Consider the following 144,179-nt stretch of genomic DNA (forward strand, 5'->3'; position numbering starts at 1 on the left):
AAACCATTTTTGACATAAACAAGTGCACAAGGAAGCTTTAGTTGATTTAGGGGTCAAACCATGGGGTTTATAATCTGTGCAGGTCTAATTTCAAATATAAAGACACAAGGGTCAGAAAACACCAACACAAGCATGATTTTTTTAAAAGATGTTTCACTTGCTAAACTCAAGGTTGTTTGGACGGGGGGTCTTTTCATGAGTGAAAAAAATAGAATTATATATATATATATTTCTTTTTTTGCTGGTTGAGGGCAAAAAGGATTGAACAACTAAAATATTTCCTAGATAGCAAGACAAGAGAAGCACATAACACGACCTAACAAGACTTACCAATTTGATGCGAGGTAAGGCATTTCTTATAGTTCTTAACATAGCAGTACATCACAGTATTCACGAGTTCTTATTATTGGAATATAGGTGAGAGAAGCATGTTGATACACAAGAGACAATTATAATGCGACAATCATGATGCATGCTCATTCTAGTCGTCTTCTCAGACCTAACTAATTTTTCGGGTGCTTCTACAGCATCCTTATTAATAGTAGTAGTAATAGCCTTTATGGCCTAAATAACTAGCCACCTAGCTACCCATCTATATCCTAAGGCTTCACGTCCTAGGTCTATCCTTATCGTCCTGACATCTATCCAACTTGGTTTCTAAGCAAGTTTTACTTTGGAAAAGGTTAGAAATCATGACTTATTGACTTCTCTGTAATGGTATTCGCTTCGATACCAGCTGTGGCGGAACCGCCCGAATTATTCCAGCTTAAGTGCCCAAGTCGCACCCTTAGAGGCAGCAACACACTTAAATCGGAATAACCCGTCAGTCCCTCGGATCTAGTCCGATAAAGCCACTTATCCAGGATCAAATACCACTAGCTCACTCGAAGGTGAGGCACAGAGAAACACAATAAAGCATAATACCATAAATTAACAAAGTATCATTAGTGATTACATTATCGGAGTTTTAGAAATAATAACAATAAGTTTTAATGCAGCGAAAATAACTAACGGAGAAAACCGAGTAACATGGCGAAGCCTGGCCATGCTACTCCTCCTGGTCCTCTCCTGCGGAAGCAGTAACCTACTCGACCGTCTATCCCGGTGGTAGGGATGGAGGCCAAGTCACACCAGCAACCAAATCAAGGAGGTACCTGCAAAAATTATGCCACAAGCAAGGCTGAGTATACTAATACTCAGCTAGACTTACCCAGTGTGAGGAGTCTACTCCTCTACCTCTAGACCATGCAGCTGTTTGGCTGAGGGGATTGGTTTGCCAAAAGAACTAGCTGAGTCTAAAATCAAGTTTTAGCTTTTCAAGTTCTAGAATAATAACTTAGACTAGATGAGAACCTATCTATTCATACATGATATCAAACACTATATCAATCAACATCTTTTGTCAGTAGCTCATTTCCACTTATTACTCAATGCAGTACAATGGATCAAGCAGTCTCATTAGCTGCGAGAAGCAGACGATTCGAATCGAGTTTTTAACCTTGGAAGGTAAACCTAAACACACGACATGTAGGGGCACTTCGTCCCCACATATGTCAACCGTCCCCATCAATTCCTCGTTCGCGGTCAGGCCTCACCGCCTTGGCGTACAATGCTCCACTGACCCCGGCCGCCGTCGTGCAGTGGCCGCACTTGTACCCGCCATATCTAGAATGGGAGACCCAGTCTCAGGTCGTGTGAGGGATAAAGTCCGCGCTCGGCTTCACTCAGGTACTAGGCATACTGGTTATCATATTTCCCGACATGTGTTTAGTACGTTCAAACGCTTGACACAGGTATCCGCTCGTTAATCCTTATTCCAATTTTGTCTCATAGACAACACATCCCCATGGATCCGTGTCCACAGACCATCATCATTCTGTTATCAAAAATGGATACAACCAATTCCTGACCTCGCGCGAGTGCTAGAAAAATCACTCGACTTCTACCGAGATCCTTATTTAGCATAGCAGCTACTCGACCTATCAGACTAGTATCCATCTCAAAAGGAATCCTGAGTTCATGCAACTACGGTTTCAGGCAACTCCTACACTTAAGTGCACAGTACAAGCCTACAAACATTAAGTGCAGTAAAATAGCATATATAATGGTTATGCATAAAAATGGGGCTTGCCTTTAATTTAACACTTAGATAGTGTTTGCTGGGGGGTACTTGCTTGGCGAGCATCCACTGGTTTGGCCCATCATTCTTCAGGTCATCCACCAACTGCATCTTGTGGTTGGCACCACATCACTTGCACGATCATCATCTCTCGGTCCTAAATGAGATGCAGGATGCATATGTATGAATATGATGAAATATATCACAAGATAATCCCAAACTGGACGGTAGTGAACTAAACATTAAATTATAAGACACCGCGACAACTGTACGCAAGCGCTAGTTATCTATACGTCATCGGGCATACGTAGTCAATCATCACTGGAAAACAACAAACACTTTCTATAATTATCTATTGCAAACACGACATCATAAGTACAAGCATTAGCCACGTTCACTTTTATCATTCATTAGTTACTTATTATTAAACTAGTTAAGTACGCATAACTTTACGATGACTTACACATAGACAGACTTAGTTAAGAAGGAATAGTTGCTTAATCGGGTTTTACAATTATTCACAACCTTCTACTGCAAGCATACACCCCAGAGAACACACATGAGGAGATAGTTTTTTCACAATTACAAATTGTACTACTTTAATGGCGTTGGTTACTTAGTAGTATTAGCAGAAAGCCAAAGACATGACATTATTCATTTTGTTTCCCTAATATATAACTGCACTTGCTAACTGTTGATTAAGCTAAGCTACTTATTAGACCTTAACCAATTTAGTTCACTAACTTAGTGAGACGTGTACTACTTACTTATATATAACCCCAATTATACTAGTCACTTATTATTATTACTCATGTTCAGCCAAATCCCAAAACAAACAAGCAGTCGACTCAAGACAGCTACAACAAGGTAGGGCAATCAATCATATTCAACATGTTTGGGACAGCAGCATAGCAGTTGCTTGTTTCAATTATAACTCACACGTTATTTATCTAAACATGGTGAACAAATACTCATTGGAAATCTTATTAAACACTCTATAACTTTGGTATTTTCATCTCAAAGTAATTAAACACTTAATAAGGTTAAATAGTGATACATGACAGTTTTATTTAGATTTGGACAGATTCAGACTTGCGACTTCAAAAATTTATAAACATCTCAGGCATTCAAATCAATTGATCCTAGACTTTCTGAAAAGCTAATTAAATGTTCTACAAATTATTTATAAACATCTCAGGTTGATTTAAAGTGTATCGAGAGTAAAAGATACTAGAAGGCTTTGCTGTCCAGATTTAGACAGATTCAGACTTCACACTTCAAACATCCACAACTTAATCTTCAAATCATCAAAAAGAGTGATCCAAGACTTTTTGAAAAGATCAGCAAAAGCACTACATAACTTTTATAATCACCAAGAAGTGATTCCATGTTTAACTAAATCAAACAATACAGTTGTCGAAATCTGTTCTGTCAGTGGACAGAACACAACAACCAGTTTGTAAAATTCATAATTCCCAAACTGTCAGGCCTATGGTTGTGAAATTTTAACACAAGCAAGATAAGAAAAGCATCTACAACTTTCTTATAATGACCATGAACAGATTGTAATATTAGCTTAAGCAAACAATTCACTCTCTGAAATCTGTACAGAGATTGGACAGATTGAGTTACTGAATTTGCGAAAAGCACAACTTCTAAACGATCAGACTTATGGCTGTCAAATTTTAACACAAGTAAGATAATAAAGTTATCTACAACTTTCGTATTTGGCATTTCTACAGAAAACATAATTTATTTCATCAAACAAACAGCACGACGAAAACAGTACGTGCAGCCCAAAACAGCAACCAATAAAATTCAGCTCCTATTCACTTAAAAAATTGCCGCGTTCTAGAGACTTGAACCATTCTAACATTTTACTATTTATTAGAGTTGAAACAAACAAATTAGAACCAACAAGTCACTTACAAATTTCATCCGAGTCATTTCGTGCGCTAGAGTTATTACCACACAATTAACAAACACATGCACCAAAATAAAGTATTTCGGCACACATGTCCGACATCACACAAAATCATGACGAATCACTATTAATATTTATCTTTAGAACACCTGACATAACCATTAAATCTCTAATTCGTTTTAAGGTGTAACTCAAGCATTCCATGAATATGCATGATTTTGTTTACTTCTAACTTGTCTCTAATTCTTCTTATAATTATAAAACATGTGTCATTTTAGCACCATATGAAACTATCTAATTTGGGGTTGGCATTTTTATGAGGCATAGGTAATAACAAATTATGACTAATGTATAAATTTCACATGCTCAGATTTTATATTTTATTTACTACAAAAATAACAAATTGTTAATGCAATAAAGCATGTGAGAGCAAGTTAAATCTAAAACTAATTATTTTCTGTAGATGCATGACCATATTAAGTTTTATTAGGCTACTATAATGTCATGCAAGGACATTGGAATACCATTTTCCATTTTTGCATCTATACATTATGTTTAAATCATTTAAAACTACTTAAGGTGCATTAAACAACTTAAATCACTAACTTAATCATACATGCACAAACATTCATGAAATGTTTACTAGTCACCAAGCATCACACCAAGAGTCTACTGTAAAAATTGCAACCCATTTGGAGCACTAGAGCTACAGATCCAAAAATAATAAGCAAATAAATCTTCTTTTCCCTATTTAACATTATTTAATTAGCACACCAAGAAAACAGTGAACAACATATAAGTTTTATATTTTTTCTTGATGGAGTATGACAACATATAACTAACAAAATAGGTTTCATCATTTTTGGAGTTTTATAAATAAAATTATGGAGAGAAGCAAGTTCGTTTATTCTCTAAATCAGTTTTTAAATACGAATTTCTACAGAAAAATGTTTCCTCTAAAACATACCAACCTATAGATCCAATAGTTAGAGCATTTCATAAGGAAGGCAACAAAACAAATTTCACGATTTTAGAAGCTCTAAAACTCGAGATATGAATTTTAGAACACAACACAAAAATCTGTAATTAGTGTGCACACTCACATTGGCCCTGGGCCCACATGTCATGGATAGCGGCGGTCATCTTCTTCCTTGGGCTTCCTGGACGCACAAAAATATCAAGCAGCAGGAGCCTATGCGGTATGGGGTAGGGAGGAGGCTCCTAGCGCAGCGCCATGGGGGAAAAGAAGGCTGTTGGAGCTTGGACTTGAGCCATGAAGGTGGGATTCGGCTAGAGGAAGGCCATGCCGACACCATAGGAAGGGGCTGGCGGTTTGAGGAGGAGAGCACGCCATGGAAGAGAAGAGGTGCCATGGGTGGCTGCATCAAGTGGAGGAGGAAGAAGGCTGGCTGGAGTAGACAATAGCGTGGAGGGGAAGGGAGGGAGCAGGGCGCTTGCGGTATAAAAGGAGGGAGCGAGCTTCAGCCATTGGTGGCGTGGGTGGTGGCCTGCAGAGCTCTGCACATGTTAGCCTACTGGCAGGTGATGGCAGAGCGACCTTGGGCGTCCATTTTTGGCATTTTCCTTTTGGAATCGAACCTTGGTCGCTGCACAAAATATCTTCCTTGATGTACACTATACAAATCTTGTACAACACTTGAGGTGATTCGGGCACTGGTTAGAGAGTTATAGACCCACGAAAACTGGTTTGTCAGTGGGTTAGAAATCAGTGGAAACTCGTGAAAACTAAGTGTCAAAGCATGTCAAACGGAATCGGATGAATGCCATATTTTAACATGTTGTGCCTCTATTAGTTATTAACAACTTTTATATTTGTGGAAACGTGAGTTGTTCAAACAAAATTTGGGAACGCGAGATGTCAACCCAAACGACACTGATTTCAGACTTAGAAGAATTCGAATCCTGAAATCAGATTTTTATTCTGTCTTGAGGGCACTGTTTGAGATTCTTAGAGATTGAATCAAGGCTTGGTTTAAATATAAAATTTGTTGTATAACACAGGTTCTATAATTTTTATTAAAGGTCAAAGCTCATATCTTGAATATAATAAAAGTTTCATTTTGGTCAAGGTAGTATCATTATAAAGCTCCCAATTATATTTTTAAGGCAATCAGACTATTTTCTTGACATTTTCTTGGCATGGACCCTCAATAACTTTTGTTGTAAAGTTTATATGGAGTGTTTTGGAAAGGTTGGCATAACTTGGTCGAATGACTAAATTAGCTTTTACTTAATCAGCAGTTTCAAGCAAGCGTATGATTTATAATTTCATATAAATATTTGGTTCAAACTTTGAGAAATCTTTAGAATACACTTGATAGATAGAGATGAATGATGACATAAATATAACAAGCTGAATTGCATAAGAAATAATTAGAGGTTGACACTACAGAGATTCCGCTGGAGAATGCGGATTCGGATTAAGTATTTGGACGTAGATCGACTATCGAGAAAGCGGATTTGGACACCGTTGGATAATATAACGACTATTGAGAGTCCGAATAAATGAGTCTGGATGGGAGTTGCGAGACCAGATTGACTTTCGAATTTGTGTTTGCTCCGAGAAACAAAAAGTTTTCACAGGCTCCAAATTTGGCTGTTCTTAAGATCGAATAATTCCAAATTTGGTGAAACATTCATGAGTAACTTAATAAATGGAGATATATGCGATCGAGAAATAGAAATTTTTCACTGAGCATCCGAGATTATGACAAATCTCCCGACATAACACGAAATAGACACCTGGGGTGTCACAGTTATCCCCTTTATGAATATCGCCGAGGATGGAGTTCACTGGGTGATCTCGTTGTATCGGTTGGTGGACTCTTGGGTGTGGCAGTCTTGGACCCTGATCATCTTCCTCGTCTTGATCATTGGCATCTCCTCCTTGATCATTGTCCTCCTCTTGAGGTGGCTCTTCTTGATTTTCATTTTCATCATCTTGAGCTTGATCCTCATCTTGGGTTGGTGGATATGCTTGCATGGAAGATGAAGGTTGATCTTGTGCTTATGGAGGCTCTTCGGATTCCTTAGGACACACATCCCCAATGGACATGTTCCTTAGCACGACGCATGGAGCCTCTTCATCATCTAGCTCATCAAGATCAACTTGCTCTACTTGAGAGCCATTAGTCTCATCAAACACAATGTCACAAGAAACTTCAACTAGTCCAGTGGACTTGTTAAAGACTCTATATGCCCTTGTGTTTGAGTCATAACCAAGTAAAAAACCTTCTACAGCCTTAGGAGCAAATTTAGATTTTCTACCTCTTTTAACAAGAATGAAACATTTGCTACCAAAGACTCTAAAATATGAAACATTGGGCTTTTTGCCGGTGAGGAGTTCATAGGATGTCTTCTTGAGGATTCGGTGAAGGTAGAGGCGGTTGATGGCGTAGCAAGCGGTGTTGATTGCTTCCGCCCAAAACCGGTCCGAAGTCTTGTACTCATCAAGCATGGTCCTCGCCATGTCAAGTAGAGTTCTATTCTTCCTCTCCACTACACCATTTTATTGTGGTGTGTAGGGAGAAGAGAACTCATGCTTGATGCCCTCGTCCTCAAGAAAGCCTTCAATTTGAGAGTTCTTGAACTCCGTCCCATTGTTGCTTCTAATCTTTTTGATTCTTAAGCCGAACTCATTTTGAGCCCATCTCAAGAATCCCTTTAAGGTCTCTTGGGTTTGAGATTTATCCTGCAAAAAGAACACCCAAGTGAAGCGAGAATAATCATCACAATTACAAGACAATACTTACTCCCGTCGATGCTTATGTAAGTGAGCGGGCCCAATAGATCCATGTGGAGTAGCTCAAGCAGCCTGTCGGTCGTCATGATGTTCTTGTGTGGATGATGAACACCAACTTGCTTCCCTGCTTGACATGCGCTACAAACCCTGTCTTTCTCAAAATGAACATTTGTTAGTCCCAAAATGTGTTCTCCCTTTAGAAGCTTGTGAAGATTCTTCATTCCAACATGGGCTAGTCGACGATGCCAGAGCCAACCCATATTAGTCTTAGCAATTAAGCAAGTATCGAGTTCAGCTCTATTGAAATCAACTAAGTATAGCTGACCCTCAAGTACTCCCTTAAATGCTACTGAATCATTACTTCTTCTAAAGACAGTAACACCTATATCCGTAAAAAGATAGTTGTAACCCATTTTGCATAATTGAGAAACTGAAAGCAAATTGTAATCTAAAGAATATATAAGAAAAACATTGGAAATAGAATGGTCAGGTGATATAGCAATTTTACCAAGTCCTTTGACCAAATCTTGATTTCCATCCCCGAATGTGATAGCTCTTTGGGGATCATTGTTTTTCTCATAAGAGGAGAACATCCTTTTCTCCCCAGTCATGTGGTTTGTGCACCCGCTATCAATTATCCAACTTGAGCCCCTGGATGCATAAACCTGCAAAACAAGTTTAGAACTTGTTCTTAGGTACCCAAATGGTCTTGGGTCCTTTGACATTAGAAACAAGCACCTTGGGTACCCAAACACAAGTCTTTGAACCCTTGTGTTTGTCCCCAACATATTTGGCAACTACTTTGCCTGATTTGTTAGTAAGCACATAAGATGCATCAAATGTCTTAAATGAAGCATTAGGTTCATTTGATGCAACATGAGATTTCTTTTTAGGCAATTTGACATGGGTTGATTGCCTAGAGCTAGAAGCCTCATTTTTATACATAAAAGCATGATGTGAAACATTATGAGGTTTCCTAGCATGAATTCTCCAAATTTTGTGCTCGGGATAACCAGCAGGATATAAAATATAGCCCTCGTTATCCTGAGCCATGGGAGCCTTGCCCTTAACAAAGTTAGACAATCTCTTAGGGGCATCAAGCTTGACATTGTCTCCCTATTGGAAGCCAATGTCATCCTTAATGCCAAGGCGTCTCCCACTATAGAGTATACTTCTAGCAAATTTAAATTTTTCATTTTCTAAGTCATGCTCATTAATTTTAGCACTAAGTTGAGCTATGTGATCATTTTGTTGTTTAATTAAAGCTATGTGATCATGGATGGCATCAACATTAATGTCTCTACATCTAGTACAAATGGAAACATGGCTAACAGTAGATGTAGAGGGTTTGCAAGCATTTAATTCATCAATCTTAGCATGTAACATGACATTCTCATTTCTAAGATTGGAAATAGAATCATTGCAAACATTTAAATCCTTAGCCTTAGCAATTAAATTATCATTCTCAATCTTAAGGCTAGAAAGAGATTCATTCAACTTGTCAATTTTAGAAATCAAACTAGCATTATCATTTTTGAGGTTGACAAGAGAATTATCACAAACATTTAATTTCTCAACCTTAGTAATTAATTTAGCATTCTCATTTCTAAGGTTAGAGATAGTATCATGGCAAATGCTAAGCTCACTAGTCAAATTTTCACATTTTTCTATCTCCTGAGCATAAGCATTTTTAACCTTAACATGCTTCTTGTTTTCCTTAATAAGGAAGTCCTCTTGGCTATCCAAGAGTTCATCCTTCTCATGAATAGCACTAATTAATCCATTCAATTTTTCCTTTTGTTGCATGTTTCGGTTGGCAAAAAGTGTGAGCAAATCATCCTCATCATCACTAGAGCTAGCCTCATCACTAGATGTTGCATATTTAGTGGAAGCTCTAGATTTTACCTTTTTCTTTTGGCCGTCTTTTGCCATGAGGCACTTGTGGCCGACGTTGGTGAAGAGGAGGCCTTTGTTGATGGCGATGTTGGCGGTGTCCTCGTCGTCGGAGGAGTCGGTGGAGCTCTCATCGGAGTCCCATTCCCGACACACGTGGGCATCGCCACCCTTCTTTTTGTAGTATCTCTTCTTTTCCTTTCTCTTTCCCTTCTTGTCGTCGCCCCTGTCACTATCACTAAACAATGGACATTTAGCAATAAAATGACCGGGCTTACCACATTTGTAGCAAACTTTCTTGGAGCGGGGCTTGTAATCTTTCCCCCTCCTTTGCTTGAGGATTTGGCGGAAGCTTTTGATGATGAGCGTCATTTCCTCGTTGTCGAGCTTGGAGGCGTCGATGGGGAGCCTACTTGATGTAGACTCTTCTTTCTTCTCCTCAGTTGCTTTGAATGCGACGGGTTGCACCTCGGGTGTGGAGGTGGCGCCTCGCTCGATGATTTGTTTGGAGCCTTTGATCATCAATTCAAAGCTCACAAATTTTCCTATAACTTCCTCGGGAGACATTAGCTTGTATCTAGGATCACCATGAATTAATTGAACTTGTGTAGGGTTAAGAAAAACAAGTGATCTTAGAATAACCTTGACCATTTCATGGTCATCTCATTTTGTGCTCCCGAGGTTGCGCACTTGATTCACCAAGGTCTTGAGCTGATTGTACATGGCTTGTGGCTCCTCCCCTTGGTTGAGCATAAATCGACCGAGCTCCCCCTCGATAGTTTCCTGCTTGGTGATCTTGGTCACCTCATCTCCTTCGTGCGCGGTCTTGAGCATGTCCCAAATCTCTTTGGCACTCTTCAACCCTTGCACCTTATTATACTCCTCTCGACTTAGAGAGGCGAGGAGTATAGTAGTGGCTTGGGAGTTGAAGTGCCGGATTTGGGCTACCTCCTCCGAGTCATAGCCTTCATCCCCCACGGATGGTTCCTGCGCTCCAAACTCAACAATGTCCCAAATGCTAGCGTGGAGTGAGGTTAGATGGTACCTCATTTTATCACTCCACATACAATAATCTTCACCGTCAAAAACCGGTGTTTGCCTAGTGGGACGGAAAGTAAAGGAGTGTGTTTGGAAATGCGAGGGTAGCGTAAGGGGATCTTACTAAACTTCTTGCGCTCATGGCGCTTAGAAGTGACGGACGGCGTGTCGAAGCCGAAGGTGGAAGGAGATGAAGAATCAGTCTCGTAGTAGACCACTTTCTTCATTTTCTTCTTCTTGTCGCCACTTCGGTGTGACTTGACGCGGGGAGGTGATTCCTCCCTTTTCTTGTTGCCGGACTCCTTTGATGGAGCCTTCCCGTGGTTTGTAGCGGGCTTCTCGCCGGTCACCATCTCCCTCTTGGCGTGATCTCCTGACATCACTTCGAACGATTAGGTTCTAATGAAGTACCGGGTTCTGATACCAATTGAAAGTCGCCTAGAGGGGGGGGTGAATAGGCAAATCTGAAATTTATAAACTTTAAGCACAATCTACAAGCCGGGGTGAGTGTTAGAAATAAAGTCGAGTCCGAAAGAGAGGGTGAAAACAAATCACAAGCAAATGAAAGCGGATGACATGGTGATTTGTTTTACCGAGGTTCGGTTCTTGGAAACCTACTCCCCGTTGAGGTGGTCACAAAGACTGGGTCTCTTTCAACCCTTTCCCTCTCTCAAACGGTCACCTAGAACCCTTTCCCGTTGGCGCACTGTTCACCTTTTGCAGACGACCGTTGGTGCTGTAGTCATTGCTCCGCATGGCACACCGGACAGTCCGGTGCAACACCGAACAGTCCACTGAATTATAGCGGAGTGGCTCTACAAAAACCCGAAGCTGAGCAGTTCAGAGTTGATCTCCCTGGTGCACCAGATACTGTCCAGTGGCACACCGGACAGTCCGGTGCGCCAGACCAGGGCAGCCTTTGGTTGGTTTTGCTCCTTTCTTTTTGAACTTTAACTTTTTATTGGTTTGTGTTGAACCTTTGGCACCTGTAGAACATGTAATCTAGAGCAAACTAGTTAGTCCAATTGTTTGTGTTGGGCAATTCAACCACCAAAATCATTTAGGAAAAAGGTTTGAACCTATTTCCCTTTCAATATGCTAGTCACAAGCTTCCAGGGCTTTGAAACGAAGCCAGTGACTGCTCAAGCTTTGTTCCAGTGCACGCAAGACCATGAGGAGTACTTGCAGGCATACGCTCGAAGGTTCTTGCGGCTAAGAGCCCAAGCACCAAGGGTGCCTATGAAATCGTCATCGAGGCCATGATCAAGGGGCTCCGACCAGGACCCACAACACAATATTTTTCAAGGAAACCACTGCAGACCTTGGAGAAGCTTCTCCAGAAGATGGACGAATACATCCGAGCTGACAATGATTTCCACCAGAGAAGGGAGGAAGCGTATAGGTATTCTGAGATGACTGGGGGCTTCAGAGGAAGACTTCATCCTAAGCATGTCAGAACGATCCACAATCCCAACACAAACGATGACAGGGCCAATCATACTCAAAGCAGCCAGCAAAGCTCACAGTCTTCGCGAATGCAGCAAACTTTCTACAGGCCACCAGCCCCGAGAGGCAGAGGGGGGAGAAGCTTTGGAGGAAGGTATGGTAATCAGCCCAGGGGACTGTTCTACCAATTCTGTGGGGGAGATAAGGGACACAAGACGAGGACGTGCCAAGTCACGATCCAGAAGCAGAAGGAAACCGCTGAAGCCGAAGCACGACAGAACCAGCCGAAGCAGATCTTGCATACTGCTTCATGCTATAATCCATATATCCCTGAGTATGTGGGCAATCAACAACCTACGACATCCATTGCTTCAGCGAGTCACTCCCAAGCCTCCTGGGCTCACCACCACCGCCACCACTGGCGCCTACCTTGGTCCATAACTAACAGCCAGAAGGGCATCACCAAGCTCAGCAACAGCGCGACATTCGGGAGGAGTCCGAAGCTCGCACAGTCAATAACACTGTGCCCGAGTCAAGGCATATCTACTGAAGGTGGCACATCGTTTCGACCAAAGAGTGTCCTAATCCAATGTATTTTTACCTTTTTGCCTTTATATTTTCTCCGCAAAAGACAATACACGGAGGTTTAACCTTCAACTTGATGTAATATGTCTAGTTACACCATCGAGTGTAACAAAAAAGGATCAAGAAGCTCCGAAGTCGTTCCTAAGGGAATGTAGAGCTAAGTTACCACCTAAGTGAAAGGTGAAAAAGCTCCAAAGTCGTTCCTATGGGGATGCAGAGATAAGTTACCACCTAAGTGAAAGGTGAAGAAGCTCCAAAGTCGTTACTAAGGGGATGAAGAGCTTAAATGCCACCTAAGTCAAAGGTGAAGAAGCTCCAAAGTCGTTCCTAAGGAGATGCAGAGCTTAGCTCCAAAGTCGTTCCTAAGGGAATGCAAAGCTAAAATACCACCTAAGTCAAAGGTGAAGAGACTCCAAAGTCATTTCTAAGGGGATGCAGAGTCTTATCTTTTATGTTTCGTGCGCCAACATCATTTGCATCACGCCATCACATCATATTGCATCATGGCATCGCATCATACATCATTTTGCATCAACAAAAGCAGTGCAAAAACATGATTCCTCTATCAGCTTCGGCAAAGACTAATGAAAGAATATTAAAGATGCACGATTCATGCTTATGACAACACTGTTATACGAAGTTTGGACTTCCCACAATACTATTCCTACACAATGTCTACAGCAAGAAGCAAGCATCATACAGTAGCTTCAGCAAAGAAGGGGGATTTCTTTTTGAAGCGTGAAAAGAAGGGAAGGTGTTTTTTCGCCGTCGGCTCAAAAACGGTATGTACGAAGGTTCCACGCTTCATAAATAAATATATTACATCAATATACATACAAATTGTTTACAAGTGTCTCTTACAAATTGTTTACAAGTGTCTCTAACAAAAATACAAAGTTTTAGTCTTCCCTAAGGACTTTATCGGTAGCTTCGTTCAGAAGCCTATCGACAGCTTCGTCAATAGTGTCATTAGCAATTTTAATTATATCGAGCTCCTCTTTGACAGATGGGTCAGCTTCAGGGTTGTATAGTTCGGGAGGTGGAGAGAGCTCAGCTGCATTGAGACACAAATATCTGTTAGTGTCGAAGCTGAAAAATTTACGACAATAAGTTAAAAAATGCATACCTATAAGTCTAGCCAGCTCGACAGCTTCTTCAGCTCTTTTCGCTTCTTCTGAAGCATCATGAGATTCCTTCTCATTCCTTTTGATGGCTTCATCGACAATTTCTCGTCCACCCTTCAGCCATACTTCGGAATAAAATTTCCCACCTAGGGTAGTAGCTTCAGCTGAAGGGTTTCTAATATCATTAGCTGAGAAGTCAAAGTCTGGCTGATCTACAACCTTAGCATGATCGCAACTAGCCTTCTCCAAGATGGACGTAGCCCCACGGGCACTAGCAAAGGCACAAAAGTCTCCTCGATCACTAAGAACCTCTTCGAAACCTTCGACTTCACCATTTATCCATTGAATGACTTCATCAGTATTTCTGTGAATAAATTTCACTCGGAGGAAGAGGCTCCAACTTTAGAAAAACTATTCTTTAAATTTTGAGCGCATTCCATGGATATTTCATAACATTTTTCCTTGGCGGCACGAAGCTCATCGACATTCTTTTGCGCCCTTGATCTCTCAATTTCACATATTTCGCGCTTCACCGCTTCAACTTCAAAGTTCTCAGTTCCTTTTGAACCTCTCCTCTTTAGTTCTTGAACCTCAGCTTCATGAGCTTCGGCTTGAGTGGAAAGCCTGGCTTCACTAGATTTCAATTTTTCCACTAAAGAGAGTAATATTTTATCCTTCTCAAGAACTTCGTTTCTTAATGTAATAACCTTCGAACGAAGGTTTCCAAGTGCTATTTGGTAGCTCTCATCCTCTGCATCTTTCTGGGCCTTCAAAGCCTTGCTTAAAATCAAGCCTTGGAAAACTAAGAGTGAACACGTATGAGACCAGGCGAGTGTGCAAGCCCCCTCGGGCTGGCTACTACATCACTCGCATTCATGTCAGGGTTATGGATGCAGGTGATAAAGGGTTCAGGACTCTGTCAGCTCATGAGTCTCTGACGCCGTTATCCACCTACGCTGCTTCGGTCAGCGATGCTGCTAGGCGAACTCTGTGGTCCCTCAGCCACACCTACCGGCAGCATCTGCACAACATGATGTACAGACATCTTCCTCTGTGTCTTCGTGGAGAAAGCCAGACCAGCATTGTTCCAGGTGGAGCTGGAGAAGATCGCCTCAATACCCTAGCTGGTGTGGTGGTAGGTCTTAACACCGACCTGGACAGTGCTACCCTGGACCTCTCTAGGGTACACTTAGAGCTGGAGGATGCACACGCAAGGATTGCAGCCCTGGAAGCTCAACTAGAAGGAAGGGATCCCCCTGAAGCTCAAGTCCCTGCCATGGCATTGTTCTTTCCCCGCAAGAGGATCCGCTATGGAGAACTAGGATCCATCACCAGGTTGCTATAGATTTTCATTTACATTGTAATAAGTTAGTTTACGCGTTAGATGATGAACATCTTTATAATACTATACTTATAATAATAACAACCATGTGATGGTGTTGTTTGCAATGTTTGATTTGGAATTTTGCTTGAGTGGAATGGTCTTATGGAATGATGGCCATAAGAGCAAAAAAAGCTTAACCTTAATAATAAGCTATTCCCTTAGAATCTTCTGTACTCCTCACTTACCCCAGAATTGCACTTTTTAACCAACCATATGGTGAACGCTCGGTTAGGTCCCCAGAATAACAGAAACCAGCGTGGACAACAGTTACCACCACCGCCACCAAATCCCAATATGGATAAATTCATCGTGACGCAGATGTAGCTTCTGCAAGGACTCACTGCTTCTATGCAATAGATTCAGTAGAATCAGCAGAACCAGCAGCACCAGCATCAACAACAACATGCACCCCAAGCTAGAGACAAGCACCGAGATTTTATGAGCCATCACCCGCCTGCTTTCTCTCATGCAGTTGACCCCTTGGATACCGATGACTGGCTTAAGGTTATCAGAAAGAAATTGGACATCACCCAGTGCAATGACCGAGAAAAGGTCTTGTACGCTTCGAGAAGACTCGAAATGCTGCGTTTGACTGGTGGGGTGCCTTCACCGCTGCACATGCTAATGCTGACGCCATAACCTGGCAGGAATTTCAGGTGAACTTCCATGCTCACCATATTCCCTCAGGAATAATGAAGCTCAAGAAGAAGGAGTTCCTATCCCTCACACAAGGGAACATGTCTGTTAGTGAGTATCGTGATCGCTTCACCCAGCTTTCACGTTACGCCCTAGAAGAAGTGGACACTGACGAGAAGTGTCAAGAACGTTTCTTGGGCCTTTACACTATCAGCTACAGAGCCACAGCTTTCCCAACTTCAAGACTTTGCTTAACAAGGCAATTGGCCTTGAAAGCAAAAGAAAAGAGTTGTCTGACCACAAGAGAAAGTTCCAAGGGCAGTCCAACAGTAATACCCGTCAAAACAACTCCCAAGGTTCTCAGTTCCGCTCCGGAAATCAAAGTGGGAACAACAACTACCAAGTACAACGCTCTGGACAACAAGGTCAGAGGAGCAACCAATATCAGAACTAGCAGAGGAATAGCACTTAGACCGATCAAAGGTCTAGTGGTCAACAACAGAATCGCCAAGGAAGCACCGTGAACACACCGGCCAAAAATAACAGCACAAACACCCTAGTCCAACCCAATGGTTGTTTCAAGTGTGGCGAACTTGGCCACTATGCTAACAACTACCCAAGGCGCAATCAACAAACACCCCAGAGGAACAGCAACCAGAGGACTGTAATATCCAAATTATAAGACTTATATAAGAGTTGATCTCATTATGTGATTTGCCATCTACTTCTTGAGACATGTGACTATTTCCATTTAAAAGAGAATAATCCCTTACTAAAACACAAACAAACCATGCATCATACTTGAGTTTTGTTTGTGCATTTAATAATAATAAGAATAACACTAATAAAAATATAATGATGAGTTGAAGATCTAGATCAAAATCTAAATTTGAATTTGGGATTTAGAATGGAAAAGAATAGAAAAATATTATACAAAACAAAATAAAAATTTATAAATAAATAACTTTATCACAGATGTGTATGTTCAAATCATACATCTAAAACTGAGTACAAAATTCACTATAAAAATTCGAATTCAAATTTGGAATCAAAAGGTAAAAAGAAAAAGAAATAGAAAAGGGAATAGAAAAGAATAAAAGAAAAAAAACCAGAATCCACCACGTGCGCTCAATTTTCGGACTCTGTCCGTTTACTCCGTTTCACCGTGCGGCCCAAACGTCCTTCTTCAGCAGCGCGCTGACGACCGGGTCCCACTGGACAGCCCCACCGTACTCATCGCGCGCAATCGTTTTCATGCCATGTGTCGCTGTTTCCCGGGACCCACCTGTCATCTCGTTCGCGCCGTCAGCTGAGGTTGTGGCCGAACGGTGCGCGCGATTCCGCCGCGGCCATTGTGGCTGTTGCGCCAATTGGGAAAACTCGAGGATAAATCCTCGCACCACTTCCCTGTCCGCATGTGCACTCTCGCCCGAACTCAACTTTCCACGTGAAAGCATCGCCTGGAAGCCGCCGTGTGCCGTGAAGAGAGGAGGGAGTGCTACCGCAATCGCTCTTCGTCAGCGCAACGAATTGGGGCACGCAGCTGCCCTACGACCTTCACGGTGACATCATGGAGGAAATAAGACGTCGCCACGACATTAATCGAAGCTCGAACCCATCAGAGTTCCTCATCGGGTTGGGCGGCCACCGTGTCCACATCTTGTCGTGGACGAAGCTTGGCGCAACGAAACCAGTGGTAAAGAAATTCCCATCCCTCGCTTAGATTTCATACCCCATCGTGTTGCATCGATTCGAATTGGGAATAGCTTACCAATGCCCCCAGAATTGCTCACCGGAGCTATGCTCCGCCATGGTGCCGCGCTTGGCCAGGGGCAGGGCATACCAATGTACCACTTGGGATGGGACTGCCTTCATCATGTCCGTTGTGGCTTAGGGTTGCCCATGCAATGGAAATTTGTAGTTTTAGGGCACCCGGGCGAGGTTCTAAGTGACTCCGGTGAACTCACCACCGTAGGCGGTGGCGGATTTTGATACCCATGGGTATTTTATTGGGTCATTTGTTATGCCCATCGGGTATGGTGGGCGTGGGTATGTTCTCTGTTACCCCATACCCGCTACCCGATGGGGAACCCGCTAATATATGACACGTGGGTCCGGATTTATATGTCTCATATAAAATGAATGCTATGTTTTATCCACGGTTTTGTAGAATCAATGCTATGTTTTGTATGATTTGAAGGCATGATATTGCCATTTAATGTTGAATATTGTTGAATCTGTGATAAAATTATGTTGGGTTCGATACATTTGTTATGCTGGTACTTATTTTTGCGATTCAAATGATTATTTCTATCGTAATGTTAATGGGTATGGGTACCCGATGGGTACCCGCTACCCATGGTGGGTATGGGTATGGCGTAATTTTGTACCCATGATGGGTAGTGGGTATGGGTATGGGTCAATTTTTTCCTAGTGGGTATGGGTATGGCTTCGTGTGCCCAGTGGGTACCATACCCACTGCCATCCCTAGTTGTGGCCATTGGATCGGCCGTTAACAGATGCAATTAGATTCAAGCGGTACCTGTTCGGCTAGTTACACAGATCCATCCGATCTGAATCGTGCGACTGGAATTCCATCTTAGTTATTTAAATTTGAGTCGTTGGTTCCAATCGGCTGAATCTGGTTGATTCCGGGGTAATTGAATCTATGTCGTAGATCGCAGATCAGACGGACCGCGCTGCGTACTGCTTCGCGGGCAACTAGATCAATCGGCACCGTTGCATCTGATCGGACGGCCGATATCACGCCATACCCCTTCGTTGTGCACGTTTTGCAGAAAAGCCCTTCTGTTTTTAGAAAACCAACCCGCAGTCCATAGCCATGGTTGCCTGAGTCTTAGTACATTTTGCGCCAGGGCCCCTGCAGTTTTCGGTATTTGACACCCAATCCAGAAAAACAAAGAAATTAGTAAAATAATTATAGAAAATGATTTTTAATACAAAATTAATTCTAGAAACATGTATAAATCATATTAAATTCATTTTAGCTCCAAATTGATTCATTCTAGAGACATTAATTTTGTCATAATATTGTCTATCAATTAGTAGCTCTGATTAATCATGAAACTAGAATTAAAATTATGCACTTGAATTGTTCTATTCCAAGTATTAAATAACTTCATAAATTCAAAACTTAATAACCGTAGCTCCGAATTTAGTGGTTCTTGTTTCTACGATCTCGTTACGCAGCGTAGAATATTATCATGCATTCTGTTCTATTTTTTGGTGTGATGTTAATTTTTGCTATACTATGTATGTTTGTATTGATGCGAGTAGACGAGCAAGCCACAGAGGATCCAGGGGTTCAGCAGGTGGAGACTGCTGAGCAGGAGCTCATTGAAGGAAGTTGTGCCCTTGATCACTTCTTTTTACCCAGTCATGTTCTTATTAATCATAATGATCTGCATAGGTTAATTTTGATGGGACCCAATAGGTTACCCAAGTTTGGCTATCTTTATACCTTGTTTTACCACTGAATTTTTGGGTAGTACTTGCTATTGCTTTATGTGGTTTTGGGTATGGAGATATACATTACTCATGTTCACACTTTTATCAGTTTATTATTTACTGTTCATTACAAGATCATTATGTTTTTTACAGTGCTACCACAAGGGTGGTATGGGAGCCCTTGGCTGACTAATTAGGAAAGCTAGTGGAGGACCACCTTACCCGATAGGGGAAAGGGCAATAGGGGAGTGGTCAGTGTAGGGAGGTCCTTGGGTTGATTTTGCTGCGATGGCGGTCAGGCGAGGGATCCCTGCACTGGAGCTTCCTAGAAACTGTAGCGGATTTTCTGAAGCTAGTGGAACTGGCGAAGCGTGATTGAATGGGTCGTTGAATCACATCCTTCACATCCTCCCTCTCAGCCAAGTCATTTTTAACATAAAACACTGCTTCATCCAGGATCCTAGCCACTTTTTCCGAAAGGTTGGAACTAGGTGTCTCACATTAGAGTGATATACGAAGGAATAACAGCCTAAATTGTTGTGATATTGTTCCTTGCCAATTGCCTTCGTCTGGTAAGATAGTTCGTGGATATTGCAGAAGTAGTCGGCATCTGGCTGCAGCCCTTGGCTCCTCATCGCCTTGATGAAAACTCCAACTTTAATCAAAGCTTCAGGAGTAAGCTGATGAAGGAATATCTCAAATCTCTTCAGCACTTTGACTAGCATTTTGTGCAGGGGAAATCGTAGCCTAGCCTTCAAGATATTTTGAAAAACCACCACTTTGTCTGCATCAGGAAGAGGGACAGTGTTCTCCCCTCTGACTCTCACTATGGATATATCATGAAAATATTTGCCCTTCATTGCCTCAATTTGTCCTTTTTGACAGTAGATTTTCCGAAGACAACATGACTTGGCCTCCATGGCCGATCTTCGGCATGATCCGCACTGCTATCAATATCAAAATCATCACTGCCCTCATAATCTTCAGATAATCCAGCAAGAATTTCGCCAGTTTTTTTCTCAGTATTGGTCCTTTCCATATCTTCATAAAACCCAGCCAAGGCAGGGTCTTCGCTCCTCTTGTCTTCGGCCATCTCAAACTTTTATTAAGCAAAAAAGTCTAAGCTAGAAAACAAATGCAATTGCAATCGCTCAGAACAAACTAGTACAAGTCGGTAGCACGAAAAATATTTTGTCACAATCCTCATATATATACACAAAATACCACTGCAAAGTGGCTCCCAGAGTTCAGAAAGTTTCGCTATTCTAGAGAAGGGAAGGTGTTTTTTTGGACCTTCGGCATAAGGCCTTTGTTCGTTTCGCAGTCTGAGTTTGTTACAAGGAAACAAACTAATACTACGAGGGGCTACTATTGGGATCCTTTGTCTTTCGAAGGTCCTCAAAAACATGGTTAACCATTGGTTATCAACATATTTGCCAAGTGTTGGGGACTTGTTCTTGACTGCTATAAATTAAGAACAAGGCAACACAGAAATTGTTAAATGTTATAGTCCTTCGTCCTCTGAAGCATTATTTCCCTTGAGATATAATGGATTCCGGACGAAGGTTATGAAGGACATACCTTCATAATCGCAACAAATAATGAAGAAGGGTTTGTAAAATATGAAAAAATAATATAAACACATTATTATTATTAACTCATTTCTATTTCATTATTATAAAAATGATAACAAATTACAAATGTACCTTCGACTTGAAGAAAAGCAAAAATACCAGCGTGAAGCAAAAGCAAATGCCCAATGTGTGATTACAGGAGAGCGTGAATAGTACAGGGGTACTATTCACCTATTTATAGGCACAGGGCGCAGCCTGTGTATAATTACATTTATGCCCTTTACAATGAACTACAATAATGACACAGAATATCATGGGTCTTTAAGTCATTTCATCTTTAAGTCGGTTCACCCCTTCGTCTTGAGACATGTCACTGTGCCGAAGCTTTATAGTCGATAGCTTCGGCGCTGCTTTGGAGAGGATCTGCCGAAGGTGTTTATTTCTTTAGGATCTTCGGCTACGAAGCATACCCCCAACAGTAGCCCCTTCGTGGTGCTAGATCGTTTTTCGTAACGAGCTTGATCCGTGAAAAATCTTCTAGGCTTCAGGATACCGAAGATCCAAAAAACACCTTCCCTGAGCTCGTTGGCGAGAAACGATTAAAATAATCGTCGCACGCGCGACCCATCTTGCACCAATTACGCGCTCGCCAGCGATTCACCTTCTCGAACTATGTGGCCCACCGTTCAGTGAGTGCGGGTGACTGTTTGTTCGGTGCTGAAGACCTTGCCGATTCACCTTCCCACCTGCAGCACTATATAAACAGACGGGTAGGTGTGAAGTTACCACATCATTCATTGCTATTGTGCTGTTTTGCTGCCAAATTTTTAGTCATAGCCGAAGCTTGATCATCGTGCTCAGACGAAACCTTGCTTGTGAATCTGCTTCGGCACAAGTGTAAAAGCTTCGAAAAAGACAAAAAAGCCAACACCAAAAATTTCAAGTAAGTCATAATCAAATGGCCAGAGTTCGCTCTACTACAAGAGTCGATCGTGAGGGGGGTGAGACCGAAGCTGTTGAAACTGTTCCTATTTCGGAAGCAATGAAGCGATCTGGGTTGGTAACACCGGAAGACGTCCCTGCTGCTGAAGCAGAGCAAGCTGGTATTGAAGAGACCGATTCTGAAGATGATTACAACATCGCAGTGCCGAGCAAGCCTAGCCACCTGGACTTCGGAAAGTCCACCATTTCCAAAGCTGATTTTCCTAAGATGGTGAAGTTGGGCTATTTTAGCGAAGATAAGAAAGAGTTGATTCGCTTCGGTGGAGAAGAAACTACTCTGAAGCCAGAAAAAGATGCAATAGTAGTTTTCAAGAGTTTCCTCAAAGCTGGTTTGAGATTCCCTTTAAATAGGATGATTGCCGATGTGCTAAAGAAGTTTGGGATCCACTTTCATCAATTAACTCCTAACGCTATTGTTAGGCTTAGTGTTTATATTTGGGCTCTCCGAAGCCAGGGGGTGGAACCGTTTGCCGAAGGTTTCTGCCGGTGCACGAGCTACATTACCAAACCAAGGCCAGAAAGGATGGGTTACATGAGAATTTTGGTTGTTACAATTTTGCTTACCGGAAAACTACAAAATTCCCTATGATCAGCTACCGAAGCAAGTGGTCGGCAGGCTGGAAATCGGAATGGTTCTACGTCAAAGTTGACGATGACAAGGAGAAGCTGGTCCAGAGTCCGCTTGAACTGATCTTCGGAGAGACCAGACCCCAATGCAATATGACACCAGAAGGTCCAACCCAAACTGCGCTGGCTGAATTCAGGATTATCGCAGAGCACATTGGTACTAGAGATTTAGTGCAGGAGTTTCTAGCTTTCAAAATATTTCCAACTATGAAGGAATGGGCTATGCCGAAGCTTGAAGGAGAGAAGAAAGCGGGAGAACTTGTCCGACTGCCCTACCACTACAAGTTCAAGAAATATTTTAAAGCACCCTGCCAAGAATGGCTCGAAACAATCGAAGTAATGTGCACCGAAATTCTTGGGAATTATTCTGAAAAAGAAGATCAATTGATGACAGCAGCCTTCGGCACCCGGCCAAAACGAAGGTTAAAGAGGGTACTGGATGCTATAGTCTTTGAATATCCTGATTATGAGCGACTCGACAAGGGTGCCGAAGGGCAGAAAAGAAAAAGAATAGCTAGCGCTTTGAACAAAGACGACGAAGATCAATCAAAGAAGAAGAAACAAAAGTTTGAATCGAAAGTATTAACTTCGAAGAAAAGAAAGGAATCAATCCCAGAACAAAAATCAATTGATGAAGAAGAGAAGACTTCTGCGATATCTTCTGATGCTGAAATAGAGGAAATTCTAAAGGTAATGACTGAAACTCTGCCTGTCAAACTAAGTCCATTGGGGCTTCATCTGACGAAGCTTTTTCATAATGAAAAGGAGCCCACAAAGACAAAGGCATCTAGGCCAAAAAGGCAAAGGATTGTTACCATGACAGAAGTGATTGAAACAACACCACCAAGAGCTCCAGCTCCGAAGGTGCCGGCAATTGAAAGCATGACAGCTACTGAAGTTGTACCTTCGGAAGCTGCCGCAGAAGAAGCCAGAGCCGAAGATGCCAACTCTGAAGGTATTAATTTAGAGAGCATAGCCGCTGATATAGATAAAATGCTGCTAAACATGGCCGCTGAAGAAACTGCTGCAGCCACCGAAGAGACCACGGCCGCCAAACCTAAGAAAGAAGGAATAACCGAAGATACTTCGGAAGATGAAACTTTTGACTTCCGAAACTTAGTTGGTCAGAAGCTGACAGAGGCTGAAAAAGAGGAATTAAAAGAGTATGCTATATCTTGTGGGTACCGGCCGGGGGGCGCTTCTCTTCAGTGGTATTGATGATGAAGGGTTAGGCTGCATACGAGACCAAACTGGTGCGAAGGTTGTTGGTACTTTATCAAAGAGTATCGGCTTCCCGAAGCTTGAAGCGGATATCAGCCGCTACCGTCGACAACATATTGTCGGCAGTTTGTTCTATTCTAATTTTAAGGTAAACATTTTGTGTCTAACTCTTATTATTTGTGGTAACGAAAATATTTTCTAACGAAGGCTATTTGTCCACAGAGTATACTTTTGAGCAAGGCATTAAAAATGCAGCAAGACTTAGAGGATAAAAGGCAAGAAGTTATAATTTAAAATTTAGAAAACAAAATAAAGGAGCAATCTGCTGCCATTGAGAAGAAAGACCTCGAGCTAAAACAGCCGAAGGATTATTAGTGGATGCTGAAGCAAAAATAACAGAATTAAATTCGAAGCTTCTTTCCCAATCAGAAAATTTTGAACAAGAAAAGCTGAAGCTTGATGCAAAGCTTGAAGCCGAAGCTCAAAGAAACTCGGAACTGAAAGAATCTTTGAAAAATCTTCAGAATAAGTGTTTGGAGTTCAGCACTCGATGCATTCATCAGTTAAAGCAAGTGTTCCATAGTGAAGAGTTTACTCCTTCGGCTGAAGACCTGCCTGGTGCCTTCGAGCACATTGAAGGTGAAATTAATGATCTTGACGAAGTTATAGCTGGGCATAGCGACTTCTGTGCCCTGGCAGCTTCTCAGGGCACAGCTGTTGCTTTTTTGAAGTCTGGCTGTGAACACAACAAGATTGTTAATAGACCCAACTTCAGCCTGTCACCAGCAGACCTAGACAATGTTCCCAATATGGCCCGGAGTATTGCAAATAGATTTATAAAGTTAGTATGGACAAAGGGTGGTCGGAGCAAAGCTGGTGACGAAGCTCGGAGCCACCTCAAGCTAGTAACAAAATCATACCTTATGCTTACCTTTTCCTTTGAATTTTTGAATTTGACTTATAATACTTTCGTACAGATTGACCAAGCCGAAGCTGCAGCTGCAGAGTAGAAGAACGAAGCTCCAGAGATAGTATCAAAGCTTGAATAATCTGTAAAAGTAGCTCAAAAAACTCCTGTAATAACTTGTATAAAGTATGATGTAATCTGAGTTTTACTTTGTAATATAATCTTACTTTTCCGTCCATGTATAAAATGCTTTGGTGTGGACGAAATTAATACTTTTGAGCCGTAGGCGAAAAACACCTTCCCTTCTTTGCGTACACAGCGAAGCATAAAATTGCCTTCCTTTTGGGACCGAAGCATGTTTGTATGTTATGCTGATGATGATCCTATGTATGTCTAAATGAATGTTTATGAATGCAAATGTCATGATGTAATGTATCGTGCAAATGAATGTTCAAATACATATTCGAAGCCATATTCCCTTGGGAATGACTCAAATCTTCTTTGCCGCTTATTTTTCGGCTTCACCGTTTATTTTTCGGTGTATCAGCGCTGACTTTTCGCTGTAAGCCTCCCTTAGGAGCTACTTCGCCTTTTACTTCGGCGGAATCAGCGTTGACTTTTCACTGTAAGCCTCCCTTAGGAGCTTCTTCGCCTTTTACTTTGGCGGAATCAGTGTTGACTTTTCGCTGTAAGCTCTGCATTCCCTTGGGAACGTCTTTTGAGCTTCTCCCTGTTTCCTTTTCTTTTTTCTTTGCACTCGATGGTGCGTTCTCAGCTTTTACATTTACATCTTTGGGGGATTTTGCTCTTATAGAGCTGAAATAAGAAAAAGAGAAATTACATGCTATGGCCCCATTAAAAACCTTTCTCCCCCTTTGGAAAGGAAAAGGGTGCCATGAAAAAGAATATAAAAAATTACATCAAACTAGACATAATATCGCCGAAGCTCATCCGCGTTCCATGATCTAGGAATGTCGTTGCCGTCCATATCCTTTAATCTGTAAGAACCGGATCTTGACGAAGATACTACCAGAAAAGGTCCTTCCCACTTTAGCTGTAACTTGCCTACTGTGTCTGGGTTGGCGACTCTCCGAAGTACCAAGTGTCCTGGCTTAATATTTTTTAGCCGAACCTTTCTCTCACGCCATTTTATTGTTTCGGCTTGATATTTGTTGATATTCTCTACAGCTTGAAGTCTGATCCCTTCTATAGCATCTTTTGCCACAGAATAATCAGCTTCGTCTTCTGCCGAAGCCATTGTTCTTATTGATCCCGCTTTAGCTTCTTCTGGGGTTATTGCTTCGTCACCAAACAACAGTTTGAATGGTGTAAAACCTGTTGATCTTGATATTGTTGTGTTGTGGCTCCACACCACTTTAATTAATTCGTCCGGCCACTTCCCCCTGGGCTGGTTGAAGATTAACTTCATTATTCCTGTCATTATGATGCCATTAGCCCTTTCAACAAGTCCATTTGACTCCGGATGCCGAACTAATGCAAAATGGATCTTCGTGTCAATTTGTTCACAAAATTCTCTGAAAGCTTCGGAATCAAACTGTGTTCCATTGTCCACAGTAATGGCCTTCGACACTCCGAAGCGACAGACAATATTTTGCCAGAAAAACTTTTGAACAGTAACCGAAGTTATTGTGGCTAAAGGCTTTGCCTCGATCCATTTAGAAAAATATTCCACTACCACTACAACATATCTTAAGTTCTCTTGTGCTGGTGGTAGCGGACCTAACAAATCAAGGCCCCACCTTTGCAATGGCCAAGTGGGTTCTATTAATTGAGTTAAAGACGAAGGTTGTTTTTGATCTCTTGCACATTTCTGACATCCTTCGCATTTTTGGACTAATTCCGCTGCATCCGAAGCTGCTTTTGGCCAATAAAATCCTTGACGAAAAACTTTTCCCAGCAAGGGTCTGGATCCAATGTGAGATCCACACAGGCCTGAGTGTATTTCCTTTATCAATTCTATACCTTCGGCTCTGGATAAACATTTGAGTAGTGGAGAACAGACTCCATGCTTGTACAACTCCCCTTCTATTATAACATATGGTCGAGCTCTTGCCTCTATTCTCTTGTTATAAGTTTCGTCATCTGAAAGAAAATTACCCTGAAGAAAAGAGATGATTTCAGTTCTCCAGTCTTCACTATAAACTAGAGATATATTGAGGACTGCTCTCTCAAGAAGTTCAACCGAAGGCACTTTTATTGTTTCGAAAAATACTTTCGAAGGTAAGGGCAACCCCTGTGCTGCTGACTTGGCTAGCAAATCAGCATGTTCATTTTCTCCTCGAGGAATATTTTTGACAGAAAACCCTTCAAAGGAAGCTTCAATTCTTCGGATCATGTCTAAATATTTCTCAAGCTTCGGGTCTCTTGCTTTACAACTCTTGTCAATATGACCAGAAATAACCTGGGAATCAGTTTTAAGAACCGCCCTTCTAATTCCCATTGCCTTTAACTTCCGAAGACCCAAAAGCAAAGCTTCGTACTCAGCAATGTTATTTGTGCAGCTAAAATCAAGTCTTGCTGCGTAGCAAGTTTTAACTTTGGAGGGTGCAACTAACACAGCGGCTGCTCCTGCCCCGAAGGTTCCCCAAGAACCATCGCAAAATACTGTCCAAGCTTCGGCAACTTTACTCGCTTCTTCTTCTTCCTGAGCCTCTGGCGTCCAGTCAGCAATGAAGTCTGCTAACGCCTGGGACTGAATCGAAGATCTATGCACATAATCAATGCAAAACTCATTGAGTTCTGCAGCCCATTTTCCAACCCTTCCAGTAGCTTCTCTATTTCTCATAATATCCTTCAATGGTTGTGAAGAAGGGACAATTATATTGTATGCTTGAAAATAGTGCCGAAGCTTCCTTGAGGCCATCAAAACAGCATACAGCACCTTCTCCAATTCTGTATAATTTTTCTTTGATAAACTAAGGACTTCGGAGACGAAGTATATTGGGGCTTGCTTTTTGACTTGCCCCTCAAGCTTCTCTTGGACATGTGTCGCACTTACCGTTGAGTGCGAAGCTGCCACATATAACAACAGAGGAGCCCCTGGCGTTGGTGGAGTTAATGTCGTTAAGTCTATCAAATACTGCTTCAGCTCGTCGAAGGATTTCTGCTGAACTGGCCCCCATTGAAAAACTTCGGCTGATTTCAACACTTCAAAAAATGGTAGATTTCTCTCTGCTGATCTAGATATGAATCGGTTTAGAGATGCAAGTCTTCCCGTCAGTCGTTGAGCCCCTTTCTTTGTGCTAGGTGGTTCCATTCGAAGAATAGCTTCAATTTTATTTGGATTAGCCTCAATCCCTTTTGTTGAAACTAGGCAACCAAGGAATTTCCCCTTCTTTACTCCGAAGACACACTTTTCTGGATTCAGCTTTAGACCGGCCTGTCTAAAATTAGCGAAAGTCTCCTGCAGATCAGCAATGTGATTTTCTTGCTTCGTGCTTTTTACAATGATATCATCAACATAAGTTAGCACATTTCTGCCTATCTGAGAATGAAGAACCTTCGCTGTCATTCTGCTAAAGCTTCCTCCAGCATTCTTGAGCCCTTCAGGCATCCAAAGGTAACAATATGTTCCGCTAGGGGTTATGAAGCTGGTTTTTGGCTCATCCTCCTTCTTCATCCAAATTTGATGATAGCCTGAATAACAATCCAGCAGACTCATAAGCTCTGATGAAGTTGCTACATCAACTAGGGAATCTATCCTTGGTAATGGAAACTCATCTTTTGGACAAGCCTTGTTAAGATCGGTAAAATCAATACACATCCTCCATTTGCCATTGGCCTTTTTTACCATAACAGTGTTGGCTAGCCATTCTGGGTATTTTACTTCTCTGATGACTCCGGCACTGAGGAGTCTTTTTACTTCATTCTGAGCACCTTCGGCCTTGTCATCAGATATCTTCCGAAGCCTCTGCTTTCTGGGTCTGAAGGATGGATCAACATTGAGCGAGTGTTCAATAACATCCCTATTGACTCCGCAAAGATCATTAGCTGACCATGCAAAAACATCTTTGTTGTTGAACAGAAACCTTATCAAGGTTTTCTCCTGTTCTTCGGACAGTTGAGATCCCAATAGCACCTTCTGCTCTGCTATGTCATCGCATAAGAGCATGGGCTTCGGCTGATCGGCCGAAGCAGCTTTCTCCCTTCTGTACTTGTATTGCTCACAAGCCTCAGCTCCATCTAGGTTATGGATTGCTTTTGAGTCTGTCCAGTTTCCTTCGGCCCTTCTGGCAGCTTCCTGACTTTCATGAATAGCAATGGGCCCTTGGTCCGAAGGTATCTTCATGCAAAGATATGCTGGATGAAGAATTGCTTCAAAAGCATTGAGAGTACCACGACCAATGATTGCATTGTAAGGGTATTCCATGTCAACAATATCGAACACAACTTGTTCAGTCCTTGTGTTGTTGATAAATCCGAAGGTAACTGACATTGTGATCTTGCCAAGTGCTACAATCTGCCTTCCTCCGAAGCCACAAAGGGGATGTGTGGCATCATGGATCTTGTCTTCGGGCTCTTGCATCTGTCTGAAGGCCTTGGCAAATATAATATCAGCTGCACTTCCTGTATCAACCAAAACATTGTGGACCAGAAATCCTTTGATCACACAAGAGATAACCATAGCATCATTGTGTGGGTAATCCTTGGGCTGAAGATCCTCTTGAGAGAAGGTAATCAGGATGTGAGACCATCTTGACTTGATGAAGGGTCCTTGTACCCCTACATGTTGTACTCTTTTCTGTGCCTCCTCCTTCAGTTTTTTGTTAGCTGGCTCTGAGCATGAACCGCCTGTTATCGGGAGCACAAGCTTCGGGGTCGAAGCAACTCCAGCTTTGAACGAAGCCATCATCTCAGCAAGTGGATGTGAGTTCACCGGAGGTGGGCGCCAATGTTGGGGACTTGTTCTTGACTGCTATAAATTAAGAACAAGGCAACACAGAAATTGTTAAATGTTATAGTCCTTCGTCCTCCGAAGCATTATTTCCCTTGAGATATAATGGATTCCGGACGAAGGTTATGAAGGACATACCTTCATAATCGCAACAAATAATGAAGAAGGGTTTGTAAAATATGAAAAAATAATATAAACACATTATTATTATTTACTCATTTCTATTTCATTATTATAAAAATGATAACAAATTACAAATGTACCTTCGACTTGAAGAAAAGCAAAAATACCAGCGTGAAGCAAAAGCAAATGCCCAATGCGTGATTACAGGAGAGCGTGAATAGTACAGGGGTACTGTTCACCTATTTATAGGCACAGGGCGCAGCCTGTGTATAATTACATTTATGCCCTTTACAATGAACTACAATAATGACACAGAATATCATGGGTCTTTAAGTCATTTCATCTTTAAGTCGGTTCACCCCTTCGTCTTGAGACATGTCACTGTGTCGAAGCTTTATAGTCGATAGCTTCGGCGCTGCTTTGGAGAGGATCTGCCGAAGGTGTTTATTTCTTTAGGATCTTCGGCTACGAAGCATACCCCCAACACCAAGCATTGCAGGAACTTCGGCATCAGACTACCTTTAGTATGAAACGGTGGAAAGATAATAAAGTTAGCTTCGTCATAACAACACATAAAAATGATGTAAGAAGAAGGTTTCATCTCGAATGCTGAAGGCAAAAGACAATGTTGCCTTGTATTATTTGTAAATCCTGTGTATAATCCATGTGGGTATGAATGTAATTTCGTACGAAGTTGTACGATTCTCTATAAATAGATGAACAGTGTCCTGCATAAAGCACCTTTTGAAGGGCTGGATAATTGTTGTGTGTAATCTCTTCTCCAAAGCACCTTCGTTCTAACTCACTCTGTAAAGTTGAAGGTACGATTATAAATTCATTATACGAAAGCGGAGAAATGTGATTTTGACATATCTGAGATGAGTTACCATGTTTAAACTTCTTTGCATTCTATACATATTTACTTTCACACAATTAAGACTTGATTTACACAGTTAAGTCTTAACCTTCGTCTTTGAAGAAATTATCCCGAAGGGATAACTTCTTGAGGACGAAGGTTGATTATCTTTTTAACATTGTGTTGCCTTGTTTTTTGTTGTATATAGCAATTGAGAACAAGTAGACAACAGGCATCGTTTGAAGCCCTCTATGGAAGGAAGTGTAGAACACCGCTTTATTGGAATCAGACTAGAGAAAGCCAAGTGTTTGGTCCAAAAATTCTTCAAGAAGCAGAAAAGCAAGTGCAGGATGTCAGAGAGAATCTTAAAACATCACAATCAAGGCAGAAAAGCTATGCTGACAATAGAAGAGAATTAACCTTTGAAGTTGGAGATTATGTGTATCTTAAAGTTTCACCAATGAGAGGAATGAAAAGGTTTAAGGTTAAAATCAAATTGTCTCCCTGTTACATTGGACCATTCAAGATTTTGGAAAGAAATGGAGAAGTAGCCTATCAAATGGAACTACCCGACCGTTTATCATATGTGCATGATGTGTTCCATGTATCTCAACTCAAGAAATGTTTAAGAGTACATGAGGAACAATTAACCATAGAAGAATTGAATGTTAATGAGGACTTAACTTATTCAGAGTACCCGGTAAAAATTTTAGAAACATCACGCAGAACTACAAGGAGTAAAGTTATCAACATATGTAAACTTCAGTGGAGTCATGATTCAGAAGATGAGGCAACTTGGGAAAGGGAAGATGAACTTAGAGCAGAATTTTCTCAGCTATTCTCAGAACCTCTCTAATCTCGAGGACGAGATTTTTTTAGGGGTTAGGTTTTGTAACACCTCAAATCCATCAAATAAAAGCAATTAAACAATTATTTGCTAAACCTATTATAACGGAAATGATTTTAGAATAAAGGAAATAATGATATATATATAATTAACCTTTTGAGTAAATTAAAATTTAATTAAGTGTTTGATGCATTCATTATTGGAGCATGACTTATGTTTGGAATGATTGTTGAAGATTGTATTTATAATATTCTACTATTGTGAAATACAATTAATTTACATAATAAATGTAGGTCTAAAAATAAATATTTTATATTTTATTTGAAAACAATATTAGTAAATTTATTATAATTTTTAATTATATAAATATACTTATTTTATGTTTTTAAAAGAAGGAATTCAAAAATGGAAAAGAAAAAAATGATAACCCTAAACCGGTCGCTCGACCCAAACGGCCCAGCCATCGCAACTCCCCCTCATCTCCCCTCCCCCTCTCTCTTACAGGCGGGGCCTGCCCCGATCCTCTCTCTCAACCTGGCCCCACGACCCTCTAACTTCCCCGCATGGACGCACGTGGGCGCGGGGTACCACGCCGCCGCCCCGCTAGCCGTTGGTCGCCGCCTGGCCATTCGGCATGCCGGTGCCTCACCTCCCTACCATGGCCCCTCGCCTCCCTCGCCGAGTAACATTGCGTTGATGGCCGACCGCCAGCCTCTCCCTCTCCCTCTCCCCCGGCTCTCTCTCTCTTCTCCCTCTCTTTAAACTCCTTGCCCTTGCCTCCTTGGGTCCATTCCCTAGTCATCGAGCTCGCCCACACTGCTCCTCTCTACTCGCGTCAATCGCCGCCGATCGGAGCCGTGCCCGCCGCCGTTCGGCGTCGCCAGAGGCCCCTGCTCCCTCCCTGTCGCCGACGAGGACATCTGTGAGGTCCTCGTTGATCCCACCGCTGGAGCCCAACCCGAACCCCTCGACCGACCACTCGCCTGCTGTCCCTGGGCCATCGTCGTCTAGTGTGCAACGAGCAGAGAAGAGAGGAGAAGGGAAGGTAGAAGAAAGAAAGTTTTTGTGCTACCCCTAGAGTATATAGATAATTCTATGAATAATCCTGAGATCACCTAGAGGGGGGGGTGAATAGGTGATCCTGTAAAAACTTGAAACTTAATCCACAAAACTTGGTTAAGAGTTAGCACAATAAAGCCAAGTGGCTAGAGAGGAGTTCTTGCACAACACGATAACCACAAGAATATCAACACAGAGTTGGCACAGTGGTTTATCCCGTGGTTCGGCCAAGTCCAACACTTGCCTACTCCACGTTGTGGCGTCCCAACGGACGAGGGTTGCACTCAACCCTTTTCAAGCGGTCCAAAGACCCACTTGAATACCACGGTGTTTTGCTTTCACTTTACTATATCCCGCTTGCGAGGAATCTCCACAACTTGGAGCCTCTCGCCCTTACAAAGATGTTCACAAAGAAGCACGGAAGTAAGAATGGGATGAGCAACGCACACAAGACACAAAATCAGAGCAACACACGCACACAAGTCACAACACGAGCTCTCAACACAACTCAAAGAGTTTTCTACTCAAATGGAGCTCTAGTTGCTATCACAAAGAATCGAATGTGCGGAATTGGAGTCTTGGTGCTTAGGAATGCTTAGAGAATGCTTGGTGTACTCCTCCATGCGCCTAGGGGTCCCTTTTATAGCCCCAAGGCAGCTAGGAGCCGTTGAGAGCATTCCAGGAAGGCAATTTTTGCCTTCTGTCGCCTTGCGCACCGGACAGTCCGGTGCACCACCGAACACTGTCTGGTGCAGATTTTTTTCCTTCTTTGGCGAAGCCGACCGTTGGAGTTTCAGAGCCGTTGGCGCACCGGACACTGTCCGGTGCACACCGGACAGTCCGGTGCCCCCTTGTGACCGTTGGCTCTGCCACGCGTCGCGCGCGGATTACGCGGTCGATCGTTGGCCGGGCCGACTGTTGACTCACCGGACAGTCCGGTGCACCACCGGACAATCCGGTGATTTATAGCCGTACGCCGTCGACGAAACCCAAGAGCAGCCAGTTGATAGACGCCAGTCTGGCGCACCGGACACTGTCCGGTACACCACCGGACAGTCCGGTGCACCCAGATCGAGCAGCCTTTTTGGCTGTACACAGCCAACTTCTCCAAAATTGTTTCTCCTGTTTCTAGCACTTAGACACAATACATTAGTCTTCAAAATAATGTACTAAGTCTAGAAACATACCTTTAATCTTGATTTGCACTTCTTGAGTCCTTGGCACAATTTAACACTTAAGCACTTGTGTTGGACACTTAATCACCAAAATACTTAGAAATGGCCCAAGAGCACATTTCCCTTTCAATCTCCCCCTTTTTGGTGATTTATGCCAACACAATAAAAAGCAACTAAAAGAAGTGCAACATCAATGCAAATGAAACCTCAAATTTGTTTTGATTCAAATTTGGCATATTTGGATCATTCTTTGCCACCACTTGGTTTGTTTTTGCAAATCAAACTCAATTTCCTATCTCTAAGTCAAACACACTTGTTAAGACATAAAGAGAGTTGTTCCAAGAGAAATTGATCAAAGATTTCAAAAACTCCCCCTTTTTCCCATAATTAACCATTCTCCCCACAAGAGGCCAACTTTTGAAAAAAGAGGCAATAAGAGATTTTTGACAAACCAAAAGCTCTATTCTACTATTTTCAAAATTCTCAAGTGGTAGCTGATCCATTTGTTGCTTTGGCCTTATTTTCTCCCCCTTTGGCATCAAGCACCAAAACAGGATCAATCTTGGCCCTTTAACCCCATTGCCTCACCAAAAATCTTCAACTAAGAGTAAAAAGGCAATAAGAGTACAAAGATGAACTTGGAATTAGTTACTCTTTCATCGGAGTGCAGTGGAAGTCTTGCATAGTCCAAGTCCACCTTTTCCCTTTCAAACCTCCTTTGAGACTAAATTAAGCAAACTCAAGCACACAGTTAGTCTTCAAAGGGTCAAGTTGTAGCACATCTCCCCCTAAATATGTGCATCACTTGCAAATGGACTTGTGAGGTCCGGGGAGTGCTTGTACAACTTGAGCACCATAAATAAACAACAAAATGCATTAAGGAACATGATCAAGGCATAAAACACATGTATGCTATAAATCAATCCAAGTTCCGCGAATCTAAGACATTTAGCTCACTATGCAGCTTGCAAAAGGTCGACTCATCTAGAGGCTTGGTAAAGATATCGGCTAGCTGGTTCTCGGTGCTAACATGAAACACTTCGATATCTCCCTTTTGCTGGTGGTCTCTCAAAAAGTGATGCCGGATGTCAATGTGCTTTGTGCAGCTGTGTTCAATAGGATTATCCGCCATGCGGATAGCACTCTCATTATCACATAGGAGTGGGACTTTGCTCAGATTGTAGCCAAAGTCCCTGAGGGTTTGCCTCATCCAAAGTAGTTGCGCGCAACACTGTCCTGCGACAACATACTCGGCCTCAGCGGTGGATAGGGCAACAGAAGTTTGTTTCTTAGAACTCCACGACACCAGGGACCTTCCTAAGAATTGGCACGTCCCCGATGTATTCTTCCTATCGACCTTACATCCAGCATAGTCGGAGTCTGAGTATCCAATTAAGTCAAAGGTAGACCCCTTTGGATACCAGATCCCAAAGCAAGGCGTAGCGACTAGATATCTAAGAATCCGCTTCACGGCCACTAAGTGACACTCCCTTGGATCAGATTGAAATCTAGCACACATGCATACGCTAAGCATAATATTCGGTCTACTAGCACATAAATAAAGCAACGAACCTATCATGGACCGGTATGCTTTTTGATCAACGGACTTACCTCCTTTGTTGAGGTCGACATGTCCGTCAGTTCCCATCGGAGTCTTTGCGGGCTTGGCGTCCTTCATCCCAAACTGCTTTAGCAAGTCTTGTGTGTACTTCGTTTGGGAGATGAAAGTGTCGTCCTTGAGTTGCTTCACTTGGAACCCAAGGAAGTAGTTCAACTCGCCCATCATTGACATCTCGAATTTCTGAGTCATCACCCTGCTAAACTCTTCACAAGACTTTTGGTTAGTGGAACCAAATATTATGTCATCGACATAAATTTGGCACACAAAAAGATCACCATCACAAGTCTTAGTGAATAACGTTGGATCGGCTTTCCCAACCTTGAAAGCATTAGCAATTAAAAAGTCTCTAAGGCATTCATACCATGCTCTTGGGGCTTGCTTAAGTCCATAGAGCGCCTTAGAGAGCTTACACATGTGGTCGGGGTACCGTTCATCCTCGAAGCCAGGGGGTTGCTCCACGTACACCTCCTCCTTGATTGGCCCGTTGAGGAAAGCGCTCTTCACATCCATTTGGAACAACCTGAAAGAATGGTGAGCGGCATATGCTAGCAAAATACGAATGGACTCTAGCCTAGCCACAGGAGCAAAAGTCTCCTCAAAGTCCAAACCTACGACTTGGGCATAACCTTTTGCCACAAGTCTAGCTTTGTTCCTTGTCACCACCCCGTGCTCGTCTTGTTTGTTACGGAACACCCACTTGGTTCCCACAACGTTTTGCTTGGGACGAGGCACCAGTGTCCAAACTTCATTTCTCTTGAAGTTATTGAGCTCTTCCTGCATGGCCAACACCCAGTCCAGATCTAGCAAGGCCTCTTCTACCCTGAAAGGCTCAATAGAAGAGACAAAAGAGTAATGCTCACAGAAATTAACTAATCTAGAGCGAGTAGTTACTCCCTTGCTAATATCACCCAAAATTTGGTCGACGGGATGATTCCTTTGAATCGTCGCTCGAACTTGAGTTGGAGGTGCCGGTTGTGCTTCTTACTCCATTACATGATCATCTTGTGCTCCCCCTTGATCACACACCTCCTCTTGATGAACCTGTTCATCGTCTTCAGTTGGGGGATGCACCATTGTTGAGGAAGAAGGTTGATCTTGCTCCTTTTGTTCCTGTGGCCGCACATCTCCAATCGCCATGGTACGTATTGCGGCCGTTGGAACCTCTTCTCCATCTACATCATCAAGATCAACAACTTGCTCTCTTGGAGAGCCATTAGTCTCATCAAATACAACGTCGCTAGAGACTTCAACCAAACCCGATGATTTGTTGAAGACCCTATACGCCTTTGTATTTGAGTCATAACCTAACAAAAACCCTTCTACAGCTTTGGGAGCAAACTTAGAATTCCTACCTTTCTTCACTAGAATGTAACATTTGCTCCCAAATACACGAAAGTAAGACACATTGGGTTTGTTACCGGTTAGAAGCTCATATGAAGTCTTCTTGAGGAGGCGATGAAGGTAGACCCGGTTTATGGTGTGGCAAGCCGTGTCACAGCTTCCGTCCAAACCATTCGGGCGTCTTGAATTCACCAAGCATCGTCCTTGCCATGTCAATGAGCGTCCTGTTCTTCCTCTCTACCACACCATTTTGCTGTGGTGTGTAGGGAGCGGAGAACTCGTGCTTGATTCCTTCCTCCTCAAGGTACTCCTCCACTTGAAGGTTCTTGAACTCGGACCCATTGTCGCTCCTTATCTTCTTCACCTTGAGCTCAAACTCATTTTGAGCTCTCCTTAGGAAGCGCTTGAGGGTCCCCTGGGTTTCAGATTTATCCTGCAAAAAGAATACCCAAGTGAAGCGGGAAAAATCATCAACTATAACAAGACCATACTTACTTCCTCCTATGCTTAGATAGGCGACGGGTCCGAAGAGATCCGTATGAAGCAACTCCAAAGGTCTTGATGTGGTCATCACATTTTTTGCATGATGAGAGCTTCCCACCTGTTTACCTGCTTGACAAGCTGCACAAGGTCTATCCTTTTCGAAAGTAACATTTGTTAGACCTATTACATGTTCTCCCTTTAGAAGCTTGTGAAGGTTCTTCATCCCCACATGTGCTAAACAGCGATGCCACAGCCAGCCCATGCTAGTCTTAGCAATTAAGCATGCATCTAGACCGGCCTCCTCTTTTGCAAAATCAACTAAATAAAGTTTGTCGTCTAGTACACCCTTAAAAGCTAATGAACCATCACTTCTTCTAAAGACAGACACATCTATATTTGTGAATAAACAGTTATATCCCATATTACAAAAGTTGACTCACAGATAACAAGTTATATCCAAGCGACTCAACTAAGAATACATTAGAAATAGAGTGCTCGGATGAAATAGCAATTTTTCCTAACCCTTTCACCTTGCCTTGGTTCCCATCACCGAATATGATTGAATCTTGGGGATCCTTGTTCTTGACGTAGGAAGAGAACATCCTCTTTTCCCCCGTCATGTGGTTTGTGCATCCGCTGTCGATAATCCAGCTTGAGCCCCCGGATGCATAAACCTGCAAGGCAAATTTATGCTTGGGTTTTAGGTACCCAACTCATGTTGGGTCCTACAAGGTTAGTTACAATAGTCTTAGGGACCCAAATGCAAGTCTTGTCTCCCTTACATTTGGCCCCTAATTTCCTAGAAATTACCTTCTTATCCTTTCTACAAATAGCAAAGGAAGCATTGCAAGCATAATAAATTGTAGAAGGTTCATTCATTACTTTCCTAGGAACATGAACAATATTTTTCCTAGGCATATGATGAACAACATTTTTCCTAGCAATATTTCTATCATGCATAATAGAAGAACTAGAAGCAATCATGGCATGAGAATCAAAAGCATCATAACTTTTATAAACATTCCTAGAATGTCTCCTATCATGATACATGAAAGCATGGTTCTTTTGAGCACTATTAGCCATAGGGGCCTTCCCTTTCACCTTGGCGGAGATGGAAGCCTTATGGCTTGTTAAGTTCTTGACTTCCCTCTTGAAGCCAAGACCATCCTTAATTGAGGGGTGTCTACCAATCGTATAGGCATCCCTTGCAAATTTTAATTTATCAAATTCACTCTTGCTAGTCTTAAGTTGGGCATTAAGACTAGCCACCTCATCATTCAACTTAGAAATTGAAACTAGATGTTCACTATAAGCATCAACATTAAAATATTTACACCTATTGCAAATTGCAACATGTTCTACACAAGATGTTGATTTATTAGCTATTTCTAACTTAGCATTCAAATCATCATTTATGCTCCTTAAGCTAGAAATAGAGTCATGGCATGAAGACAATTCACAAGAAAGCATTTCATTCCTTTTAATTTCTAAAGCCAGGGATTTTTGTGCCTCTACAAACTTATCATGTTCTTCATACAAAAGATCCTCTTGCTTTTCTAATAACCTATTCTTATCATTCAATGCATCAATTAATTCATTAATCTTATCAACCTTAGTTCTATCTAGGCCCTTGAATAAACATGAATAGTCTATTTCATCATCGCTAGATTCTTCATCACTTGAGGAAGTGTAAGTACTAGTATTATGAGTGCTTACCTTCTTTTCCCTTGCCATGAGACAGATGTGATGCTCATTTGGGAAGAGGGCCGACTTGTTGAAGGCGGTGGCGGCGAGTCCTTCGTTGTCGGAGTCGGACGACGAACAATCCGAGTCCCACTCCTTTCCAAGGTGTGCCTCGCCCTTGGCCTTCTTGTAAGCCTTCTTCTTTTCCCTCTTGTTCCCTTGTTCCTGGTCACTATCATTATCGGGACAGTTAGCGATAAAATGACCAATCTTACCACATTTGAAGCATGAGCGCTTCCCCTTCGTCTTGGTCTTGTTGGGATGTTCCTTGCGACCCCTTAGCGTCGTCTTGAACCGCTTAATGATGAGGGCCATTTCTTCATCATTAAGCACGGCCGCCTCAACTTGTGCCACCTTGCTAGGTAGCGCCTCCTTGCTCCTCGTTGCTTTGAGAGCAATGGTTTGAGGCTCTTGGATTGGGCCATTCAACGCATCATCAACGTATCTAGCCTCCTTGATCATCATCCGCCCGCTTACGAACTTTCCAAGTATCTCCTCGGGTGTCATCTTGGTGTACCTAGGATTCTCACGAATATTGTTCAGAAGATGTGGATCAAGGACAGTAAAAGACCTTAGCATTAGGCGAACGACGTCGTGGTCCGTCCATCGTGTGCTTCCATAGCTCCTTATTTTGTTGACGAGGGTCTTGAGCCGGTTGTATGTTTGGGTTGGCTCCTCGCCTCTGATCATTGCGAATCTCCCAAGTTCGCCCTCCACCAACTCCATCTTGGTGAGTATGGTGATGTCGTTCCCCTCATGTGAGATTTTGAGGGTGTCCAAATCTACTTGGCGTTATCCAAGCCGCTCACCTTATGGTATTCATCCCTGCACAAAGAATCTAGAAGAACAGTAGTAGCTTGTGCATTTTTGTGAATTTGCTCATTAATGAACATGGGACTATCCGTACTATCAAAGTGCATTCCATTTTCTACTATCTCCCATATACTTGGATGGAGAGAGAACAAGTGGCTACGCATTTTGTGACTCCAAAATCCGTAGTCCTCTCCATCAAAATGGGGGGGGGGGTTGCCGAGGGGAATGGAAAGCAAATGAGCATTGGAACTTTGCGGAATACGAGAATAATCAAAGGAAAAGTTTGAATTAACCGTCTTCTTTTTCTCGTAGTCGTTGTAGTCGTCCTTTTGGGAAGAGGAAGATTCGTCGCTGTCGTAGTAGACTATCTCCTTGATGCGCCTTGTTTTCTTCTTCCTCCCGTCTTTTCTTTTGTGGCCTGAGCCTGAGTCAGTAGGCTTGTCATCCTTTGGATCATTGACGAAGGACTCCTTCTCCTTATCATTGACCACCATCCCCTTGCCCTTAGGATCCATCTCTTCGAGCGATTAGTCCCTTTCTTGAAGAGAACGGCTCTGATACCAATTGAGAGCACCTAGAGGGGGGGTGAATAGGTGATCTTGTAAAAACTTGAAACTTAATCCACAAAACTTGGTTAAGAGTTAGCACAATAAAGCCAAGTGGCTAGAGAGGAGTTCTTGCACAACACGATAACCACAAGAATATCAACACAGAGTTGGCACAGTGGTTTATCCCGTGGTTCGGCCAAGTCCAACACTTGCCTACTCCACGTTGTGGCGTCCCAACGGACGAGGGTTGCACTCAACCCTTTTCAAGCGGTCCAAAGACCCACTTGAATACCATAGTGTTTTGCTTTCACTTTACTATATCCCGCTTGCGAGGAATCTCCACAAGTTGGAGCCTCTCGCCCTTACAAAGATGTTCACAAAGAAGCACGGAAGTAAGAATGGGATGAGCAACGCACACAAGACACAAAATCAGAGCAACACACGCACACAAGTCACAACACGAGCTCTCAACACAACTCAAAGAGTTTTCTACTCAAATGGAGCTCTAGTTGCTATCACAAAGAATCGAATGCGCGGAATTGGAGTCTTGGTGCTTAGGAATGCTTAGAGAATGCTTGGTGTACTCCTCCATGCGCCTAGGGGTCCCTTTTATAGCCCCAAGGCAGCTAGGAGCCGTTGAGAGCATTCCAGGAAGGCAATTTTTGCCTTCTGTCGCCTGGCGCACCGGACACTGTCCGGTGCGGATTTCTTTCCTTCTTTGGCGAAGCCGACCGTTGGAGTTTCAGAGCCGTTGGCGCACCGGACACTGTCCGGTGCGCACCAGACACTGTCCGGTGCACACCGGACAGTCCGGTGCCCCCTTCTGACCGTTGGCTCTGCCACGCGTCGCGCGTGGATTACGCGGCCGACCGTTGGCCGGGCCGACTGTTGACTCACCGGACAGTCCGGTGCACCACCGGACAGTCCGGTGATTTATAGCCGTACGCCACCGACGAAACCCGAGAGCAGCCAGTTGACAGACGCCAGTCTGGCGCACCGGACACTGTCCGGTGCACCAACGGACAGTCCGGTGCACCAAGACCGAGCAGCCTTTTTGGCTGTACACAACCAACTTCTCCAAAATTGTTTCTCCTGTTTCTAGCACTTAGACACAATACATTAGTCTTCAAAATAATGTACTAAGTCTAGAAACATACCTTTAATCTTGATTTGCACCTCTTGAGTCCTTGGCACAATTTAACACTTAAGCACTTGTGTTGGACACTTAATCACCAAAATACTTAGAAATGGCCCAAGAGCACATTTCCCTTTCAAATCCCTGTAGCGTTTCATTGTTGTAAATTTGTATATTTTGTAATCAGAATCATGTGTATTTTTAAAGATTAAATTAATGTGTATGTGATTAGCTATTTTAATTATAGCTTCCGTTATCTATCGTATTGTGTATGTTAATTTGGTTATGTCTGTTAGAATTTATTTAAAGATAGTTTGCTTAAGTAAGGGATTAAGGGTTAGGCAGACCACATCTTTGTGACAAAAAACGCTAGATGACTGTTAACACGTTTATCTTTGCTCATAACGTAATTTAGATTTTTAGTCAAGATACACGTGTTCATATGCATATTGGTTATTCACTAAGAAATAATAGAGCCTCTATTAATGTTGAAATGATATAGCCATGATCATGTTTACTATAGTCCAAATGGTAGTTTAATATAATTATTTTAATGAACTATAGGTTATGTGTTTTATAAATAACGATATATTGTTTTTCAAATGAAAAGATAAAAGAAACTATAACCCACGAGCTTTCCAGTAGAAATAACTAATCTAGTTCTATAGAGGTTGGATTAGCTTTTCACCTATGTTATTTTGAGTTTATATGGTATGCTCATCCATAGTGAATACACCATATAGCCAATTCATCCATAGTCAATTCACCATATATTTTGAGCCCCCACTGTAATTGAGCTCTGCCCTTACTTAATTTTTTATCAGAAGGTGACAAGGAAGACTCCGGCGAGGATTTTGATGAGTTCTAAGTCTAGCAACGTTCGGGTCATCTTCCTATAGGAGACAACCTATGATGTTTCTGATGTACTTTGATTATGATACTGTTTAAGACTCTTAAGTCTAGAAGATATAATAAAGTTTTTGTACTCTCTTTTATGCCTTTATGTATCGTCTTTTGATATATTACACTTGTGACGTCAACATATGTGTGGAAAATGGATCCTGGCACACATATGCTATGTATTCGGTTTTGCCGCTAAAACCGGTTGTGACATTCAGTGTTTGCCGAGAGTTGGACACTCGGCAAACACGCCTTTATTGAGTGTCTTTATATGTCGAGTGTTTGGTACTCTGTAAAGAGGTACTTTCCTGAGTGGCATTGTTCGTCGAGCGGAACACTCGACAAATCGTTCTTTGTCGAGTGCCCGAGATATTGCACTCGGTAAAACTCTGAGCACTCGACAAAGAACGCGTTTTCGGTAGTGGTACTCCCTCAGTTTCAATTTATAATTTGTTTGACTTTGTACACCAAGTTTGATCGACTCCTCTTATTAAAAAATATCATAATTATTATTAGTTTTATTGTGATATCGTTTCGCATAAAATATACTTTAAGTTTGGCTTTGACTTTTTCAACTTTTTGCTATTTTTTAATAAGACGAGTCGGTAAAATTTGGTGCCAAAAAATCAAACGAATTATAAATTAAAACCGATGAAGAAAAAATAACTTTATTTGTTGTAAGCGATATCGTCCAACAAATGGTTGCCCCTCCTGCCAATGCTAAGAAATTATTTCTACCTCCACCGTGTTTCTACCATCCATTAAAAAGGCTGTGAATATCTCCAGAGGTTTGAGCCCTAAAACAAAAGTAAAAGAAATTAGCAAGCATGCAATAAAAAAATAAGGTCTCATGTATAGTTCATTCTTACAGCAACAAAAAACACATAGTTTGCTTTCATTCAAGCTAGTTTCTTCTTTCTAAGTTATCTTTTGCAAGAATAACGTCATGTTTACAAACCCCAAGAAAATATCAATTTTTAGTAGTATCTTTAATAACCAAATCTCCTGGGACACATGCAACCCTGTGTTGATAAGGTAACGTGTACAGTAAATTTATCGTGGAGGATCCACTCTGGAGAGTTAGTTTGCCTAGAATTCTTCTATAACCTGGAGCAAATTTTAACCAGCTAGATATCTTCTCGTTTGAACCAGCACCATGTCCATTTGGCCAAAAAGACGAAACGTAAAGCGAATAACGACGAGAATACGACGTTCCCCGACATACACGAGAATACGACGTGAGTGAATGAACCCTAACCGCTGCTAATCATGCAAATAGCACTGACTGGCGGCACCACCCGTGGTCCGTGGACGTGGACCTCAGATGGGGGAGTGCACCACGTGTGGTGCGTGTGAGGGGTACCTTCGATGGGACATTGAGACCTGTTTCAGAACCAAGATCATGGCAATTTGCTTCGATCTTTGCTCGGACTACACTCCAGCAGAAAAAAAAACATGGTTTGTTCTAACTGCTAACCCTATGGTCTGCATTTGGTGGCTCATCTGAAAACGATGCAACAGGGATCACGTAGAGGACACTCAGCAAATAATTTCTTGCCGGGTGCCTGAGGACGGTACTCGTTAAAGACATAACTTTGTCGAGTGTCTTTCTCGAGCACTCAGCAAAGTTATCGGACGTCAGCTGTAGACGGATGTTGACGGCGCTTTCCCGAGTGTTAGTGTGTGCCAAGAATTAGACACTCGGCAAACACATTTTTGTTGAGCGTCTTTGTATGCCGAGTGTTTGGTACTCGGTAAAAAGGTACTTTACGAGTGGCATTCTTCGCCGAACGGAACACTCAATAAATCGTTCTTTGCCGAGCGCCCGAGATATTGCACTCGGTAAATCTCTGCGCACTTGGCAAAAACGTGTTTCTGGTAGTGATACTCCTCTGTTTCAATTTACAATTTGATTGACTTTTTACACCAAGTTTGACAGACTCATTTTACTAAAAATCATAATTATTATTAATTTTATTGTGACATTGTTTAGCATAAAATCTCTACTATATTAAAGCATTAGTTTCAACGGTCGTTCCACGTCATCATTTTACAAATAACCCTTTCACATATATTTCAATTTAACCTGTTGTATGTTCGTCCCCTCCGTGCAACCAACCTCCACGTCCCAAACCACACCTCCGCCTATAGATGGCGAAACAGGCGAACCGGCATGGGGCCGCTAGGCCCGACGCTCGCGGGCCTCAGCTCCAGCCCAGGCATGACACGCCGAACTGCTGATCGTGCCGGGCCGGCCCCTTAGCCCATCAGGTCATTTGGTTAAATCAGCGTAAAATATTAAAAAGCGATGCAAGAGGTGGGGTTCGAACCCACGCCCTAATAGAAGAAGGGCGGGAGAACTGCCCGTGTGTTTGGTTGACTATTGCTCGCATGCAGCTGCACCCGTGGGTCCATAAAGTGTTGTTTGTTTAGTTCTCTTCTTTACAGGTGCATGCTCGTTAGATGCAAATATTGGCTTCCGGCCAGGCCCACGCCATACGCTCGCATCTCGCGTACGCGCGCGCCCAGGCTGGACGCAGTCGGCCGCTGCATACAGCACGTAAAACGAGAATACATTTTCGTTTGTTTTTTATTATATCTTTTAATTAAAATATTTAATCACCTAACTAATTTTATATTTGTGTTTCTAAGACGTTCGTGAACAAAACTAGGCCAACCATACTATATAATATTAGAGATTTATTTATGTACTCCTTTATAATACACGTCTCAATACAAGCAACCAAACAAAGTCAGTGTCTAGTTTGCACAAGCATGTACAAACAACCAAACAAAATCGCTTGCATGGACTCATCCTAATTCTAACAATACTGGCTAGGCTCATGCCAGACTAGCTCGACTTCTACAGCAACCAAACACATGGTGCATGAAGCCGTCTAACCAGTAGAATATCATGCTCATGTGTTTTTAATATTGAATAAAAATTGTACATATGTATATACATTTTTTTGTAAAATAAAAAATATAATCGTGTCGGGCCTCGCCAGTACTACGGGCCGAGGCTATGGCCCAAGCACGACACGACGCTCGTGTCGGGCTAGCCTAGGCACTATTAAATAGGTTGTGCACCGGGCCGACCCGCCAGATACGACTCATTTGGCTATCTATACCTCCACACGATAATGATTGCATCGCCTCAATTGCCGCCACCTCGTTCGCCATCCTGCTTCTTTTCTCTCCCCTCGTGCCTCTGTCTCCGCGCCACCCCGTTCTCGGCAGAAGGCATGGGAGCAGACGCCTCATCCCTGTATTCATCCGACACCAGTCCCGACATCGACCACGCAGTGGCTATTACACATCCACGAGGACATTTCACAGCATGCGCGCACCATCGTTTTCGCCGTCGTCGGACGTCTCATTCGTCTTCCCGGCCTTCGCCCTGTTCTTCCTCCCCAACCTACTGCCCCCGCCCACGGTCGCAGCCGCGAGCCGACATACACTCGTTGACGTGGGTACGGATGAGTCGGTCTTGCTCCTGGCCTTTTTCCGTGCGTGCTGCCGAGGAGGACACGGTGGCACCTGCCATGCTTAGGTTATATTGGCGATGAGGAGTCCAGGTCTGAGATATTGGACAACCAAGCCCTGTAGCGCGGCAGCAATCGGCATATGCTACGGAGATATTGGTGGTAGTGTTGTATCGCCTTGGTGGGTCCAGGGCTAAGAAGGCACTCGCATTCTCTCTCCCTTCTCGGACTGATGGCTGGTGCGGGTGCCTCTCGGTTTAGAGCTGCTCCGGCTAGGCTTCTTTCTCCGCTTGCGGGCTCTCTCCACGCTTAGGTTATCTTGGCGATGAGGAGTCTAGGTCTGAGATATTAGACAACCAAGGCACGTAGCACGACAGCAGTCGGCGTATGCTACGGAGTTTGGTGGTAGTGTTGTATCACCTCAGCGGGTCCAGGGCTGGGAAGGCACTCGCATTCTCTTGCCCTTCTCGAACTGACGACTAGTGTAGGTGCCTCTCAGTTTGGAGTTGTTCCGGCTGGGCTTCTTTCTCCACTTGTGTGCTCTCTCCCTATATGTATCTAGCAGTATACTACTTATGTTGCCTCCAGATGCCTAGGTCTTCGTCGTGTCCTTCTCTGGCAACAAACAGGTATGTCCGCCTCTTCCCTTCCCTTCCTGCTCTACAAATCTTGGAAGTGGGGGAGGCGAGGGATGGGGGTCCCTAATTTGCTGCCTATGGTACATGTTCGATGGCTCGGCATCGCCTGTGTACATGGCCTTTCCCTTACCACGATGTCGACTTGGTATGCTTCTATCTTTATGTACCTATCACCCATCCTTCTGTCATTGCAGAAATTATTGTGTTGTTCTTCTGTTGTTTTAGGTGTTAGTTTTTTGTTGTGTTAAAGACTGAACATAATTTGGGTGTGTTAATACTTTATTTATTGTTTGTACGTGGTTTTTGTTCTTCTGATGATGGCTCATGGATCCTGTAAAATATGTGTTAGGATTTGGAGATCCATGCAGGCACTACCACAGGGTGCTCAGCCCTTCTGTTCTTGGCTCTTGCATGCATTAGGTCGTTTCTGAGACCACATTGGCGCAATTGACTCCATGGTGTTTGAGGTTGTTGAATTGGATTGAGCAGCAATGATTTGTCACGCTAACAGTAAAAGAAAAGATTATTTGTTGGTTTAAACATTAGTAATTGCAACGAATTACCATAATTTGTATGCAGTGCATCCAGTTTTATTGATATCTGATTTTAGCAACCACTCCATATTTTGATCTATATTTTTTATAAGTTTGAGTTCATGTGACTTATTTTAGAAACTTGACCTCACAAACTTCCTCTTATTTGGTCTCTGTATTGTGGAATTATGTTATTCTATAATCTATGTTTGTGCAGTCAGTCGTTGTGAACTCTCTTCTAATCGCAACGCACGGAGTAAACAATAACATCAGTTAGTCAAATAAAAAATATTATGCAGAGAGTGGAGACAATCAATAAACAAATTTGAGATCTTTTTGGTGGATAGTTTACGTGGGTATTGTTGTGAGCCGTCGCAACGCATGAGCAACGGACTAGTATATTTTAAGTATGGCTTTAACTTTTTTAGCTTATTGTTGTTTTTAATAAGACGAGCCAGTAAATTTGATGAAAAAGTCAAATAAATTATAAATTAAAACGGATGGAGTAAAAATAACTTTATTTGTTGTAAGCGATATCGTCCAACACAAATTGTTACCCCTCCTACCAATGCTAAGAAATTATTTCGACCTCCTCTCTGATTCTACCATCCATTAAAAAGGCTGTGAATATCTCCAAGAGGTTTGAGCCCTAAAACAAAAGTAAAAGAAATTAGCAAGCATGCAATAAAAAAGGTCTCATGTATAGTTCATTCTTACAACAAAAAAACCACATGTTTTCTTTCATTCTAGCTAGTTTCTTCTTTCTAAGTTATCTTTTGCAAGAATAACATCATGTTTACAAACCCCAAGAAAATTACAATTTTTAGTACTATCTTTAACAGCCAAATCTCCTTGGACACATGTAACCTTGTGTTGATAAGGTAACGTGTACACTGAATTTATCGTGGATGAGCCACCGGACAGTTAGTTTGCCTAGAATTCTTCTATAACCTGGTGCAAATTTTAAACAGTTAGATATCTTCTCGTTTGAACTAGCACCATGTCCATTTAGCAAAAAAGACGAAACGTAAAGCGAATAAAGCTATGGAGCCGTTCCACGACATACACGAGAATACGACATGAGTGAATGAACCCTGACCGATGTTAATCAGACAAATAGCACTGAATGGCGGCATATGCTACGGAGTTTGGTGGTAGTGTTTTATCGCCTCAGCGGGTCCAGGGCTGGGAATGCACTCGCATTCTCTCGCCCTTCTCGAACTGACGACTAGTGCAGGTGCCTCTTAGTTTGGAGTTGCTCAGGCTGGGCTTCTTTCTCCACTTGTGTGCTCTCTCCCTACATGTATCTAGCGGTATAGTACTTATGTTGCCTCCAGATGCCTAGGTCTTCATCGTGTCCTTCTCCGGCAACAAACAGGTATGTCCACCTCTTCCCTTCCCTTCCTGCTCTACGTAACCTTGGAAGTGGGGGAGGCGAGGGATGGGGGTCCCTAATTTGCTGCCTATGGTACCTGTTCAATGGCTCGTCATCGCCTGTCTACAAGACTTTTCCCTTACCACGATGTCGACTTGGTATGCTTCTATCACTTTTATGTACCTATCACCCATCCTTCTGTCATTGCAAAAATTATTGTGTTGTTCCTCTGTTGTTTTAGGTGTTAGTTTTTTGTTGTGTTAAGGACTGAACATAATTTGGGTGTGTTAATACTTTATTTATTGTCTGTACATGGTTTTTTTCTTCTGATGATGGCTCATGGATCCTGTAAAAATATGTGTTAGGATTTGGAGATCCATGCAGGCACTACCACAGGGTGCTCGTGCCTTGTGTTCTTGGCTGTTGCATGCATTAGGTCGTTTCTGAGACCACATTGGCGCAATGGACTCCATGGTGTTTGAGGTTGTTGAATTGGATGGAGCAGTAATGATTTGTCACGCTAACAGTAAAAGAAAAGATTATTTGTTGGTTTAAACATTAGTAATTGCTACGAAGTACCATAATTTGTATGGAGTGCATCCAGTTTTATTGATGTCTGATTTTAGCAACCACTCCATATTTTGATCTATATTTTTTATAAGTTTGAGTTCATGTGACTTATTTTAGAAACTAAAACTCACAAACTTCCTCTTATTTGGTCTCTGTATTGTGGAATTATGTTATTCTATAATCTATGTTCGTGCAGTCAGTCGTTGTGAACTCTCTTCTAATCGCAACGCACGGAGTAAACAATAACATCAGTTAGTCAAATAAAAAATATTATGTGGAGAGTGGAGACAATCAATAAAAAAATTTGAGATCTTTTTGGTGCATAGTTTATGTGGGTATTGTTGTGAGCCGTCGCAACGCACGAGCAACCGACTAGTATATTTTAAGTATGGCTTTAACTTTTTTAGTTTTTTCTGTTTTTAATAAGACGAGCCAGTAAATTTGATGAAAAAGTCAAATAAATTATAAATTAAAACGGATGGAGTAAAAATAACTTTATTTGTTGTAAGCGATATCGTCCAGCACATATTGTTAGCCCTCCTACCAATGCTAAGAAATTATTTCGACATCCTCTCTGTTTCTACCATCCATTAAAAAGGCTGTGAATATCTCCAAGAGGTTTGATCCCTAAAACAAAAGTAGAAGAAATTAGCAAGCATGCAATAAAAAAGGTCTCATGTATAGTTCATTCTTACAACAACAAAAACCACATGTTTACTTTCATTCTAACTAGTTTCTTCTTTCTAAGTTAACTTTTGCAAGAATAACATTATGTTTACAAACCCCAAGAAAATTACAATTTTTAGTACTATCTTTAAGAGCCAAATCTCCTTGGACACATGTAACCTTGTGTTGATAAGGTAACGTGTACACTGAATTTATCGTGGATGAGCAACCAGAGAGTTAGTTTGCCTAGAATTCTTCTATAACCTGGTGCAAATTTTAAAAGTTAGATATCTTCTTATTTGAACCAGCACCATGTCCATTTAGCAAAAAAGATGAAACATAAAGCGAATAAAGCTATGTAGTCGTTCCACGACATACACGAGAATACAATGTGAGTGAATGAACCCTGATCGATGTTAATCAGGCAAATAGCACTGACTGGCGGCACCACGCGTGGACGTGGACCTCAGATGGGGGAGTGCACCACATGTCATGGCAAATACCTACAACCCAGATGATGGGTCCGAGGCGTATAGCAACCCCACCGTCTACAGCCTCCTAAGTGAGTAATCTGCCATGGCACAGGAGGTCCATGGGCCAGATTACGATCCGAGGACATTGAGGGAGATGTGCTCATTCGGGTCGGACGAGGCAAGAGGCATGGGCGGTACTGGATTGTCGACGAGGCAATCATCTCGTCGTCCACTCCCACTTTGTCTTAGGTGCAAGCAAGGAGCACAAGCTCGAGCCTAGCCATACGACCTCGGTACGACAGCTCACATCATCGCATACAACAACTCCAGGTTAGTGCTTCTATAACTCGTCATTCCTTGAGTTATATACCTTCTATTTGAGTTATTATAACATTGGGTTGAAATATTACAGGCCCACCTAGAAGAAGAGAGGAGGAATGATAGAAAATGGAGGTGAGGATGATAGCGGAGCGGGAGGCCCACTTGGCAGATCAACAGAGGATGGCAGAGATGTTCCAGTACATGCAGAGCCTTGGCGCCGCACATGGTTTTTCTCCACCACCTCCGTTGTTCCCTCAAGTTGATCCTGCTCAATTCAATACTCATGTTAGTATCAAAATTCTAGTCATGCATGATATATATTCATCTCTTCTGTGCAGGGACAATCTGGGGAGGCATCCAGCTACCCTCATGGATCGCCCAGCCCATCGACTTACTAGTCCAGCCACCCACCTCGCTGATGATCTTCTCTTAGTGGTGATTGTGAGACTTGTGTGAGAATTTTGTCCTGAACTTATGTTTGTGAAAAACTTATGTTTGAGAGTTGGTAATACTTATATTGGTGAAACTTGGTATGGACATAGACATGTTTGTGAAAAACTTATGAGATTTGTGGTTTTTGTGAAGTATGTGGTCTCTATTATGTATGTGATATCTGTGATGTATATGTGACAATTATGTTATATATCTTTTGTTTGTTGGATAAAATAGCAAAAACAAATAAAAAGGGGTATTCTGGTCACTTTGGCGAGTTTAACACTCGGCAAGAGGTACTTTGCCGAGAGTCAAGGTCATAGCACTCGGCAAAAAAGGCACCGGTAAAGCCTATTTGCCGAGTGTTGTACGTGGCCTTGGCACCCGGTAAAGAAGCAAGCTTTGTCGAGTGCCTCCTAGCGCACTCGGCAAAGGAACTGACAAAAGGGTCCACTGGTGATACCTTTGCCGAGTGCCGCCTAATACGCTTGGCAACAGAAGTAGTAAAGGGGCCTATGGGAAGCTTGTTTGCCGAGTGTCAGTACAGCGGACACTCGACAAAGAGTAAGACTTTGCCAAGTGTCACTCGGTGGGTGCTCGGTACAGGCTCCATCGTTGTCACCTGGCGTCGTGACGACGACTTTTCTTTGCTGAGTACCGAGTGACACTCGGCAAAGTCTTTGCCGAGTGCCCAATAAAAAGTATTCAACAAAGAAAACCTTGCCGATGTACCGTCCGCCGAAGTTTCTTTGCCGAGTGTCACACTCGGTAAAACCTTCGCCGAGTGTTTTGTAGACAGACACTCGGCAAAGTAACTATTTCCGGTAGTGGCCAGCACCATATCTATTTGGCAAAAAATACGAAACGTACAACGAATAAATCTATGGAGCCGTTCCACGACATACACGAGAATACAACGTGAGTGAATGAACCCTAACCGTTGCTAATCATGCAAATAGCACTGACTGGCGGCACCACCTGTGGACGTAGACCTCAGATGGGGGAGTGCACCACGTGTGGTGCGTGTCAGGGGTACCTGTGATGGGACATTGAGACCTGTTGCAGAACCAAGATCATGGCAATTTGCTTCAATCTTTGCAAGCTAGGAAACACGGACATTATTGGTGCGGCATTTTTCAAACGCATGAACTTTTAGCTTGAACAGAATTCTACCGTCTATCTATCTATATATTAACCGTGGGAGCAAAGAGATCTCCATGTTGCTCCACGTCATCAGAAAAATTTTCACCGTCCGATAGCTGCTCAGCTGCTACATCTATCCGCGTGCGGCTGCTGACTGCCCTCGCTTCTCGACACTTCGCAAATAGAAAGAGGAAAAAAGGATCGAAAATGGGAGCGTCGGTCACTGGAGCCCGGAGTTCACGAGACGGAGCAGCGACACCACCACTAGCACAACGATGAGTTTCAGGAGCAGCCGCAACATGTTCGATTTCGACCACGCCGTCGCTGTCAACGGAGCACCGCTGCCGTGGTGGGCAGGGTCGACCATGATGCTAAGCAGCCGCTAGCTCTGTTGTCGGAGGACCACTGGCGGGATGGTCACATCTAGGCTCCCCAGGGACCGCTGGACTCTTTGATGTTGTCGCTCAAGGCTCCTATGGCCCAGCAACAGCCGCAGCCGGAGAGGGAGACAGCTGAGCCCCTCAACCTCTCACTACCGGAATTTGGCTCTTTGCGAGTGCCAAGTTCTTTGCCGAGTGTTTTTTATCGGGCACTCGGCAAAGAAGCATTTTGCCGAGTGCCACGCAAAAAACTCTCGGTAAAAGAAAACACTCAGCGAAGAAGCTCTTTGCCGAGTGTTTTACTTTTGACACTCGGCAAAGAGTTTCTTTGTCGAGTGTTTTATTTTGACACTCGGTAAAAAGCTCTTTACCGAGTATCAAAAATTCAACACTCGGCAAAGAGCTCTTTGTCGAGTGTTTTTTTCCAACATTAGGCAAAGACAATTTAAAATCACATTTTATCTATCTATATATTAACCGTGGGAGCAAAGAGATCTCCATGTTGCTCCACGTCATCAGAAAAATGTTCACCGTCCGATAGCTGCTCAGCTGCTACATCTATCCGCGTGCGGCTGCTGACTGCCCTCGCTTCTCGACACTTCGCAAATAGAAAGAGGAAAAAAGGATCGAAAACGGGAGCGTCGGTCACTGGAGCCCGAAGTTCACGAGACGGAGCAGCGACACCACCACTAGCACAACGATGAGTTTCAGGAGCAGCCGCAACATGTTCGATTTCGACCACGCCGTCGCTGTCAACGGAGCGCCACTGCCATGGTGGGCAGGGTCGACCATGATGCTAAGCAGCCGCTAGCTCTGTTGTCGGAGGACCACTGGCGGGATGGCCACATCTAGGCTCCCCAGGGACCGCTGGACTCTCTGGTGTTGTCGCTCAAGGCTCCTAGGGCCCAGCAACAGCCGCAGCCGGAGAGGGAGACAGCTGAGCCCCTCAACCTCTCACTACCGGAATTTGGCTCTTTGCGAGTGCCAAGTTCTTTGCCGAGTGTTTTTTATCGGGCACTCGGCAAAGAAGCATTTTGCCAAGTGCCACGCAAAAAACTCTCGGTAAAAGATAACACTCAGCGAAGAAGCTCTTTGCCGAGTGTTTTACTTTTGACACTTGGCAAAGAGTTTCTTTATCGAGTGTTTTATTTTGACACTCGGCAAAGAGCTCTTTGCCGAGTGTCAAAAATTCAACACTCGGCAAAGAGCTCTTTGTCGAGTGTTTTTTTCCAACATTAGGCAAAGACAATTTAAAATCACATTTTAAAGCAGTAAATTAATTCAAATGAAAAAGTTTTCAACTACAAATTTGTATAACTCATCATGATGTACAATTTATATTTTGAACATTTCTTCATATGAAAAAAATAAAAATATATTTGTTCATAAAATCTATATCTCTCTCGTAGTTTATGAAACTACGAGAGAGATGTATAGAATTTGTGCATATTGTTAGAACCATCATGTGAGATGAACAAATGACCAAACAACCAAAATAAACTTTGTAGATCTTGAGAAGTTATAAAAGTTTGTAGTTGACAACTTTTTCATTTGAAGTCATATTGTCAACGAAAACTACGTCTGAATTTAAAAATTTTAAAATTTGAATTTTGAAAACGACCTCGAAAGAGAAAACCACCAACATGAAAGTTGTTGGTACTGAAGAGTTATGAAACTTTGTAGTTGACAATGTTTTGGTTTGAAATTATCTTGTTATGCAAAACTTGTTTGAATTTTGAAATTTGAATTTTTCAAACTATCTCGGCTGGAAAAACCACCAAAATAAAAGTTGTAGGTCTTGAAATGTAATGAAACTTTGTAATTGACAACTTTTTTATTTGAAATCATCTTATCATTGAAAAATTTGTGTGAAGTTTTCAAATTTAAAATTCAAATTTTGTAAACGGTCTCGGATGTAGAAACTATTAAAATAAAACTTGTAGATCTCAAAAAGTTATGCAACTTTATAGTTGGTCACATTTTTAAATGAACTCATTTAGTGCCTTAAATAATCAAATTACTCTCGGTTTGTTATAGTACATGAGGAATGAAAACGTAATAAAAATATAATTGTTGTAGTAGTGTAGTGGTATAGGATGGTATACGCGAGAGAGAAGTTGCGAGTTTGAATCTCACCATTGACAAAACATATAACTTTGATTCAAAATAATAGTGAAAAATAATAGGGCAATAGGTAAGGTAATAGATAGGGTTTTAGACTTGTTAATTTTAAAAAAATGTTTTGCTGTTTTTGCTGAGTGTCCGAAAAAAGTACTCGGCAAAGAACTCTTTGCCGATAAAATATTTGCCGAGTGTTCTTTGCCGAGTGTTACACTCGGCAAAGGCTTTGCCGAGTGTGAAATAGCTCGGCAAAGACCGCGATTCCGGTAGTGTCTCTGTGGCTCCTCAAAGTCACTATACGCTTCTGTGCCTATCTGCTCGGGCTACTTTAATCTGCTGAAAGCATTTGGCTTCAGGCATGTCACACATGTGTGATGAACACACCATTAAAATTTAGATTGCAGTCATCCAGGTCTTCGAGTTCGAACCTGACAATATTTGTTTTGCTCTCCTTATCTCACATTTAGGGAATGTTCGATGCTCAAAAATTTCTACACATTTATTTTGTTCGCAAAGCCATGAATAACATCAGGCACACTCTGTATGATGTATCATATTCTTTGGTATAATGTGTTGTTCATCTATCGCCCAGTTGATCTTAAGGTAGTGTTTGATTGAGTAGCCAAGTAGAATAGAGCCGTTCTATCCCTGATTCTAGGAACGGAGCCGCTCTGTTCTGTGTTTGATAAGCTTGAACGAAGCGGCTCTGTTTTTTGTTTGGTTGCAGAGTGAACTGGAACAGAGCGGCTCTGTTTTTTGTTTGGTTGCAGAGGGAGGCGCGCGAGCTGCTACGCACGGATGGGAGGGCGAGCTGTGCGAGCGGGCTGGGAACGAAGCGGCTCCGTCCCATTGATTTTTTTGGAGTGGGATGGTTCCGGATCTGAGGAAAATATTTCCTAATTGGAGCCACTCTATTCTAGTTACTTTGTAACCAAACAACAACAAAACTGGAACAGAACGGCTCCGTTCTACTTGGCTCTTCAACCAAAACACTCAAACATAAAAATTACTACTAGCAGCCTACACAGAAGATACCATATATGCAGCATCCAACGGCTCTCTTACAAAGTACTCACTTCAATACAAAACATATTCATATATCCAAACAGCTCATAGTGAACTAACATTCAATCGATACCTGCAAGCAACATTAATCCAATTCTGGTAATGATGAAGAAATCATGAAGGTATATTTCTCTCCTCACTCTGAACATCCATTTTTTCCCAATTTATAAATGCACATAGAAACATGTAACTCTGATGTTTGCAGTACATCTCATCTGAAGTGCATCCATATTGTATGAGAAAAAAAATGTATAAGCAGTCAATTCTACTGCTAGCCAGGTTCACTTCTGTTTACATTAAGGATGGCATACCATATCAAGATTACAATAATTGTTTCTGAATTCTAGATTTACAAAAAGAGGATATGTGTTTCCCCCAATAATCCTTGCTGCAATTTAAATAAAAGTATATGACAATAAAACTAAATTAGTATCTGTTTACAAAAAGGCACTCCAAGTAAAGTTCAAGAAGACTTGCAGAAAGGTTCTCTAAGGCATTAGAACTTCTATTGACACATGCTTAATCTCATTCCTTAAATCAAACCCGCTATAAATTTGGTGTCTCATTCCTTATATTATTATTAATTATTAGTTTATAAGGAATTAAATGGTGATAGATCAATTTATTCTATTCCACACCAAATAAGAAAATGAGAAGTGAGAAAATGATGGACTACCTCATTACTCAAACCAAACACGCTATTACAAACTAACTCAAATAGTAACAAATGGCGCCAAGGGCGCGCCTCAGTTACTAGTTACTGGTATAGTAGAGTTAGTACGAAAAAGCTCCTTACTTGGCACTATGGTCTGCATCTGGTGGCACATCTTTGAAGTTCAAGTAGTGTTGCGCAAATATAATATTCATTCAGCAATTTCTTCTAGGGACGCAACCGGCTCTCCTGTTTGATTTTCTCGCTTTCCGACTTTTCAGGTCGGCATGATATGTACTTGTGTTTTTTATATTACCCTCCGTCTCAAATATTTGTCGCTACTTAGTTTATTTTTGAACTAAACCGTGACAAATAAAAAAAGAAAGGAGTGGTTTATTTTCTTGCCATGCAACGATTCTGAGGAAGGGGCTTCAAACGGAACCATAATTTTTGAGAGCACTGGGATTCATCGTATTATGGAAATATTGTCTTTTTGAAGCCGCTATGTTATAGGCTTCCTTGACTAAACACTATCAAAGGTAGAATGGAGCCATTAAGTTCTACCTCGCTTCTGAACCAAACACTAAGATATGTGAGGAAGGAAGAACAAAGAGGGTATGTTGTATAGAATAAGGAGTTACGATTGTATAAATGTTCTGATTCTAAGATAGATTAGGATCTAGTTTAAATCCATAGTTTATATATCCAAGACACATAATCGGCTCTAGATCAACACGCAATGCACCATCAGCCACGTGTGCAGGTGCTGCGTACCGACTGTTATCTATCGTAGCTCTCCACAGTGACCAGTGTACAACATTTACCATTAGTCAAAAAAAAGCCCGCGAAAAGTATACCATGATGCAAAGCTTAAGAAATAAACAGTTTACCAAATTCATATGAGTCTAGCTAGTAGCATTTCTCGTTTTTAGCATGTTGCCCTGGCATTGGGAAACGTTAACGTGGCATCGCCTCTGACCTCACTTTTGTTTAAAATAAAGCAATGTTTCATTGAAATAAAAAATTCATCCACGTACATAATTAAGCAAATAAAAATTATGTAATTTACAAAAAAAAAACAAATAAAAATAATATAAGCCAGCAAGGACCGAGGATGAACCAAGTCGTGGCTGGTTCGATGAGCTTCTTTTCTCGTACTCGAACTATGGAGCAGGCAGCGACAGCCGACAGGTGAGCGACGGCGACGAGGGAGCAGCAGCGACAGATACTTAAGCGATGGCGGCGACAGAGATATGGGAAGGTGAGACAGAACCTGGAAAAGAGATATAGAAGCTGATATGTAGGGTCTATATGTCTACCATGACCTGTTTGGATCTAACTTAGATCCGAACACTTTAAATGACCGGTAGGGTTAGATTTTAATGGGTTACGATTTAACTTAAAAGAGAAATTAGATGACATACAGTTATTTTCATTAATGCACTTGCACCCGTGGGCTTTGGGCTGTGAAAGCTGAAGTAAAGAGGCATTAAAACCGGCTAACCATAAATGCATCTAGTGGGGCGCGATAGTTCGGATGATGAATGCACAAATGTATATACCGTCGAACTTGTTTGGCCAACACAGGCTATCCCTTCGGCGTGTTTTTTTTTACAGACGGAGCAAAAGAACCGACAAGAAGTTAAGTTTACTTTTAATGTTGCCAAATGCGACAGAATATTTGACTACCCTTTGTCTTAAATATTTATCGCCACGAACTAAACCGCGACAAATAAAAAAGAATGAAAGGAGTAGTTTGTTTTCATGCCGTGCAACGATTATGAGGAAGGGGCTTCAAACGGAACGATAATTTTTGAGAGCACTGGATTCATCGTATTAAGGAAATATTGTCTTTTTGAAGCCACTATGTTATAGGCTTCCTTGACTAAACACTATCGAAGGTAGAATGGAACATTAAGTTCTACCTCGCTTCTGAACCAAACACTACTTAATATGTGGGGAAGGGCGAACCAAACACTACAGACTGGAGGCACTGGGGCAAGCACGATCGGCCAACCGATTAAAGCTCTATGTCCCACACATCATGGACGGTCTGGCGCTTACGCGCGGACGGTCCGAATACCGCACGGACAGTCCAACTCTTATGATCGGACGGTCTAGCAGTGACTAGAGGTCGTGACGTCCTTGTTCCTTCAAGCATCGACAACCAGAAACATGTGCGTCGAAGCAAAAATCATCTAAAACCTCTGGTTGGCTAGTTAAAGTCGTCCCTGCTTTTGAAAAGGCTGTCCCTTGTGGTCGTCCGATGAAGCAACTCCGATCACCCACAAAAGCAAAAACGGCCTAGAAGGCGACACCACACGTATCGCCTGTTCTTCTATCTACAATGGTGCCATGGTAGTTTCCACCAGCCTATTCATCGCCAATATATTATCTTGTTCAAACATGGAGTGGTGCAGCGATGAACAAATATTACATCCATAATCCCTTTGCTTATTTGAGCTGGGGACACCACAATTTTGTGCTTGTTGGACCATTGATCAAGTTGTTATTGCCAAGAAATATGCAATCCTAAACGACTTTATGCATTAGGGCTCTATTAAATAATCACCTCATTAGATTGAAAAGCGAATGACTTGCATCTGGCTTGGTGCTTACTTTGGGAACAAAGTAACTTGTGATAATTATTGTTCTCGAAGGGTGCTGATAGTGCAAATGTGTTTGGTTCAACAACCTCCACCAAAAGGCAGGGGGCATATGTTGAGCACCAAAACTGACTATGCGGACGGTCCGACCCTGAGGTTGGATGGCCCGCGATCCGGACTGTCTGCCGTAGCGGCGCAGACCGTCCACGCGTGCGCAGAACCAGTTAGGGTTCCAGATTTCTTGCGAGATTTGTTAGCAAAACATGTGGGATTAACTCGAGAACCGACTTGTAACGGGTCCGGACTTCCACCTTTATATAGATGAAGGGGTACGACCAATTGAAGCTTGCACAATCGATCCAATCAAATCTACTTATCAATTTACCTTATTTGCACTTTTCTTTCCATTCATTAGGAGTGAGAGTAATCTAGCCTTAGCCTAGCCCTAGTATTTGTCTCCCTCGACCTATTTCTTCATTGTTGTTCGACTCTGCGTCAACTAGAGACGTCTTGGGCAGCCTGCCGACCCTCAGACAATCCCTAAAACTCTCCTCCCCGACATGGTCCCTCCCAGGCGCGGACCGTTCGGAAGCACACAAGGAAGGAGTCGCTCCTGCGTTGAGGCCGTGGACCGTTCGACACAGAGCCGCGGACCGTCCTCGCTCCCGTAGATAGCATCGCCAGACGGTTCATCTCCAGTGATTGACATTCAAATCGACGCCAACACCATCGTAGAAGATCTGCACCACACTGACAGGAGTCTCGAGATGTTATAGAGATTGCTAGTTGAGCAAATCGATAAAAGTATCAAAGTTTGGAACCCCGTCTGCTCCTCTACCTGGCTCCACGCCTCCACGGCTCCACCTGCCCCGTTCCGTGCTAAAAAAAGGCGTGGCAAAAGTTGAATTTAGGGGCGTCCAATTATTTCCATACGGACAGAGACTTGTGATGGGACTGATGAGTGACACGAAAAAATGGTGAGAGTATATATATGATATCATAGCAACAATCACAGAAACTCGTGCCATCTGATCCAGCCAATATACAAGACATTTCTCTAACCAGCTAACCTACCGGATAACAATAAAAACTAAAAGCCTGGAACACGGATATTATTGAGCAAAATAATGCCCACTAGCTCATAAGGCTAGCTCAAATATATATATACATCAAATATTTGAATGGTAACAACGTGTATTGAATATAATTAATTGTAAAACTAATAATACAGATAGAGACTAAAAAACGAGACAAATTTATTAAACCTAATTAAACCTATATACAATACACATAATTGATATTTAAACGTTTGATGACTAATAAACTACACTTCCTCGCTCCACCCGTCCCCTCCCGTGCAGAAAAAGGGTGGCAAAACGTTGAAATAGGGTCCTGCAGTTATTTCAATTGTACGTGATTCATGTATGGAAATTACGAATGCGGCTAGAGCTCAGGCATATTTCGATCGTGATTCATATATGACCGGTAGTAAAATATATAATGTTCTACTACACTGGCTCATATATAGATAATAATAAATTTTGTTAAGGTAACCTCGCCGACGCTCGACGATCGACCCCTATATAATAGTCTTCCATATGGCATGCGCATCCTAAATAAAGCACACAACTTGTGCAAGTGCAAGCTAGCTAGGTAGTAAAAGCTAGCCTCGCCAACAACACTGACTGTGGGCAGCTAGCTGATCATGTGGAGGCTGAAGATCGGCGGCGAGGGCGGCGGGCCATGGCTGCGGTCGGCGAGCGGCTTCACCGGCAGGCAGGTATGGGAGTTCGACCCCGACGCCGGTACGCAGGACGAGATCGCCGAGGTTGAGAGGCTGAGGCGGGAGTTCACGGAGCGCCGCCGCTTCGACAAGAGGGCCGTGGCGCAGGATCTCCTCTTGCGCATGCAGGTAAACATGATTTAGGGGTGTTTTGTTTTTAGGAATTAATTTTAGTCTCTAAATTACTAAATATATAATTTTAGTTTACGTATTTAGCAATTTAAAGACTAAAATAAAAAAATAAAAATTAGTCATTAGAAACCAAATACACTCTTAATTAACTTCATGGTGGTGTATATATATAATAACTAGGTATGTGCCCGTGCGTTGCGACGACGTAAAAATTATTCGATAAATATTAGTGCACAACGATTACGTAGGTGCTTATGCGTTGCTACGGCGTACATATCTTGTTTAAATTGCTGCATTTGAAAGGAGATCCTTGTTTCTCTTGATGAATAACAGGCTCTATTGTGACATGTGAAGTGACTACATCCATATCGAAAAAAAACCTACCATCAATAGAAGTTGCATGTGAAAATCCATGTACTACAGAGCCTTACCTCAAACCGAAAATCTTTAGGGAATTGGTATTTTCCATTCCATAACATGTCTATGTGATCACAGTTAAGCATCAAGATGTTTGATCGGATGCATGCTGTATTGAACATGATTAGGAAAACCATCTCTTCACGATCCAGATCCTCATACAAATGAACAGTAGAGCGGTGTTGAGTGCGTCGGAGAAGATGCAGATAGTTAAAGCTGGCCTGTACCGTCTTCCTGTGAGAGCACCGGGGAGGATGGGGGTTGTGGGCTGGTGGCATCGAGGTCGCACTGGTCATCTTTAAGGACCGGCATCCTCATCGATGGTAGGTATCGGCATTGGGATGGAAGGTGATTGAAGCAACATAATTTAAGGACCCATCAATTTGGGCTGATTGAAGATCTCGGATGGTAAGAAAGATGCCTGGCTCGGGGACGAGGATGGCGGGGCGAGGATGTCAGGATTGTGGAGGCCGATCGGGGCCCCGAGAATGACGGGATGCGTGCTTTCCATCGAGGAACTGGTGACGATGTCTGGAATGCGGCGTGCTTTCCATTGCCACCGAGGAACCAGCGAGCGTCTCACCTGAGGAAGTGCGCTTGTCGCGGCGGGCATGCGCGGGGCTGGGCAGGGGCGTGGTTGAGCTTGCGCTGGCTGGTCGCGGGATCGGGGTGGAGCGGGGGTATGGCCGCGCGAGGCGCCGCAGCGTCGCCGGGGATCACGAGGTAGTGGGGATGGGCGTGGGAGCCCGATAGGCGGTCGAGGTGGAAGCACTGTGGGATTGGGACGCCGCTTTTTTTACTTGCTGGTGGAGCGGATTGACGAGGACGAGGGCGGGGTCACGGGCGCGGGGAGGACGCCACCAGCGTCGTCGCGGCGGCGGGGGCTAGGATGGAAGCAGGGGCTGTGGGCGCGGAGAGGGACGCACGGGACGGGGGCAGGAGCGGGGGCGTGGCCGTGTGGACGCCTACGTTACACGCTTATAGAGTAGTAATAGATAATAGATTGGACATATGTCGTGGTAATGCGTGCAGTACGCGAAACAAGACCATCTAAAAATGGACATTGGTCCCGCCGCCGGCGTCAACAAACTCGGACATGGCGCGGCAGTCACGGAGGAGACCATACTAGCGTCGTTGAGGCGAGCCCTTGCCCAGTACTCTACTCTACAAGCACACGATGGCCACTGGCCTTGCGACTACAGCGGCGTCATGTTCATCATGCCTATTATGGTACGTACGTACGTACGTGCATGTTTTTCCTTTTCGTTTGGAGGAATTATGTGCGTGCATATTTCAATCATATGTTATCGAGTATGAACTGCTAGCTACATAATCATGCATCATCGCCACTATTTGGGACTTGTTTAGGAGCTAGGGAATGGAGGAGATTAGAGAGACTAGAATATCTTTTTATTTAATTTTAAAAAAGTATAAGATTTTAGTCCTTTCAATTCTCTTTCATTAATCTTGCTCCCCAATATACGCTTGAGAGAGGATTCCCAGTCACAGTAAAAGTGAGTGGTCAAAGTAGAGATCGTCACCGCCCTCTTTGATAATCAAATAGAAAAAAAAAAACTTTTGCTGCAGCATGCATACGTTAGCTCACCGCAACCACCGCCAGTCCACCACCACCACCACCATTGTCGCTATCCCTGCCGCCACCGGCGAGAGCCCATGAGACAGCTGTGGTGGGGCTAGGTAGAGAGGGAAAGAGCGTGGAACGAAAAAACATAGAGGATTGACAAATGCCGATGGAACCAGGGATATAGACAAATGCCGATGGAACCAGGGATCTGCATGTTCTGCGTGTGGCAGTCTATGGGACTACATGTGAGCGCATGGGGCCGCATGGTATTAACAGTAATTAATGACTAGTTTAAAAACTTAAATCCCGGAGATTAAGAAAAAAAATGAGCTTTATTTTTCTCTCAACGTATGAGAATCTAAAAGGAAATTTAAGTTTCTAAACTAGCTCTAACTGTTTTGATAAAACTGGCGGCAAAAGTATCAACGGAAAAAAACATTTTGGTACAAAGGTCTATTTTCATGTGCTTAGTGCATGTATAGATTAGTTTTTATATAACCATTGGTGATTAAATAAATCATCTTCAGTCATTTCGTTGTAAAAAATGGTATATATGCACCCTCACTCTCTTTTAGTTTCATATTATCGGGTACCCAAAGATCCAAAAGGTCTCCGGAAGACGACCCACTAACTGATCACCAGCACGACTGCCGAGCGACCCGGCAAGGCGGGGCTGCCGACCAACCCGCCCGCCGAGCAACTCAGCGAGGCGGGGTTGCCGACCAACCCGCTCGCCGTGCAATACTATCGAGTAACCCAACGAGGCGGGCTACCGATCAACCTGTCTGTCGAGCAACCCAACAAGACGACAACCGACTTCCTTGGGAGCACATCTACATAAGGGAAGAGCCGACCTAGCATTATCAAGCCATGATGGCACGATGAGACATATCATCACCAAGCCATGTCCGAATTACAGGACCAGTACTGAAGGGTCTCTGTCAAGCACGACGTCGAATACGTTGTAGAGAGTATCCCTGCTGAACGGTGGGACCAGTCAACCCTTGCTGCGGGGACCTCAGCATCAAGGTCTCTACAGTGACCCATACGTTAGAAGGAATAGGGCAATACGCTATACTAGACGTACGTCTATGCATGATGGAAGGTGACGCAGAGGGGATGGCGGATGATGAAGCTATACTGAAGACGTCTCTAAACCTCACCACGAGCTGACTTAACGAGACCCACATACACCACTACGTTTGCATCAGAATAGCTACAGGAACCCGTATGGTGAACGGACAAGACGCGACGCTATATCAGGGGTACGACACCGCGCGATATAGGAGACGACACCGTAGGGGCTACGTCGCCCGGAAGCAAGAGGCCGAACTCCACCCCGACAGAATATAAGTTCTCATTGTAAAGTCTACCCTTGAGTTATAAAAGGGCAAGACAACCCACATCTTCAAAACACAACGACACACAAGCACTCAACTGTAACATACTCCAAACAATATTATGATCAGCACTACACTAGACTATGGCGCAAGCCTGAACCAGTATTACCTCTGTCTCGGAACCACCTTCGAGCCCTCCGTGGCTCACCATTCGGAAAGAGTCCATGCTAGCTCCCTGTCGAACATAAATCTTATTGTCCACCCGGTTTCCGAAACCATGACACATATATAGCTCATATAGGTACGTTTTAAACAAAAAAAAAACAAACGACGTGCTTAACAAGATCTTGGAAAAAAAACCATATATATGTGCTGCAGTCCATAAGTTGATCAAATATATTGCCAGACGATTACATATAGGGTTATGTAGCTTGCTTGATGCAATAACGTTCAACGTGCGTACGTGTACCTTAATGAAGATTCTGTATTTTATTATGCAGGTATTTGCACTACATGTCACTGGATCACTCAATACGGTTTTATCAGCAGAGCATCGACACGAGATCTGTCGCTATATTTACAACCATCAGGCACGTACGCATGACAACTACTAAATCTAGCTCAGTTATATACCACTCTACTTTGTACTTTGTAGTGATGGTATTATTTGGTTGATTGATATTGTATCCCATATGCAGAATGAAGATGGTGGCTGGGGCATGCAAGAGGTTGGGCCAAGCACCATGTTTAGCTCATGCCTGAACTATGTCACCTTGAGACTTCTCGGGGAGGCGTGTGCGCAGCATGACGCTTTGGCCAAGGGACAAGCATGGATTCTGTCTCATGGAAGTGCGGCGGCAATACCTCAGTGGGGAAAGATTTGGCTCTCGGTATGGCAATTTTGTTTTAATTAATTAATAATATATGCTTTTGCCCTACGTACTAGCAGACCCCACTCCAACAACTACACTGTGTGCTTGGTTTCCTTCAGTTAGTTCCACCTGCAACAGGAACCATGCATGGTAGTTATAGTGGGGTTGGTACGTAATTAAAATGCCAAGTTGATTTATATATAAGTTAAAGTAAAATGCCAAAGTTGAAGCATTGTTTTAAATCTGTTTTATATATGTGGAGCGTCCTTTCCTCTCGGTTCTAAAGAATGATGGCCGAATTCCAGCTGCACCCTATTTGATTTGTATAAATTAGTAACCAAGAAGGAACTAATTAATCCCTTTTCTCTTTTCCAACTGGAGGTGATCGGTTTATATGACTGGAACGGCAATAATTCGATCGTTCCTGAGTTGTGGCTTGTTCCATATTCTCTCCCATTCCATCCAGGTATATGCATGTCTTTTGTTTCTTCGAACAATTATAACTGAACTTTCATAGGCAGGTAGGGTCACTAGCTACATCAAGTACGTAATAATTTTCTATTCTAGTTATTACTATCACATTAGTTAATTACAGCAGCTTATTACTGCATACTATACTGACTAATACAGTTTCTGTTATCATGTCTATCCATATATATAGGAACATGGTCACGCATGTTTGCTAGGATAAAGTCTTTTGAGTTCGCAAGAATATTGACCAATATTAGGTTGACGATTGTGGAATATCTAAATCACTCGTAATAAATGGGATTTTACAATAAAATAGCTCTCATCTATTTACTTTTTTTAGGACATGGACAGTAGAATTAATTTGTGTGGAGGCTTTTGAATTGTAATTATCAGTAATTGGTTCTGAATACTAATTTGAACTTGTCACCTATGTAGAAATAATAGTACATACAAAATATTTACCCTCAATGATATAGTTTTGTCTAAATTTTGTAATCCAATTTTTGAAAATATTTTGGATCTGAAATGTATTATTATGTTTAAATTTGAATGAATTTTGGGGCATTTACATACACCTAATCTGAATTTTCATAAACTATATAGTTAATAATAACTCTTTCTCCTCTTATGACATAAGAAAATTGCCATAATATACAAGCTCTATAGAGGCGGTTCAGAACCCATTTGCACTGTCTTTTTTTTCCAGAATCGCCAATATTAGGGACCAGTAAAACAATGATTTTCACAACGAGTAAATGAGAACCTCCAATGCAAATCGATTTCCACTGACGATTAAATTAAGAAAATTGTCAGTGGTAATTCTTTCCAGGAAATATAAAATTTGTTTTAAAAATAGCAAAAGAAATTAATTAGGAGAGCCCCCACCTGCCTGTCTCCGTTGAAGTCGCAAGTCACCCATCTCCTAAAACTCGTGGTGTACTCTGCCTAGGTGATGGTGCGGGTGACATAGTAAGCATCCCACCCATCAGTGGTGGGGCCAGTGAGACGATCCGATGCATATAAGACATTCTGCCCATCATTGCATTGCACTATGATGAGCATAGTTAAGCATTATATAATTCATAGAAACAAATAAAATATGAAACTAAAATTAAAACAAAAATTACATGGTCTATCGAAGTCAAGCGCCGCGACATTTTTAAGCAAAATTTGCATGCTACATAGCCAATGAGAATCAAACCCTCAACCTCACCCTAGTACACAACCTATTGTACCACTTCACCTATCAATTATTTCATGTTTAGATTGCAATTTTGTTGCCCACATATTATAACCAACTGAGTGTAAACTGATGATTTGAGGTCATAAACGAATTCAAACAAAAAAGTTGTTAACTACAAAGTTGAATAACTTTAAGAGATGTACAACTTTTATTTTGGTGGTTGTTTCACATGAGGTCATTTGAAACACTAAAAAATCAAGATAAAAGTAATTTTTTGTGGATGTTTCTTAAGAAACCACCCATAGAAATTATGGATTTATACTGACAGTTTTCTTATGAAACCTCCAATAGAAATATGATTTCTACGGTCGCTTTTCTTGAGGAACCGCCAGTAGAAATATCACTGGCGCTTGATAACCGAAACCGCCTGTAGAAGTTAGACCTCACCATAGACATAAAGCTATTTTCTACTAGTGATATTTGACATTTAATGTCCCATTCTTAAAATTAAACTTGATGTTTTCCTATGCAGGGCGATTCTGGTGTTTCTGTCGGTTGATATATATGCCAATGGCTTATTTATATGGCAAGAAGTTTGTGGGGCCAATTACACCAACCATATTATCAATAAGAAATGAAATCTATAAGATACCATATGATGAGGTCGATTGGAACAAAGCTCGAGATACTTGCGCTAAGGTTAGCTTTACAGAGTTTTTACTACATTCAAAGTAACCCTTGATCGTTTAGAAAATAAAACATAATTGATGAATGGGTAGTTCACTACCGAAAACAGTTGCTTTGCCGAGTGTCTAAAGCACTCGTCAAAGCCTAAAAAACACTTGGCGAAGGCTTTGCCGAGTGTGACACTCGGCAAAGAAAGCTCGGCGAACTATACATCGGCAACGACTTCTTTGCCGAGTACTTTTTATCGGACACTCGGCAAAGACTTTGTCGAGTGTCAGCCAGTACTCGACAAAGAAAAGTCGTTGTCACGGCGCTAGGTAACGACGGAGTCTATGCCGAGCGTCCACTGTGTTGACACTTGGCAAAGGCTCACTCTTTGCCAAGTGTCCACTATATTGACACTCGGCAAAGAAGCTCCCTGTGGGCCCCTTTAATAGGTCCTTTGCCAAGCGTATTAGGTGGCACTCGACAAAGGCTCCCTCTTTGCCGAGTGCCCACTGGACTGGCACTCGGCAAAGGGATCACCAGCGGGCCCCTTTGTCAGTTCCTTTGCTGAGTGCATTTGTAGGCACTCGGTAAAGGTTGATTCTTTGCTGAGTGTCAAGGCCACAGCACTCCGCAAAGAGGCTTTACCGGTGCCCAGGTGTGCCTTCTTTGCCGAGTGCTATGACCTTGACACTCGACAAAGTATCTCTTTGCCGAGTGTTACACTCGACAAAGTGACCAGATTACCCCTTTTTATTTGTTTTTGCTATTCCATCCAAACAAACAAAACATATATCACATAATCATCACATATACATCACAAAATCATCACATACATAATAGAGACCACATATTTTACAAAAAAACACAAATCTCACAAGTTTTTCACAAACATGTCTATGTTCATACCAAGTTTCACCAGCATAGGTATTATCAACTCTAAACACATAAGTTTTTTCACAAACATAAGTTTAGAACAAGTTTGTCACACAAGTCTCACTATCACCACTAAGCTAAGGGAAGATCATCACCGAGGTGGACAGCTAGAATGGTGCAGCGATGGGCTGGGCGATCCATGAGGGTTGTTGGATGCCACCCCAGATTGTCCCTCCACAGAGAAGAGATTGCATGTGTTATACCAGAAAAATATATATCATGCAGGACTAGAATTTTGATACTCACAGGAGTATGGAGCTGAGCAGTGTCAACTGGAGGGAACAACAGAGGTGGTGGAGCAATACCCTCTGTGGCGCCAAGGCTCTGCATGTACTGGAACATCTCTATCATCCTCTGCTGATCTGCCAAGCGGGCCTCCCGCTCTGCCATCATCCTCACCTCCCATCTCCTGTCGTTCCCTCCTCTCTTTTTCTAGCTGGGCCTGTAATATTTCAACCCAATGTTATAATAACTCAAAAGAAGGTATATAACTCAAGGAATGATGAGTTACAGAAGAACTAACCTGGAGTTGTTGTATCTGATGATGTGAGCTGTCCTGCCGAGGTCGTATGGCTGGGCTTGAGATCGTGCTCCTTGCTCACACCTGAGACAGAGTGGGAGTGGGCGATGAGTCGATTGCCCCGTCAGCAATCCAGTACCACACATGCCTCTTGCCTCCTCCGACTCTCATGAGGACATCTCCGTCGATGTCCTCGGTCCTCGGATTGTAATCTGGCGCATGGACCTCCTTGCCATGGCAGTGTACTCACTTAGGCGGCTGTAGATGGCGGGGTTGCTATATGCCTTGGGCCCGTCATCCGGGTTGTAGGTGACGTAGGACGTCGCCTTGCCCTTATGGGCCATAGCATAAGCCGAGAAGATGGAGCATGGCTGGCCACCATGTGACGCCGACTGCAAGAAAACTAATGAGATAGTTAGAAAAAACATCTAAACCAGTGTTATATACCTAAATAAAAAAGAGGGCGTACACATGCTTCTGCATATTTGACGAGGCTGTGACTGCCTTCGTGGTGGGAGGGACCTTGCATCATCAAACATCGTTCCCGACTTAAGTTGTGTGCCTCGTCCCACTCAGGCGAGCACCACCTATCCACCACCTGCTCCCAGCACTAAGGATGCGCGGCGCACCAATAAGGAATCATCTACAAAGTAAAACAAGTACACTACATATCAGAAGATAAAATTAAGCAAATTTTGTCACGAATATTAAAGTGATGTATTTACCTGCAAGTACTGGTCCCTAGTCAACGACATGGTTTGACCCTCCTGCTTGGTCACCTTCTCCCCAAGGACGAAGCCGTGGTAGCTGACGATGGCTTGGATTCGCGCCTCGTAGTGCATGTCCACGACGAGCTTCTTACAGCTCGTGGTGGCCACCACATCCGCCCTGGCCTCGTATCCAGCCTTACATATGAAGAAATCTTGCATACAAAAACGATGTATCCATACATTATTTTAATTATGTGCAAGGAATGCGGTATATTTTACAATATAGTAAGACTTACCCATAGCTCTTGCTTCACCCGCTCCGCCTTGTTGTTAAATTACCTGTCGTCCCAGTCTACTACATCGGGGGCGATGGCGTAGTGGTCGAAGGTGTAGGCTGGTTCCGTCACTCCGGCGTACTCAACTAGTCCAGGGAAGTGTTCCCTGCATAAAAGGCCAAGGATGTTATTGGGGTTGTGGCCATGACCCCCTGCAATTTCCACAACCTTCCAAGACCTATCCAACTGATAAATAAAAAGTATTAGTTTATATTATGAACTTGAACACATAATAAGAACAAGCAACGAGAACATAAAGTTGCATGCCTCTCCCTATCCGGCCGAATCAGTGGCCGCCTGTCTCGAAGTATGGGGGGCTGAGGGAGACTCACAGGTAGACGTTCCTCGAACCTGAGGCACCAGAACCTAAGGCGTCCTGCTGAGCATCGTCGTCGTCCTGCTACACCGCATCGATAGCGGCATGCTGCTCCACTTGCTGCTGGGCTTCTTCGTCCTGTTGTGCCTCCTACACCATCCTACGAGTGCTTCTCCTCCCCTCCATGTCCTCATCCCACCGCCCACCATCTTTGTCCAACAACTTGCAATTAAGAGTAAGCAAATAAGCACATATAAAAAATATGTATTTAGAAATAGGTACGAAATAAAAAATATTTCATTACAACGAATAAAAATAATCTTCATATGTGTTGGGGTTAGCCGGATCATAAGTGTCATCATCGCTATCAACCATTTCATAGTCAACACCATCTGAAGGCACAAGTTCGTCATTAATGTCATTGCCTTCGAGTAATTCTAAATCATTCTCATTTTGCACCTCATCATCCTCCTCATCAACAACCATTTCAATATCTACTTCCATTCTGATAGCTTCGGTTAAGTCTATCTCAAATCGCCCTTCTAGCCCATCTTCTTGGAAGAACTCTCCGTCATATGTGTTCGGGTCTAAGTTATAATCTTCATCGTTTGGAGCAGGTAATATACCGTGCGGTGATACCTTATACACAACATCCCAACCCTTAAGATGTTCTTTCGTTTGGCACACATATGTGAGATAATACACTTGTGTGTCTTGTTGGACCACGATATAGATATTGTGTCCTGGTAAGGTGGAATCCTGTCGAATTTCGACTATCACAAGATTAGAATGTGTCTATCTCATCACTTCAGGGTCAAACCAATGACATTTGAATATCATTGGAGTAATAGGTTTGGAACCATGAAAATTGAGTTCATAGATTTCTTTGATTTGTCCAAAATACTCGACCTCATCAAGGCCGGGCGTAAAGACTCTAGAACACGTTGTTTTTCGATTGGGCCAACTTTGTTCATAGCTTGTTGTGCGAAAACAGTATCCATTGACGTCATAACCAAAATATTTCCTGACCCTATAAGCAAAGCCATTGGCTACTTGTCCCAACTTGGCACTCATAGACAGATCTCTTTGGCCCTACAAGTATTTGCAAGTTAAAAGACGCTAAATTGAGTTCATAAACGGATCTCTTTGACAAACTAAGCACATACCTTATGTTTGAACCAGGAAATGAAATTCGGCAATCCATTTCCCGCACCCTTTTTAAGAAGGGTATCATATTCCTATGGAGTTGGGTCCCTTGATTGATGCCAAAATTCATGAAGAAATTGTTCCATATATGACGTCATCTCTTCAAGGTTGGTAAATACATATAGCATGATATGACACCACTCTTCATGTCTCAGGGTCTTAGTGGTCGAACCACTTGCGCTTCCGAGTTGGCCTCGAAATATGCTGAGGTTCGATTCATTGCCTCCATCATTATAATGAGGGGGTGGATTATGCACTCCTCGCGGTTTGTCACCATAGTAAGTTGTTGTGAAGTTTGACACCTCCTCTAGAGTATGCCTCTGCAATGGAAGCCTCGATTTTGCATTTATTTCTACATTTCTTTCAAATAGTCTTTAGACATCTCTAGATTGGATAGCACCATGTCCCTGCATGCCCCCCCCCATTCGTGCCCCATACGGGAGATGAAGAATCAAATGTTGTATTGGATTGAAGAAACCGGGTGGAAATATCTTCTCAAGCTTACACGATAACACGGGTGTCAATCTTTTCATGTCTACAATCACGGTCCGAGATAACTCTTTTGCATAAAGCTGGCAAAAGAAATAGCTCAACTCTGTAAGCGCTAGCCAGACATGCTCAGGGACATAGCCTCGAACCATCGCTGGAAGAATCCATTCAATCCATATGTGGAAGTCATGACTCTTCATCCCTAAGACTCGCAGAGTAGATAAGTTTACCCCCTACTCAGGTTAGCTGCATACCCATCAGGGAACATCAACATCTTGATCCACTGTAGTACTTCCTTCCTTTGGGCCTTGTCGAGGATGAAATCTGTCTTAGGCCTTCTTCAAGTCTTTCGACCACTAGGCAGCTTCATCACTTGGTTTTGTCTATCACATAACGCTGCTAGATCCACTCTTGCCTTTATATTATCCTTTGTTCTTATCAGGAATGTCCATAATTGTTGCCCAAAGTGCCTCAGCGACATTCTTTTTAGTGTGCATCACATCAATGTTGTGTGGAAGGAGCAGGTCGTCATAATAGGGGAGACAAGTCAAGCCCGACTTATGTGTCCACATATGCTGCTCACCATATCCCACAAAACCACCTTCTGGATTGGCCACGAGCCCATCTATTTGTTGATGAATTTCAGCACCAATCATCATTGTAGGTGGGCGGTTTGTCACTACGACACCTTTCGTAAAGTTCTTGATGTCTAGGCAGAATGGATGGTTAGGAGGGAGAAATTGTCGATGTTTGTCGAACGACGAATATTTGCCACCCTTCTTCAACCAAATGAACCGAAGAGCTTCCTTACAAACTGAGCACAGGAACTTACTGTGAACATACCAGGCGCAGAATAGCCCATACGCCGATAAGTTATGCATGGTGTACTGGTACCAAACATGCATTTTGAAGTTTGTCTTTGTAGCTCGGTCATACGTTCATACCCCTTCCTCCCAAGCACATACCAATTCATCAATCAAAGGCTCCATGTACACACCCATTTTATTCTCCGGGTGTCTAGGAATTATCAACAACATGTATATGTTTTGTCTTTGAAAGCATACATCGGGGGGAGATTGATTGGGATAACAAACACGGGCCAACATGTGTACGAGGCAGCGCTCATTCCATAGGGCTTCAACCCATATGTGGCCAGCGCAACACGTACATTACGAGCCTCTTCGGCTTTCTCACGGTGAATGACATAAAAGTGTTTCCATGCTTCACCATCGGATGCTTGCACCATCTTGTCAGCATTGTATCGTTTGCCATTTTTGTGCCATATCATCTGTTTCGCGAATTCCTCGGTCATGTATAGACGCTGGATTCTCGACATGAATGAAAGGTGGCGTAGGATTGTCATGGGGATGTTGAGCTACCTCTTCTATCCATCACCAGAGTCTACCTCCATGAACCTAGATGATTTACACTTCGGACAGTACTTTGCCTCCACGTATTCTTTCCTAAATAGCATGCAGTCCTTCAGACAAGCATGTATCTGCTCATACGTCATCTTAAGTGCACGAAGGAGTTTCTATGCCTCGTACATGCTCTTTGGCAGAACATGATCCTCCAGAAGCAGGTTGCCAATAACTGTCAACAAGCCATTGAATGCATCTCGACTCATGTTGTACTGCGACTTGAATGCCATTACACGCCCAATGGTATTTAGTTGAGAAACCTTTGTTTGGCCGTGAAGGGGCTTTTGTGCCGCATCAAACATGTCTTAGAACGAATTTTTGGTCGGCTTTGGCTTATCCTCCGTACATCCTCCGGCGAACTGTGCCTCGTGATAGTCGTTCAACATATCTGCTACCCCTTCATCAGCATCATAATTCTCGACGTGTTGTCTCACCACCTCCTCTCTCATACGATACGATTCACTAAGGAAGATCCACCGAATATAGTCCGGAGTAAATCCATTCTTCCAAATATGTTCTACCATGGCCTTCTTTGATTTTTTTCCGGTTGGCACATTTGCTGCATGAGCATGGGACTAGACTCGCTCCTTTAGCAGCTTTGCCATATGCCCGTTCTACGAAATCATCGGTCTTTCTAATCCATTCAGGGGGTGACACCATTCCTTCGTACACGACTCGTGTACATCCACTCATGGTCCTCCATCCTCTAACATATATAATCGAGTATAGTTTAATATAAACATGTAATCCAAGTACACTACATTCCTACCTTCTAATAGATGAGGATAGGTCCTAATCCCACCCACGGTTGCGTAGCCGGGGTTAGTTTCCCTGCTCTACTCTGATCCGAGACAGAGTTTCGATAGCACCTCCCCGTTGTTCTCCGGATACATGTCCTGGCAGGGAGAGTGTACTGTCCGAAGAACAACAGGGAGGTGATGCGAAACTCTGTCTTGAACCGGAGTAGAACATGGAAACTAACACCATCTACGCAACCGCGGACTGTCCAAAAAAGTGGACAATTTGAAACAGATACATTTGTAGATATGCAAAAATCTGCATATCTACACCGTATCTCTTTCGAATGGGAGACGCCTAACTAGGTTACGTGATATATGACCATGCTGCGGAAATAGAAGTTATACCTAGGGTGACGGTGGAGTCAGGCTAGTGGGTCGGTGTGGTGACGACGTGTTGCGGTGCAGGTTCTCATGCAGCGGCAAGGAATACTTCTACAAAAAAAATAACAGAAGTCTATCAATAGAAAATTTCGACAGCACATCCCTTGCACGGGGAGGTTTCCAAAACCTGCAAATAAAAGTATCAGCATGATGGCTGACATCCACGCATATTTCAACGGCACGATGACCGACAATCACATATATATATTTAATCCATGAGAAATAGCACAACAAGACTATATAACTACATGCAAACTACATGTATATTATATATACTACATGGAAACTACATTTACATTTACATGTTTCATTCACACATGTTTGGGTTATATAGTACTACCTAGGTTTTATCACAAATTCTCAACGAGACTATAGCCTAACATCCTATCATCTAATCATTGAGAAATTCATACCTAGACAGTGGAGATCGTCGGGGGCTGGGGAATTGACGAGGCACGGCGGCGCGGCGACGATGGTCGGTACTGAGGACGGGCGTGGGCGTCGACGCGAGGCGCGGGTCGTGCAGGGGCGACGATGGGGGCGCACGGTGGTGGCGGCGGTTGGGCCGGGCGAGTGGTGGTGGCGTGAGGCGGGGTGGTGCCGGGCGATAGTGGTGGCGCGCGGGGGAGCGACAGCGGTGGCGGCGGGGGTGAATGAAAATGAATGGATCTTTTTTGCCGAGTGCCTGCGATCTGGCACTCGGCAAAGATTTTCTTTTTTAATTTAAAAATACTCTTTGCCGAGTGTCCTGGATCTGGCACTCGGCAAAAGTATTCTTTGCCGAGTGCCCACTGACAAGCAATCGACAAAGAGTGGTTTAATATTTTTTTAAAAAACTTTGTCGAGTGTCTCACGCCTAGCACTTAGCATATTGCCGAGTGTCTACCTTGGGCACTCGCAAAGTATATTTTTATTTATTTATTCTAACCAAATCTTTTGTGGTATGTTCCTATACTATGTAGACTTACATGTTCCATTTTGGCACAATTATAAAAGTGTCTGCTATAACTATTAGATTTTATTCGTTTAATTGAATTTCTTCGGATAATTCAGATTTGAATTGCAAGTCACTCGAAAAATGTAAAATCGTGAATACAAAAACGGTATCCATGTTATTTAACACAAGTTACCACCGATTTAAGGACAAACCAGAATTTTCGAGCACCATACTCACTAAACATGACCGTGAACTTGTCATCTAGTTGTTTAAAAATTGTATAAAACACAAATAAAGTCAGAAAATCATGAAACTTGTCCACATGTCATGATATCATATGTAGAGACTGTGTTAAAAATTTGAGAATGTTTCGAGAAAGTTGTGACGCATTATGTGTAGAAACCTAAGGGCGTGTTTGGGAGGGTGGCCCAGTAGCCCGGTTGCGCCCGTGGGCTACAACTAGCCTTGTTTGCAAGGCTGGCCCGTTTCGCGGCCTGGCTGAAACCAGCCAAAAGGCTGCCTCCTGGGTGGCTCCCAGGAAACGCGGCTAGGGTTCGTTTCCTGGGAGCGCGGCTGCGCGCGGCGCACTGGCGGAATGTGGCGGCGGGCGAGGTGGCTGGCGGGAGCTCGCGCGGGCTCGCGCGGGAATGGTGAGGTTTTCGCGCGCGCGGGAAGGAGCGCTCCGGTGAATCCTCTTGCGGCTATATATGGCGACGGTGCACCCTCCTTTTCCCCTCCTCTCGCTGCTCGTTCTTCTTCCACCCCCTCCCTCCCTCGTGAGAGACCGGCGGCGAGTGGCTGTGCGTCGCGGCTGCGTCCAGCTCCGCCTGGTGCCGGGACTCCGTGGCGTTGGGCATCTGCTTCGTCGCTTCGTCTCTGGTCGATCTGCTTCCTATACTTCTAGATCTGCTCCGTCTCCGTTGCTACGACCTTTACCCCAAGGTGAAATCAACCCCCAATCGTTCTATTTTCTGGTTCATGGTTCATGAGTTAGGGTTTGGTACAGTGTGTTGTTCATGTTATACCTGCTGCGAGTTTGATTTTCATGTGGTTTGCTTTGGATTTATATTAAATTGGTCGATGATGTTGTCCTTTACGTTCACTTGGAGGTATCATATAGATGATGCAGTCGTGTTCTTTTTCCTTAGTGATTCATTTTGCAAACATGCTGAGGCCAAGCAGGGTATGATTAGATTAATTCTTGTATCATTGTTATATGGATGTAGATGGATCCCTCTTTGAGCCGCGAGCTGTTGTGTAAGCAAGCAGCTGCCTTGACAGTAGTGATGGTTTCATTTGTTACAACTAGGCTTAAAAGAAAAAGGTTTGATCCTGAAGTAGAGCCTGACCCTCTAGTCTATGTACTTAGGGAACAAAGTGAACTTCACAGACAGAGGACCCTCAACATGATTTACAACTCCACTGATGTAGAGTGCATTTCCATGCTTAGGATGAAGAGAGCCCCTTTTTTTGCTTTATGCACGACCTTTAGAGAGAGGGGACTGGTAACTGATAGGGAGGGGGTGTCAGTAGAGGAGCAAGTTGCCATGTTCTTGCATGTTGTTGGTCACAACCAAAGGTTCAGAGTTGTGCACCAGGCCTTTAGGAGGTCCATTCAGACAGTACACAAGCACTTTCATCAGGTTTTGTATGCTGTTGGAGAGCTTAGGAAGGAACTTATCAAGGCACCTAGCCCTACCACTCACCCAAAGATCACTGGAAGCTATAGATGGAATCCATATTTAAAGGTATTTGCCTACCTTGGGTTCATTAGTTGTTCATATTCACATGTTCGTTTATCTTACATATATGGTTTTTAGGACTGCATTGGTGCCATTGATGGCACCCATGTGCTGGCAAGGGTGCCTAGACACATGCAGCAAGCTTTCAGGGGTAGGAAAACTAACCCGACACAAAATGTGATGGTTGCTGTGGACTTTGACCTCAAGTTCACATACGTTCTAGCTGGCTGGGAGGGGTCTGCCCATGATGCACTTATCCTGGCTGATGCCATTGAGAGGGATGATGGGTTCACTGTCCCACAAGGTAATTGCACTACCAAGTTCACATTGTAGGTAAATTCTACAATGTCACACAAGCTCACAGTAGATTTCACATTGTAGGTAAATTCTACTTGGTAGATGCGGGGTATGCATGCCGCACTGGCTTTCTACCCCCTTCAGGGGGGTTAGGTACCATTTGAGTGAGTTTGGGAGCAGAAATCGACCTACCAATGCAAGAGAATTGTTCAACCTGAGACACTCATCACTTAGAGTAACTGTGGAGAGGGCTATAGGTGCATTGAAGAACAGGTTTCGTATCTTGGACAACAAGCCCTTTCACAAGTATAAGACACAAGTCAAGCTTGTGTTGGCATGCTCGATCCTGCATAACTGGATTTTAGGCTTTGGCATTGATGAAATAGTGCCTGATGAGGAGGGTTTCACTGGCACACAACAAGATCCACTAGATGACAATGGTAGCCAGAGCCAAGAATCCAGTGCCATGGCTGCAAAGAGGGATGCCATTTGCAATGTTATGTGGGAAGGGAGGGGAAGCTCTAGGATATGATGGTTTGTTTACCCTGCTATGGAACTCATGTTTGTTTGATGATAATGTAATAATATGATGGACATGGCTGAGACCAATTTTTTTATTCCCATTTGACTCTTCTTGTTGTGCTGATATTATTATACTAATTTGTACATGCAAACCAGTGGTAAGATGCCTTCAGTCCCAGCTGGTGATCAGGGTGGGTTTGTCCCAGCTACTGATGTGATGACTGAGATGATAAGGGTTGGTGCTAGTGCAGCAGCTAACGCTGATGATGCTACTGCATCTAGTGCCGGTGCTGCTCCAGCAGCAGCTGGTCTTGTTGCTGCTGTTCCCGGGGGTCCTAGGGCAATGAGGTGGAACAACAACACCTCTGGATTTATTCTTAGGAGGATGGCTCAACTTCTTAGTGATGGTAGCAGGCCTGACAAGGTCTTCAAGGACAAGGATGTCAACTCTGTGGCCAAAGCCCTTAAGGAGTACAGTGGGGAGGCAGTGAGCCCAACTCAGGTGTATAACCACTTGAGGAAATGGAGGCAAAAATGGTCTAGGGTGTCTAAGCTCAAAGACCTTAGTGGGGCTTTATGGGATAGTGACTCCAATGCTATCTTGCTTGATCAGGAGCACTACCTTGGCCACTGCAAGGTAGCACTATGATTTGTTTCCTATGTCTCCTTGCTTTTTTTACTTGTCTAAAACACTATCTTTTCAATTACTTGATCAGGACCATCCAAAAGATGCAGAGTTCCTAAACTGCCCTATTAGGTTCTACACTGAGATGGAGGCCATTTTTGGCCATGCTATGGCCACTGGCAAATTTGCACTTGGTTCTGGTGAAGCCTTAGGACAGAACCAGGTTGATAGTGTTGCTGCCAAGGTTGAGGGACCTGCCTTCACCTATATCTCTGAAGAGAGAGCACAAACTGATGTTGGAGAGGGTAGCAAGGCCACCGAGATCCCCTCCATAGCTGTGGGTAGGAAGAGGAAGAGAGGGAACTTCAGTGAGGATGAGATGCTTATGTTGACCAATATGTCTGATGCAGTGAACAATGTGGCTAATGCCCTTAGAGAGACTGGACCTGCCCATGTGGATGGTAACCTCTACCTAGCTGTGATGGAGATGCCTGGCTATTCTGAGGAGGCACTGATTGTTGCCTACACCTTCCTCCTGGACAACAAGGCTCAAGGCAGGGGCTTTGTTCACATGACTGAGGCACATAGAAACATTTGGCTTAGGACCTTCCTAGCCAAGAACTACTACATGTAGATGAATTACATGTTGGTGTGCACCACCACCCACTCTCTCTTCCTGCCCACTCTCTCTTTTGACTACAACTAGGAATAATTTGTTGTAGACATTTTGGTGTGCAGTCTGGTTTACTCCCACCAGTCCTTTTGTCTAATTAACCTAGGAGGGTGGCTAACAATAGGTAACATTTGGGTGGACACCATTTGAACCCTAAGCTATTGGGCTCAAACTTATTGTAAGGCACTATTTGTATTCTTACTATGATTGAAGTTTTTACTATGATTGAAGTTTTTATTGTAAGGCTCAAACATTTCATACTATGATTGAAGTTTTTACTTGGCCAATGATGCTATATACACTAATCTGAGGAGCATTTGCATTGGATGTGTTGTAGTGCAGCTGAGGCCCCTGTTTACTTGTGCTTTCCTTTATGCCTATGATGACATAATTGCCATGGAACCATGTTGTCATTATTGCCCGTGTTAATGTGGATGATCTTTAAATTGTGAGGTACTGGGCATATGCTGAAAATTATGTTGTTTCCACCATGTTGTGATTATTGCCATGGAACCATGGGGCACATCCATGCCCAATGCAACTGTTATCCACCATAGATGACTTGATGGCTGGGTTGGATGAATACCATGGTTTCATGGCTGCCCAGCTATGTTCCTTATGCTCCAAGTTAAAAGATCACATGAAAATGGCAATTATATCTGAGGAAAATCATTGCTATTGTCAATCTTGCCTGGCTTCTTTGATGGATATGTTGCAGATGGATGCCCAACTACCTGTTGCAGATGGATATGTTATTCTGAGGAAGATCACATGAAAATAGATATGACTTCTTTGATAGTATCTTGTAGCCAGCAATGACAATAATTGATGAAGTTAAGTTAAATTTGTCTGAGGCTAACTCAGTTGATGCTTGTATTGTTCAATTGACATATGTTGTTCTAATCCTCTTTTTTCTGTCAGCAATGTGCATCTCTTTTTTATGTTAGCAATGTCCATCTCTATTTCCTGTCTATGGGCCAGGCCGACCACAGCCAACTGCCAAACATATTCCCAGTTTGGCAGTTGGGCAGTTGGCCTCTTAGCCCAGCTGTCTGTAAGGGTCACAAACATGTTCTCGCCTGGGCCGAGCTTATTTTGTACAGCAACACAAACAAAGAGATTTGCACCAACTGGGCCATGCCAACCTGGGGCTGGGCCAGTAGGGCAGGTCGAGCCAGCTTGGTGCAGGGTCGCAAACACGCCCTAAGTGGCCTACACATGAAATCATACGTGTGATGTGTAGGCCACTTAGGTTTCTGCACATAGTGCGTGATAACTTTCTTGAAACATTCTTAAATTTTTATCATAGCCTCTACATATGATATCATGACATGTCGACAAGTTTCATGATTTTCTGGCTTTGTTTGTGTTTTATACAATTTTTAAACAACTATGTGACAAGTTCACGGTCATGTTTCGTGAGCATGGTGCTCGAAAATTCTAGTATGTTCCTGAAATAGGCCGTAACTTGTGCTAAATAACATGAATATCATTTTTGCATTAACGGTTTTCCATTTTTCGAGTGACTTGCAGTTCAAATCTGAATTATCCGAGGCAATTCAATTAAACGAACAAAATTAAATAGTTATAGCAAACACTTTTATAATTATGCCAAAATGGAACATGTAAGTCTACATAGTGTAAGAACATACCATAAAAAGTTTGGCTAGGAAAAAAATATTTTGCCGGGTGTCCAACTTAGACACTCGGCAAAGCATGGTTTGTCGAGTGTTGACTGGGTGACCCTCGACAAAGTAGCTTTTTTGCCGAGTGCTAACTCCTGGCGCTCGGCAAAGTTAACGGCCGTTAGCTACAGACGGCTGCTGGCGGCCCTTTGTCGAGGGTCGTCTTTCGCCAAGTGTGGGGCACTTGGCAAAGCAGTCTTTGCCGAGTTCTTCCTGTGCCGAGTGTCCTGCTCGGTAAAGAATTCTTTGTCGAGTGTAACTTTACCGAGTGCCTGATAAAATTCACTCGACAAAGAGCCAGATTTTGGTAGTAGTTATTCAGTAAGTATAACAACAATGTAGGTATGTATGGTTTGTTTGTTTCTAATGTTGCACATCGAGTACTTTGTTTCTTTGATTCTTATCCGTTACTATGTTGTTTCCCATTATATATGTACATAATATTTTTACTCCAATTGATTTTGAGTTTCCATACATATCATTTTTATATCAGTATATCAGAAATTAGCTTGTATAGAACTTTCACCACTATGGGAAGTGCACTAAAAAAATATGTAGTTCTAACCTTTTTGATTCCGTGCATGTTGTTTCTATTATGAGCAGGAAGACCTTCTCTACCCAAGGACGTTCGTGCAAAACGTCATTTGGACTTGTGTGAATAAAATCGTGGAACCATTGCTAAATCTTTGGCCGGCTAAGATGTTAAGAGATACAGCACTGAAGAACATCATGAATCATATCCATTATGAAGACGAAAGTACTAGGTACCTTTGTGTATGCCCAGTAAACAAGGTAATGCATGCAAGAATTTTGTTTGATTTCTTTAGATTTCCATCAAAATTGGTCAAGTTCCAATTCTTCGGGTTAATGGATGAGGAAGTTCTGTTTCCCTTTCCCATTTGACTCCAAAACTTGTATTTATTTTGAGTCATGACTTAGGTCATTCCTGCCACAACGAACTTCTATTTATTTGGTGCCAGACCAGAGCTAATTCCAATGCGCCACAACGAACTATTTATGTCATGAAATAATTATAACTAGCATACTTTTTTCTGTTTATAGGCACTAAATATGATTTGTTGTTGGGTTGAGAATCCAAATTCAGATGCATTCAAGCGGCACCTTCCAAGGATCTATGATTATATATGGCTTGCTGAAGATGGCATGAAGTTAAAGGTATCACCCCACAATTCCTATGTATTGGTTGCATTTTGGTTCCTTAGTCATAGTTAAGAAGAATGGATTAGATTAATCACGTCCTATCTTCATCCTTCAACTTTAAGCAGACAATTTATTTGTCCAATATCCATTCAAAAAACTATTGTGATAGTGAATTTAAGAAAATAAAAAGGTATATATATTGCTTTCTCTATCTAAATGTAACTTTGCCCACTCTTCACATATTGTAAGCACACAACACACTATTAACTAAGGTGGTGATATTGTAATGCTACAATTAATACACCAATAGCATAAGAAGTGGTCTCGATCCAGCCAGGCTATCCTGCCTTGTTGCACTGGACACTAGCCAGCAAACTGCTCTAATAATTATCCAAAAATGATGTGGCAAATATTAAATGTTGAAATGGCAATTCGATCAGGTGACTGCGAAAAATCTAATTCTCCGGTTTATCGTAGGTGTATGACGGCACGCAAGCATGGGATACAGCTTTTATTGTCAAAGCATATTGCTCGACTGACCTGGTTCATGAGTTTTCTCCAACACTCAGGAAGGCTCATGAGTTCATAAAAAGTTTGCAGGTAATTTAATTGTATTCTTATGTTCTTAATTTTTTTTACAATATTTGCATAGAAAGTATTGACATGCATGATTTTAGATCCCTGAAAACCAACCCGACCATGAAAATTATTACCGCCATAGATCAAAGGGTTCATGGGCTCATTCAACATTAGACAATGGATGGTCTGTATCTGATTCTACAGCAGAAGCAATTCAGGTCAGTGCAGTCGCTATGTATATATGGTTTTTTCTTCCCTTAATTAGCTTGTATATATAAGTATAATAAGGGAAGATATCATGTACACATGAGTCTTTGGTGCATATATGGTGCACATGAACCAATAAAGTTTACAAAAATTCTGAAAAAAATCCATACATATTATTTTCATCTTAATTCAATTATATATAAAATTTCAAGTTCAAAATCGTTATACTTTAGTTGTTATAATAAAGATAAAATTTCTGACAAGTTTAAATTCGAAAATCAGCTAAAATGTTCTCTTTTTTATTACAGCTAAAATATAACAAATTTGAATTTGAAATTTTGTATATAATAGAAGTAGGATGAAAAAAACGTATGATTTTTTTGAGATTTTTTGTGAAATTTGTTAGTTCATGTGCACCAAAAACTCATATGTCTATGATATATATATATATATATATATATATATATATATATATATATATATATATATATATATATATATATATATATATATTCTCGTATAATAATGAGCGCATGAGAACACAGATCGTTTACAATGCGATGTTATATCTTTTGCCAAGAAAATTAAATGTAGAGAATCCATGAGTTGTTGCATGGCATTTTCTAAGCAACGACCGTACATATGCATAAACTGTCATGTGTTAATGAGTGCTTCTTAGATTTTCTTCTATTAACCCCTAATAAGTTCAGTTTCTATATAGGCATTGTTGTTGTTATCAAAGTTCTCTTCCAATCTTGTGGGGGATCCCATAAAAGAAGAAAGATTATTTGATGCAGTGGATTGCTTGCTTTCTTTTATGGTATGACTCTATCTAAATTATTTATCATTTTCTTAATTATTGAAGGAAGGGAATGATTAGTTTTGTTCCTAGGCTAAAGCCTATCTAGCTGGGAAATAACCTTGTGTTGAGCAATATATAGGGTATGTTTGGATCCTAGGAGCTAAAATAAGGCTCTGTTTGTTTCCTCTTGATAAAGTTTAGAACTATACTTCTTGCTAAAGTTATACTGTGCCTATATGTTGATGGCCGATGGAGAGCAACATACACCTTATGGCAGGCACCCTATGCCTAACCCAGAACGGGCCGCATTCTTGCTGCAGGGGCCCGAGCCCAACACAAAGGTAGGGAAAAATGGTCGCCACTTCCAAGGTAGCTACTAGGCTCAGCGACTCTAACATCAACCCTCACACCCGTCCCAATAGGTAGATAAGAGTTGCGTGGAACCTTGGGCCCTTTCTAGCTTGGAAGGGAAACTCAAATTTTGACAGATAATTAAGACGCCATCAGTCTCTGTTGCAGCGAGCAATGGTTAATATTTTGTGGCCGCGCTATATCATCTGACCATTCCACCTAGACATAGGTCCTAGGACACACCTAGGCACTCACTTACTTTTAGGTTTATGTCCCACAATAGTGTAATTGATGGTGGGTGGCATAAGAGCAGCACTCACCTATCATATTGTTCGTCTAAACGATCGTTTAGCCCAGTTTAAACATCGTGTAAACGCTACACATTGGTATGTTGTTTTTATTCAATTGTCTATTTAATTGGTTGTGTAGCGCCTGTTCAATGGTCCATTTATCCCAAAAATGGCTAAATGATAGGTGACCAACTGTTTACCTTTTTGCGTTTAGAAAAATCTTGCCTATCAAATGGTCTTTTAGGCTGACTTAGGTCCAAGGTATTGCTATGTTATGGGCTCCATTGGACTTCAACCTGAGAGGGCACTGGCTCATGGGTACAACAAATTGGGCCAGATCCACTGCACTCTAACACCAGTATAGGCCTACATTGCAGGAATTGGAATCCAAATGTATTCTAGCAAGCCAGCATAGAGCCCTTTGTGGAGTGCAAACCAAATGCGACAATGAACTTTTATCACTAGTGGGTAGTGCCCCAAATGAATATCATCGATGACTCATTATATAAACCAAATGTGACAATGAGCTTCTATCACTAGTGTATGCAACAAGCCAACACTAATAATTTATTAAAAAACAAAAATAACCCATGGAGGGGATAGAGGTTAGAAACCCTTTATTCTAGAGAGAAAATAACAGATATGCTCATTGCATGTCCTATTGCATGAGAGACTTTTATCTCTCTCTTGATAGGAGAGAATAAATAAAGAACACCTTACATGTGGGACATATAGAATGAGGTGGCATCTAAAATTTAGTACTTTACTCTTACTATTGTGGCATCCTTATCCCCCATTCATTTGCAGCATGCTTGGGTCACCCTCATGTGGCACCATATTGCCCCTATTGTGTTGGACCAAACTTTACAAGCAGACTCCTCCAGGATTTTCTTTGGGGTGTTTTTAATTTGTTAGTATCCTTCATGATACCTAAATGACAACTATAGACTAATATTTGTAACTATTTTTAGTATATCACTTATTGGCAGTACAAAGTGCACTAAATGGACTAAATGTATTATAATATATTTAAGTTAATTTGGAGAAGTGCAAAAAATACTACATAAAAATATTGTCTAAGTTTGAGGGATAACTAATTGAGTTTCTTCTTAACAATACAAGGTTGAATATGCCCAATGCAAGATTCTTAGAGCTAAACCATCTAGGCACCCTGAACTAAGCATAACATAACCAAATTCTTAATAGTTTTAAGCACAACTGATAATAATTATTCATGATCATATCCAAATAATTACCAAACTAAAAAGGTGTCTTAATATTTCTTATGAACACAACTAAAAATATACAGATATTAACTACACCCATAAATAGTTCGGGATATTAAAGCCCCTCAACTACTCAAGCTGAGATAACCTGCTAGACCAATATGTCCATTACATAAGAGTTAATTTTGTAATTTTCATAACTATTTTTATACAATAGGAAAAATAAATGAACATCATATTTCAGAATCTAGAGTTTAAGAGCCCAAAGAAAGGATCGTATCTGAATTTTACATAACTCAGTCATGTAATATAAGGTATACAAGCATTCAAATTTGTTCAAAATTATAATAAATTCTTGATGTATAAAAGCGCAAAAAATCAGCGTTCATATGCATACCAACTACGAGTATCTATCATTAATCCAAATACGACAATCAGAGAGGGTTATATGTGTCATTTATTTCACCATATAATACACACCAAACTTGCTCGGATACCTTAAATTTGATGACAAAGGGATTATAATATTGCATATATACTACATTGGCTTAAATCAAAAATGATAGCACAAAGATCCAAGTCCTCAATAAAAACCCTTTCTAATGGCAAAATCCAATTCAGAATGTACCATCGATAAAGCTGCAACAGCAAATATTTATTATCAAGATAATTTAAATCTTGTATTTCACATAAATTGTACTAATAGACATCTCTCCTTCTATTGAAGAATAAAGATGGTACATTTTCAACATACGAGCGTAAGAGAACTGCATCTTTGTTGGAGGTGAGTACTTTTTATCTTGCTTTGTTATTAGTGTGTAAAACTGAGTTTGTGAACAACAAATTCTCTAGCATGGGTAAGAAACACTCAAAGAAAAAAGAAACTAGTCAGCCTAATGTATCAAGATAGGTTAAATGACGTATAACATGAACTATTTAGTTTGATTAATTTTGTATGATAGTGAAGATTTATTAGTTTGAATATGGGATTTCGATTGAAAATAGCCATATTATTTCCAGACTTGACAATACCTTTAAAAAATCATGTATTTGCACGTACCTTAAACTCTGCAAACAACACATTTTAGTAAATATGGGATCATAAGTTGATGCAACACATACACATAGCAAATAATGACAGGCAAATGAGCATCATTATGCAAGATTATTTTTTTTAAAATCTTGCATTACAAACAAAAAGTGTTTTCCATGGTTGCATGTTTTGTTGATTTGTTTAGGATTTTGAACTGTTATTCATATTTGCTTTGCCACGACTGATGACATACCTCAATATGTTTGTGATAGGTTCTCAACCCTTCCGAGACTTTTCTAAACATTGTTGTTGATCACCCGTAAGAAAAAAATACTTTCTCACTTAAATACCATTAATATTATTCATATGTGTGCGAGCTAATTATTGTGTTCAACAAATTGATAGGTCGGTCGAATGCACGTCATCTGCGATTCAAGCTCTTGTTATGTTCAGAGAAATGTATCCAAGGTATCGCGATCAAGAGATAAAAAAATGTATTAAAGGAGCATCTAAATTTATTGAGAGCAAACAACAAAAGGATGGCACATGGTATTTAAAATCATCTTGTATATTGTATGATGTTATCCATTTCTTTAATGCACATAGACAAGAACTAATTTACTAATTACGTAATAGGTTTGGCACTTGGGGTGTATGTTACACTTATGGGACATTATTTGCAGTGCAAGGATTAGTTGTTGCTGGAAGAACTTATGAAAACAGTTCTTCTATTAGGAAAGCATGTAGGTTTCTATTGTCAAAGCAGCTAATCACGGGTGGATGGGGTGAGACATATCCGTCTAATGGAACTGCGGTAATTCTTAATTTCCCTTACCTAACTATGTGTCTTCTTGGTCATTTCATGTTTGATATTTCATAGAATAGCGTGGTACACATATATTTGGTCTTCGACAAAATATTTAAATGTTATCATGTGAATTGTTCCCATCTAGCCAGTCCATCAAGTAGTTTAGTTCTTAAAGCATTATATATCATTAGTGATGGTCTTCATTTTAAGATTTACCAGGTCTATGCAGAGGCCAGTAGTCCTCATGTAGTGAATACAGCTTGGGCAATGTTGGCTTTAATTTATGCTGGACAGGTAGACATTCCACACATTGTTACATTTGGAGCATGATGAGACTGTTATATGTAAGATTTATAGTTCATTTATGTGCATGCAAAATAGGTTCAGCGAGATCCAACACCATTGTATGGTGCTGCAAAAGAACTGATCAATATGCAACAAGAGTCAGGCGAGTTTCCCCAACAAGTAAGGCTTCATCTTTTAGGCGTCACCATTTGGTAGTTGTAAGGATTATCTTGCACTTTGATTTGTCACTAATCTTAGTTGGAGCTTCTAAAGATTGAAATGCTTTATTTCAACCTCTGTGCAAAGCATGCACGCACTGAACTACAGTTGAATATTATGAGATAGAAATTCTATAGTATAATTCCTATTGTAAATCATTAGAATTGGATCATATAGCTATAAAAACCATCTTTTCTACAATCATATGGATATGAGTTGTATTTGAATGCACATATACCAAGCTTATTGTAGAACCCATGGTCTATAGTTTTGGCAATATACGTGCTAAACCCCACCTATGTTTGATCACAGGAACACATTGGGAGCTTCAATTGTTCCTTTTACTTCAACTATGGAAACTACCGTAACTTGTTCCCAATATGGGCTCTTGGAGAGTTTCGGAGACGAATTGTTGCAGAAAAGAAGAGGAACCAACAAACATGATTGTTTTAGGCATCAACAAATTCGGGGTGAAAGCTTGTAAGGGGCTCAAGTTTAACATGTGGTGAAAGACATGTCAATATACTAAAGCTGATGTCCATCTGGCTAAACCATATGTACATATTTTTACTATGGAAACAACGATCCATATGTATATATGGAATAAAGGGCCACATATATGACCGTTTCGCCATCTATATTATATTTTTGAAGTGAAAAATACAAGACTTTGAAGCAAATGAAGACATGAAGGCCTCAAATTAGTAAATATTTTTGTTATTTCATAAATAAGAAGTGCACATCACATAGAGTGTCATATTAATTGACTTCGATGAGAAGTGTATGTTGAATATATACTCAAAAGACAATCATGATCCATATATATATATATATAGTTTATATATTAAAAGCCCTAGGCTTCAAATAACTAGAGGAAGCACTGGTCTAACGATCGAAGCGGACCATCCTAATCATTCCCAACCAAACCGTAATGGACCTTTATTTCGTTTCTCATTTAAAAGCCCATTAATTCACGTTTCTTTACCCTAAAATTTTCACCGCTCCAACGCAGTCGCCGCCGTTTTTCTCAAACCTGGCCATCCTCATCTACCTTGCAGCGCCGGCGCCCTATCTTCCGCTCCTTCCGTTCCTTGCGCTCGGCGCGCAGGTGGCGGCCCCATCTTTCGCTTCCTCCCTTCCTCCGCCACCACTCACCCCTTGATCCGTTCTGCCTCCTAAATTTGGCGTCACCAAGCAACCCCACTCATGCCGTTCTCAAAACCCTACCCGACCAATCCGTCCAATTCCAAGGCTGTCGGCTTTGCGTTATGAGCGCCGGGTCAGGGGAGGGGCGGAGGATCAGATCAGCAGCCGCACGAGCATTGAGCGATATGGCTTCTATGTAGGATGCAACTGGACATCGCCGTCCACTCGTCTAGCTATTGATGCTGAAGTCCCGATGCTTCATGCCACCGCGATGGTGGCTGGTTGATCTCCGTGAGTTTCAGGCATTTGCTCAGGTGTTTTCATTTCATAATATAACTACTACTACTTTAATGATGGGTAAGAGATTAGGTGGTTGTACTGTACAAAAGATTCATGTGTTTTACTGGCCGTCAAGTTTCCCTTAAATTAATGCCTAATTGCATTTTTTGGAGTTACGTACTAATGCCTTGAAAGGATTGTGTAATATTCCGGAATATTGTGTTCATTTTCATAAGTAAAATTTGTTTGGGTGAAGTTGATTTTCACATATATTTGAGATCTGTTTAGACAAGCCTTGATGAACTTGGTTGTTTAGCATAGTTCGGCTTTCACAAATCACAATGTTTAGAATCTTTTTATACGCATGGGGCTTATATGATGAAGCTTCACTGCTCCACTACTATTTGACATACAATATGTTTATAATGTTTTTTATAATTGATTTTTCACAATGTTTAGAATCTTTTATTCTTATAATGTATGTTTTTATGCCACGTACTCATAGTTTTTACCATCAGTTGCTTATGATCCTTCAGTTCATTAACGAACTTTTAGGTGGTTGTGCTTGATCGGTGGTGTTCTCAGGCCTTCTGTTTTGTGGTTGTAGGATATCAAGAGGAGGGAAGAGGCACTGAAGAATGGTGCAGATCCACATTTGTTTTTGCATAATTGCTGCCTTAGCTCCACCAATTGTATTTCATGGGAAATCATTAACGTAAGTTTGCCACTCCTTTTATCTAAAGTAATCAAAGTCATTAGTTATTATGGGCTTGGGTAATGTGAGTAAGCACCATTGCATAGATAGCCAGTGATGTTGGCTGCTGGAAAAGGAGAAATCAATGAATTATAGATTGGGATCACAGAACTTCATAGAGGAAACTAGGTTGATTGTTCAATATCTTTTTAAGAACACTTAGTATCCTGGATAATATGTGAAACAAACAATATGTGAAACAAATAAGTATTTAACCAGCCGCATAGAAGCATGTTTGCTTTGTGACCCTAGAAACCAGCCAGGCACAAGCAGCACCTCGACCCCCTCCTCGACCAGATGACTACTGTCTCGAGGCGTACAGTGGCCACTCACCTAGCGGGTGTGTCTAGCTCGTCATCGGTCTCCAATGCCACGTTCGCGCTACTACTCCAATCATTGCTGACCCGTATGATCTCCACTGACTTCCACAAGGAGTGCAGGCACCTTCGGTCCCATCCGCTGTTAAGGTACATTGATTATTTTTTTGTTTTCTACACGTAGTGGGTCGATAGATGCAATTCATAGATTATCTATTGTGGGCGCTGGAAGCTAAAAGGGATATCAGTCATCATCTGCTGATCAGCAGAAGCAATAATGACCAAGCTCTTCTCTGGTAGCACCTCCAAAATTTTTCTTCTAGAGATGTATTCCTCATTTCAGTCGTTTGTGCTGACTGGTATGATCTCTCCATCAGCTAATAACTGGCTAAAATTATAGCAATGTTTAAGAAAATGCATACACCATTGGGTTTACAGAATAACAAAAATAAATAAGGGTAGAATTTAACTCGATCTGCAGAATATATTTTAGTGGATGAGAAATATATATCAGCATATTTGGCTAAACAACACCCAATGTGGACCATATTATAATTCTAGTAACTTAAAATCCTTAATTACTTTATTTGATAAATAAAGTACTTTATGCATGCTCTGCTCATAAACCTAGATAAGATTATAAGCAATGAGGACAATCTTATACCTCCCAACTTCAACCTCTCTGTATGAAAGGATTGTGGACCTCATAACTTAAAGCTTGAAAATGAACCAGGTGCCAGGCCTTAGAATATTAGTAGATACTACTACATCAAAAGGGGGACAAAAGGTGTCACAGTCTTATCCATAATGGCATAAATAAAATCATTCTTTTATTAGATGCATGCGTTTTTTTGGTGGTCCTGCACTCCTGTTGTATCTCTCTAAAAACTTGAAGTGTCATAACAAGATGCAAAAGTACTAGCAGTGGCGGAGCTTCTCATAGGACGAAAGGAGCACGACCACCCCTAAACATGTGTAAACTACATAGTTGCAGTCATTTTGCTTGATAAAAACTAAAAGTTAGCCTTGTTATTTAATGATTAGCCCCTACTGGATTTAGGGTAGTTGAATGTGTGGTAATATTTCTCTCTTTTTCCCTGATGTGTAGGAGAACACATGGTTATGGTGTTCCACAGACTGGCATTTTATTCATTCATTGAAAGGCTTACCTCGCTTATGGTGTTCCACAGAGTGACATGAAACTATTTTCACTTATGCAAAAGGTTTGATAAAGGAACTATTGTACTTAGATTTTGTCCTACGTTTAGCATGTCAGCAATTTACATTAGATTTGTTCCTACGTTTACACCTTTTTAGCCCTCAGATGCATGCATAAATCTTGATTGGTAGATATATTGACAAGACATCATTTTCCATATGCTCTAAATGTTTTAGTAGTTTATGCTGATGATTTTGCTTTCTTTCCAGTTATGATATTTCAATAGACCTTTTTATATGTGCTAACTACACAAAAGATAAGCTGGTATCTACCAGCTCAAGACATTGTTTGCTAGTAGACTTCATATTAGTTGATGATTGTCTCGGTACAACTCAAGACATTTTTCATAACACCATTGTTGGTCTATGAGAAAATAAAGACAACCCTTTAGGTTGCTGCAATTTTCATCGACCTAGGCACATGTGATTATTACACTTGTTGTGGTTTTATTATAATATATTGTTCTAAGTCTGATTATGCTTTTTAGATGTACATATCATCGCACTATATATGCACCCCTTTTGCAACTGTTATAACTAGCCATGGCACCATTTATGCATCCAACTGTTATACCATTGGAAATCCGCGCAACTGCACTATATCCATTGGAATTCTGTGCTTTTGTCAGTAATTGGTTTGATGGATTTGAATTTATGATCCCCAAGTATAATGGCAGATGCTTAAATAGTTATTGGAAAATGGGAAATCTTTCTGCTAGACATGTATAGGGATGTTTTTTGCGCTCACAACCAGTTGATTGGAAGCACATTAAGTCATTAGCTCTGCTAGTTTATGGAATATGGAATGCTTCATTTTTGTATGTGTCTTTTGGGAATAAAACATTGTTACATTAATTTTCCTAACAGTCTGTTTTCTTTTCAGATTTGTGCATTAAGAATATTTTTTATCAGAGTTCACTCGAGGAATGCAAGAATTAGGATAGGTAGATTAGATCTTTTTTATTGGTGTATCCTGAGTTTCCTCTAATAAGAATCATGTGTCACCACCTGAGTCAATTTTACTAAACATTTTTTTGCTACCAGCCTTAAATACATACTACAAATGCTGATTTACCCTAAAATTCTACACATTTACTTTGTTTTGGTTCACGTTTTACACTAAAATCCGTACGAGCCAGAAACAAGGCACAATCGGATATGCGCGATTTTTATGCTATAATTTTGGACATCATTCGCTCTTATGAAACATATCAATGATTTACGACAAAATTTGTATATATTTATGATGTTTTGGTTCACGTTACGCTAAAATCCGCTCGAGTCATAACCTGCGTACGATTTTCATGCCGTAATTTTAGGCATCATTCGTTGTTACGAAACAAATCGATGATTTACACTAAATTTTGTACTCGTTTACGTTGTTTTGGTTCACCACTACAACAATTCAAAGCATTCCCGTCGGCTACATTAATTCCCGTCGGCCTGCGCGCGGGCCGACGAGAATTAATTAATCCCCGTCGGCCAAAGTAAGGCCGACGAAGATTATTTAATTCCCGTCGGCCAGTCAACGTAGCCGACGGGGATTAACTAACTCCCGTCGGCCCGCGTACAGCCGACGACGATTAACTAACTCCCGTCGGCCGCGCCGCTAGGCCGACGGGAGTTATTCGAAATAACCACTGTCGTGCCCTTTCTTCTTTCCTTTCTGTTTCCTTCACCACGCGCTCTCTCTACGCCGGCGCCCGCGTCGCCGTTCTGCCCGCCACCGCCTGCACGCCGCCGGCCGACCCCGCCGCCGTCCTGCCGCTGCCCCGCCGCCCTCGCCCACGGCCGTAGGTCCCACGCCGCGCCGCCCCGCGCCCACGGCCGCCGCCCCCGCCCGGGCGCCCGACGACCGCCGCCGAACGCCGTCGCCCGCCCAATGCCATCACCCGCCGCCGTCCACGGTAGCCGCGGCTTCCCCACATCGACGTCTTCCACCAACGTCGTCCACCACCGTCGTCCGCGCAAAGCGAGCGAGGTATATTATATATATTGTAATGTTTTATTTTCGTTGGTTTTTTATGGCCGACGGGAGTTAACTGTTATGTGATTAAGTTTTGTTTAAATTTGTTAATTAACAGTGTTATTAGTCTTCATATTTTTAATTTTATGTTGTAAATATAAAATGTGTTGTTTAATGTTATTAGTTAATGAATTGGATGATATGTTATGTATATATATATGTATGTGTGACGTTTATGTGTTATGTATATATATAGTTATGTTATGTATATATATATAAATGTATGTGTGACGTTTATGTTATGTATATATATATATATATATAGTTATGTTATGTATATATATAGTTTAACTATTTATCTATAGATGTATGTGTGACGTTTATAAACATGAATGTCTCACACACGCAATTCTTACTCGTACACACAGCCGCAATATGGGTGATAGACGTGATTGGATGTATGAAGGTTTCAAGAAGGGTGGGTGTCACACAAGTGAATGGTTTGCCAAGACGCAGATGTTTCTGGACCATGCAGCTGCTTTGTCACAAATAGATAACATTAGGTGTCCATGCAATAAATGTCGAAATATGACGAGCCACACCAAGAGGCAGGTCACACTACACCTGTGCTCGCATGGTTTTGTGCCAGGCTATAAGGTCTGGTATCTCCACGGGGAGTCACGCCTTGAACGAGCAGCAGAAGTAGAAGTTGATGACGGTGAAGATGATGTTGATAGGATGGACCAGATGCTTGAGGATCTGCAGCCTGAACTGGCACCAGATCATCATGATTCACCTACACCGGAGGTTCAGAAGTTCTTTGACCTACTTAAAGCGTCAGAAGAGCCTCTTCACGGGCACACTGACGTGACCGTACTCGAATTCGTGACCCAGCTGATGTCAATCAAGTCCAAGTTTGCATTCTCAATTAATTGTTATAAGGAGCTTGTGGATTTGATTAGCGAGGTTCTTCCTACGGGTCACAAGATTCCCAAAGACATGTACCAGTCCAAGAAATTGCTTGAAGGTCTTGGTATGGAGTATGAGAAGATTGATGTTTGCCAAGACAACTGTATGCTTTTTTGGAAGGAACATGGCAGAGAACAGAAATGCTTAAAATGTGGGAAGTCGAGGTATGTGGAGCTTTTAAATGAAGATGGGGAGAAGGTGGTGACAAAGGTTGCACATAAACAACTTCGGTACATGCCTCTCACTCCTAAAGTGAAACATTTGTTTCTCTCGAGGAAGATCGCTATGCACATGAGGTGGCATAAAGATTGTACGAACAGATAAGATGGGTTAATGGTGCACCCGTCAGATGGTGATGCATGGAAGGCTCTTGACAAATTTGATCCAGATTTTGCCAGCGATGCAAGAAACGTTTGTATCGGCTTGGCAACTGATGGTTTCACGCCGTTCAATATGATCGTTGCGTCGTATTCATGTTGGCCTGTCATTGCCATACCGTACAACCTTCCACCTGCTCTTTGCATGAAATATGAGTTTATGTTCCTATATCTTGTTATACCTGGGCCTGAGCATCCTGGCGTACGCCTCAATGTGATGCTTCAACCACTGATTGAAGAGTTAAAGAAGCTATGGCAAGGTGTGGAAGCCTATGATTGCTTCAAGAATCAGAAATTCAATCTCCGTGTTGCATATCTGTTCTCGGTTCATGATTTTATGGCGTATGGTATTTTCTCTGGATGGAGCGTGCATGGTAGATTGACGTGTCCTTATTGTGCTAAAGATACAGATTGTTTTCGTCTTAGTGCCGGTGGCAAGATATGTTACTTTGTTTGCCATAAATGTTTTCTACCCTTCAATCACCCCTTCAGAAGGCAGAGAAAGGAATTTAGGAAGGGCACCATCGTCACGAAGGGACCGCCCAAGCGACGTAGTGGGATAGAAATTACAGAAGAGCATATGAAACTTGTCCTAGACGAGAGTGGGAAAAGGTATCAAGGTTTTGGTGAGGAGCATAACTGGACTCACATATGTGGCTTGTGGGAGCTTCCTTATGCTAATTCATTGATTTTGATGCACAACATCGATGTCATGCATCAAGAGAGTAACTTTTGCCAAGCCCTCATAAATACATGCATGGATTTCCCTGATAAAACGAAAGACAATGACAAGGCACGCATGGACTTAGCAGTGATATGTGATCGTCCAACCCTAGTGCTTAGAGAAAACGGAGGCAAACCAAAAGTTGACTATTGTCTGAAATCTAAGCAACGGAAAGAAGTGATGAAGTGGATGAAGGATATTAAATTCCCCGATGGTTATGCCGCTGGTTTTAGAAGATCTGTGAACTTGAAGACAATGAAGATGAATGGACTGAAGAGCCATGACTTCCACATAATTATGGAGAGGCTCATGCCTGTAATGTTTCGTGGGTACATTTCAGAAGCTGTGTGGAAAACGTTAGCTGAAGTTAGCTATTTCTACAGACAGTTGTGTGCTAAAGAAATCAGAAGAGATGTGATGGAACAGCTAGAGAAAGAGGCACCAGTGCTTTTGTGCAAATTGGAAAAAATATTTCCACCGGGTTTCTTCAATCCTATGCAGCATCTCTTTATACATCTTCCAGATGCACGCGATTTTCACACCGTAATTCGAGCCAACCCAAGTTGTTACGAAACAGATCGACGATTTATGCTAAAATTTGTGTCCATTTACGTTGTTTTGGTTCATGTTTTACGTTGAAATCTGCCCGAACCAGAAACCGCGCATAAATGGAGGTGCGCGATTTTCATGTCGTAATTCTAGGCCCCATCACTATTACGAAATAGCCCTTCGATTTACGCTAAAACTTGTACTCATTTATGCTATTTTAGTTCATGTTTTACACTGAAATCCGTCCGAGCTAGAACCCATGGGCGTACAGGCGTCAGATTATAACTGGCTGGGGCTGGGCTTCCATTAGCTCATCCATATATATATATATATATATATATTTTGTATATTAGAAGCCCTGGGCTTCCAATAACTAGAGGAAGCCCAGGCTAGACAGTGCAATCCGGTCGAGCCGGACCAGGTCGAGACGTCTATAAAAGAAAATCCGGAGTGAAAGGGTTCAGTTTTTCACGCCCCATCCCGATTCATTAGCGACTGCGCGTGCGACGACGGCGGTTGCCCGATAGCGCGCGCGGAGGTGGACCCCCGGCCAGTGGCTGCGGTGGCCGCGGCTCCCTGACATCGACATGCGGTGGCGGCGATTCCTCGATCCGGAGTAGAGGCGGCGACGGCGGCGGCGGCTCCCCGATCCAGAGGGCGAACGACGGCAGTGCCCTTGTGTGGGCAAGCGGCGGTGTCCCTGGGGCCCCGTGATGGCGGCACTTCCAAGGCCGGCGAGCAAGCGGCGCCGCTCGATGTGCGAGTAGCGACGGCGACACACGAGGCGCGAGGTTCGAGCGGCGTCACAGAAGGTGCGAGGTGCACGCAGCGACGATCGCGCATGACATCCTCCGATCCGACGCAGTTCGGGCGGCCCGAATGACGACATACATCTGTGCTTGTGTCGTCGACGACGTCCTCCGCCGACTACCTTCTCCGGCTTGTGTTTTCTTTTCGATTATTGTGTTTTATGCCTACCATATGTATTATTTACGCTAAAAACTATATGATTTTATGCTTGAACACGAAGTTCGTATATCAGTTTGATGCATGCATATTTTTTGCATGCACATTAGAAAGTCAATTCCTTGATTTATGCTGCTCGTAATTACCATAAAAAATCAAATCATTTATGTTCGGAAATGCCAGATTTGTAAATATTTATGTGACGTTGTATAAGAATTTATGTTCTATGTGACTCATGCCATCCAATTTTTGCATGCATGAACTGGAAAGGAATATATAATCCAAAATTTGCGCGCATGCAATGGAAACTCCCGTGATTTGCCATAATTTTTGGATTTGTATAAAAATAGAAATCACATGCATGCGGCTGCCATGTTTTTTGGATCTACCATAAAAATAGGATCGTAATAACAACCTACTAGAGCTATCAACCCCTCACATTGGCTCGGTATTTACGCTTATAATTAAGAGATTTTATGCTCAAAACTTAAGGTTTTTACGCTCCAACCTGGAGATGCGTCCACCAGTGAACAACATGCCAGATTTTTTACGCAGTGTACCGAATTGCATAAATACCTACACCGTGTAGTATAATTAGTATCAATATATATCATAAACTAGTTCTAATGTGTTTAGATGCATGGCTGTTGGAGAGATCCTATATTTATGAAGGAAATAAAACATTAAATACGAATTTTTGTTTCTATGCATGCAATTTATTTCCTTTCATTGCACATTTTTTCCATCATAAATTCGTGCGCATGCAGCTGGTAACAGATTTTTACGCAGTATACCGAATTGCATAAATATCTACATAGTGTAGCATATTTAGTATCAGTATATATCATAAAATGGTTCTTACGAGTCTAGCTGCATGGCTGTTGCAGCGATTCTAAATTTATGGAGGAAATAAAGCATTTAAAAATAGAAATCGCCACACATATCTTTCCTAAATTTACGCGCATGCAAGGGAATGTGTTTGACTCATGCATGCATTTTGCCATAATTTTTGGATTTGTATAAAAATAGAAACTGCATAAATGCGGCCACCATGTTTTTCGGATCTGCCATAAAAATAGGATCGTAATAACAACCTACTAGAGCTATCAACCTCTCACATTGGATCGGTATTTACGCTTATATTGAGGGATTTTATACTCAAAACTTAAGGTTTATATGCTCCAACCTGGAGATGCGTCCACTAGTGAACAACATGCCGGATTTTTTACGCAGTGTACCAAATTGCATAAATACCTACACCGTATAGTATAATTAGTATAATTATATATCATAAACTAGTTCTAATGTATTTAGCTGCATGGCTGTTGGAGCGATCCTATATTTATGAAGTAAATAAAACATTAAATAATTTTTTTTGTTTAATGCATGCAATTCATTTCTTTTCATTGCACATTCTTTCCATCATAAATTTGTGCGCATGCAGCTGATAACAGATTTTTATGCAGTATACCAAATTGCATAATTATCTACACAATGTAGCATATTTTAGTATCAGTATATATCATAAAATGGTCCTTACACGTCTAGCCGCATGGCTGTTGCAGCGATCCTAAATTTATGGATAAATTAAAGCATTTAAAAATAAAAACCGCCACACAAATCTTTCCTACGCGCATGCATGGGGATGTGTTTGACTAATGCATGCATTCCTTTTTTGCGCTCACAGACATGGGGCGGGTGGCGCACCCGACAACCTGGTTGAATCGGTGCGCTGGGTTGAACCAGGTTGCATGGGTGGTCGGCCTGGGCTTCCTTTACCTTTTGGAAGCCCAGGGCTCCCCATGGTCACAACCATATGTTCCGGTTTAGCCGCACCTATCCAACCGATCCGTAACCCGGCGCTCAGAAGCAGATTTAGGCCTGGGTCCATGGCGTGGTCTATATAACGTATCAAGAGTAACTTCTATCCCTACGTTCCATACGAGCGGTGGCAGGCGTGAAGAGGCGATAAATGATTGTGGAAGAGAGCGCAGCCGCGCAAGTAGCGTGCAGGCATCGGCGCATCGCCGGACTGCTAGTGCCCCACGCTCCGATCCGATTGGATGCCCCCGCCACGTGGCTAGCGAGGCGCCAACTGCGCGATGACATGTTGAGGATGAAACAGTGTGCAGTCGTCTGGCTAGGGCGCCGAATGTGTCGCTCGTGGTGGCCACGCGCAGTCCTGTTAGTTTGGGTCGTGCCCATCGGGCCAGCACGGGCCCGACACGAATTTGAAAGCACGAAGCCCGGCCCAGCACAGAAGAGAAGAACCCGGGCCAGCACGGCACGATTAGCGTGCTGGGCCATGCTTATCGTTTCGTCCCGATGGCCCAAATGACACGACACGGGATAATGGGTCGTGCCCGGGTCAGCCCGGCACGAAAATGGCACGGTCAGCCCGGGTTCGCAGTTCGCACGCGTTTAGGCCTTTAGGGTTTGGGTCGGTTCGCACCATCACACGCGCATTTCGTTTATATCGCGCGACGTCTCGTTTCTGTTCCACTCTCCAGAGTCCAGGGCGCCGCGCAGCCGCCTAAACCCTAACCCGGGCTAGAACCATTCTCCAGTTCCAGGGCACCGCGCCGCCGCCCCGTCACAGTCTCCAGGGCCCACGCCGCCACCTCCAGTTCCAGTCTCCAGGACCACGGCGCTGCGCAGCCAGGAATCGAAGCGCCAGTTCCAGTTCCAGTCTCCGCGCCGCTAGGAATTGAAGCGCCAGGAATTGAAGCGCTGCCAGGAATCTAAGCGCCGCCAGGTATGTTTCCCCGTCACCGTCTCTTCCATGCACTTACTGCTCCGCCAACGCCAAGTATGTTTCCCAGTAAGTGCTCGAGCTCGTGCTTTATTTATACACTAGAGTACCGTAGTTTCCTTGCTGCTCACTTGCTAGATCTGTATTCATTTGCTCTACAATGGGGAGGAAGAGGGTAGCAGGTAGAAAAGCTTTTTGTAGTAGTAGGAAAGATGATTCCAGCAATCCTATTTCTAGCGAATTCTCCCCTACCATTGAAGTCCCTGGGTCTCGACCTGTTTGTAGTCCCTCCTTACGAGTACCAGCAGATGGTGGTGGCACTGAGCCTGTATCTGGTTCTAGTTCCTTTTCCTTACCAGTACCAGTAGATGGTAGTAGAGGGGCTGAGTCTGGTTCTAGTTCCTTACCAGCAGATGGGGGATATTGGTGTTGATGTGCCAGTAAAGGGTGCTAATCCATCTGTTTGTAGGGCAGAATGCTGGAAGCATATGGATAAGCGGGAGATTATCGAGGATGGTATAAAAAGTTATATTGCTATATGTCACTATTGTAAAACTGAGTTGAGTGTAGATTCTGCTGGTGGCACTGGGCATTTGAATTGACACTTCAAAGCTTGTTTAAAAAAGGCAGGGCAAACTTTTGGTGCAGGTATGCAAACTCAACTAAACTTTGCTGCGAACAGCACTGTAAGTACTTGGGTTTACAATCCACAATTAGCTCGTGAAGAAATTATTAAATACATTATTTCTGAAGACTTACCTATTATCATGGGAGAAAGCCCTAATTTTAAGAATCTGATTTAGCGTGCTTTCTGCCCATAATACCAACCTGTTAGTAGAACTACTATAACATCTGATTTGATGTCTCAGTATCACAAACAACTTGCTGTTCTTAAAGAAAATTTTAAAAAAGTTCAGTTTTCGTTTGCTTTAACTTCAGACATTTGGACTTCATCACATCAAAAGACTAGTTACATTTCTGTTGTTGCACACTATTTGGATAATTCATATTGTCTTCATACACTAGTAAGAATGTGATCATTAGTGACGATTTTCTCGTGACGCTGGTGACTTCAGTCACAGATTGATACCTTTCTATGACCAAATTTACATCTTCATCAACAATTACAAGTGACGAAGATTAGACTTGAATATTAATGACGAAAATGAAAGGAACGTCATAGACACAAATTTTGGACGCAACAATTTCGTCACAGATTAGATTTGATATCGTCATCACTAATTTGCCTTATTTGGCTGACGTAATGATGAAATAAATTGGTCACAGATGAGTTTTAGTAAAAAACGCCCCATGTGTACACCACTTGACGGCGTGGGATCCTTGGCCTACATGGCCCGCATTTTTTTGGTAAAGTGGGACACAGCCCCCGCCTGGCGACGTGGCCCCGGCCCACCAACTGAAAGTGGCGACGCGCGGCCCGGCGACGCATGTGCTAAGATTTATTTGGCAAAAAAATGCTCTCGTGGAGCTTTGAACGAGAGACCTACGCCTTGCTTCGAATCAGTGTTACCACTAGACTACTCGCTTGTTCTTATAACTAAAGAAAGTTAGAGTGCATAAGTTGGTCAGTTGGGCCTAATCAGAACAGAATCGTTAGTGTAGTACTTGTTCCCATCTGTTGTTCTGTTAAGGTGTTCCCAGCCGCCATTCTGCGATCTGCATGGCTGTTCTGCTTCTACCTTCTGCGATCTGCGCTTCTACGTTCTATGATTGACGATCTCAGTCTCGGCCCTTAGGTTACGGCACACAACGACGTCGGCGTCGGTCGTCCGCTTGATCGGCAACTAGGTAGCGTCGCAGCGAACGAGCGATCTTGTCGCCTGATCCATTGATGCATTGAGTAAGTCCATAAGTTTTGATAGATTAATAATTCATCCATTCATCAAGATGCAAATTAAATAATTATCTTTCAAGATGCAAATAGTATGGTAATGATCTTTCAATCACCGTTTCTTGCAAATTTCATATTTCATATGTTTGGGCTCTATTGTAATCTAGTTCAAAATTTCCGGTTAATAAATAAGTTTTATGATGCATACCCTCCAAAATCCTAGGTCCGCCATTGGAAGAACGACGTCATCGTGAAAACAGCGAGGGCAGAGAAGCTTCGGGCGTGGCAAAGCAGCGGCGTCGTGCGCAGAGCTACGGTGGGCGTGGACAGAACAACGGCAGGGCGGGGAGAAAAGCCAAGGTTTGATGTGTTGTGTTTTTGACAATAAGGTTCCATGTGCGTTTGAATTTTATTTCATATGTGCATGTGTTTGATGTGGTTTTCAATTTTGTTCAATTTAATCATAGTTATGGAGTTAATGCAAGTTTTAATTTTTTATCAAAATAGATGGATAGAAGATGGGTTTATGGGAAACAATTCACACCTGCATATGTTTAAGGAGTTGAAGAGTTCATGAATTTTGTTAGTGAAAGATACCTAGAAGACACACACATTCGTTGTCCGTGCATGAATTGTCTTAATCAAAGGCTGCAACCTCAGAGTGAAGTAGAAACTCATATACACATTTATGGAATGTCAGCTACATACACGAGGTGGATTCATCATGGGGAGTCGACAGATACAGAAGTTGAGGGTATAGAGGAGGAGGTCGAAGGATATGATCATGACTTTGGGATACATATGGATGTGGACGATGATGTTTACGATGATGATCATGGAGTACCTGAGATGATCGGTGAACTGTTTGCAGTGGCAGAGGCTGATGGAGAAGAGCCAAGATTTGCAGGAGGTCTTGGAGATTCAAAGAAGGCGCTTAGTCCGGGTTCTAGCCATTAAAAATTTTCTTTTATGGTGAGGATGTTGTATATGAAGTCTCGTTATCGAATCAGCAATACAGCATTTTCAGCAATGATGAAGCTGATATCCGATGGATACCCTAACAGTGAGTTGCCAAAATCATATAATGAGGCCATGAAATATCTTAAAGAATTGGGCCTTAGATACGAAAACATCCATGTGTGCAAGAACAATTGTGTGTTGTTTCAGAATGTTAATGCTAAAATGAATGAGTGCCCAATATGCAAGGAGTCTAGATGGAAAGATGAAACTGGTTCGAAGCGGGTTCCACATAAGGTTTTGAGGCATTTTCCACTGTTGCCAAGGTTGAAAAGAATTTTTGCTTCAAAACAAACTTCAGAGGAAACAATGATGATGTTGTGAACTGAGTTCAGTGTTGTCCACTTAGTTTGTATGCTCACTGGAATACTAGTTTTATTCATATATGGAATATGGAATTGTTTGCTCATTCCTCTGTTCTAGTATCTTTTGCAATTTCCAATAAAATTATTCTCTGCACATCTGTGACCAAACTGGTGGCATATAATAAAACATATGCCACGTCAACGCTGACGTCAGCTGTCACGTCACTAGCCACATCAGCGCTGACGTCAGTTGCCACGTCATCGCTGATGTCATACGCCATCGGGACCCTTCCAAATGGCTGTTAATGACCAAAACACGGCTCTATCTATGATGATACCGTACCGTCACAGAAAGCAAACGACGTTAACGACGTCGTTAGCTTGCCCGGGCAGACGACAGATTATGACGGAAAAGTGCCTTCATCCATGACCAAACCTGATCGTCATAGAATGAATTCACTTCCTTGACAACGTGTATTTCGTCACAGAATGGATACACATCGATGACGAAAATGGGCAGTCCGTCACAACACAACAAATGTGACGCGACCCCTATGACCAAATCGGAATCGTCACAAATTCGTCACAAATCTTTATCTGTGACGATACCTGCATATTCTGTGACGCAATACGAACGTTATCGATGATAAGATCTCTACTAGTGATAAGCGTGTTATAGGTTTTAGAGTGATGTATGATTCACATACTGGTACTGCAATTGCTAATCATATTCTTGAGGTGGTTAATGATTTTAACATAAGGAATAAGATTCTGTCTATTAGTCTTGATAATGCTTCCTCAAATACAAATGTGATAGAATCTCTTATCCCTCATCTGTAGTCATACATAGATGGTTATGTTGTCCACCAAAGGTGTGTGTGCCACATTATCAATCTGGTTGTTCAAGATAGCATAACCGTTGTTACTAAGTATTTGGATAATGTTAGTGCTGTTGTTCGTTTCATAACTAGTACTCCTCAAATGATTAAAAAATTTGGTGAGTATTGCAAGGCAAATAATTTGAAATCAAGGAAATTTGGCCTTGATATGAAGATAAGATGGAATTCGACCTACCTTATGCTTAAGAAACTAGAAGGTTATGAAAAGATTATAACTGTCTTTGTGAATGCTAATGCTCTTGATATTGATTTGGTGCTAACTGAAGCTGATTGGTATATGGTGAAACATTTTAGAGAGTTCTTGATGCCCTTTTATGTAGCCACAAATGTTTTATCAGGTGTTTACTATCCTACATCCTACTTAGTCATTGATTACATTTGGTTAATTGCTGAGTCATTTGCTAAGCACAGATCTGATTCCCTTCTTTGCACTATTGTTGCTCCAATGGAATTAAAATTTCTAAAATACTTTGATAACATATCCCATATATATTGTTTTGCAACTATTTTGAATCCTAGAAAAAACTTGATGGGTTACAATCTGCTTTAGAAGGAATTGGTGACTTGCTAGATATGGACTATTCAGATGCTTTTAATCATGTGAAGGATGAATTATTTCGTGTTTTTGGCTTTTACTATAACAAATATGGTGAAAGTGAAGTTACAGAAACAATGGATGAAACTGACATAGAACAATCAGATAGTTCTTTGACAGCCCACTTATGGAAGAGATCGAAGGGAAAAGAATTTGCTAACTCAACAGTAAATCAAAGGTGGAATCCTAATGCTGAATTGAATCATTATCTGTTTACTAACTTTGCAGCCACTGATCACACCTTGAAGGGTGATAAGGTAAAATTACTTGAATGGTGGAGGGAACACAAGTACAGTTTCCCAGTATTATCTCATTTTGCTAGAGATATTCTTCTTGTTCCTGTTTCAACTGTTTCTTCTGAGGCCACATTCAGCACAGTGGGTAGAATTATTGAAGAAAGGAGATCCTCTCTTGCACCTGAGACAGTGGAGGCCATCACCTGCCTTAAGGATTGGAAAAGATCCTGAGATTGAACAAGCTTTTGCTGATTTCAGCCATGATTAGTGTTACTTCATTTATCTAGTTCATTCTGTTATTGTGGACTGTTAATGTAATATGGAGTCTGGAGTGTGGACATTAAAACTTTTACCGATCTGTACTCTTTTCCTTACAGAGGGAGCCCCACACTGGGGTGTAAGGTTTTTAATGAGGCAGATCGAGGAATAAAATGAATTTTCCCTCAAAACTTGTTTGTGTTCATTGTTGTTTATGTTGTTTGAGGGTTTCTGTTAATAACAAGTTGTTCTTGTTTGTGTTCATTGCTGTTAATATGGATTGTGGATTTTTAATGTAATATGGACTGCTGTTTATTTTTAATTTCGTGATGGGCCTAAAAAAGCACGGCCCGGATCAAGCACGACTGGCTTTAGTGCCGTGCTGGACCTCTATTTTAGTCCATAGGCACGATAAGGCCCGGCCCGAAAGTAATTCGTGCCGGCCCGGCCCGACACTTTGAAGCCCGAAGCACGACGGGCTCGTGCTGGGCCAGCACGGCACGACCCATCTTTCAGGACTAGCCACGCAGCCTGAGTAAACAGAGCGTATTCCTTCCCCTTCTGCTATTACGACTTTGCTTTTGACTCTATCCAACTCTTCTAATCAGACTGCGACACGGAGTGGCAATGGCGACATAGGGCTGACTGCAGCGGTAGTCGCGTCGTGCCCATCCCCTTGCACTGTGTATGCATAGAGGGCATCTACGCGCGCACTGCCTCCAAATGGCCCCCTACGGGCTGCAGCGCAAGGGAAGGCCGCGTCCGTCCCCCAGATCAAGGGGAGCACTGTAGCGTCTCTTGTACAGTGCTTCCCTATTTAATAGTTGAAAAAATAGTAATAAAAGATGAATAAAATTAGATAATGATAATTTATAGTTGTAGTGGGGTATAGAGGGAGAGGGAGAATATAGGGAAACCGCTGAGGGAGATAAAAAGCAGGGGATGAAATTTTGATATGTAACGCAAAAAAGTAATATACAGAAAAAAAAATTAGAGGTAACCGCAGAGTAGAATCCGGTGGCCCAGAGCCATCAACGCCTCAACGTGAGGGCAAGCAGGCTGCGTGTGGGCAATGCAAGCGGCGGTTGCGGCCAATGCCTCAACGAGGTGCCAGAGCCACTGCGGGCGTCCAGGCTGCCCAACCAACGAGATCTTCCTGCCGTGGATCCTCACCATCTTCACTAAACACAATATGGCCAAGGGCTTCATGAGACCATGAATAATTCCCTCTATAGAGAACACACGACACACCATTTTTATTGTACTTTCTTTTCCATACCAGCCAAGTAAAAAATACAAAATATTATTTTTTTCAATTTTTATGTTGTTAAAGTGGCATCAGAATTGTTGTTCCTTTTTATTCTAGAGGAAAGAAGAGAAGGGTGTATCTCGTTTTGATTTCAGTTTGTGTGGTTTTTGTTGTGACATACCTTTTTTGTGTTCTGGCTAGTGATTTTGTTCTTAGATGATAATTTGATTGTTTTTGGTATTTATGATCAAAGCTAAGGATTTTTACGCTAGAAACTGAGAATTTTTACGCTAGAAACCGAGGGTTCCAAGTAGATTTATTATAAAATGTTACTATACCATATCATTTCTTACATACATAGTAATCTTGAGATATAATAAATCTCCTTTTGCATGTCTTCAACTTTATGGCTATTCCAACTCAAGTTCTCCGATGTGTGTGTGTGTTTTTTTTTTGCTCTTTGCAGATTGGTACGTGGGAGGAAAAGAACCTCAACACATGCACCAATAGTAGGAAAAGAACTTCAACTCATGGAAGGAAAAGATAATTTTTGATGCACTCTACATAAGCATTTTATGCTAGTTTACATAGAATATATTATCCTCCAGTAGATGATTAGGCTTATATTTTGGCATAATGTGCACTAAACAAGTGCCTCTATGACAACCGTGACTTATGCATTTTTATATGATTTTTACGACATTCTGTGTTGCATTTTATGCTACAATTACCACAAATCAGTTTTTGTTGCGTTTTACACCAACTTACGACACTTCTTGATGTGTTTTACGCCAATTTACTATACTTCTTAATGTGCTTTACGGCAACCTCGGGCGAAACAATATACATGACAACTACCCAAAATCATGTGTGTTTTCTATGCCTAAAATAGTGGGATCCTTTGGCTGCTACTCCCTTCGCCCAAATATAAGGCATAACCACTTTTTATTCTTGTCCCACAATATAAGGCGTACTATCTCTATACACATGTACATCGACGTAGTGGTATAGAGAGAATTAAATGCATTTCTTGGTCTTTAAACCAGAGGCGGTTACGCCTTATATACTGGGATGGAGGGAGTATAACGTTAGCAGTAGTTTACTCTAAGTTATACATCATTTACGCTCTTTTGTAATTACCGGGTCTTCGTATTCCGAGTGTCAAGAAGTTGCGGACACTCGTTATATAGTTAGGTCTTTTATTTTGTTTTAGCCATACTATAAAGAGAGGTTGTCGATGAGTAGTTTAACCAAGAGAGTTCTAGTGTAGTGTTGGTGCATATTCACACTCACATACAGTGCTAGGTGTCACTCTAGAACACACTCACGAGTTAGAACGAAAACCGAATTGAAAAACAGCAGAAAACAGAAACTAGGGTTTCTGGCTTTGGCGCACCGGACTGTTCGGTGTGCATCGGACTGTCCGGTGCACCCTCTGCCAGTGGGGTCAGTCTGGCCCGGGGAAGAGCGGTTCCCTGCGCAGAAACCCGAGAGCGCGCAGTTCGGAAAACGAATTTTAGTGGCACACCGGACAGCGCACCGGACTATTCGGTGCGCACCGGACAGTGACTGTTCACTGTCCGGTGTGCCATTTGCCCAATGCTAGTTGTCAGAACTAGCCGTTGGAGTCGACCATTGGCGCACCGGTGGCGCATCGGACTGTCTGGTGCGCCCATGCGCAGCAGAATTTGTGTAACGGCTAGTTGGTGGGTGAGGGCTATTTATACCCCCTCCACCCACCATATTGATTGTCTTGCTGCCCACATTTACTCCTACACTTTGGTAGAGCATTGCAAGCACCACAAAGCCTGGTGAGGTGATTTGAGAATATTAATCCCGCAATTGGACCTCATTAGCGCTAGCGAGAGCCACCTAGAGCACACACCGCATGCATTAGGCTTCTTTTGGTCAAGTGAAAGTCTACGGCTTGTTACTCTTGGTGATCGGCATCACCTAGACGGCTTGGTAGCATTGGGAGCTCGGTGATCACCTTGGAGATCTTGTTGGTGACCCGACTCAAGTTTGTAAGCGGTCGTGAGGGATCCACCGCACCGGAGTGGCAAAGGATCATCTCGTAGTGAGCACTTGGTTCTTGTGAGGACCAAGGGGGAGCGATTCCTTTGCACGGGTGCTCCAACGAGGACTAGGGGAGAGTGCCGACTCTTCGATACCTCGGGAAAAATTGGAGGAGTCTTCTAAACCTTGCTTTACATTCCGCACTTAATTCAAGTATTCTACATTGTGTATTTGTTTAGCAAGTATTTGAAGTATTGTCTTAGCATTGTTGTATTTCTAGTATTATTTGCTTATTGCTAATTGTTGGGGTGAAGTTGAGCTCTTGTTTAGGTTTTAATTATTGTTGATTTTTAGAAAAGCCCAATTCACCCCCCTCTTGGGCATCGTGATCCTTTCAATTGGTATCAGAGCCTTGTTGCTCTTAGATTAGCTTAACCGCTAGAGTTACGATGTCCGGTGGGGATGGACCTCCTCCCGTTTTTTATGGTGACAATTTTCCATTTTGGAAAATTCGTATGGAAGCTTATTTAGAGGTTATAGACATTGGTGTCTACAAAGCCGCCACACAAGGTTTCGCCGAACCTAGAGATCCCACAAATCTTGTAGGAGAAGAGTTTAACTATGAGAAATGGAATGCTAAGGCCAAAAACACTCTCTTTAGAGGCCTTTGCAAAGATGTGTTTAATAGAGTTAGAAACCATAGAAATGCTCATGATTTGTGGATGGACATATGTGCTCTACATGAAGGAACTAGAAGTGAGCGTGAGGAGAGATATCACATTGCTATGAGAAAATTAAATTCTTTTGAGATGCTTGCTAATGAAAATGCCAATGCTATGTACTCACGTCTCAATATTCTTGTAGAGGAAGTAAATGTCTTGGGGCTTACACAAATTTCACAACCGGATGTTGTGAGGAAGATCCTCAGTGTCCTCCCAATTGACAAATATGGACACATTGTCACAGTGCTGCATCAGATGGATCTTTCAGTTGCCACTCCTACACAGATATTGGGAAAGATCAATGCTCATGAGATGTACATGCACATCAATGACAAGGATGAGTCATCTTCCAAGAGAAATGATTTGGCTCTCAAAGAAAATCAAGAAAGAAAAGGAAAAGCTAAAGTACAAATTGAGGAAGAATCCTCAAGTGATGATGATCTTGATGCAAACATTGCCTTGATGGTGAGGAAGACCACCAAGATGTTAAAGAAGCTCAACAGAGAAGGCATTAAGTTCGACTCAAGAAAGAAGAAATTCTTTTCCAGTAAAAGAAAGCCCATTTCTGAAATGGATTGCTACAACTGTGGAGAGCTTGGTCATCTTGCTCATCAATGCAACAAGCCCAAGAAGAACAAGTTCAAGGGCAAGAAAGAAGATGACAGTGATGACGAGAAAAAGGAAAAGATATTCTTCAAGAGGAAGGATGGGAAGCACAAGAGGTTCCACAAAAAGAAAAATGGAAAGGCATACATTGTTGGTGACTGGCTCACTGACATTGAGTCATCAAGTGGGTCTTCTTCAAGTGAAGAAGAAAATGATGAAAAAGTTGCCGCCATCGCTGGGGACTTCTCTTCACCACCACCATCACCCTCATCGACTTCTCACCTATGCCTCATGGCTAGAGGTGAACAGAAGGTACAAAATGATAATGATATTATTGATGATAGTGATAGTGATAGTGATGAAGAATTTGCTTCACCTTCCTATGATGAACTAGCTGACTTGCTTAAGGAATATACTCAAATCATTAGGAAGTCAAAAGCTAAATGTGATAAGTTGAAACATGAAAATGAATTTTTAAATGCCAAATATGACATAGTTATGAAAGCTATTGATGAAATGAAAGAAGAAAATAAAACTATGTCATCCACTGTAAATGAGCTTACATCCTCTCTAAAAGATGCTAAGGATAAATGTGACAAGTTAAATGAAGCCAATAGGGAGTTGAAAGATAGACTAGTAAAAATTAAGGAAGACTATACTAAGATTAAATTTGATCATGATAATCTTCTTGTTGAAAATGAACTTTTATCTTGCAATACACATGAGTCTATTAACCCTGTTGTTAAGATTGATGTAGCAACCTCACGTGATGATTTGAGCCAAGATGATCAAACTAGTCATCATGATGAACTGACCGAAAAAGTTGAAGTCTTGACATTAGACAACCAAAAATTGAAGAGATATTTGACTGATGCAACTACTAGAGGAAAGGTTGCCATTGAGAACAATGACTTCAACAATGAGTTGGCAGTGGATAATGAAAGGCTTAAAAATGAGGTCAAGAAACTTAAGAGTGAAAATGAACATCTTGCAACAAGTGTGCAAAAGTTCAACAAGGGCCAATACCTCCAAAATGAATTTCTCATGAACAATGTCATGAAAAACAACAAGAGTGGTATTGGACATAATTCTTTTGTGCAAAAGAAATCTACAACTCAATACAAGCCAAAGCAAACTCATAAGCCTATCAAATGCTTTGAGTGTGGAAAAGAAGCTCATTTTTCCCACAACTGCAAAGCCAAACCACCAACTCTCTTGCCAAAGCACTCAAGACCATTTGCCTTCAATGCTCATTATGTTCTAAAAAAAGTAGCAAATGGAAAAGTCAAAGTTACATTCCTAGGTCCACCAAGCAAGATTAGACCTAGACAAATTCGGGTTGCAAAGTCCTTGATTAAGAAAGTCACTGGTCCTATGCAATATAGGGCCCTCAAAACTCAAGCTTGATTTGTCTATGGATGTAGGTGAACTACAAGACCGGTGGGAGCCATTGGGTTATTGACAGTGGATGCACTCAACATATGACAGGCAACCCACGGATGTTCACCTCACTTGATGAGAATGTTGATGGACAAGACAAAGTCACCTTTGAGGACAATTCTAAGGGAAAAATTCAAGGACTTGGCAAGGTGGCAATTTCAAATGATCTATCAATTTCAAATGTTCTCTTGGTTGCACCTTTGAGCTTCAACTTATTATCAGTGGGTCAACTTTGTGATCTTGGCCTTCAATGCTTATTCACTCCAACAGAGGTTATTGTATCAAAAATGGATGATGAATCAATGGTGCTCAAAGGATTTAGATACAACAATCTCTACTTAGTGGATTTCACCTCTGAAGATGCAGACTTAAGAACTTGCCTCTTTACCAAAGCATCACTTGGATGGCTATGGCATAGAAGGCTTAACATGTTGGAATGAGCACACTCAAGAAAGTATTAAAGGAGGACATGGTTAGAGGACTAAATGATGTTGTATTTGAAAAGGACAAGCCTTGTAGTGCATGTCAAGCTGGAAAGCAAGTTGCTAACACACATCCTACAAAAGCTTTCATGTCAACATCAAGGCCACTGGAACTACTTCATATGGATCTATTTGGACCAACAACTTATGCAAGTGCTGGTGGCAACCTCTACTGTCTGGTTATAGTTGATGATTTCTCAAGATACACGTGGGTGTTCTTTCTCCATGATAAATCTGAAGTTGCATCTATATTCAAGAAGTTTGCCAAGAAAGCTCAAAATGAATTTGATTGCAAGATCAAGAAGATTAGAAGTGATAATGGAAAATTTTTTGACAACACCAACATTCATGAATACTATGATGAGATTGGGATCAAGCATGAAGTTTCAGCAACATATACACCTCAACAAAATGGAGTTGTTGAAAAGAAGAACAGGACCTTGATCACACTTTCAAGGACAATGATTGATGAGTATAAAACACCGGAGAGGTTTTGGGCCGAAGCCGTCAACACTGCATGTTATGCATCAAATAGGCTATTTCCTCACCGGCTACTTGAGAAGACTCCCTATGAACTACTAAATGGGAAAAAGCCAGATGTCTCCTTCTTTTGGGTGTTTGGATGCAAACATTACATCTACAAGAAACGTCATCACCTAGCGAAGTTTCAAAGACGTTGTGATATTGGTTTTCTACTGGGTTATTCATCAAAGTCCAAAGCATATCGAGTATTCAATCATGCTACTGGCGTGGTAGAAGAAACATATGGTGTGGAGTTTGATGAGACTAATGGCTCCCAAGGAGCACTTGAAAATCTTGATGTAGGTGATGAGCCACTTAGGGAAGCCAGGAAGAACATGCCAATTGGAGCTATCAAACCAAAAGAAGATGAAGAAGAGGTGCAAAACATTGACATGCCTTCTCCATCAAGTGTACCACAAGATGATGAAAAATATGAGAGGCATGCAAATGAAGATACATTTGTCTCTCATGAACAAGCAAGGGTACAAGCCGAAGATGTTGATGCTCCAGGATCTTCCTCCCAAGTGGTTGATACGAGAAACTCATCACTACTTCAAGCACACCCACAAGATCAAATCATTGGAAGTCCTTCATAAGGGGTTATTACTCGATCACATAAACATGCCTCATTTATTGAACATCACTCTTTTATTTCTTGTGTTGAGCCTACATGTATAGATGAGACGCTACAGGATCCAGACTAGGTGAACGCCATGCATGAAGAACTAAACAACTTCACCCGTAACCAAGTTTGGACCCTGGAGAAGCCTCCACAAGATGCAAGGATCATTGGAACAAAGTGGGTGTTCAGAAACAAACAAGATGATCAAGGCGTGATTGTGAGGAACAAGGCAAGACTTGTTGCAAAGGGCTTCTCTCAATTTGAAGGCTTAGATTTTTGAGAGACCTTTGCACCGGTTGCTCGACTTGAAGCCATCCGTATCCTACTCGCATATGCATCATGCTATGATATAAAGCTTTATCAAATGGATGTAAAAAGTGCATTTTTAAATGGCTTCATAAATGAACTTGTATATGTTGAGCAACCACCTAGGTTTGAAGACCCTAGATATCCTAACCATGCTTACAGGTTGTCCAAGGCGCTATATGGGTTAAAGCAAGCTCCAAGGGCTTGGTATGAGCGTCTTCGCGACTTCCTCATCGAAAAGGGCTTCAAGATCGGGACCGTCGACACAACTCTATTCACAAAGAAACATAACGGTGATATTTTCATTTGTCAAGTATATGTTGATGACATAATCTTTGGCTCGACAAATGATTATCATTTTAAGGAATTTGGTGAGTTGACGTCGAAGGCGTTCGAGGTGTCTATGATTGGTGAGCTAACGTACTTCCTCGGCTTTCAAGTCAAGCAAATGAAAGATGGTAACTTCCTCTCACAAGAGAAGTATACCAAAGACTTGTTGAAAAGATTCAACATGGAGAAGTGCAAACCAATCAAGACACCTATGCCAACAAATGGACATCTCGACCTAGATGAGGGAGGTAACCCAATTGATCAAACTCTTTACCGCTCTATGATTAGTAGTTTATTTTATCTTACCGCATCTAGGCCTGATATCATGTTTAGTGTCTGTATGTGTGCTAGATTTCAATCAAATCCTAAGAAAGCTCATATTCGCGCTGTTAAAAGAATTCTTAGGTGTCTCAAGCACACCCCAAGCATTAGCCTTTGGTATCCCAAAGAAGCTACTTTTGATTTAATTGGCTATTCCGATTCGGATTATGCCGGTTGCAAAACTGATAGAAAAAGTACTTCTGGGGGTGCCATTTGCTTGGGAGATCACTAGTATCATGGACATCCAAAAAGCAAAATAGTGTTGCCCTGTCAACCGCCGAAGTGGAATACATTGTCGCGGGTGCTTGTTGCACACATATTTTATATATGAAACAAACTCTTCTAGACTATGGTGTATTTCTAGAAAAGGTACCTTTGTTGTGTGACAATGAGAGTGCTGTTAAAATTGCTAATAATCCTGTACAACACTCTCGCACTAAGCACATTGATATTCGTCATCACTTCCTTATAGATCATGTTGCTAAAGGAGACATTATTTTAGAAGGAGTGAGGTCAGAAGATCAATTAGCGGATATTTTCACTAAGCCACTTGATAAAACCCGCTTTTGCATGTTGAGGAATGAATTAAACATACTTGATCTCAGATACTTTATTTAAAGATCTCAAATGGTGTTGTCAAGCCTGCATTGCATATTTAAATTTCTTGTATTGCGTCTAAGGCTTGTCTAACCTAGTTAAGATAACCGCCAACAAAGCGAGTGAAAAAACTTAACTCGGGCTCAAACTTGACAAGTCTTAGCTTTAAGCTTTTAGTACTTAAATTCTTATTTACTATGCCATTGTTGGTTCTTGAGATATGCATGTGGTACTACACTTAGGGGGAGTATTCAAAACTCAAATTGTTCATAAAAACCTCTAGTGCAAAGCCAAAATGCAAATCTCACCATTTGACTATTTTCTCTAAAAATTAACTAGCCTATGGCAAAATACTTTGAAAATTATGGAAAAATATATGAGGGTGCCAATACCTGTCCCAACAGGTGTTCTTTTGTGTGATTATAAGTTAGGATTTGGTTTGGTTAAAAACTAGATAGAAAATTTGAAAAAAAAAATCAAAGTTCCCTCTGTCTGGGCTCACCCAACAGTCCGGTGCACTGTGACGGTGCACCGGTCGCGCGCGCGCAGATCCCCTTTCTGTTGTGCGCTGTCCGGTGGTTCACCGGATAGCTACTGTGCGCTATTTGGTGTGCACCAGATAGGCACTGTAGACTGTCCGGTGCGCCCATAACTCATTTTAAAAAACACCCTCCAGCCTGAGACCGAGCCAGAGGCCCACTTTTCCTCTCAGCTCTCTGGCTTCCTCTATCTCTGGCGACTCCTCGCCGCTGGCGAGCTCCAGCTGTCCTCTGGCGACCAAGCTCCCCCTGTGCTCTCCTTCTTCCTCCCTCTCGGTGAGCTCCTCCCCCCTCTGATGTTTCCTCTTTTTTCTCTGTTTCTCTAGGCAGCATCTTCCAATTTCCCACCCCTTTGCTCCTAATCCCAATTTGTGTCATCCAGTGAATCCCTGTGCATGGATGTGTACCATTGTGCCTTTGTGCTTCCCCATGCAAGTTCCTAGCTCCTCAGGTAGGGTTTCACTTCCTAAAATGGGCATTTCTCCCTAACCCTAGAACCCCGCACGCCAAGTGCTCGATGAAATGTCCAAACCAGCCAAAATTGCTTCGATCGATCCCAAATTTTTCAGGCACCTTCATGACACCTAAAGTAACATATTCGCCAAATTTCATGCCAATCCGATATCCTAGACTCCAAATTTCCACAAATCCCTATTTCTAGCAATCGATTCTGAGCCGAGTGCCCAAATTCCATCTCCTGTTGTGGCGGTGTCTGTGACCTCTTCAGCCCCGGCAGCTCCTGTAGCGTAGCCTCCATCCGAGTCAGTACCAGCTCCAGCTTCTACGGCAGATCCTGGATCTGAGACTGACTCTGACCTTCAGCTGGCGTTTGCTCTTCTTCCACGACCGTGACCGGATGCGCCTCTGCCTCCTCCTTCCTCTTTTGGTCTGTAGGTTCGGGTTCCCTTTTGGTGTTTGACGCCAAAGGGGGAGAGATATGAGAGTTGTGAGAGCTAGGGGGAGTTAGGGAGTTAGTAGAGAGTCTTGATGTAATATATGTGCTTGATACTCTCTGTACTAGCTCCACTTTTGTATGGCGATTTTGGCTCACAAACTCTATTATATGCTCTCGATGCTTATGTTGACTGTGTGTGTATTGTGTTTTCACTTTATATGTTATCACCAGTCTTCTAGTTCTTGTTCATCGATTTGATTTCACTTTTATATGAACAAGAAACTTACAATGTGTATGCGCTCATTCTTATTATTATGTTACACACTCTTGCTGTCAAAAATTATTGAGTATAACTAACCATCTTTTCTATTGACAAAAATTTCAAAACAAACTACCCTCACAATCTTGTAGGGTTGTCATCAATCACCAAAAAGGGGGAGATTGAAAGCACTAGGCCCCTGGTCGGTTTCAATGATTAATGACAATGTAATATTATATGTGACTAATGTGTGTTTTGTAGAGACAAATGGTAAGTTAGGTCGCATTACAAGTAGATGTACTACAACGGTGATAACAATCCCAAAGATAAGAACTTGAAGCGACGACTAAAGCGATGAAACAAAAAGTGAAGGTCTTCGTATTCCGAGTGTTAAGGAGTTGCGGACACTCGTTATATAGTTAGGTCTTTTATTTTGTTTTAGCCGTACTATAAAGAGGGGTTGTCGATGAGTAGTTTGACCAAGAGAGTTCTAGTGTAGTGTTGGTGCATATTCACACTCACATATAGTGCTAGGTGTCACTCTAGAACATACTCACGAGTTAGAACGAAAACCGAATTGAAAAACAGCAGAAAACAGAAACTAGGGTTTCTGGCTTTGGGGCACCGAACAGTCCGGTGTGCACCGGACTGTCCGGTGCACCCTCTACCAGTGGGGCCAGTCTGGCCCGGGGAAGAGCGGTTCCCTGCGTAGAAACCCGAGAGCGCGCAGTTCGGAAAATGAATTTTAGTGGCACACCGGACTGTCCGGTGTGCCATCTGCCCAACGGCTAGTTGTCAGAACTAGCCATTGGAGTCGACCGTTGGCGCACCGGTGGCGCACCGGACTGTCCGATGCGCCCATGCGCAACAGAATTTGTGTAACGGTGTTGGGGCGAAGGCGAAGACGCCACCCTTCGCTCGATGCCTTCGCCGTAATCGTCGGACCAACGGAGACAAGACAACAGGCAGGCTCACCCTTCGTCCCACACGTCATCGGACAAAGACCTGTGACGAGGTCGTCCCATCATTGCGACCTCGTCCAGCATGGAGGCCCACGCGTGATCCGGCCCATTGTAACAGGCCCTGCGTGGCCGCTGCGCGTTACGGGCCTAATCTGTAAAGGCATCCCTGTAATTACGGTCTGTAACACCGCTTTATGGGAATATTCCGGGGATAACCTAGGTGTCTGAGGGCACATGCGTCCTTAACACAGGACGCTGGGCACTCAGGTACCTATAAATACCCCCGCACAGTGCCCTTAAGAGGCTAGATCAACAGAACTTTTGCCATCTCGTGCGAGAACCCCGTTTACGTCAACTCTCACCCCCGTTGGATCCCCTTGCACCTGGTAGCAAGTTCCAACATTTGGCGCCCACCGTTCGTGCGACGAAAAAACCACCCGCGATGGCACCCAAGAAAGTTAACTCGAAGGCTGACGAGGCTGCGAAGGCAGCACTGCTGGCCGCAAAAAAGGGCAAGGCCCTCGCCCTCACCCACTCCACTCACCAAGAGGCTACTGAAGACGACGTTCTCCGCACCTGCGAAGACGACGCTCTCCGCACCTGCGGCCCTGAAGGACAATCGCAACCCCCCAGGCTTCGCCCCACCGGAGGGCGCGGACCTCACTGAGGACGGTGAAGTCCTCGGCGTCTCAGCGGAAGAACAGCTACAGCTGCGCGCCCTGTGCCTCAAGAACCGCAATCTCCAGAGGCAAAAAGAAATACTGGAGGCCAAGCGCCAGCGCGTGTCCGCACTAGCCAAGGTGCGGCAAATGATACGCGACAAAGAGCAGAAGGCCCAGGACCTCGAACGGGAGATCGCGCTGATGCAGCGCGAAGGCCACCCCGGCCTGCAGCACGGGCCACCCCTGCAACAGCGCGCACAACTGGAAGACATGCGCGAAGGCCACCTTGGCCTGCAGCATGGGCCACCCCTGCAACAGCGCGCACAACTGGAAGACCGGCACTTCCCCCAGCGTGACCACACCTTCCCACACGCCGCGCCATTCCAAGGGGTCAACTACCTCGACGAGCGAAGTCCCCTGGCACCACACCTGCAAGTGATGCCCTGGCCCGCCAACTTCCGGGCAGGGACCTATCCCAAGTACAACGGCAGCACTGACCCAACACAATACATCATGAGTTATCAGGTCACCGTTGCATCTTCCGGAGGGGACGACGCCACAATGGTCAAGTCTTTCATCATCGCCCTCGAAGGCCCAGCTCTCACCTGGTTCACCAGGTTGCCTCCGCTGTCCATTGATTCCTGGAGAAGCCTCCGGGACAAATTCCTGCTCAACTTCCAAGGGTACCGCCCAGACACCGACGCCTTGGCCGAACTCTCACTCTGCAAGCAGCTGGAAAAGGAGACTCTGCGGGAGTATTACCGCAAATTTATAACACTCAAGTCACAGCTGCCCTCAGTCGATGACCAGATCGCCATCCACTACGCCATCAGTGGCCTTCGCGCCGGCGTCCTCTATAGCCACTACATCAGAGATCCGCCCAAGAACCTCCAGGAATTATATCAGCTATTTGAAAAATACGCCAAATCCGAAGAGCTCCACCAGCGCAAGGTTGAGTCTCAGAGGAAGCCCAAAGATGCTCCACAGTCCAGCCGCACGTGGACGAGGACTCCGCAGCAAGACTCCGGTCGAGACGGCCGCACTCAACAGCAAGTGCACAACATCGCCAACCAGCACCCCGCTGCTGACCCCCCTCGCCGCCAGGAATATCCCCCCCAGGGCCGCGGAAATGGAACTCACGGTAGGGGTCGGGGGCGTGCGCAGCCGCCGCGCCGATTCTACTGTCTCTTCCATGGCGAAGACTGCGCCCACCAAACCAGAGACTGCCCAGAGACGAAGGCCACCAAAGACAGGATGGCATGGGCGCAGCCAGCTGACAACCCTAGAGTTGTCGTGCACACTTACCAGCAACCCCCTCCACCATATATCCACGCCCCCGCCCCGCATCCACCGCACCACGCATACCAACACCATCAGGAAGTACAAATCGTACCTCCCCCACCCCCACCTCCACACCAGCAACATCAAAACATCCCCCACCCCCACGCCCCAAAGCAAGAAGACTTCGCCGATCAGCCGTATCGCGGAGTCATTCACATGATCACTGGGGGGTCCAGCACCGACTTCGACACAAAGCGGCAGAAGCGGGACCACTACCGCAGCATCAACCATGTCGCCATCACTGGCCCAGTCGTGCACACAAAGTGGTCCCACGTACCACTAACCTTCGACGCACGAGACGTCGACCTGTGCAACGCCCCCACATCGACGCCATGGTTATCAACTGCAGCGTGGCAGGCTGGGACCTACACAAAGTCCTAGTCGACAATGGCAGTCAGGCGGACATCATTTTCCTCCACGCCTTCGACCGCATGGGCATAAGCCACAGCCTGCTCAAGCCTTCGGACAACCCGTTGTATGGCTTCGGCGGCAAGGGCACTTTTCCTGTCGGCAAAATAGAGCTGCCTCTCTCCTTCGGTGTAGCACCCAATAACCGAAGTGAGCAAGTGACTTTTGATATTGTGGATATGGTATATCCGTACAACGCCATCATGGGCCAGGGCTCCATCAACAAGTTTGAGGCAGCCATTCACGGACTGTACTTGTGCATGAAGATACCAGGTCCGTTAGGCGCCATCACGGTCTACGGCAATCAGCAAACTGCGCGCAACATAGAGCGGGACTTCGTCCCCGGGCAAAGAAATGTACACTGCCTCACGGCCCAGCGCGAGGTCCCTGCGTCCGCCAGCCCAATCGACAAAGAATACAAGGCGCAGCTGCAGAGCAACGACGGGACCAAGACTGTTCCTCTCGACCAGGCCACGCCCAACCAGACAGTCACCATCAGCGAAGACCTCACTTCGCATGACGAGGAGAAACTCCTCTGCTGCTTATCCAAGAACAAAGACGTCTTCGCCTGGTCCGCCCTCGACCTGGTCACGGTCAGCCGATCCATAATTGAGCACAGCTTGGGAATCGACCCTTCGGTGAGACCGAAAAAACAGCGGCTCCGTAAAATGTCCGACGAAAAGACAGAAGCCGCCAAGGCCGAGGTCCATCGCCTCATGGAAGCCAAATTTATCGAGCCAGTGGCTTACCCCACGTGGCTCTCCAACATCGTGATGGTGCAGAAAAAGAGCGGCAAGTGGCGAATGTGCATCGACTTCACCAGTCTCAATAAGGCCTGCCCAAAGGACAACTTCTCACTGCCTCGGATCGACAAAATAGTCGATAGCGCGGCTGTGTGCGAAGTCATGTCACTCCTCGACTGCTTCTCCGGTTACCATCAAATATACATGAAGGAGGAAGACAAGGCCAGCACCAACTTCATAACACCCTTCGCAAAAACTGCTTCATCAGAATGCCGGAGGGACTCAAGAACGCCGGGTCCACCTTCTCCCGGCTTACCAAAACAGTGCTCGAGGGGCAAGTCGGCAGAAATATATTCACATATGTGGACGACATCGTCGTCGCCAGCAGGAGCAAGGAGGACCATCTCGCTGACCTCGCCGAGACATTCGCGAACATGCGAGACGCACGACTTCGCCTGAACCCGGAAAAGTGCGTCTTCGGCGTTCGCCAAGGAAAAATATTGGGCTACCTGGTATCACACCGCGGCATCGAGGCCAACCCAACCAAAATTCAGGCCATCATCAACATGACGCCTCCGCAGTCCGCCAGAGATGTCCAGCGCCTGACGGGCAGGTTGGCCGCCCTCAACAGATTCATATCCAAATCCGCTGAGCGAAGTCTCCCCTTCCTCAAAACCCTCCGTGGCGCAAAAGACTTCGCTTGGGGACCAGAGCAGGCAGCGGCCTTCGCCTCATTAAAACAGTACCTGTCGAAGTTGGTAGTCCTTACAAGCCCCGACTCTTCGCTACCCCTGTTGCTCTATGTTGTGGCTTCGCCGCATGCGGTAAGCGCGGCACTGGTGCAGGAGCAGACAGTCGAGGGCGTGATTAGGCAGTGCCCAGTTTACTATGTCTCCGAAGTGCTAACACCGTCCAAATGTAACATGACAGAACTGGAGAAGATTGCCTACGCAGTTGTTATGTCTTCGCGCAAATTGCGCCATTATTTTGAAGCATTCAAGGTCCGAGTCACCTCAGACAGGGGACTAGGTGAACTGTTCAGAAACCCGGAGGCATCGGTCAGGATTGCCAAGTGGGCGGCCGAACTCTCCGGCTACCACATCAATTTCGAGCCCAGGACAGCCATCAAGTCACAAGTCCTGGCAGACTTCGTCGTCGACTGGACTGGGCCAATAACACAGCCAGACCCGTCCGCAGAGAAGGTTTGGACGATCCACTGCGACGGCGCATGGTGCCATGCGGGGGCAGGCGCCGCCGCAGTCATCACCTCACCCGCCGGGGTCAAGCACAAATACGCGGCGCGCCTCAGCTTCGCTCTGGAATCTGACAGATGCACAAATAACATAGCAGAATACGAAGCAGTCATCCTCGGCCTCCGCAAGCTGAGGGCCCTTGGGGTCACCACCTGCATTATCAGAACAGACTCCAAGGTAGTTGTCGGCCAAGTCGAGAAAGACTATGTAGCAAAGGACCCTGCACTTATGCAATACCTCGCGGCCATCCGGAGTCTCGAGAGACAATTCAAGGGATTCACCTTGCAGCATGTGGACCGGGCCAAGAATGAAGAAGCCGACGCATTGGCCAAGGCTGCTGCCAGAGGCGAGCCCCTGCCCTCCGACGTGTTCTACCATGTTATCGGCACACCAGCCGTCCGGAGCCCCGAAGGGCTCCAAATAACCAACGACAGCGAAGGTCACCGCATAGTCAACCTTATCATGACCGAAGACTGGCGGGCACCAATAACCCTGTTCCTACAGGGGTACTACCACCCAACCGACATCAACGAGGCCAAGCGCCTCAAACGTCGAAGCCGAGACTTCACACTGATTGAGGGCCAACTCTACAAGAAAGGGGTCAGACAGCCAATGCTTAAATGTGTCACCGAGACCGAAGGCGTCCAAATCCTGCGCGAAGTCCACAGTGGTACTTGCGGCTCTCACGTAGGGCCAAGGGCCCTAGCCACAAAGGTGATCCGCCAAGGTTTCTACTGGCCCGCAATGATCTGCGCCGCAAATCGGGTTGCAAGGTCCTGCGAAGCCTGCCAGAAGTTTTCTCCTCGATCAGGCAGCCCCTCGCAATTCACAAAGCTGATCGCCCACACATGGCCTCTCCAGCGCTGGGGCCTGGACATCGTCGGGCCACTGCCCACGGCTTAGGGGAACCTCAAGTTCGCCTTCGTCGCTGTTGAGTACTTTACCAAATGGATTGAGGCGAGGGCTGTTTCCACAATAACAGCAAAGACCGCACAGAAATTCTTTTGGCAAAACATTGTTTGCCGCTTCGGAGTACAGTTCGAACTAACCGTCGACAACGGCAAGCAGTTTGACAGCCAAGACTTCAAGGATTTTTGCTTCTCCATTGGCACCAAGCTTGCCTTCGCCTCAGTATATCACCCGCAGTCCAACGGAGTTGTGGAACGCGCCAATGAAAAAAAATTCACAGCTGTCAAAAAGATGCTCCTCGACGAAAAAAGGGCAAGTGGGCCGATTTGCTACCTGAGGCGGTCTGGGCGCTAAACACGACTGAGTGCAGGGCGACTGGGTTCACCCCTTTCCGCCTTCTATACGGATCGGAGGCCATGACTCCACAAGAAATAAAGCATGGGTCCCCGCGAACAGTTTCGTCAGCCGTCCCCGACGTCGACGAACCCACTTCGAAGGATCTCATCGATGGAGACCGGGTCTTCGCTCTACAGGCTCTAAATAAATACCAAGCCCAGACAAAAGCATGGCGCGACCACGCAGTCATCCTGAGGGAATTCAGCGAAGGGGGCCTCGTACTCGTCCGAACAGCGCGGACAGAGTCCAGGGGCAAGCTGGAGCCCAAGTGGGAGGGCCCTTTCATTGTCAAGACGAAGGCCTCCCCCAGCGCATACAGGCTCGCAACGCCAAACGGCGAAGACCAGGAGCACTCCTGGAACATTGATAATCTCCGCAAATTTTTTGTTTGACTCATCTGGGTCGGTTCGCCCTTGTAATTCGCAAAAACAATTTCATTCTGGCCCGCACTCTTTTCCTCCCGGGGGGTGAGGTTTTTAACGAGGCGGAGTCATGTAATATACAAGTGAAAAATCCCCCGCAAAAACCCACGTCGAAAAAAGACCGCGCCGACGGTCTTCGACATTCGACCAATGCAAAGTCACCGCGAGGCCGAGCGCTAGCTACCCTCGCCTGCGACAACTCCGTGCAAAAGTCGCCTAAGGGTGCAGCCGGACTAGCACAACAAGTGCGAAAAATCGAAGTCTTCCGCGAAGACTATCCGAGCAAAAGTCGCCTAAGGGTGCAGCCGGACTAGCACAACAAGTGCGTAAAATCGAAGTCTTCCGCGAAGACTATCCGTGCAAAAGTCGCCTAAGGGTGCAGCCGGACTAGCACAACAAGTGCGTAAAATCGAAGTCTTCCGCGAAGACAATCCGTGCAAAAGTCGCCTAAGGGTGCAGCCGGACTAGCACAACAAGTGCGAAAAATCGAAGTCTTCCGCGAAGACTATCCGTGCAAAAGTCGCCTAAGGGTGCAGCCGGACTAGCACAACAAGTGCGAAAAATCGAAGTCTTCCGCGAAAACTATCCGTGCAAAAGTCGCCTAAGGGTGCAGCCGGACTAGCACAACAATTGCGCCAAATCGAAGTCTTCCGCGAAAACTATCCGCACAACAGTCGCCCAAGGGTGCACTCGGACGAAGCTTAACAAGCGTACACCAATCTGTCCGCGCAAAGACCGGCTACATGCGTACCCGACTAACACAACAAATACACCAGACAACGTACATAACGCCTTCGTGAGCATAGCCGAATGTGCGAAGGCACACAACCTCATCATACAAGCCATTACATATGTACAAGCGAGGGCATCACACCTTACATCGGCTCAACCTTCGGAATAATTCCCATCTCCCTATAGTTAAACAACATTATCCTCAGCTCCTCACCCGCAAAAAGACTTCGCAGCTCCCCCTCACCTGAACTCACAGCGGCCGGCAAGGACAACAGTTCTTGCCTGCCAGCCCTGCTCACACGAAGCCGACCGCCGTCCGCCTCACCCACTCTACGCTTCGCAACCGCCCTTCGCCGCCTGCGCCCAGCACTCGGACCAGGCACAACTTCAGCATCCGCAGCATGCGGTGAAGCCTCCGCCGCTGCCACATCCAAGGCCGCAAAGTAGTCCAAGTCCTCATCCGACGACTCTTCGGTCCACTCAACAGAGCTCCCAGAGTCACCAAAATCGGAAAACATAGATGCAGTCTCATCCGATTTATTCCCATCATCCACGGTCGAAGCCGCCAAAAAATTAGCAGTAGCGGTTGCGTGCGCAGGCCCAAAATCTTGAACCTGCGCAGCAACCAAGGTTCAGCAACATATCCAAAATTTCCTAACTACCCACACCCACTAGGCCACCTGCGAAGACCCAGCCGTCGCGGGATCCTCCGCTGCCGGCTCCGCCGCCATCTGCACAGGCCGGGGATCGTCGGCCCTCGGCGCGGCAGTTGGCGACGGGCCTCCGCCGGCCACGGTGGCTGCGGGGGCATCGGGAACGCCTTCGACGGTTTCCGGGGGCGGCTCCGGGGCGGTCTCGGGCGCAGCCACCACCGGGTTCGACTCCGACTCAGGCTGCGCGCTGTTCAAAGCCCCGAAGTCCTCCACCTTCTCGCCACGCGCCGCCTGAGACACAGCACACAGATTCAGCACACCCACATATAACCCACACGCAACAAACACTAAACAAAAGCCAAACATTACCTGACCCCTCGCCGTCTCGGCCCGCTCCCTGACCACCTCCCGACCGTGGGGGCCCCACATCCGGTCGTAGAGGGCTCCGGTGGATTCCTTCACTACAGGGTCCTCAACCTTGTAGATATCATGCTCGAAATCCTCATCAGCTTGGTCGAAGACCTCAAAGTGCCGACACCCCTCGCGAGAGAGCGTGTTCATCGCCCCCTCGCAGGTGACCAGGGAGGCATAGGACATAAACCCCTCCACGATGGTGGGGAGCTCCTGCAACTCCTCCTGTATCCACTCGAGGCAGCGAAGTCCGGGCTCTCGGTCCGGCACTTCGAAGTCAGCGGTCTGCGCGCCCAGCTCATGGTATGAATCCATAAGCTGTTTGCGTGTCCGCTCAGCCTCCATGCGCGTCGAGGCCTCGGCCCTCTCCACACGGGTCTGAAGAGCGTTGAGCCGCTCCTCCAGCTGCTCGGCGCGCTGCCTGGCAAGACTGCCCTCTGCCCGCGCCAAATTGGCCTCCGCCTGCGCAGACTGCGCCTTGGCGAGGGCCTCATTAGCCTCCTTCCTCTCCTCCGCCAGTTGGCGCTGGAGGTCAGTCCTCTCACCCTCCAGCACGGCCACCTTATCCGCCAGCTTGCGGCATTTACTGTCGGCGGCCGACTTTTCCCGGACGGCGTCAGCATATTGAGTCCGAAGTCTCTCGACTTCGGCAGACACAACCGTCGTCAGGGCCCCCAACACCGCGTGGTCTGCGAAGTCAGCCGCCTACAAGACACACATAAGACCACAGCCCCGGCGAAGCCGGTAAAAAAAACCGAAGTCTAGCTCAACATACCTGACTTAGTGCCTCCTTCATCTCCTTCAGCCGGCGGGACACAGCACCCGCCTCGTCCCTGACGGCAGTGAGTGCCGGTATCTCGCCGCCGGCACTAAGAGCACTGCCCTTCGCCCTGGGCACCACGGCAGCCGCCGCGGTCACCGCGGCAGGCGGAGCAACAACAAGTTGGCCTTCGTCCGACCCTGCGACGTATCAACAAATTAAAAAAAACTCGAGCCAGCGACTTACCAACAAGATAATCGTCCACACTAATGTCGGTGGCGAAGTCGGCGACGCGCTTGCCCAGCGGCGGCAACCCTCGGGCCGCCTTCGCAGCTCCCGCACCCTGCTGGACGCAGGGGCAGCCTTCGCAGACTTGGAACCACCGGCGGCGGCCGCCTTCACAGCCTCCGGCGCCCTGCTGGATGCAGGGACGGCCGACTTCGCTGCCAGCGGCGGCTGGCCTCCGCCGGGGGCAGTAGCCTTCGCAACCCCCCGCTGCCTCTTCGGCCTGGCCTCATGAAGCCTGACGACCGCCTGGCGGTTCTGCGCAGCTCCCTGACGATCCTTGTCCATCACTGCCGACATAGCAGCAGCAATATTCCGCCCGTAAGGAAACACTTTCCAATCACGAACCATGCGAGATGTAAAAACGTTTTCGCCGGCCGCGCGGGGGATAGGAACATTCTTAGGCCACCAACCCCCGGTAACCCTCAGCATCCGCGCCGTAGACTCCCGGAGCTCGGGCGAAGACATCCTTCCCCCCGGGGCCGCGCATGTCCTCATCAATTCCCTAGCAAAACCATCGGAAACCCCAAGTCCTCCCATAGCAATACCTAGTTTCCTCTTCTTAGAGGACGGGGCGGCCGCCGGCGCGGGGACGTCTCCAGTCTCTACCACCGATTGCTTCCCGCGACGATCCACATCGTCTTGGCCGGGATAACCGCCATACGGCAGACGATTCAACTCGAAAACCCTGTTCAAGCGGTCATTAGACCCGCGAATATCCCAGCTACGCTGGCCCTCTGTCTTTGGCACGTACCGACCAACGATCTGCACCACCCCATCCTCTGCCTCACGCACAAAGGCGTGCGGATCGCGGCTATGCAGATCCAGCGCGAAGGCGGGACTTCGCACCAGTTTCCCACCATGGGAAGGCATCTGGCGAGGGCATACTTCGCCCAAAGCCCAGCCATGCGCCAAAGGCCATACCCCGTACGCCACAAACTCCTCAACCAAATCGCGCCCGCTGCTTAGGCCGCCGGCGCACCGAAGGGCCCCTTCGTTCGCATCCTCCTCTGCCACTTCAAACGGCGGGTATGCTGAGTAGTAATGCGAGCACATCTCGGACACGGGGAGCCCCGGATGGCCTTCGACTGTGCCCTCCGTGACGTAGAACCAAAACTCATGCCAATTGCCCCACTTGTTGCGGGCGCAAGGAACCAACTCAACTACCTCCATCGTGGTCTTGCCGGTCTTCGGCGTAAATGTACAAGACCCAAACTGGGCAACTTCATCTCCAATCATCCTCTTCTGCCAGTGCAGGCAATAGTACTTCGCGAAGACTTCGACTAATGGCTGTCCGCCGTACGAAGTCGTCGCCCAGACATACTTCGACAGAGCCACCACGGCATTCGGAGTCAGCTGATGGATCTGAACGTTAAATCTGCGCAGGACTTCTCCCACAAATCGGTGTGCAGGCAGGCGAAGACCAGCGGCAAAGAACTCCGCGAACACAACCAACTCGCCTTCCGGCTCGGGGACCTCCTCCGTCCCTGGGACACAAGCGACTCCGCCGCCAAAGTAACCAAGCTGCTGCATATCTTGCACGCGGACCAAGGACATCCGCGACACACCGAAATCCACCGTTTTGCCGGCGCGCAACTCCTCTGCCGCCACAGTACTCAGCGTCTCCTCAGACGACACGTCGGCCGGCGGCGTAGCGGCAGCAGAAGAAGAAGAGGTCGGCATCGCTACGTACCGTCGGCGGCGGCGGGCGGTCTGCTTCACTCGGGCCAGATCTCCGGCGAACAAGAGCAAGGAGGGCAGACGAGCAGCAAGATGGTGGAAAAGGCGGCTAGGGTTTTCACGGAGCGCTGAAAGATAAAGTTCAAAACGCGCCGCCCCCCGCCCCCTTTTATACACAGGGCGCGGCGCTTCGGGAAACCCGCAGTCCAACAGTACGGTGTCAATCAACGGTCATGTCAAAAACCCCCGCGGAACCACTTCGAGCGAGGGCAGCGTCTCCGCCATCTAGCGACGTCTTCGGCACCAGATGACTTAGTCGAACTGGTCCCTCAGAGGGAAAATGTTGGGGCGAAGGCGAAGACGCCACCCTTCGCTCGATGCCTTCGCCGTAATCGTCGGACCAACGGAGACAAGACAACAGGCAGGCTCACCCTTCGTCCCACACGTCATCGGACGAAGACCTGTGACGAGGTCGTCCCATCATTGCGACCTCGTCCAGCATGGAGGCCCACGCGTGATCCGGCCCATTGTAACAGGCCCTGCGTGGCCGCTGCGCGTTACGGGCCTAATCTGTAAAGGCATCCCTGTAATTATGGTCTATAACCCCGCTTTATGGGAATATTCCGGGGATAACCTAGGTGTCTGAGGGCACATGCGTCCTTAACACAGGACGCTGGGCACTCAGGTACCTATAAATACCCCCACACAGTGCCCTTAAGAGGCTAGATCAACAGAACTTTTGCCATCTCGTGCGAGAAACCCGTTTACGTCAACTCTCACCCCCGTTGGATCCCCTTGCACCTGGTAGCAAGTTCCAACAAACGGCTAGTTGGTGGGTGAGGGCTATTTATACCCCCTCCACCCACCATATTGATTGTCTTGCTGCCCACATTTACTCCTACACTTTGGTAGAGCATTGCAAGCACCACAAAGCCTAGTGAGGTGATTTGAGAATCTTAATCCCGCAATTGGACCTCATTAGCGCTAGCGAGAGCCACCTAGAGCACACACCGCATGCATTAGGCTTCTCTTGGTCAAGTGAAAGTCTACGGCTTGTTACTCTTGGTGATTGGCATCACCTAGATGGCTTGATGGCGTTGGGAGCTCGGTGATCACCTTGGAGATCTTGTTGGTGACCCGACTCAAGTTTGTAAGCGGTCGTGAGGGATGCACCGCGCTGGAGTGGTAAAGGATCATCTCGTAGTGAGCACTTGGTTCTTGCGAGGACCAAGGGGGAGCGATACCCTTGCACGGGTGCTCCAACGAGGACTAGGGGAGAGTGCCCACTCTTCGATACCTCGGGAAAAATTGGAGGAGTCTTCTAAACCTTACTTTACATTCCGCACTTAATTCAAGTATTCTACATTGTGTATTTGTTTAGCAAGTATTTGAAGTATTGTCTTAGCATTGTTGCATTTCTAGTATTATTCGTTTATTGCTAATTGTTGGGGTGAAGTTGGGCTCTTGTTTAGGTTTTAATTATTGTTGATTTTTAGACAAGCCCAATTCACACCCTTCTTGGGCATTATGATCCTTTCAACGACCTATTGGGTTATTACCGACGACACGTTCGGTTATTACCGACGAAGCGTTGGGTTATTACTGATAGATCTAAACAACTGACAAAGTGAATGCATGAAAAAAGAATAAAGTGCATGGAGTTATTTGATGCCTCAAAAAAGGAAAAGAATTAATGTGCATGCGGGGTGTACGAACAAAAAAAGGAAAAAAAGGTGCGCCCGAGAGATGTGGGGCTTGCATGCGGGCATGCTTGTGGTGGACGACTTGGTCAGGTGCGTGCAGGACGATGGGGCGAGACTGGTCCGGGTGAAGCTTCACCCTAGGCAACAAATAGATAATTAGGGGAAACCTTGGCCAATGATACATTTCGGTTCAGCCGAACCACCACAATCAGGCGTGGACCCAGCCCCTGGGCCGCTTAGCCCACTATAAAACCAACTCCACTGCCCACGATGCCACCATTTTCCCTAAACTCTAGCCATATTGCGCAGTAGGCTGCAGCGGGCGCAGAAAGGAGGGATGTTGACACAACGTTCTAAATGAAGGCAAAGATGTTCAGTGGTGGCAGGTGCTACAACGACGCGAGCACCGCGCTGGTGGAGAGAGCAAGCGCAAGCGATGGCGACGGGAAGGGCGTTGACACTAGTGCTACTTGGGGGAAGGGCCCGTGGATCCGGTTGCGACAAAACGAGCACCTACGCGTGCATCGCACACAAGGAGAAGGCCAGTGCATTTGGCGGTGGCACGCATCGTGTGGGTGGAGAAGGCAGGCGCGGACACACATAACGGGATGGAAGGAGGACGCCACCACGGAATTAGAGACAGAGGAGGATGAGGTTGGTGGCTAGGAACCAATCACAAATGGCGATCACCAATGGGGGAAGTCGTTGGAGGTAGATGGCGGTGGCAGTTGCTATCAACCCTAGTCGTCTTGCCAGCAACAACATATTATAACGTACTATTTATGATAACTTGCTAGTTTTACTAAGTAGTTATGCTATATAGCGATTTCTCGTTTACTCGTTTAACTCACTCGGAGTACCAATTGTGTTATATGTTGCTACTATGTATGCTAACAATAGAAGTTTTTATGCATTTTTCTTACATGTTTCAACACATTTTCATGGACTTATGATACTCATGTGACATTTACGCTATAATTATACTATTTATGCTCAAATTTGAGGATTTTTATGATCATGATTACAACGCAGCAGAGTTATCAATGTGTCTCATGTTGTCTCGATATTTATGGTCAAAACTGAAGATTTTTACGCTCGAGCCTAAAGTGCGTTCACTAGTGTACCATATGCCATATTTTCCATGTGCATAGTGAAAAGGGAATAGCTTGATTTATGGTGTTCATGACTGCCATAAAAAATCAAATTCCCTAATGAACTCCCCTAATCAAAACCCCTTGATTTATGGTGGCCGCATGGACGTGGGGAGCTGTTGGTTTGGAGTGAATAAATATTTAAGCTATATCTAAGAATGTTTATTCTCAAACTTCAGGATTTTTACTACCCTGAATACAAAGCATTAAAAGTTATCAACGTCTCTCACGTCGGCTCAGTATTTATGGTCAAACTTGAGGATTTTTATGCTCCAAACTAAAGATTTTTACTCTCGAACCTAGAGCGCGTCCACCAATGTACCACATGCCATAATTTCCGCGTGCACAGTGAAAAGAGAATCCCTTGATTTATGGTGTTTCTAACTGCCATAAAAATCAAATTCCCTAATCAACTTGTCTAATTAAATTTCTCTAATTAAAATCTCTTGATTTATGGTGGTCGCATGGACATGGAGGCTGTTGGTTGGGAGTGAATCAACATTTACACTATATCCTCAAACTTGAGGATTTTTATGATTATTAATACAATGCATCAGAGTTATCAACATATCTCATGTTGGCTTGGTATTTACGGTTAAAATTGGGCTCAAATATAGAGTGTGTCCACCAATGTACTGCTTATCATATTTTTCGCGTGCACAATGAAAAGGGAATCCCTTGATGTATGGTGTCTTTAACTACCATAAAAATCAAATTCTCTCAGTCAACTCACATGATACGTCATGTTTTTTGGATCTGCCATAAAAATAGAAATTGTATGCATGCTCCTAGTGGCTGCCATAATTTTTGGATCTGCCATAAAAATAGGATTTGCATGCATGCGCCTGGTGGAGGACGTGTCTGGCTAGGGCTTCCTACTCAAAGTGTTGATGATGTTTCCCTTGTTGTGCACATGGTTCTAGAATACCAGCATCACGACTTTCATCTATGCACGTGTGGATACCATAGAGATGTTGATGTTGTTGTTGCGACGTTGATCAATAGTGAGAAGAATGGCTACTTCCACTACAACAATGTCTTCTTCTTATGTTGTGATGCATGTCTAGTGGTAATGATCCATGATTTTATACTTGTATGCTATATTGGTTAAATGTGGTAGAAATGCTAGTATGTAGGATACATTTATCTAACATTGGTATCATAGCTAGGTCATATTTAGTTTTTGATTTGGATAGTTTGCATATAGGCGATTTGTATAGTAGGCTGGATCTACTTTTGCTTTGGTTGTAGCATGAACTAGGACAGATGAGATAGTTATCGTTATAGTCGCACAACTTGTTTGCCCCTACCAGCTTGAATCACCATCGGAACGTACTAATAGTGCATTTATCTTTTAGGTTGGAAAAGACAACATATCCGAGTTAGACGTACTATTGTCATTCTACCTCACTCTATTTTCAATATAATTGACAATGAAAATAGAGGCATTTGAAAATAGTGACAAAGATTACACGCTTATATATTGTCTAATCACAAGGATCAATGACCTCGCCCCCTAATTTGGTTCTGGTGAGAGTTCTATTCTCGTTCTAAATGGACATCTTTGTTGAATCTATTGAAGTCATATGTTTGACTGAACTTTTGAACCCCTTTCTCCCATCTAGCCCCTCCATTCTCTATTGCTCTATTCCTCCCTTTTATAGCACAAGGGAAGGGAGAGTTGCATGTATACTAGATAGTGTGCCTTGTCTAGCAGAGGTTCAACCACCTCTATCTTAGCATATATCTGGAGTCGTACACAGTTCACATCTTAGACGTGCCACGGTGTCTAGCATGTCCTACTGCGGTGGCAGATATGTCCTATCATAGTGGCAGATGTTAGAGTTCAAGATGTCAAATATGACATAATTGGTAAATAGTGCAACTACTTGTACTTTATAATGCTTGCATGTATGCCTTCTCATTCATGAATGGCTACAAAGGCGGTACCATGCACCACGTAGTGATTATGGGTACCTCTTTAGCCTTAATTGTGGTGATACTGCGCTTTCTTGACCATAATATCATCTGTCATATTTATCGGGATGGATGAAAGCCTTATCTTGTCAACTCTATATATCACATGATTGTTTTATCAGAGACACATGTGGCATTCAAGCCATACCTCCTAGGTTGTCTTGCCCTAGGGGTGTTTTCTCAGGGTCGTCCCATCATAGGGGCATCATGAGAAATGTTTGGGGGACCTTTGTTTTGGGCCCCAAACTATAAGGACCATGCACCTTGGTCGAGTAGGGGGCTTTGTTAGAAAATTAGGCATTATCAGTTTTAATTTAATCTGAAAACTAGTGTGATGTATGTGATGACATGTATGTGCATATGTATATGACTACTCGCATAAGCAGTAAACAATAGTAAAACATACACAAATACGAAGAACAATATGTACCCTGCGGAGGGACCGATGCTCAAGGCATCAGTAGCTCCATTCACACGAGACATCTTGTGTGTATGTTCGATATAGTCGTACAAAGTTGATGCAGGAAGGTGTACACAGTGCAGTCCCTCGAATGGAGCCGATGATGAAGAACGTAATCAACGCTGGTCGAGCTGACGAAGCGAGCAGTCGCGAGTACGCTCCCAAAAAACCTGATCGCCCGCACACCGTGCAAGTGTACCTCTGCAGATGACGATTTTGTAGGCCTGCTCTCCCACTCTCTCTATGCTCGCAGAAGGTGGGACGAGAATGGGCTGAGTGCAATGTGTCTGAGAGACTGTTCGCATAACCGGAAGAGCGTCCACCTCCTCCATATTTATACACACGTAGAGGGAGGGGAGAAGGGCAACATACAGTAACAGTCACGTCATTAGAGCCAGAAACTCTAGGCAAAATGTGCAACCGTTAAGAAGGAATATTTGGACCAAGGTCCGATCTACCACGAGCCATGAGCCACGGCCATGGTCCTACCGGCAGCGGTGGCGCGCGCGCATGTGGCAATCCTTCGTCCTTTTTCAACTTCTCAATAGATGCACCAATGGTCCACCTATTTAAGTTGATTGATTTGTCCCTTGAACTTCCAATATGGTACTAAATTATTAGTACACCATAGCATTAAACTGGGCCATTAGCATTGACTATTTTTGAATATTAATTTGGGCCAAGCCCACATTAATCCAGCAATCCCCACCAAATGCTAAGTCACACTAAAATGCTCTCATCATCTCAAACGTGATATACCGGTGTTTCGATGGAGATTGTTAAGTTGAACATCCAGCTAGAACCTATACTACACTTAACCACAACTGCACAATGGACTAGGCCTTGAATTAGTAGTTTTGCATGGAAGTTTCATCTAAACTCTTTACCAGTACTAGATTGCCGAACGCATCCCCTCTGGTAGGAGCATATAAGTCAAACTCCATAGCCTTTCATGGGTATCTAGAGACCACCCAAATCTCATAAATTATGACTAGCAGTTAACCCATATAGGTATGTTCTGTAGGACAACATCTTTGCTTCACAAAGCCACTTGGAACATATTAAGGTGTAAACACCAACCTACCTTACAACAAGGAAAGATATACATCTGAAATGAACCTTATTAATGGTCTTTCCTCTCAGTCTACGACTAGCTTGTTTCACCATTCCAATTCACGGGATCTCCGATCACATAGAACAAGTTACCACTATGATAAACTTTAGGTGGGTCTCAGGCCCATCTCACTTGATGCACTATCTATCACACTACGTGATAGCCCCTTAGTAAATTGATCTACTAGATTTTTAGATGTATGGACATAATCCAGCGCTATTACTCTAGACTTTCTCAATTTCCTAATAGATTTCAAACACCTCTTTATGTGCCTTGTCGACTTCATATTATCCTTAGAACTGTTTATCTTAATTACCACAGTTTGATTATCATAGTTCATGGAAATAGCTGGCATATATTTTTCAACCACCGGTAAATCCATAAGGAGTTCATGAAGCCACTCAGCCTCAAGTGAAGCGGTATCTAATGCTGTGAGTTCTGCTTCCATAGTCGACCTCGTTAAGATGGTCTGCTTGCAAGAATTCCATGAAACAGCACCACCTCCATGTGAAAACACATATCCACTTATGGCATATTTCTCATCAACATCAGATATCCAATTTGCATCACAATAACCCTCCAGTACTGTTGGTACCTAGTATAATGGATGCCTAAACTCATAGTACCTTTTAGATAGCGCAAAAATCTCTCAAGAGCACGTCGGTGATCACCTCCCGGATTTGAAACAAATTAGCTACGTTTGCTCATAGCAAACGAGATGTCAGGCCTCGTAGCGCTAGCTAAGTACATGAGTGAACCAATTATTTGGGAATATGTCAATTGATCCCTAGGTATCCTTCGATTTTTCTTCAATAGCTTACTAGGATCATAAGGTGTTTGAGCAGGTTCACATTCGCACAAGGTGTTGGAGCAGGTTCACATTCAAAACCTTTTCCACATAATGGGATTGCACAAGTGTGATCCCACCATTGCCTTCTCTCAGTAGCTTAATGTTAAGAATAACATCAGCTTCCCCCAAATCTTTCATTTCAAAATTATTACACAGAAAGTCTTTTGTTTTTTAATCACATCAAGACTTGTCCCCAAGATTAGAAAGTCATCAACAAATAGGCATAAAATTACTCCCTCGCCCCCACCATACCGGTAGTATACATATTTGTGTGCTTCGTTCACAACAAAGTCGACAGATGTCAAAGTTTTATCGAACTTTTCATGCCATTGCTTAGGTGCTTGTTTTAGGCATATAATTAAAGATTTCAATAATTTACACACCATGCCTTCTTAACCATTTGCTATAAGCCCAACTGGCTGCTCCATGCAAATTTACTCATCTAGTTCTCCATTTTGGAATGTTGTCTTAACATCCATTTGATGGACGAGAAGACCATAAGAGGCAGCCAATGAAAGTAGCACACGAATTATGGTCAATCGAGCCATAGGTGAGTAAGTATCAAAGAAATCCTCAACTTCCTTCTGTGAATAGCCTTTAGTTACAAGCCTCGCCTTGTACCTTTCAATAGTACCATCAGGCCTAAACTTTTTCTTGAACACCCATTTACTCCCAATGGGCTTACACCCATAAGGATGCTCAACGACCTCCCAAGTTGCATTGGACATAATAGAATCCACCTCACTCCTTATGGCTTCCTTCCAAAAGTCAGCATTAGGAGAGGAATATGCCTCTTCAATGGTACTTGGTGTGTCATCCACAAGATATACAATGTAATAATCACCAAAGGACTTTGCAATCCTTGGTCTCTTACTCTTTCGAGTTGATACATTGTCATCTTCCACATAATTATGTATATGGGATTCATCAGTGTGTTATACTGGAATAAAATAATGCATGGGAAATTCGTCCTAAAAAATGTAGCATCTCTGGAGTCCATAATAGTACCAACCAACATGTCCGGTAATCCAAAGTTTATAATTAAGAACCTATATCCAATGTTATGGAAAGCATACCCAAGGAAAACATAATCAATAGTTTTCGGTCCTAATTTGCATTTCTTGTTAATTGGCACATTCACTTTAGCCAAACAACCCCAGGTGCGTAGATATAAGATATTTAATTTCTTATTTTCCCATTTCTCGAATGGTGTGATTTCTTTGTACTTTGTGGGAACTTTATTCAGGACATGACACACCGTCAAGATCGCCTCACCCTACCATTCCTTAGATAGTCCTGAAGTCTCTAACATGGTGTTAACCAAATCAGTTAGAGTATGGTCCTTTCTTTTAGCAACCCCATTGGATTGTGGTAAGTATGGCGGTGTCCTCATGAATAATACCATGTTCCACACAAAAATCAAAAAAATCACCCGAAAAATATTCTCCACCACAATCAGACCTTAACTGTTTAATTTTCCTCTCGAGTTGATTTTCAACTTTAGCTTTGTAGGACTTAAAATAATGCAAAGCTTCATCTTTTTATTTTAAGATATACACATAACGAAATCTAATAGAATCATCGATAAAAGTAATAAAATATCACTTGCGTCCTTTAGTCAATATTCTGTTCATCTCACATAAATCAGAATGTATTAAGTCTAGTGGTGCCAAATTCCTCGCCTCCGCGCCTTATGAGGCTTGCGAGGTTGCTTAGATTGTACGCACACCTGGCACTTAGAACCTTTGACTAAATCAAATTTCGGGATTAAATTTAAATTTGCTAACTGCGAGTCACAACCAAAATTGATATGACAAAGTAGTGAATGCCAAATGTACGACTCATTCGAAACAACATTGTTCACGGACTTATTACACACATCATGCAAAGATAAGCGGAACAAGCCTCCAATGTCATAGCCTTTTCCAACAAATGTCCCATACTTTGATAGTATACATTTATTAGATTCGAAAACAAGTTTATAGCCATCATGACATAACAATGAGCCACTAACAAGATTCTTTTTTGATAGAAGGGACATGCTACATGTTCTTCAATAGCACCATCTTTCTCGAAGTAAACTTCAGAATGACTGTACCAACACCAAGAACACACGTATGTGATCTGTTCCCCATCAGCAAGGTTAGAGTTCCTTTGCACTGATAAGAAGAGAACAAAGAAATATCAGCACACACATGATTATTAGCACCATTATCAGCCCACCACTCAAGGGATTGACACACTATAAGAACAGTAGGTAAAAGATTACCATACCCTGATGTTCCTTCTGCAGTCTCGCTAACAACCATGTTTACTGTTTTCTTCTGTTGAGCTGGTTTTTTCTCTTGTTTAAATTTCCGGTCTGAACAAGCGCTTGCCCAATGATTAGTACTCCCGTAAACAAAACAACCAGCACCTTTGTTCTTCTTTTTGAATGAGGTTGTCTGCTTGGGCTTCGTGGCATTCTATTACTTGTTCTTCTTTTTATTATTATGTGACGCATTGGAGTTCTTTCGTACCATATTGGCACTAGAAGTCTCAACTCCTTTTCCACGAGTGTCTTTGCTCTCGCCCTCTCCTCAACATCAAGAGAACCAATAAGCTCAGCCACATTAAACTCTTGTCTCTTATGTTTTAGAGTGGTAGCAAAGTCTGTCCAAGAAGGTGGCAACTTAGCGAATACCGCCGGCCACGAACTTGTCAGGTAATACACATGGTAATTGTTTGAGTTCCTTAGCCAGTGCCTGTATTTCATGAGCCTTGTTCAACTACAGGACGATTTTCCACCATTTATAGTCAAACAACTGCTCCATGATGTACAACTCACTACCGGCATCAGAAACACCAAACTTCTCATCTAATGTATATCATAACTCTTTTTCAGATGTACACATTAGATAAGAATCAACATACTTCTTGGCAAGAGCGCCAATTACGACGCATTGAAACAGGTTATTGGCAATGTCGAACATTATCTCCTCTTCAATAGTGAATTGTTCGGGTTTCCCCTATACAGCGTGATAGCAGTTCATTGCTGTGAACCACAGTATCATCTTACTACGCCATCTCTTGTAAAACATCCCATCAAAAGGTTCACTTGGTTTTAACGCAGCAGCAAAACCACTAACAGAAAAATGCCTAATATCAGGTTTTTGGATTGTTAAAAACATAGACATTATCAGTTTTAATTTAATCCAGAAAACCAGTGTGATGTATGTGATGACATGTATGTGCATGTGTGTATGACTACTCGCATAAGCAGTAAACAACAGTAAAACATGCACAAATACGAAGAACAAAATGTATCCTACGAAGGGACTGATGCTCAAGGCATCAGTGGCTCCATTCACATGAGACATCTCGTGTGTATGTTCGATGTAGTCGTACAAAGTCGATGCAAGCAGGTGTACGTAGTGTAGTCCCTCGAACGATGCCGATGATGAAGAACGGAATCAGTGATGGTCGAGTGGACGAAGCGAGCAGCCGCGAGTACGCTCCCCCAAAAACCTGATCGCTCGCACACCTGTGCAAGTGTACCTCTGCGGACGGCGATTTCGGAGGCACGCTCTCCCACCAGACGAGGAATGGGCTGAGTGCAACGCGTCTGAGAGACTGTTCACGTAACCGGAAGAGCGTCCACCTCCTCCGTATTTATACACGCGTAGAGGGAGGCGAGAAGGGCTACAGACAGTAACAGTCGCGCCATTAGCGCTAGAAACTGACGAGTCATTACAGCTAGAAACCAACGTTCGTTAGTAGCCATAAGACAGGAAGCAGGCGATCATCACTCCAGACAAAATGTGCAACCCTTAGGTAGGAATATTCGGACCAAGGTCCGTTCTACCACGAGCCACGGCCCAGGCGGCGGCGACGCGCGTGTGGTAGTCCTTCATCATTTTCTTAATTTCTCAATAGATGCAACAATGGGCCACCTATTTAAGTTGATTGATTTATCCATTGAACTTCCGATATGATATTAAATTATTAGTATACCATAGCATTAAAGTGGACCATTAGCATTTACTATTATTGAGTATCAATTTGGGCCAAGCTCACATTAATCCAACAAGCTTGGCTCCAATCCTTGAGTGCTCCTAAGGTCGGGAGGGTCCTGGAGGCTCCTAGCTTATAGGATCCTAGAGTCTTGGAGGCACCTAGAGGCCAAAAGGGCTCTGGACCTCCGGTAGCCTTGAGGGTATCTCGAGATTTAGTTGTCTAGGCCAAAGGGCCTTGAAGACCAGGAGAACTATATGATTTGTTCCCCCAGCCTAGAGAGCATCAGAGGTGTGGAGGACCCTGGAATTTAGTTGGAAATGGGTATGGCCTCCTAAGGGCATGAGCCCTAGGGTACGAGGGTGGCATGAGGTTGGTTCACTTTAGGTTTTCTTTTGCTAATGATATCTCATTTAAGACGTACTACTAGTATATAGCGGTATGGCCTTCTCTAACGCTGACAACTATATTATTTACCATTATGTAACATTCTTGCCCTGCTTTCCTTAAAAGGTTAACTGTCAAAAATAGTTTTTGCATATGATAATATGGGTTTGTTTTGTCAATGTTATCTGATGTGATTATAATCTTTTTTTGTCTACGAACATTAATTCAGGGCACTCTTGAACTTTTCTGTCCTGCAGGAAAAAAAACTTATAACAAAAATGTCTTGACCTTTAACATATGAATTCATTGTTTGTTATTATAATGCTGCTTTAAAATTTACCGGGACATGCTTCTTTTGTATAGCTTTTGGTCTTTGTTTGAGACTAGGAAGTGGCTACTTACTCTATAGCCACAATAGTCAGAAGGTTCTGTTGGTGCCTTGGTGGATGGAGACGACATTGATAAGAAGCTAAGGCCCTGTTTGGGAACAAAGTTTTTGGAAACCACGGTTTTTGAAATACTACAGTATACTTTAGTCATGACAATACCACAGTTTAAAATACTACAATTTTAGAATACCACAGTATTGGATACATAGAGGTGTTTGGAAGCAAAGTATTTTTTTTGCACCATGTTTCATTCAAAATATTACAAACCAGTATTCAAAATATTACAATCTCAGATCATAACATAGGCATTGTTCCAAAACATGATGCACACCATCTAGCTTTGCTCTAGATCCAACAAAACACGCTTTGCTCTAGGTTCCAGAACATGATGCACGCCTCCCAGCTCTCCACAAACAGTGCATGCCATTAGTTCTCCAATTCTGTCAAGGGAAAAGAAATATAACATGAGCTCTTTCATGAATGCATTAAGAAAAATTCAAACAGCTCTTTATTGTCTCATTGAAGTCAAAGCTTCTAGTTTTAGTTTTCCAAGATAATGAAATCAGGAGTATGGGTTTCCAAGACAATGAAGTTAGGAGCATTAGTTCCCAAGAACTGACTAGACCAAAGATGAAAAATGCAACTCTTCTTCCACCCCTTGATCTTTGTATATATGTACAACTGTGTATGGACTGCACTGCATTAGGATGGTGGCGAATGCAACAAGTGAGAGAGATGTGGAGAAACTTTTTCTGTAGAAAGAGAAGAGATGATGAAGAAATGGAGATTTTAGAGGAGTGGTTAGCTAGCGATTCGTTTCATGAGCGTACACCTATCCACACTTCTATTCTTACAGGAAAAAAACATGTTGAAGAACTTCTCCAAGGGCATAAAATACGAGCTAGGAGGGAATTTCGCATGGAGAAGGAAATTTTTCTCCAAATTGTAGAAGTTCTTCGTGACAACAATCTTATTGTGAATAGTAGAGAAGTTTTTGTTGAGGAGCAGTTGGCTATGTTTCTATTTTGTCTTTCTACCAATGCTAGTAATCGTACTGTCCAAGAACGATTTCAGCATAGTGGTGAGACAATCAGTCGGTACTTTAATACCGTTCTTGAGGCCATCGTTTCATTGTCACCAAGATTCATACAATTTCCTTCAGTCGAGACTCCAATCCAGATTTCTAGCAATCCTAAGTTCATGTCGTATTTTAAGGTAACTACAGTAATGATTGTGCTATTGTATTTTTCTTATGTATAGCTAGTAACTTCTTTTTTTAGGACTGCATAGGAGCAATCGATGGAACTCATGTACCTATCACTATGTCTCCTAGTTTGCAAGATCTGTATCGTAATAGAAAGGGTGGTCTATCACAAAATGTGATGGTTGCATGTGACTTCAAGTGTCAATTTGTGCATGTCAGTGCTGGATGGGAAGGCTCGGCTTCGGATGCTCGAGTTTTGCAAGATGCATTAGCCCACGGTTTTTATGTTCCCACAGGGAAATTCTATCTAGTGGATGCAGGCTATGCAAATACTCCAAACTTTATAGCTCCATACCGTAATGTTCGGTACCATTTACAAGAGCAAGGCAGAAGTAATCAAAGACCAAGTAATGCAAAAGAATTGTTCAACTTGAGACATGCACAACTCCGCAACCATGTTGAACGCATCATTGGTGTTCTAAAATGTGTTTTCTATACTTAAATGTGCATCTTACTATCCTATTGAAGGTCAGAGAGATATTGTGCTTGCATCTTGTGTTCTACACAATTTCATAAAGAAGAATGATGGTTCTAAACAGTGGCTAAATCAGAATTCTATCCAGGTCAATCCTACCGAGATAGTAGATGTACCAGATGGAGATGAACAGTACCAAGATGATGTACTATCACTAAATGATCGTCGTCGCGCAGGAAATATTAGAAGGAATCAAATTGCACAAGCTATGTGGACTGATTATGTTGCATATTTGCAAAGAAGTAACTAGTACTGATTATGTTGCATCTGAAATTAAGAAATAAGTACTAAGAAATAAGTATTACCTTAAGGTGTAATTGAACCCCTGATGTAAGCATCTGCAAGATCTATCTCATCACAACCAATGAATATCTCTCTAGCCTCTTTATCTCCTTTTAGAAATTTAATTGCTTCAAGTCTCTCTTGCTGAGTAAAAGAAAATTTTCAATTTTTCAATACATTTTGTCATACTGAATGGATCATTGTTGGGGTCACATTTCTCTATTTTCCTTTGTGTAAGTTGAAGTTGTCTCTCTGTGAGATCCTTATAGACCTCTAGCTCTTCTCGCCGTAAAGCAATCAACTCATCCATTGAAGTCTCATTGTTTATCTTACATTTCTTGGGACGGCCCTCCCTAGGTGCTTGTGCCTCCCTAGTTGCTTGTGTCTCCCTCTCAGCTATTTCCTTAAATTTCTCAGCTTGTGCCTTTTTTCAGCTTGTGCCTCCTGCTCAGCTTGTGCCTCTTTCTCAGCTATTGCATCTTGTTCAGCATGTTGATCCATGCTAGCTGAAAACAGATTGTAATTGTGTGTCTCCCTGTCAGCCATTGATCTATATTGACTATGTGTAATATCATCTTAAAAAAATCAGTCCATGCAACATCTGAAGCCTGTAATGTTGGGCTTGGAGTACTCAAACAATCTGTCCTCTCAAAAACCTCAAATTCAGATTTACATACCTTCTCTGAAGTTCGCCTACACTGTTTCCCCCCAGCTACTTTACCTGCACACAGACAAGCAACTTATTGTAAATATTATGCATGTCATCACAACATACTTTTTCTTAAAAAAATCTAAGCATTTAGATAGAACAGTACCGTTATAAATCTCATCGAGATCATCGTAGTAGGGGAACGATTTGTCCTTAAATTTCTGCAAATTTTCCGGCAGCTCGCTCCATTTTTCATCTATTGTAGTAACCATCTTCAAGTTTGGATCCCAACCAAAACCACTCTTTAACAAGAGTAGTGCCACCGCATTGTAATCTTTCTTGAGCCTCTGTTCTCTATCCTTCAATTGAGATACACCAAATTTGGTTGATGTGAATTTCTCATTCATACGATCTGCTATTGCATTCCAACCTTCTTTTACCCAACCATTTGGCCACGATATCTAGGTGAATTGAACTCTCTGAGAGTGCTCACAAAAAAACTAGTACGCACGTCTGTCCATACAGCCCTTGTCTCCCTGGCACCTGAGAATCATGGTCAATCTAATCAAACAAATTCATGGGCGTGGTTGAGGAAGAGTACAGGGCTGGAAGAAGAGAGAGATACCTCTTTTGCCGAGTTTGAAATCTGGGGCGAAAGCAGACTCGGACGACATCGAGCGACGAGGAGGGCCGACGAGGTGGAGGCCGATAGGGAGGTCGGCTTCCTGGGCAACGACTGGGCGTCGGGGAGGTCAGCAGCCTGGGACGACGGCCTTGGCGAAGAGGATGGCGGCGGCTGGACGGCTGTGGCTTGGGCGACGTCCACCAAGAGGATGGCGGCGGCTGGATGCGTGCTGCGTCGAGGATGCGCGCTGCGTCGGGGTAACGACTAGGATGCGAAGAGGACGGCGGTGGCCTGGGCGTCTGGGACCAATCTGGCTGCGGTGGCCTGGCCGGCGGCGTGAGGCAAAATATCTGCGGCTGGTTTGGTTGGGGTTTCCGTGGAAAAAACAAAACTGCGGGCTGCGGCTGGTTTCCTTGGAGAAAAAAAGGCACGGAAGAAGTTGACGCGGGAAAAAAGTGCGGGAGAGATGCGCGCTGTGTAGAAAACTGAGGAATAGATCTAAGTTTAGAATACTTCAAAAGAACTGCAGTATTTGTAATACTTTAGTTTTGAAAACAGAGATTTTTGTTGGTTTGCCAAACACCTTTTGGTATATAATACTACAGTTTTTGAGAATAATGCAGTATTGTTCCAAAACTTTGAAAAAACTTCACTCCCAAACACCCCCTAAAGCTGGCCACTCAAAACCTTCGGTATACGTTAATAATCTTCCTTCCACTGTAAGGGCCTGTTTGGTAGGAAAGTTTCAATACTGTAGTTTTTATAATACTATGGTTTATGACTGCACATCACACAAATATTATGGTTTCACAATACTCCAGTTAAACTGTAGTATTTTCTAATACTGCATGCTCTTTGCTTGCACGGTTCTTTTTGTCAGATAGGAGAAGAAGGCACAACTGAGCCAAAACTTTGGTCCTCAGTTCAGTATCCAAAACTCCAAAAATACTGCAGTTTTAAGGATACTGTAGTATTGAAAACTATAGTTTGCAAAATCAAACCAAACACCTCATAGCTTACAATACCTCAGTTTTCCCAAATACCACAGTATTTTATCAAAACTGTAAAAATACTTTGGTGCCAAACAGACCCTAAAGGTCTATGATTTCACAATATACTTGAGCGTTTGAGTAATCAAACTGAGCGTTCTTTGCGGGGAATATATATCTTTCTTCTGGTTAATTATTAGAAGACCATTCTGCTTTCATGAAACGCAGGGCCTGAATGTTTACAGTATCCTCCAGAATGACACCCTTGTCAGCAGAAACGTCTAAGCGTAACTGATAACTCCACCAACTGCTGGCAAGGAGGGTTCTGTGTCAGACCACTGTTTCCTACAACCGGCAACTGTGGTTCCGTCCACTCATCGATCGATGAAGCTCGAAGATTCCCAGCTGTCTCTGTGCTAGAGCTGCAA

General features: G+C 43.4%; 2 protein-coding genes, 1 long non-coding RNA gene and 1 pseudogene across 9 annotated transcripts; 3 read left to right on the forward strand and 1 right to left on the reverse strand.

The window, feature by feature from the left end:
* Nucleotides 1–59,090: 59,090 nt before the first annotated feature.
* Nucleotides 59,091–62,023, reverse strand: LOC103654535 (uncharacterized). Of its 2 annotated transcripts, XR_002750554.1 has the most exons (3): nucleotides 61,077–62,023; nucleotides 59,569–59,684; nucleotides 59,091–59,480 (listed from the first exon to the last, which is right to left on the reverse strand). It is a non-coding gene; the product is annotated as an uncharacterized lncRNA (long non-coding RNA). The 2 variants fall into 2 exon arrangements; XR_002269288.2 differs by having other exon boundaries at nucleotides 59,091–59,684; nucleotides 61,077–62,022.
* LOC103654534 (achilleol B synthase) lies at nucleotides 60,332–88,404 on the forward strand. Of its 5 annotated transcripts, XM_008681368.4 has the most exons (18): nucleotides 60,332–60,642; nucleotides 62,095–62,292; nucleotides 64,488–64,577; nucleotides 64,686–64,877; nucleotides 65,241–65,325; nucleotides 67,046–67,212; nucleotides 81,384–81,572; nucleotides 81,843–81,956; nucleotides 82,419–82,541; nucleotides 82,619–82,738; nucleotides 83,449–83,547; nucleotides 86,124–86,180; nucleotides 86,702–86,748; nucleotides 86,835–86,978; nucleotides 87,066–87,243; nucleotides 87,457–87,531; nucleotides 87,619–87,702; nucleotides 88,054–88,404. In XM_008681368.4, the coding sequence occupies exons 1-18, from the start codon at nucleotides 60,436–60,438 to the stop codon at nucleotides 88,183–88,185; spliced, it is 2,301 nt and encodes a 766-aa protein (XP_008679590.1). In that variant the 5' UTR covers nucleotides 60,332–60,435; the 3' UTR covers nucleotides 88,186–88,404. The 5 variants fall into 5 exon arrangements, with proteins under 5 accessions (XP_008679590.1, XP_020408406.1, XP_008679592.1 ...); XM_008681370.4 differs by lacking the exon at nucleotides 62,095–62,292 and having other exon boundaries at nucleotides 60,333–60,642; nucleotides 87,448–87,531; XM_008681371.4 differs by lacking the exon at nucleotides 62,095–62,292 and having other exon boundaries at nucleotides 60,345–60,642.
* LOC118477006 (uncharacterized) lies at nucleotides 77,943–79,770 on the forward strand. Its single transcript, XM_035967507.1, has 2 exons — nucleotides 77,943–78,434; nucleotides 78,514–79,770. Exons 1-2 carry the CDS (start codon nucleotides 77,943–77,945, stop codon nucleotides 79,054–79,056), a joined length of 1,035 nt encoding a protein of 344 aa, XP_035823400.1. The 3' UTR covers nucleotides 79,057–79,770.
* A 394-nt stretch (nucleotides 88,405–88,798) lies between the features above and the next one.
* Nucleotides 88,799–92,533, forward strand: LOC100217053 (uncharacterized; annotated as a pseudogene). The gene is made up of 4 exons (NR_156011.1): nucleotides 88,799–89,178; nucleotides 89,774–90,387; nucleotides 91,346–91,460; nucleotides 92,339–92,533. The product of NR_156011.1 is annotated as an uncharacterized protein (transcript).
* The last annotated feature ends 51,646 nt before the right edge of the window (nucleotides 92,534–144,179 follow it).

This window comes from Zea mays, chromosome 4 (genome assembly GCF_902167145.1).
Source record: "Zea mays cultivar B73 chromosome 4, Zm-B73-REFERENCE-NAM-5.0, whole genome shotgun sequence".
NCBI lineage: Eukaryota > Viridiplantae > Streptophyta > Magnoliopsida > Poales > Poaceae > Zea > Zea mays.

Excerpts from the sequence above, each read along its gene's own strand:
- LOC103654534 (XM_008681368.4), top strand. The coding sequence starts at position 60,436 with ATGTGGAGGCTGAAGATCGGCGGCGAGGGCGGCGGGCCATGGCTGCGG. Across the intron at positions 64,578-64,685 it reads GCTATATTTACAACCATCAG|AATGAAGATGGTGGCTGGGG; the intron begins GCACGTACGCAT and ends TCCCATATGCAG. Across the intron at positions 86,181-86,701 it reads GAACTGCATCTTTGTTGGAG|GTTCTCAACCCTTCCGAGAC; the intron begins GTGAGTACTTTT and ends TGTTTGTGATAG.
- LOC118477006 (XM_035967507.1), top strand. The coding sequence starts at position 77,943 with ATGCAAACCAGTGGTAAGATGCCTTCAGTCCCAGCTGGTGATCAGGGT. Across the intron at positions 78,435-78,513 it reads ACTACCTTGGCCACTGCAAG|GACCATCCAAAAGATGCAGA; the intron begins GTAGCACTATGA and ends TTACTTGATCAG.